Raw genomic sequence first — 121,754 nt, forward strand, 5'->3', positions numbered from 1 at the left:
TCCTTTACCCCTTGCTGGTGGTGAACACAGGATAAGCAGAAGGGCCCATGTCAGCAAATTCCCCGTCCACAATTGCATCCCTGATAAACGCGCGCCAGCGATGTGCCGGATTCTTCCCACCTCCCGATCCCTTCCCCGACTCCTCCCCCAGAATCCCTTCCTTCAAAAAGGGATCATATGAGGGTGGAGCAGACGGCCCAGAAACAACCCCAGTCTCCAAAGCTTCCAGCCTTTTCAGGATCAGTTGCAGCTGCTCCTCTGCCGGGCCGGCTATCCCCTGCTGATGGGCTGGGCAGTCGGTCGGAACGAGTCGGAGTCGGGAGGGTGTAAATCCGGCTCTGACTGCGGAGATCGGGACCCGGGTCCATGCGGACTCGGGGTCTCCCTCCTCTGGATCCGGGCCGCCAGGGGTCGCTGTTTCCACCCCTCCTGCGCTCTGTGCTCGCTGCCGCAGCGTTTCCTCCGCCGCCAGCTGTGCCGGTTTCCGGGGCGCCGTTGCAGGCGCGGTGGGAGGAGCCAACGCCATAGGTGTCTCGCCCGCGCCTGCTCCCGGCCGAGCCTGGGGGGGGCGGTGGGCACAAGTGCGGAGCGGAGCGCCGCTCGTTCGGATCTCGCCTGCTGCACAGTCTGTCATCATCTCCGCAGAGGGGAGCGCTGTTGTGTTTCTCCTGTCCCTTTACTGCTCTCATCCCACAGTGCTTGTCCTGTACGTTCCCACTCGGAGACCTCGAATGCGGCTTGCACAGTGGGGATAGAGCCACGACCGCGGGACCATTTTAACGGCCCTTGTAAAGCGGCACTGTCATATTGCAAACCTCTCCTAAACAGAATATGTTGGAGGAGCTTCTCCGCTGCCTGTGCCTCTTCGGATAGCGAGTGCCCCGTCTCCTCCCCGGGCGCTCACCTGACCAGGGTGAGATTCCCGAAGTTCGGCAGACGTCTGACTTCCAGCGCGGGGCAGCGCGGCTTTCGGCCGGCTCTCCGCCCCCCTTCTCCCGCCCGACTTCCAAACGCGGCTCTGCGAGTTACCGATCTGAGGGGCCCTTGGCGCGGGAGCCACGGACAAGGCAGAAACGATCAGTGTGGTCGAGCCATTGCCAAGGTTTATTGCGCGCACGCTGGGTTATGTACCGATCGCGTTCTTCCAGCCCGCGTTGTAGCTCTAGATACAGCAATTCCATTGGCTAACATGCAAAGGCTCACTTACATCACAGGCTTAACAATGTCGACTTGCTCAACATTGCTTGCCGGCCATAACTTTTCAACATCTTAATTCTGTGGTTTCGCATCCTGTTTCCAACTGTAAGACTATGCAGCATCAGCAGTCTTACTTCCCTAATATGCCTCCCCAGACGCCCTGGGTAAAGGAGCACGAGTTCTGTCCAAGGCCTCTTGTCTCTGCTCACAGCTATGACAAACCTGACCACAGATTTGAAGGAGAATAACCCAGGTATTGCTGCAGATAAAGCGGCTGCTTTAATTTTCTCTTACATGCTGAATTTCAAAGAATACTGCTTTTGCCTTAAGTCTGAAAAATAATACCAGTTTTGCTCATAATCAGTCAACCAAATTCTTCTTATGTGAGACAGAGAAAAAAACATGAACGATGGTAACTTGCACACCTGAAAATCTAATCAGGTATGTCCTGCTGCGTGACAAGATGAGGAGGTCTGGCACAGTCACCCATTCCCAGTAATTCTAGTTCCCAGCCTCCTAGAAATGGCATCAGAATACAGTCTCCTGCTGACAACAGAAGGATTAGAATCTTTGTCATTGTGCAGTTTGAATACATACTGGAATATAACTCAGCACAAATAAACATGAACTTTTTATTTATAACTTTTAATTGAAGTGGCATAAAATAGACATTATTGCAAAATGAATTGAGTTCAGTAAGTACTAATGCTAAAAATTCTCTTACATGTCTTTAAGATGTTTTGGTATCTTCAGATGTCTTAAAATACAAGCACCTCATGATTAATGCCATAATAGAATAATTACAATCTATAATTAAAAAACTACCACACATCCCTTACTGCAGAGACTGTCACATAATTTGAATCACCAAGTGTATTTTCATAGCTTTTTTTTACTACTATAAAAATGAGGCAGCAGCAATTTGTTCAGAGGTTTTATCTGTTTGGAGACTTTTCAGCATGGTTTCAAATCCTTAAATGCATCAATTCCAACCTCATCAGTCATTTCTCATGACAGTTAGCAAATGAGATAATTTTACATGATTAGTTAATTTGTCCCAGGACTTAAGTATTAAGTCAGCTAACCAGCTGTTAATATCCATTTCAATACTTATTAGTAAACCTCACTTTCTCCATAGAGGGGTGTCCTGGGTTCAGCAGTAGCAGTCATTTTTCTAGGAAAAATTTCTCTAGCTTGAGACTCACAAAGTCGTTGGTCAGGGTAAGCATTACTGAGCAGCAACTAAAAACATCGGTGTTATCAGCGCTGTTCCCAGGCTGGAAGTCAGAAACACAGCACTGCACCAGCTACTAAGGAGAAAAACGATTGCTACTGCTGAACCCAGGACAAGGAGCCATAGCTTTCAGCTTACTTCTGGCAGAAACATTCTCAGCAAAAGATACCTTTTCCATATTCAGAACCAGTTGTTGATTATTCTATTGTGAATGGAAGTTGTTGCAGACAGAAATCAATCAAATATGCTAAAATGTTATGATGTTAGGAGCCTTGGCACAATACTTTCAAATCATGTATTTTTCCAATGCATATTTACAATTCAGTAGAAGGCTTTACCCCCTTTTCATTGGTTTGCTGTTTGTTTTCTGCCATTTCCTTCACAAATCATCAACATTAGCAAGTGATTGAGAATTTCTCTGTAGAGCATCTGGTTCATCTGCTAGCAGTTTCTCTATTCAGAGACAGTCCTTGAGAAGGACATTACAGGCTACATGTTAACTGAATCTTCCACAGCTCAGTAACATTGCTTGAAAGTGGACAAGTACATGGGACCTGATGAAATGCATCTACAGGTCCTGAGGGAACTGGTGGATGAAGTGGCTAAGCCACTATCCATCATATTTCAGAAGTGATGGCAGTCCATTGATGTTCCAAGTGACTGGAAAAGGGGAAACATAATCCCGACTTTGAAAACAGGTTAAAAAAGGAAGATCCAGGGAATTACAGGCCAGTCAGTCTCATCTCAGTGCCTGGAAAGATCATGGAGCAGATCCTCCTCATAACTATACTAAGGCATGTGGAAAATAGGGAGGAAATTGGTGACAGCTAAAATGGCTTTACTAAGGGCAAATTGTGCCAGACAGATTTTGTGGCTTTCTGTGATGGGGGTTATAGTGTTGGTGGCTAAAGGAAGAACAACTCATGTCATTTATCTGGATTTGCGCAAAGCATTCAACACTGTCCTGCGTGCCATCCTTGTCTCTAAATTGGAGAGACGTCAATTTGATAGGTGGACCACTCGGTGTATGAGGAATTGGCTGGATGGTCCCACTTGAAGATTTACAGTCAACAGCTCGATGTCCAGCTGGAGACCAGTAATGAGTGGTGTCCCTCAGGGATCGATGTTGGGACCGGTCTTGGTCAACATCTTTGTTGCTGACATGGACAGTGGGATTGGGTGTGCCCTCAGCAAGTTTGCCGATGACACCAAGCTGTGTGGTTCAGTTGATAGGCTGGAGGGAAGGGATGCCATCCAGAGGGACCTCCACACGCTTGTGAGGTGGGCTGATGCCAGCCTTATGAAGTTCAACCATGACAAGTGCAAGGTCCTACACCTGGGTTGGAGCAATCCCAGGCACAGCTACAGGTTGGGCGGAGAAGAGATTCAGAGCGGCCCTGCAGAGAAGGACTTGGGGGTGTTGGTCGATGAGAAAATGAACGTGAGCCGGCTGCAGTGTGCGCTCGCAGCCCAGAAAGCCAACCGTATCCTGGGCTGCATCAAAAGGAGCGTGACCAGCAGGTCGAAGGAGGTGACCCTGCCCCTCTGCTCTGCTCTCATGAGACCCCACCTGCAGTCCTGCATCCAGCTCTGGGGCCACCAACACAAGAGGGACATGGACCTGCTTCAGCAAGTCCAGGAGGCCATGAAAGTGCTCAGTGATCTAGGAGCACCTCTTTGATGAAGACAGGCTGAGAGAGCTGGGCTTGTTCAGCCTGGAGAAGGCTCCAGGGAGACTTTAGAGCAGCTTCCAGTGCCTAGAGGGTGCCTACAATAAATCCGGAGAGGGATCTTTTACAAGGGCATGTAGGGACAGGAGCATGGTGAACGGTTTTAAACTGGAAGTGGGCAGACTTAGATCTTAGGCAGAAGATCTCCCCTGTGAGGGTGCTGAGGTGCTGGCACAGGTTGCCCAGAGAAGCTGTGGCTGCTCCATCCCTGGCAGTGTTCAAGGCCAGGCTGGATGGGGCTTGGATCAGCCTTGTCTGGTGGAAGGGGTCCCTGTCCATTGAGTTGGAACTGGATGAGCTTTAAGGTCCCTTCCAACTCAAACTGTTCTGTGATTTGTTAGTGCAACTTGAAAATGTTGCCGAAAATCAGCTCTACGCAAGTGAGTAACATAAACTGAGTACAGGAAGATTTTGAGAAAGATAGGGGGGTTTTATTGTTTGTTCATTTATTTTTAATTCTTTCATGATACATAGCTCTCTTGAGTTTGGCTGGAATAGTTATTTTTTATCTCTCAGTAGCTAAGAAGCCCTTGGTATAGGGCTACGTTTTGGATTTGTGCTGGAAACAGTGTGGATAATGCAGGGACATTTTCATTGTTGCTGAGCAGGTTACACAGAGCCAAGGCCTGTTCTGCTTCTGACACCACCACACCATAGAGGAGGCTGTGGTGCACACGAAGGTGGGAGGGGACGAAGCCAGGATGGCTGACCCACCGGTGACCCAAGGGGTGACCCACAACATGTGGCATCATGCTCAGCATATAAAACTGGGGCAGAAGATGCAGAAGGGGAAGACATTCAGAGTGATGGTGTTCATCTTACCAAGTAACCATCACACATATTGGGGTCCTACTTTCCTGTGGATGGCTGAACACCTGCCTGCCTATGGGAAGTGGTGAATGAATTCCTTGTTTTGCTTTGCTTGTGTGTGAGTGACTTTTGCCTTACCTATTAAACTGTCCTTATTTCAGCCCACAAGTTCTCTCCCTTTTACCCTTCTAATTCTCTTCCCCCATTCTACCAGAGGAAGGCAATGAGTGAGCAGCTGGGTGGGACTTAAGTTGCTGTCTGGGGTTAAACCTATGCCATAAAGAAAACTTACTGAAATGGTATCCTCGATCTTGACAAAATATGGCTCCAGTTACACAGACTGTGAGAAATCATATAATCACATAAAACTGGCCAAGATAAATTCAGACACTATAGCCAATAGTCAACTTCTAGCAAAATTTTATATACTTCAGCCAAGAACTCATCAGTGCTGCAGGACCACAGCTAGCATATTGCCTAAACAAGGCATTGAATTGACAAGCACCCGGTCTTTTTTTTGTTGATTTCAGTTGGCCACTTTATGTTCTCAAACAGAAATGTTCACTTTTACTTTGGCTACTTCAGTTTTTCATGTAATAAAAACTCTTTCAGGCAGGGGCAATCATAGAATCATAGAATAGTTAGGGTTGGAAAGGACCTCAAGATCATCTAGTTCCAACCCCCCTGCCATGGGCAGGGACACCTCTCACTAAACCATCTCACCCAAGGCTTCATCCAACCTGGCCTTGAACACTGCCAGGGATGGAGCATTCACAGCCTCCCTGGGCAACCGATTCCAGTGTCTCACCACCCTTACAGGAAAGAATTTCCTCCTTATGTACAATCTAAACTTCCTCTGTTTAAGTTTTAACCCGTTACCCCTTGTCCTGTCACTACAGTCCCTGATGAAGAGTCCCTCCCCAGCATCCCTATAGGCCCCCTTCAGATACTGGAAGGCTGCTATGAGGTCTCCACGCAGCCTTCTCTTCTCCAGGCTGAACAGCCCCAACTTCCTCAGCCTGTCTTCATACGGGAGGTGCTCCAGTCCCCTGATCATCCTCGTGGCCCTCCTCTGGACTTGTTCCAGCAGTTCCATGTCCTTTTTATGTTGAGGACACCAGAACTGCACACAATACTCCAGGTGAGGTCTCACAAGAGCAGAGTAGAGGGGCAGGATCACCTCCTTCAACCTGCTGGTCACACTCCTTTTGATGCAGCCCAGTATACAGTTGGCTTTCTGGGCTGCGAGCAATCTTATAGTAATGAAGCTTTTGATGGAGTGGAACCTAATTTCAAGGTAGACGGTGCAACAAAATCTTCTGGAAACATTACAAAACTGAATTTAATTCATGATTAACAGAAATAACACACCAAAAATGCACTTCCTCTCTGAAAAAATGCCTCCAGTCAGAAAAGCACAAGTTGGACCCAGTATTCGAAGGTGCTTGATTAGAAAGTAAACTGTTGGGTAACAAGCCAAAGTAGGAGACCAGAGGCTCAACTACATGGGAATGAAGCTTACCTAACCAATAATACCTGTGAAACAGGAAAGCATAAATTTGAAGCATAAAAGGCATAAAAGAAAACAAAAAGGTCTTCAAAGAGAAAGTTCACAAGGGAAAAATGAATGGGAGAGAATGCTCAACGCCAGGCAGGGAAGCAGATACAGAAAACCTTAAGTAAGGAGGGGCCCAATGCTCCAGCGTTACCAGGGCTGTAACCTGTTGTGGTTAGTCAGTTTTCTGTGTGGAGGAAGTAGGAACCCAAGTGATACTGATACGCCAGATACACATATGCAAGGAAAAAAGACTAAAAAGTTTGTGTTACTACATTGTTACTACATTGTCAGGTGCTTTCCAGCAAATCTGGATGTAAACCTGCATTTACCTCTTCTGGGAAATCCTGTGCCTAGATCTTCACTTTCTTTACCACATAACCCTTGTGCATCTCATCATAGTGCTCTCATTTTAACATTGCTCCTTGACATGGTCACCCCTCTCTGCTATTGAAACTACTTAGTTTGCAGCAGATGAAGACCACTCATCTCTTTAGGAGGGAAGCCACTGGCTGCCCTAGCTGATTTCACTGCAAGACTGGGTTATGCACAGGATACTTTGTGGAACCCAGTCTTGTAATGACCTGGAGCAGACAAACTGCTGGCCACTGAGATGCTCAGAGCCAGAGACACAAGTCAGTGTCTCTGTGTATTCGTAAAGTACTGAGGCATACAGAAACTACAGAAGAATAAAATAGTGTTATGGAGAATTTCTGAGAGCTTGAATAAGTCAATTACACACAGCTTTAAAGAGCATTAGTTTATTATCTATTCTCCGTGTGTTACCTCAGAAACATTCTAATGATGTACAAAAATTTGGAATGTTGAATAAATGCTGATCAATAAAAACATTTCGTAGCTGTTGATAAGGGAGTATTTCTAAGCAAAACCCAAATAATCATAAAGGTTTGATTCTGTGTGTTGCTTATTGCTATGTTTGTGTTCATAGAATGCTTTCAAGTATATACACACTTTTTAAGTCCAGTCCAAAACAGAAATTAAAAAATATTTACATAATAAATATGTGGGAGACTTCATCTTTTCATTGTATCAGTTGAACTGATTCTTTAATGAACTATATTAAGAATAGAAACAATGAATAGTTTGCCTCAACTCACTGCCATGCTGAGTAACTTAGGCTGCTGATGGATTTTATTCTATTCAAAATGTAGTTTAAGATTTATTCAAAGTGAAAAGTGATGATATTGTCTCTCCTCCTGCTGAATCCTTGCTGGACTAGTTCAGGAGACACCTTTCTCCCACTCTCTGCAAAATCACCTAGTTTGACGTGTTCACACACAGACAGTCAAGGAACAAACACATTTCAATCCACTGAAAACTCCAACATTTACTGAGTAAAATCATCATAATCCATGTTTTATTAGATGCTTAATTTGCTAATTTACTGAAGACAAGCTTTGGCCAAGTATTTCCACAAGAAGTACTAAACTTCCTGCTATAAATCTCTACTTCTATAGTTCTACCACAGCCAAACAATTTTTGGTAGAATTTTCCTGTGATACATAAATCTGAAAATTAAGTGACACAACAACATTTAAAACTTCTGTTACCATTAAAGCAAAATACAATACAGTATAATTCCTCAGTGATATATTTAAATGTACTGCAAAATGTATACAAAGTCAGTCCAAGATCAGTAAAGAATCAGTTCTGCTTTTTGGACTTTTCCCTTCTCAAAGATACAGGTTATGAAGAAGACCAAGGTAAGTTAGGACTTGTCTGTATGCATTCCCTTTAAAAGGTAGTGTGTGATAAAAATAACATGATTAAAAGTAATGAAGATGTGATGGGAATATTTTGCATTTTCAATAAAAAAATAGAAACTAAACAACAACAAAACACATCTTAGAAGGGGAACACTGAGGCCTGCCATTATATAGCTATGTTTCTCATTCTTTTCTTTGAAGGTTAACAGCACACAGAAAATAAGTGAATTTTATCAAAATACAGCACATTTCTGCTAATATATCAAAAAAATCATTTTTCTATGTAAATATTACTGAAAATCAACTAAAAAGAATTAAAATATACAAAGAGTTGTTAAAGGGTTTCAATTAAAATTATTAGAACTATACACAGTACAATAAGCAATAGTTAACATCTTTGAAAGAAGTGCAATAATATTGAGTTCACTTATTTAAAAAGTACTGCCTGTTTATTACCACTAGCTATGTAAAATCCCCCTCTCTTCCAGCTCATTGTAGAGGCTGGTGTTTTTGCTAGCTGTATTAAAAGCATTTACTTTTGTACACATGGGCTGAAAAAAAATCAATTTATACTTGTCTCAAACTACCAACTTATAGGTAATTAAAAATGAACTGCAATAACTGAATATTGCTCCAATGGCAGGCTAATCATTAGCCCTGATTAAAAACAGTTATTGGTCTTCTATGGCACTTTTCCCTGGTCCATAACAACCGTGTATTAATTATCACTGCACATTATGCAGTCTTTATTCAATTAAAAAGGAGAAAGAGAAAAATAAAGTTAATGTTTCTGGTAAACAAAATTAATAAAAGCATAATTGAATATTTTATACAATAATAAGGAACAAAGGCAGCCTGTGGTAAATCACTATTACATTAATATAGTTAGAAACCCTTTAATGACTCTGAAGTGTCTAGTTCACATTTAATGTTACCTGCATGAACAGCCCTTTAAGAAACATCATTACGAACTGGTTGGTCGTAAGTACACCCTCCCCCTCTGCTCTCCATCTCACCACAGCAATTCTCCATCACTGTTCAAATTTTCACAAACTTGCTTTGGTTACCTAGCTCCATGCGTATGGTTTCCTTTTTGATTAACAAGGCAATGCAAAGGCCAAACAAAACTGAGATGTGTTTTGTAACCTTTCCTGCACCATTTACTTTGTGTGTTTTTAAATATATACTACAGGCAACAACCTTAAAAACTGGCCATTTCAGTTTCATTTTTAAAATCGGTAAGTTTAAAATGGAGTACTTTTTACCAAGATAAAAATGTCACCATTTGCACAAAACTGGGATTTCCACAGCAGAGAAAAAACGCTGGGCTCATTTCCACAGTACAGTTGAAAAAATTATGTATGCAAGAAAACCCAACTAAACATGAATCACGTGGGAAATGAATATTCAATGACTACATTAAGAACAAATCCTGTAAAATATCACAAGTTTGTAGTTACAGTCTTCCTAGAAAACACCTTAAGCTTTTATTGCATTTCCTATTGGTAGACGTACACTCCAGAGATAAACACTTTGTCTTCTTTCCTGATGCCAGATTTAGATAGCAGATAGATAGTTGTTTCACCTGACCTTTATTCTGTCCAACCAGCACCACCTTCCATCTACCCATTCATCCATACAATGTGCACATAGCAAAGCCAACATTTTATATCCCCATTTCATATCTAAATAAGTGGTTTCAGCATAACACATTAATATCTAGTAAATAAAAATAAAGGCAATAAACAGCTACAGGACAGACAGCCCTGCCATCTGTCCATTGGCTACAACTGAGGCTTCGCAAAGCCTTGCACAAAGTTTAGTAATGTGTATGAATTATCCAAAAATAAACCTACCATCTGTACAAAAAAACAACACAGGTTTGTTCTTGGAGGTGTGATCCTTAGATTGCTGTAATGCTTAAAAACAAGTTTAATCACCATATGCATTTCCAAAATGATTTCCTGTATGTTCCATACAGTGGTATGCCCTCCCTTAACCACAAGTTCGTATCTCCTGTACAAATTTTGATCGTAATTATCGTAATTCTTTTTGAGCTCCTTTCATGTATAAAAATAGGCAAAATACTCAGTTTCTCGTAAGTCCTTCAATGTATCCTGCTGGCTTTTCCCCCACATCCACAGTACTTATACAGAAACTTCTCGCACAATGATGAGTTCCACTGCATTCTGAAAAGTCTTTAGCAAAGATACTGCTTGTCCATGATCAATATTGATGAAGCTGTATCCATTAGCCTAAAAAGAAATATTTAGAGTTAAAAGCGAAAGTCTCTTATGCCATGTTAGTGAAACGTCATATTTAATATTTTTATTTAAGGCTTTAAATAACCAAATTCTACAGTAACGCAGACAACTAAACACTGCATCTTTGCAGATTATGTTGTCGATGTGAGCTGAACATGTACCTGTATGGTACAAGAAATTAAACTACTGTGTTAGCTCTTGAAGAATTTTGCCTAAAAGGTATTTCAAATAACCAAAAGAGAAAACACAGGCATCTAATTCGTCAGTCTTAATACAGCCACACTAAAAAAAAGGAAAAAAAAAAAAAAAGGCAAATGCAGTACAAATTATACATCCTAGTTTCAATATCAGAATACTAGAAATGGCATTAGTGATAAATTAAAGCCTTTAACAAAAACCAGTAATTGCATTGGGAGCCATTTTAGGGTGTGAGACCTCCTGAGGTCACCCCCAGCTTGAATATTCCTATGACTCTAAACAACATTGTCATTCCTGGGACAGGTTTGGTTTGGCAAACAAAGGCACACCTAGGCCGCCTACAAAAGAGAGGGAAAACATGGCTATGGTTCAACTTCTCAGGTTGTACTACTGCAAACTCATGTTCAGTCTGTGTGGTAAAATCTTGCAGAATGACAGATTTGTACAGTTTAAACTTACTGCCTCCAGCTGTGCATCCAACCTTTCTCCCTGAGCTACTGCCCCTCACATGGTGACAGAGGGAACTGGTCACATGCTCTGTACCATAACTGTGTGATTTTGGAGCTCCAGCTCCTTATCCCATCACTGAGCACTTGCTGTTGTTCAGCTACCAGCTGAATCATTTGTTGTAAATGCAGCGGTTTTTATATCTGTCTAGGGTTGCTGACAAAGATTTTTACATACAGACTGTTCAGACAGCAAAAGTGGCAATAACTGGTGTTCAGACAACACATTATTCAGAATACTGCATGTGAATGACCACAAGCTAAATAACTGAATGATATAAAGCCTAATGAAATGCCCACATTCCATCTTGAAAAGCAACATTAAGGCCTGTTTTCTGTCTTTGAAAGGGTGAAAAATATTCAGAGTTTGAAAAAAATGATCCAACTGATTAATGTTTCGGCTTCTATCACCTATCCTAATGTTAGATGGAATAAAATTAAGAGCATCATCCCAGAATGTAAGAATGCTTCTGGAAAAGATACTGGTAATCTATCTGAAAATTGAACATTCTCCTCTTAGGAAAGATGTAAACAAAAAAATCAATTGGTATATTACATAGGCTAGGTGATTAAATGACTACAGTACCTGAATAATTTTATCTCCAGGCTGCAACAACTTAGATGCTGGTCCTTCTGGTTGTACTCTGGTTACAAATATACCCTTGAAAAATAGAGGTAGAAAACATTTTTTGACAACTTATTTCATGAATAGTAGGACAGCATGAAACAGATGTAATTAAAAATATTTTTTTTCCATTTTCCATCCTAAGAGAATAAAATACTATTCTACAGGTCTACTGGATTTTGACAGCCTTCCTTTTCTGATGTTAAATCCAGGAGAATTGCCTTTAAAGGAGTACAGAAGAGCAAATTCTGATCTGCCTTTGTTTAATTTAGCAGATGTATACATCAAGATTATCAACCACCAGATATATGGCTGTAGGCTAAATCATGTTCATGGCTTCCTAATTGTAAACTCCATCATTCAGTATGTCGAATCTGTTGACTGATACCTGGAACTGTGTAAGAACCACTCAGCTAAAATAAACCTCTGTATTGGCATGTCACCATTTTAGTCACCTACCACCTTGATTTTCCATATCATTTGTCCCCAGTTTTCTACCTTTCAGTCCTGGAGTTTAGCGGTTTGGGGAATATATACATTCTGCTCCCCCTCCCCTCTTATTGCTAAACACTAGAAATATTATTATTAATCAGAATGATTTTGAGATGCATTAGTATAAAATACTCACATCATCTTCAGGTCTGAATGGATTCCCTCTTCCACCAACTCCTCCTGATATGCTAAATCCAAGTTCTGGATCCTTGTCAATTCTCACTCGAATCTAAGTAGTTACAATCAAAGTTAGATGCTAACTGGCTGAAAATCTGCATTCAAAGCTACTGTAATGAAATTATTACTAAGGAATTCAGGAGAACAAAAGTTTTAAAAAGAAAAAAAAATTTAGAAACAAGCCTTTATCACAGTTCCAAGAAAATACTATATCTCATAATATTAATTCAGAACAAGACTCCAATACAACTGCATCATGTATCATTGTACATAAGCTTTATTCCAGTACCTCTGTTATTATAATCATAGTTCATGTAGGCTTTAAATTCAGAGATATTTTTGATATTATGTAAATAAATGTAATGCCCCCAGCAAATATACATTCTTATGAAAGAACCTGTTCCTTTTATTTCATTGCTACTTCTAGCTGAACATTAAAAATAAAGCCTTGTTCCTTCTTTTATTCTAAGTTCTATGTAGCCAATATAGTCTCTCCTTTCTTTTGCCAGAATGGTTGACTAGAAAATATTCTACACAAGTAGTGCACATTCTCATTCTAGAACAGGATGAAAACATAGTTTTCAGCATTTTCCTCAAAAACCCAAAACAATACAATGTTCTTCTGTCCAAGAACAGAAAGTAGGTTGACCACAATGAGAGAGATGCTAAATTGTGCAAAAATTTATTAATAATATAAATTAAATTAATATAAATTAATATAACTGATCATTATCAGGCATGCATCAGATGCTCACAGTTTTCTTATCCTGGCTTTTGCCTATAGAGGAACATTTCTACATAGGCAGGTTTTTGAACCTTTCTGGATAGCAATGAATAGATGCAAAGTACTCTAAATTGTACTGCTACTTTGAATTTTCTCAGTTCCTAGATAAACAATGAGTTGGTGATCAATAAATGTAGTGAGAAATTAATTTCTAGCTCAGTAAAAAGATTCAAGGTTAAGTTTCTGGTACATTGTGTTAAAATCTATTACATTTCTCTCAAAACATTTACAGAAAAACTAGAAGGAATGTATGATTTCAGTAGTAGAATTGCACTTATACAAAATGCTGTCTTCTGCTGAAGATAAATTCCTGTATGATATCTGTCACTATCTACATGGTAATAAAACCAATCTAACAATTCACTGCCACTGACATGGAGATGCTGTATCATCAAGTTAGATTTTATTCTTACCTCTTGCTTTGCCAACTCGTGGCTCTGTCTGGGAGAACATTGGGATTGAGAATAGGGAGGTTGGTGGGCAACTTTCAACATCAAATAATCAATTAACTGCTCTCTAGATGGATGTCTTGCTACTGATGATTGAGGAGGGAGATGATGGACTTGGCTGTAGTTTGCCTGAGATCTCTGAGGCTGACACATTTGTCCATTTGTCAAAGGTACCTGAATAAAACATGAATACTCAATATCAGCCATTTTTTAAGTAGAAATCTTCATATCCTCCTTTATTACTTCAATACTTCCCAAACTTGACTGCTTTTAATTTAAGGAACATGACTAAAACTACTGTTCTGGATCATGTACTATTATACTAAATTTTCTTTATAGTCATCAGCTCTGGCCTCCTGATAACAAATCTGAAAATCAAAAGCTTAGAGTTCTAATCTAACTAAAACAGACTACAGAACCTTTGCTTTTTAGCACTTGTTGCACTGAGCTTACCCAGCCATTATTTTCTAACAGTGCATCTGACAGTATTGACACTTGATTGATATCATTATAGTTTGCACTTTTACTGCATTAAACTCAGATTTTGTAACAATTCCCTGCAGGTCATACAGAAAATAAAAATCCCACGCAGAAATTATATGCTTTCCAAACTTGTTTTGGTGACCACTTCACAAGACACCCTTTTGAGCAAATTCACATACAAGTTCAAGATCTTAGTATCAAAAATGTCATGATATTTGTAATAAACATTATTCTTTTGTTAATACATCTGTCACTGATTTGATAGGTATAATGATGACAAACAGCAGTAAGACATACACTGCATTCAAAACATGTCACTAGGAATGATGCCGGAGATAAAGTTTCTTATTGAAGCCTCAGTTACTGTTCAGCTCTGTGCTGAGATGGACAGCCTCTTCCCTTCTTGCCCATATGCCTTGTGCTCTTACCCAGACTAAGCAGTCACTTGTGTCTGTATGACTCGCACATTTCAAAAATGCTACAGGCTTGAGTTACAGGTATTTTGTGACTGCCACCATTATCCCATTAATTATAAGATACAAGGATATTAAAATATTCTCCCTCCTCTCAATAAATATTATAAAAAACTGAAGTGTGCAAATGTCAACCCTTAACCATGTTATGTTAATGGACACATGTCAGAATCTTTACATGATCTTCTACTGCCTTTTCTGAAAACGTAAAGCATGACAGGAAACTATTTTGTTGCACTGTATGCAGAGATTACATAGGCAACACCTATGCAAATTCCCCGTATCCAGTATCTGCAGAAATGCAACTGAAATTACTGAAGTTATAAAAGGGGAATCAATTGCTGCATTGTAATAATTTATAAGCATTCATTTAGTTTCATGGTAATGAGTTCTGCCTCCATAGATGGTCCTCAGAGATCAATACAGAATGTCTCCTAAAAACTCTAGTTTATCATCATAATTTCATCACTACAGATTTCAGGTTTGTTCTTTAGAATGTTTAATTGGCTTCAGATTGCTATCCTGAAAGGATCTGCCGTATTCTGACTTTTACTTGCAATTATGTCTTTTGCTGCAAATTTCTTCTTTCAAAGCTCCTGCTGAAGGAAAATGAGAACTATCTCCCTTCACATAGTTAATTATTTTGTCTTCCTAAAAGAGGATGCTATTTCATTTATGCCACCTTTTACATGGGTATCGCATTTTAAAGAAGCTCCAGTTCTAACTGCTATCCCAGAATAATTCTACTACCGACAAAAAAATATATCCTTACAAATACTAATATCCCATCCATGCTGTCATGTAGATTGTTACCTGCACAGCTATTTTCTTCATGCTGTCCGGAGGAACATCTTTGAGACTAAGTGTAGCAGATGAGTAATTCTGCTGTCCTGAAATGAATACTTCATCCTGGCATTGGTCTCCTGGAGTAGAAGCCTGGGGATGCTTTAAGCAGAATGAAATAGTAAAGATGGTTGTCTTTATATAATTAAAACAAATAAACAAAAAATCTCATAAGAAGCCCAGAATAAAATATTTTACGGCCTTTATCATTATTTTTCTTAAGTAGTACACTGCTTATGTAGAAAATCTTATTAGCCAAGACACCACACACATAAAATATTGATGGATATTTACAAAAACTAGCAACTGTAGAGGTGCCTTTGATCACCAATAAACTGGTAAGAAAAATCAATGCCTATTCAGGAATTCATATCCTTAAAAGAAGTCTTCTGTTGACTTTATCCTATTCACTATGGATACTGTAACATCACTAAGGATGCTTGGTGTTAGAGTAATTCCCTCTTATTTTCTTACAAACTAAAATATTAATTTTCTTGAATGCCTACAGTATCTTACAGTTTACATCATCAGAATTTGTCTGGGGGAGGAAAAAGCATAACAGGATTTTGTTCAAGCCTTTATCAATCTAGATTAAATTCAGAATTATAATCTCTTGTTCACATATGTACAATGAAACCAGACAGTTTCACGTATGTTTATCCATCTATGAAAGCCAATTAGAAAACTCAACTTCATGACATTGAATTGAAAAGCCTTGCAATAAGTTTAACGAATATAAAGTAAAGGCAAAGGATCTGATTTAATGCCTATAAAAAAATTCCAGCACATAACTTACATTCCCTTTATTGAAAGCACTGTCCATAAGTAAAATGATAACTTTATCAATTTAAGGACACGTCTCATAGTTCATTCTTTCCCCATTTATATATTGCAATAGCCTCCTGAAGGTACTCACTCGAACAATGTGCACACCAGAACCTCTTCCGTCTGCAACACTCAAGGCAACACTACCCTGGCTGCCATGCAGATCCCTAGAGCTGCCATAGTGAAAGCTGCTAACTGCAGCATAATTGGAATTAAAGGACCTAGACAGCATGCTCTGAATAAAGAGGGGACAGATTTAACACAGTGATTAGTGCAGCATGCATAAACCACAAGACATGTTATACATAGACTAATACAAACATATTCCATTGTCATGCAAGATAAAAACCATGCAAGAACAGTACCACTGTGATGTATAAAAGATAACTCAGTGACCCCTGTTTACCTTTATTTACTGTAAGTCAGCATGCAACCATCAGTTAACATGCAGAATTACATGTAAATAAAGTCATTCAAATGTTCATGTGTCTGGAAAAACAACAGATATGCACAGCTTATCAAAATTTCTAGGTTGTTGTTAAATTTGCAACATGTTGTAGGAGAAGCTGGCAGTCAAGATAAACAACTGTGGAAAAACATTTAATTACCAGTTATTACCATGTCTCCTTTTTTCTGGTACAGTACAAATAAGAATTTACACAGAGACAGAGATTTGATTGACTGGGTTTTCTTGTTATTGCAATGCTGTCAATGTCTGCAATGCATCCAGTAACACTTCATTCAAGAATGTGAATGAGCCTCATTTAAAGAAAAAGAGGCTCAAAGGAAACCTTGGAGTCTACCCCTGTGCCACTGTAGGCAATCAAACAGGTAACAAGAACTCAAGAACAGAAGTGATAGTGGTTTCTTCATTACCTTGCAAACCTGACCTCTGCAATATTGGCAAGGGTAATAGAAAGAAAGCAGTAGACATTACCATCTTTCTACCATGGACTTTTGTAGTTGTAAGAATAAAACAAAATAAAGAGACAGCACAAAAGAAGAAAAGGAAAATCCTGCATGTGCCACCTGACAAATGAAGCAAAGAATCAAAACACACCAAATTCAAAGGGTTTTTTTTTTTCTAAGTTTCTGATTTTTCTTAGTTAAAAAAAGAAGTTCAAAATACGTATCATTTGACTAAGATACTGCAACAACTCTTATATTTTGGTGTTTGCCTGTTGACTACATACATTAATCTAATTTTGAAAATAGTCACTAGTCCTCAGGCAGACATCTGCTCTTTCATACTAGATTTACCTTGTGAAACTAAAACCAGTTTAATAATCGAAGTCATATGTCTCTGCATATTCATATTCCCCAGATGCTCTCATAGCACAGTCATTGGAAACTCCCTTGGAAAAGAACAGCATTTACTGACAATAACAACCTTTTCTTTTCCAAGGGTCTTGGATAAACCTCTCAACGGCATAGTGAGCTTTCTTCATACTCCAATCCTACATCTACCTACCCTGTTGGCTCATCAATGGATTATTTTCAAGCTTCCAGACAAGTTTCCAGAGGCTTTCCCCTTCTTGGTAAAGCTACTCAGCATTCAAGTGTCACTTGAATCATTCAGTCTAAGCTTAACTGCTCCTCTGAGTTTCAGGCCAAACACCCAAATGAAACTGCAAAAGCCTTAGCTCCTTAGCCCCTCAAAGCGTTGTCTTACAATTCTTATCAAACAGTCTCTAAAATTAGCCAGGTGGTCTTCTTCCCCCACTTGTACAGTCAACTCCCTGACACTTCGTTACAGGAAGGCTCCTCTTCTCAAAGGCTCCTATATCTCTCCATCTTCTCTAAGTGGCATAAAGAGAGATAAAAATAAAAGGAATGTATGATGAGACTAGAAAGTTATCTTCTCAAACTGTCTGTAGCAGACTATCTTACTATAAAGATCCCCAGATCCACTGTATTCATTGTTCTCTTAGAAGGACCCAAACAGATGGTCAATAAATGGCAACAACCTAAATCCAGATTGGTATTTACAATCCAAGATAGATATGCAATAGGAGGTAGAACTTTCCTAAAATTTCTAGAGGCATGAACTTGTCCATAAGGAATTAAAATTTCAGTTACCTCAGTTTAGTGAGCTTCAAGGTGATTACATAGCCTGAGAGTAGTTTTATTCAAGGCATAACGAAGGCATAATGGCATAAAAAATTATAATTCAAATATTTGAGGCTCAAGAAAAATCATTACAGTTATTCTAAACTGATCCACACGGACTGATACACATTGCCATGTTCTACTGTATTTTTGTGAAAGCTAAGTTTTCTGGAAATCAGTTTTTCAAACACGAATAACACAATAAAAGCTACAATACATCAAGAAAAAATGTCTATGTACAAAGCCACATTAGCATGGAAATCAGGATTTGTAGTCAAAATCAGCCTCTAATGGAGCCAGGTTAGATGCAGGCAGCTGGTAGCATAGTTTTGGGGCTGGCTTACATTGTTTTTGAATGCTAAGAGTCAGAACATATTTTCTGTTTTGCACCTTATCCAAGAATTAACAGTTTCAGATTTCAAAAGGGTGTTTTTTGTGAATTGAAGTGCCTTAATGCATTTATTTAGGTGCAAGAAAAAAAATTAATTGCCATCTAAAGGTGGATGTAAGTTGTCTTTTAAGACTATATTAGATCTTTATCAATTCCTTCACTTTCCATTTTCACCTTGACTTTTTTTAAGATTCTTCAGAAAAAAATTGTTCAAACTATTCTGGAACACTTGAAATGCCTAAAATTAATGCTTTAAGCCTTTTAGAATAAAAGCACCCAAGCTAAAAAGAAAAAACAAACAAAAAAAATACCCCCCCCCCAAAAAAAAAACAAACAACAAAACCCCACCAAATTTTGTTTGAAATATGATAGAATTCTAGCAAGATACCAGTTTATCCTGAAGAACTTAAATGAAACTATTCTTCAGTCACAAGAGGAGAAAAAAGGGCATGAATTTAGGTCTCTGACCCTGCAAAAAATGTATCTTCAGTAAGTAACAGCATTCCTGTTGTAGAGTTACAGATGGTAAATCACATACAATTTAAATTCTACTATCATAAAACATTTGCAGAGTTAAAACATTTATCGTTTGCATTTCAAATGCACAATAATTTTATTCTTTTTAAAGTGTGATGCATTGACTTCTGAACTCCACAAAACTTCATTATAACACATTGATGGTTCAGTAGTCATTTCAAAATGGAGCAAAAGAATAAAATGAAAATTTTAAACTAACAGCTACTGAATGAATATCAGTGTAAAAATATTCTTCAGAATATGATCTTATTAACACTTAAGCACTTAATTTTATGTGTGCACAGACTCACTGAAGTTACTTTCTTTGCCATGTAGAAGCAAGCTTAGCTTGGAGAAAATCTGAGGCCATATCAATTAAAATATCTTTTCATGTTAGGTATGTAGTGTAGAAAATGAATTAATTAAAAACTTCAAACTTTGATTAAAATGGCAACTCTATATCTAAATACTGAAACACTTGGGACATTTTTCTTTTAATAAGACACTGTACACTAACAGCTTAGAGAATAAAATCACCTACTCTGATTTCTGAATTGGAAAGGAGGAATCAAATTTTATGACTTCTCCTCTGAAAGCTGTGTCATTTCAGATAAACAGTAGATAAAGCAAATAAACAGAAGACGGAATTCCAGATGAAATTAGAATTGAAGGCAAACACGCACCTGATGAACTCCCAAGAGATCCACAACAAAAAAAAAAAGAAAATATACATATGTAAGGAAATGACAAAGTCAGACCCAGTAACTGTTTCTGCCTACTCAGCACATAGAAATAAAACAGATATTTGCAGATAACTGTTGTAGATGGTTATTTTTGCAATTTATGAATGAATTCCTGTACCACACTTAAATGTGTGTGACATTGGTGTTCCTACGTAGGCAGTATTTTAGTTTAAATTCCTAAATAAAAACTTTCAACAAAACCACAAGATTATTGCAACATGTCTGGCAGCAAATTGGCAAGTCGTACTCAAAAAGAAAAAAATACACTGAGAAATATTTATGAGGTTGGGGGTGGGGCAGAATTGGCTGCATCCTCTCCAACAGCTCACATGTATAACCACTAGAGAGCAGTTTGACATCTAAATAAGCTCTGTTCTCTATCCCACAATAAAATATGCTTTGCATCAGGTAATCAAATTGCTTCCCCTGAATATATGCAAAATTCCTATTTACAAATGGTGTAATCAACTGCCTTCACCTTCCCTCAACCAGGTGGACAATTTGAGCTGGTTGGTGTGTGCCCTGTTACAGCTTGTCAAAGAGATTACAAATGCTGGCAATCCATTGTTAATAATTTTTGCTGGATTTATAACTATCCTGTACCTCTCTTAATGTAAATTAAACTCTTGAAAGCTTTTTTTCCCCAATACTTATATCAGATAAAAATTCCAAGAACTAGCTTCTCCAACAAGCTAGCACTTTACTTAAGTAGGTTGATACCCCCCCTCCAATTATGAAATTTTATAAAAACAAAATAAACTAGTACTTCAGGAACTTAGCAAAAAGAAAACAAACAAACCCAAAAATAAACCCACAACAAAACCAAGCCCACAAAACCCACTACACCTTCTTTCCTAATAAGCACAAGATAGAAATAACAAACTTGATTAAGTTCAGCAAGAGAGTCAGAAAAGTCCCAGCAAAGGTAATAGTATTAACTCATATTGTTGTGTATGACCATAGGCAAGAAGATATGTATTAAATATTCATCAAAAGGCTTAATTTTGTGTACCTGTTTTTTGTCAGTGTTGTGTCTTGTGCTTTAAAAAAAGAAATACCATTTTAAATCCATGAAAGCTTTGTCAAAGCAATTTCCAGTAAATGTTCCTTAAATGAGGTCTGTAATTGAACTTAAATGCTTGTTCCTTAAATGAGTTCTGTAATTACTGAAATGTTTTTCAGACTTCAAAACATTTCAGAAGTCTGTTTTATAGATTAAGGCCCCCTGTACAGCTAATTTTTAATTACAAACAGAAACAGTGAAACCATTATTTTAAAAGAACAAAGAAATATCCAGTAAATTCCTAGATTTTCCACATTATCATATTTGCCAGCTGTCACATAGTATGTATACCTACATTTTTCACAGTTTGGATTTTTCTTTTTAAGTCAGTCATATCCCAGATATTACATACACATTCACTTTTAAACCCATAAATAATCTCAGATTACTAAGTAAAAGCTACTTTAAAATGCTTCAAAGACAGAACAAAAGAAACACACCCCTACAAAAGAGACTAAGATCTGTTAAATCTTAGATGCACAGCTAAGATCTCAATAGCAGCTATTCCATATCACTCTAGTAAGAAACAAAAATTAAGGTTTACATATAAAGCATGATAGAAAGTATGGATAAATATAATGGAATCAAGTCAGGCAATCAATTTCATTTCAGTAAAGGTGACTACACTTCTATAGTACCTGAATGGTCATCATTAATGTATTAAACATTGTTCCTAACATATCAAATGTAGATGATGTAAGAACAAGCTAACTGCATTAGCAGTGCACTGAAGTTTCATGTCCCTCTGCATTCAGGGATTGATGGGATTTTTGCCTCTGTGTCATTTTATGTAAAGATTGATATATGCATCCAGGAGAACGGTAGGCCAGAGAACGCACCTTTTGTGAGGGTTGGAACATGATGAACTTTGTGACACCCTTGTGGGACAAAGGGCTCATACACAACAGGACAATGCTGTGAAAGCCTTAAAATTTATGTTGTACTGACTCAAACTGTATCAGGAGCACAGGTGCAGCTCCTTTAAAAAACAAACAAAAGCCATACCTTTCTTTCACCAGAAGTTACGCAACTTAAAACAAAAGCAAACCTATCCCTCCAAATACTTGGATTTCCAAAGAAAAATTACAGTTGAAAGTTAATTTTTCCAACCATCTCCAATTAAATTTCTTTAGTTGTCATGGATATTGAAGTACTTAGCATAATAATCACAAACCAAACTATGTTATTTCAAAAGCAATTAAAAAAGAAAATCCATCTAGCTGGCATAATCAAAATGTATTTTGGTTGCTTTACTCACTTCCCCTCCAAGGAAACAGGATCAGGCTAATGACATGCTACCCATTATTTACTGATGGTATTTTAAACAACTTTAGCTGGACAGCATAGATTTCACTCTTCCAGACTCTACTCAAATTCTTTGATATATGATTGTTCAGCTTTATGTATCAGCTCAAATTCTTGATAGCATTTACAGTACATAAATAATCCTGTTCATCATCTCTAGTTATATCAAAACCTCCTGTGATATCCTGAAATGAACAAGATTTTTAAGTGTTCTCATCTCACAGCTATAAATATTCATTCAACAATCTGTCACATACCCAGCTTCAAAAGACAACTGGCTTGGAGGCAAATACATGATAATTATGGCTTTTGAATTCTTCAGCAACTGAAGCTGTAAACCTGTACTTCCAAATAAATTTTACCGATTTTTTTCCCTGTTCTTAAAGAGAAGAAACAGGGGAGGAAAGGCAGAACAGAAAGATCAAGAAGCGTAAGGGAATACTCTAGTATAATATGAATATAATGCTACAATAAGAATTACCTGACCTAGAAGACCTGGCCTTGCAATCCAGGAGGCCAATGTGACATTATTTAATGTATACTAAAGTAATTGGGCTAAGCTGGCAAGTAAAAGCAGTAAGGATTTTTTTTCCTTTGGCAGAAAAGTTCATTTACAGTCTACCACTTGTTTAGTTTCATCACAAACACCTTTATCCTTTTCAAGGCAGTAGCAGATGTACCTTTGCACTGGTAATTAAAAGCAGTTCGAAACACAAAGTATTTTACTTATTCCATATGCAGGTAACAGAAAGGTAGAAAAGTTTTAAAACTGTTCTTACCTTTTCTAGCTTTTTAGCCTCAATATGTCGCAGCACCTGTTCCCTCCAGTCATGAGGGACTTTGCTTTTTCCTGGAGGGTCTAATAAAGAGTGCTCTGAGTTAACCCTTGGGTTTGATCTCTTTGATGGGCTAGTCCGTGAATAATTGAAGTCACTAACTGACATAGTTCTTTCTGGTATTTCATTCACTGATGGCCTAGCACTCTGTGGTCGGGGTACATTTGGACCATCAATGCTGTATGTCCTAGCAGAAAGAGGTCTCTGTTGCCCCGACATTAATGGTGGAGCTCTTCCCATTGAATGCAAATCTCTGTATGTTAAATAGTCCCCTTCAGGAACCTGTGGCCGCCTTGAAGGTACAATATCCCCAACATTTATAGAAGCTGTAGAAGACACACTGCTTTGCCTTTGAAGAGTGTGTCTGGTTGCTCCTGGGAGCAGTCTATCATTTGGTGGAATAGCCCACATATCTATGTGTCTCCCAGCCATCCGTTGATGAGTATTATACACAGTGCTGGCTCGGACATTGTTATGATTTGAGAAATTCATATTGGCAGAATGCTTAACATAGCTAGGGGTTTCTGTACTGTCAGACCTAAGGAGACGTGAAGGAGGTAAGCTGCCTTGTTCTACTTGGGTGTTTTGTTTCTGGGGCCACAAGGTGTCTTTTGCTGTTGCACTGCTACTGTACTGAATATTATACTGGGGAGCACAGAACATCTGTGCGCCACTTGCTGCTGATCCTCTCACTATATTACCACCTTCAGGATTGTGATTTGAGTCAAACTTGAACACAGTTTTTGTAGAAGATACTAAATCAGATGATGACGATGACCCAGGAAAAACCTGCAAAGGCTGATCGTACAGAAGAGTAGCAGATTTACTTCGGACTATGTTTTTTCCATCTGCACTATCAGGTGCTGATTTTACCACTGAGTTTGGCTGTTGAGATCCATCCTCACTGACAATATTGTATATTTTCATACCACCAGTGTCCATACTGGTGATACTATGAGATTTCATCACAGGACCACTTCTCTGTGGGGACAAATCTTCAGTGCTCCTTGAAACTGACAGCTCAGCAGAATCGCCATCAACTGTAGTGCTTCTTGTTAGTTTGTCTTTACTGGAAGACTGTACTGCTTCCTCAGGATGTCCATTTACTTTATTTATAGGATATTTATTTTCATTTTCCAAGTGCTCACTTTCTTCTTTTGTGTTGTTATTCAAAAAGCCCTTTACTGAAACAACTTCCTGTGTTTGCAACTTTTCTACAGGAACTGGCACTGCCTCTTCACTAACCAGTTTACTGATATTCATATTTATTTGGTCTAATTTGTGAGACTCCTCCGTAGAAGTGCTCAAATCAACACCTTTTCCTATCAGACCTAATCTTTCTTCAATGCTTAATTCATATTCAGACAGATTTGTAACCTTCTCTTGCACATTTATTTTTTCTTCTACTGTAATCCTCAATTCACCTCCATTTTGCAGAAGATTATTCAAATTTTCATCTTCTCGTCTGGAAAAAAAGGATGACTTTTAAAAGAAACTCCAAAAAGAACCAACATATTTCTTTAAGAACAGTTTTTAAAAAAAAATAATCAATAGCATGCAACACAGCCTTACTGTACACACAAAAGACCACAAAGACCAATATACAACCAGATTTAAGATTTGTTATCTTACCAATACAGAAATACATTACACAGAGGGCTCACTTTGGAACTGCTTTTGACATCTAATTTCAGAAGTTTGTTTTAAAGGACCAGGAATTATTAAAGACAGTTTGAAATTGCCAAAAAGTACTAAGTAAAAATAACCTTTTCTTAAATCAAATACTTACAAGTTCCAAGACAATTTTAGAGAAATAGCTTGTTTTTATTGGAATTTTTTTTTAAAGGGCACCTTCTAAATAAAACTTCGAGTACCAACCTGTAAGTCCATTCTTTATAGTTCTGAAAAGCATTTTATAGTTATGTTAAGTAATTAAATTGGTCTTCAAATTTATGCAAAAACACAGAGCTTTTTAAAATGGTGTAAAAAAGCATGTTGCAGGGATAATAAATTATAAATATGAAATTATTATACCTTAATAGTAAACTAGATAGGAACTATGCCTTGTATACTAAACTTAGCCTCTGAGTTTTACTGCCCTTTGTCCTTTTTTCTTAAAAACAAACCAAAAACAAACCCACAAAAAATTCAAATCAAAAATAAAAACCTCCAGAAAAAACGAAACAAAAAAACCCCACACCAAAACAAAAAACACCAATTCTGAGAACTATAATTTAACCTTATTCTAAAACATTAACATTTTTATTATTTAACGAATGATAAATAAATGAATTAAAAAGATGACCAAATGCCATCCAGAGGGACCATGACACGCTTGTGACGTGGGCTGATGCCAACCTTATGAAGTTGAACCATGCCAAGTGCAAGGTCCTGCACCTGGGTCTGAGCAATCCCAGGCACAGCTACAGGTTGGGCAAAGAAGAGATTCAGAGCGGCCCTGCGGAGAAGGACTTGGGGGTGCTGGTCGATGAGAACCTTAATGTGAGTCGGCTTCAGTGTGCGCTCGCAGCCCAGAAAGCCAACCGTATCCTGGGCTGCATCAAAAGAAGTGTGACCAGCAGGTTGAAGAAGGTGATCCTGCCCCTCTACTCTGCTCTTGGGAGATCTCACTTGGAGTATTGTGTACAGTTCTGATGTCCAACATAGAAAGGACATGGAACTGTTGGAACAAGTCCAGAGGAGGGCCATGAGGATGATCAGGGGGCTGGAGCACCTCCCTAGGCTGTTCAGCCTGGAGAAGAGAAGGCTGCGTGGAGACCTCATAGCAGCCTTCCAGTACCTGAAGGGTGCCTATAAGGATGCTGGGGAGGGGCTCTTCGTCAGGGACTGTAGTGATAGGACAAGGGGTAACGAGTTAAAACTTAAACAGGGGAAGTTTAGATTGGATATAAGGAGGAAGTTCTTTACCTGGAGGGTGGTGAGGCACTGGAATGGGTTGCCCAGGGAAGTTGTGAATGCTCCATCCCTGGAGGTGTTCAAGGCCAGGTTGGACAGAGCCTTGGGTGACATGGTTTAGTGTGAGGTGTCCCTGCCCGTGGGGGGGGGGGGGGGGGGGGTGTTGGAACTAGATGATCCTTTCCAACCCTAACTATTCTATGATTCTATGAAAGAGCACGAAAGATTAAGTAACACTTTTCTGTTATATTTGCTCAATGGTAGACAATGTCTTACAAACCTGATCTTGGATGAAACAGCAGCATGTGCTTCCTTGTCTGGAGAACAGAGAGAAATATCTTGGCTACTATCAGTATTTAAGGAAACAGAATCGGACATTCGAGAAGGAGAAGAACAGTTGCTGTTATTCTGATTGCTATTGTGGGTAGCTTCATCTGATAAGGAATCAGTATCTTTTGAATCATCTGAAATAAAAATTTGCCACTTTAAGTACAGACACATATCTTTTTAATAGCCATTTAATTTGTGCATATTACAGAATCTAGAAACTGTCTCTTCATTAATTCTGTCTCTTCATTAATTCTTACCATTGGAAACTAAAATGTAAGCTAACTCCTTTGAAAACATCATTTAAACTTACAAAAGACTGTTGGCAATAGTTCCTGGTTTTTAAATATTTGGCTCAATGTAAACAGCCCTCATCTGTTAATTAAATTTAACTTGTTGCTTTATTCCAAGTTTCTTTGGCATAATCTAGTGCTACATTATGTAATATTTCCCCCAAATAATTTTAAAATCATATTTTTGTTTTTGCAATAATTCTGAATTTTGAATTACGTTAGTCTATTAGCCGCTATGAAATTGACTGCTTAATTTGCAGGATTCTGAAAATATGCAGAGTTCCTAATTTTGACAAATCATTGTTAAATAGCAGTTTATTAGACCAAGAACTCTGAGAAGACCTAGGTCATTGTATAAGCTCTGTATAACTTCATAAATTCAAAAAAACAGGAAAGAAAAACTTTGTTCTGCAGAGCTGGAATTCAATGCATCCTAACTGAGCTTTGCAGATCACTTAGGATAACATTTTCAGATTAATTTATGCCTGTGCACATTGATTCTCATGCAATGTATGCACACACAATGTATACTACAGTCATATAAAAACAATTCCTCTGTGGGACTTCAAGCCATGCATTATTTTCCTACAGGTGTACAAATACATTTAAATTTTCACTTTAAGACAGTTACAAGTGCCAAAAGCATAATTTTGTAAAACAAATGCCTATCTCCAAAGACAAGAAAGAAGTTCTGACTTCCTGCTTCAGTCAGGCATAAAAACCCAAAGACAGCATTGATAAACACCAATCTTTTCATCTGCATGTTATCCTTAGTAGACTGCTCCTGCTACCTCTGTGTGGTTCTCTTTCATCCCCACTAAATCTTACCCTTGTACACCTAATGGCCAGAAAAGTCTTTTGTCCTGGGAAGTACTGAACTAGGGTATCACATGAAGCAAAATAGTTTGTTCTCCAACTTTAAATTGTGTTTTATTTGACTCCTAGGTAATTCCTTACTCTTAAGGAAATGGTTACCCAGACTGGAATTATCTTTCAGAGAATACAGAACTTAGGTAATGAAAATAATGTTCTGAAGTTCCCTGTTAGACGAAAGAAGAAAGAGTGAAGTGACTCTGGAGTTGCCACAACAGAAGTTTCTTAAACCTTAGGAAGAGAGCACAGCTTCTCTGATAAAGTTAACCAAGCAATACTGCTGCCTAAAGCAGCAATAATCCACAGTATCTGAGGGAAGGGAAAATATGGAATATTTCCAAGGTAAATACCACTTTCTGACGTCCTTAAGCATCTAAGGACCACGCTCAAGTTAACAATCCCCAAAACACACCACCTCTTTTCCCCTTCTGTTTTTAAACTGATGACAAGAATCAAGAAAATTAGGATGTCAACACAGCTTGCTCCATGATACGTTCATGTAAAAGATATTGATTTTTTTCTGCTTTCATTACTTGAGAATTTATCATCTTTCTTTTAAAACATACAAATCAAATCTGATTTTACATAATTATTTGAAAAAAATAGCCATTTTGAGTCAAGTAATTATCAGAATCATACAACACTTTCATTCCTTTTTATGGTATCTAACCTTTTTTGTTATTGCCAAGAGCTACTACTTTTGGTTGGTTTATGGAGGTTTCTATCAGTGGTGGTCGCATTTCTGCCATTTTCATCTCTTCATCAGAGGATAGTTCTTCTGACTCCTGCTAAAGGAAAAATAGCTTTATCCTGTGCATTTTAAAGAACTGATTAAAGGTTAAGTGAATACTACCCAAACTATCACTCACTGAACCATGAAGTGGAAAAAATAAACAAGCAACATAACACAGGCATAACATAACAACTGGGTAGTTCATTTATAGTGCCAGTCAACTGAATTTAGTCATATTTGCCACTGAATTATCTTTAAGAAGTGGCACATGCAGACTTGCATTGTTGCTGATGAAATCAGTGAGAATGACGCTCAAATTGGTAAATTCAGCTGCAAAAAACCTATTTGGAGCCAGCAGACACAGCCTCTGTTCCACCACTGAAGAGAACTTCCAGTTGAGTTCAAGTCAGAAAGCTATCAAGGAACCAGCTGGGTACTGGTTTTTCGGAAAAGAGCTCAAACTGAAACAGCTATAGGGTAGCATGACCAAGACACTGTTAGGAATGGAAAGGTATGATGTTAGAAAAGACTGAATGAGCTTGTCTTGCCAAGAGTAAGTGTAGCTTGGGTTTATATTTTGAAATTTACACTGTGGTGAATTCCAAAAGAAAGAGAAGTTATTAAACTTCAAGAACAATGGCAGAGGAATAAAGCAATGCTGAATACACTTAAGGTAGAAATCACTAGTTCCTAACCATCAAATGGAGCTCAGGGCACTTATGAAAGAGATTACCTAACAAAGCTACTACAAGATCAGCCATATAATTTATGCAGTATCCTACTGCTGGTCCTGTATTCTTACCATCTTTTTAAAAAAACAATTGTTCCTAGTAATATTTTGAAGGAAAAACACCCTTCCTTCTCTAAAATGGAAATTTCTTTCTAGCAAACATGCTTCCCATTACAAATGTTTAAGGATCCATATTGCAGATTGTGAAAATAGTCTGCCAAGTTCTTAAAAGTTTCAGAACATTTAATGTGTAGAACCTACTGCAGCACCATCCTTCCCATGATATAAATATGTGTCCAGTTCTTTGAACTGCAGGAAGGAAAAACCTGACTAAGATGTAGCAAACAAGCTATGATAGTCTTCATTAAAAATTAAATGAAAAAATCCACCCATTTTTCTCTGCAACTGGAACAGACAACCTCTTCACTGCCTGTACCATATCCTTTTCGATGTGACATACAAGTGTAATCAGTGTTAAAACGAAAAACTTACACACATGCAAAGTTTAAATATCCGGATTCAAAAACAACAGAGTTACCAGGTGGTTATTACACAGACGTAAGGAATTCAGTATCCCTGATGGACTATACACACTGCTGCCTCATTTACTTACTGGCATACAGCCAGCTACAAAGAATTGTTGTCATTAACATTAGACAACTAATATGATTTTCTGAAATTATGCTTCAAAACTGAAGAAAAAAGTCAAAACCAGTATTTTCAGAATGTATATAGAATTAGAAACATGCTACAGGGGAAATACACAGCAAAAACTGCTTGTCACTAAGTCTCTTCAGCACAAGTATGACATATGTAAGTTCCACTGCTTACACAACACAGGCAAAAATAAACTGCTTGCGAAACTGAAAAAGCCTTCTACAGGTTGTGACTGGCAACTGATTAAGTAACAAGTTCCAAGATCTGTCACAACTGAGACACTCTAAATAAATGAATACATGGTGTTTATGAGAGAGATGCACAAATCTTCATTTTAAAGACTAAATAACTCTTCATCAGAGGTAAATAGGTTAGTTTATCAATATTGATACATATTGACATACATCAATATGTCATGAACTTATTCATGACAGTTGACTAATACACACAGAGGAATATATATTTTTAAACCCACCTTTCACTTTTCATTTGAAATGAATGTGCATATTCACTTGGTTTTGATTGCTCCCATTAATCAGATATTTTTTCATTTCAGTGACAATTAAAATAAATTATTTTAGGAGAACTGATAATCAAGCAAACCCTGGAAAATCCTGTAAAATCTCAGTATGAGTCTTTTCACAGTTCAATACTTGGGTAAAATTTCAATAGAGTTTGCTTTATTCTTCTTTAAATGCAGGTGTCTTTCATTATGAACTTTTTATTAGCTCTTTCAAATTCTAATTAATATACTTAATAAAATATAATCTGAAGTGAGAAAAATATTGCACTGCAATCCACCTGTATCTACAGCACTTACAGAGGGCAATTTTCTGCTATTGTCAACATAAATTTTCATCTCCCAGAGTACTCAATACAACACCAGCACAATTCTTTGACTGCTATGATGTTATCACAATGCCATACCTCAAGCGTGTCTTCATGGTTGACAACTGTTTTTGTGTTCTGCAAGGTTTTAACAAGTGCAGTCATCTGTGAATTTGCGGTGCTGTGCTCAGCTTCTGGTTCAGTAAGCTTCTGCACAGAGCTTGCTGCTGAATATTGCTTTCTCTCGTCTGCTTTGTTCTTTATTGAAGCAATTTCTGAAGTCTACAGGATTAAGAATATTAGCAGAAAAAAACATCCTGAAAGCTTTTCAATAACATGTTAGAGTTAACGGTATATATTTTTGGAAACATGGAGTGGAAAATCTGAGCTTTGAAACTATAAAGCATGAAATGCACCAGGTATGAAATGGTGAGGAATCTCTGCAGACCACTGAAGTTCAGTCCCTACCCTCTGTCAACCAGTTTGACTTTCTTCCTTTATTGGGGTCAATATGTATCATTAAACTTCTTGTCAAATAAAAAGACCAAGATTATGTACAATGATAACACCAATGACAGAACCAAACAATATCACCTATCGTGCTACATCAACCTGTTAGAAACTCCTGACTCCTGTGCCAACTTGCTATGATTGCCTTCCCAACTTAAAATGCAAAACCTCCAGTTATAAAAGCAGCAGTAAGATCCTTATAAATTATCCTGAATTACACTGTGAAGTCCAGTAGAGGACCAGAGAATAACAAAGATGTCATCCTCCAGAAAATGAAGAAGCCAGCTCCTTAACACATCCATAGTTTGATTTGCCTGAAAATCAATTCTCTTTCCTTGCTTTTAGGGTCAGGAAAATTGCTACTGCAAACCAGACATTTATCGCAGACACTGTCAGACAGTGAAGGCAAGTTCTGCCCTTTAATCTGACAATTTTTCTTGCTAAGTGTTAGTGAGGAGGGAGAGAGAATTAAAAGGAATCAATGACACTCTAGATCTTTGAAGTTCTTTGCAAAGACAGAGGAGAATATTATCCCTAACCTTTACCCCCACATCCTTTACAGAAACTGTCTGGCCTTCTCGTTTTGACTCCTTGGCAGTATCCTCAGAAGATTCTTCATCCTTTAGCCTATGCACAATTGTCTGGACTGTTTTGACCATGTTCTTCAGTTCATCAGGATATGGAGTTGGATATCTCTTCAGGTTACCTTCCTGTAGAGCAAAAATCAATAATGTTTTACATTTAATCAAATGCCATAATTAAAGCATCAGCTTTAAACAGAAAATGAATTTGGACCAAACACTGAACAATCTAGGATCTCCACTTTGCTGTTTGAGTCTACCTGCACTGATGCAGACTTAAGTTTATTAAACTTAGCAAGACTAAAAATCACTATTTTTTTTTTCCTCAAAAAAAGTGTCGATTGCAAGCAGGAATAATTATGACAACTGCAATTTATTTAAACCAGGCAGTCTCCTTGTTATGCTCTATCTTGCTTAGATCACCTGAGAGTATTCCCCTTGTGCTCCGCTTTAAATGATCTGACCAAAAAACCCCAGCAATCCAAACCAAAAAAACCTCAAACCAAACCTATGGTGTTTCACCCTGATAGATAGATACTCTTAACTGAAGACTTGATTTCTTCAGCAGAGCAAATTCCACACCCAAAGTAAAGGATGGGATTCATGGGTGGGAATAATAAGAGGGAGGGAAGCACCAAGTATTCAAAAATAAACTCAATACTAACCCGAGGTGGAGCCTCTCTCTCATCTTTGTCTTCATCACACTCAAATGCCACCTGAGCACGCTGTTTCCGCTGTTCCTCCCACAGAGATGGATTGAAACTTTCATTATCAGATATGAACATAACTAAAAGAAAAAAAGACTCTCATAAGAATAGGATACATTATGCAAAATAAAAATCATCTTTATCTTTCTTTTGAATGGGATTGGTGTGCTTTTGTATGCATTCCTAAAAGATAAGAGACTGCATCAGTAATTGAAGATTAGCTGCACAGACACTGCTTTATGAACTTGGCTGTATTTTCATGATAGTAAAATCCCTCCTGTGAAGTAAAAAACATACATAAAACTGTTCACTAGCATCAACACTCACACTTGAAAATTTTGGGCAGAACTCTCCTGCAAAGTACTTTTGTTCCTATATATGTATAAACATGAAAATATTTATTTGCATATATAAGAATGTAAATTATATAGATTTATACAGCCTGGCTTCCGCGATGTGGTCTCATTAAGCACAAAAGAATGTTCACCTGATTTCATTTGATTTAAAAATTAAGAATGACTTAGTGAAAAGTTTTGCATTATTACTGATCGTGAAAAAACCCTAAAGCATCTAAAACTTCAGTAAACACATGATTTTGCAGAAGTTATACAAATGACAGGAAACGTACAAAGCATTTCTTGTTTAATTTTACAAGAGATAAAAATTCTTTTGCACAACCCACTGTCTCTTATTCTAGCATGTCTCCATGGCTTGTGTTACACCAGCTGGTTCCATTTTAGCATGCCAAACCGTCTAGTAAATCTGCCTCCACCACCCCAGTAAATGTATAACCTTCCCTAGTAATGCCAAGACTGTTCATATTAACTTCTATTCCTGAAATAAAAAAATACGTAATTACAGGGCTCAACAAATGCACTGGAATATTTGTTACTCTGTGTTTATTGGGTAAACTTAAAATTTTAACACATCTGAAAGTACTGTATTAGACTTCACTATCACAGAAATTGTTCCTGACCAAAACCAGAACTTGAAACTGAATTTAAAAAAAATCTGAATTTAAAAAATGTTCTCTACTGAACCTTAAACCTTCTGCTTGGAATGACCACCACAGAGGCAGTATTTTGTCAAAGTAGACAAATAAGCAGGCCATCCCTTGTCTGTAGAAAGAAGTCCTGGCACTTGGATAAAAACAAGTCCAGATGGAGAGAATGCTTTCAGGAACAACTGTGAGCTTCACTGAATCTCCAAATGATTTTATAATCCTCTCATTTTATCACAGGTATTGCAGATGCATTACCTGCATTTTACTGCATAAGGCAGCAAAAGTGATGTGCCATTTACTGCTTTTACTAATATTTTGCATTATGCCTTTCTCAGTGTACTAGACACTTGTGCCATAGAACAGCAAATGTTGCCACTAGTCAGCTTTTAATTATTTCCATGGATGTGTGCCGTCCCCCATCAAGTTCTGTTGAAGCAGCACAAGCTTTTTCCTTTTGCCTGTATAGTAAAGAACGTGGACAAATAAAGAGATTTATCTTCCTCAGGAAATCTGGAGAGGGACTTTTTACAACAGTAGGTAGTGACAGGACCATGGGAATGGTTTAAAGCTGAAACTGGATAAATTTAGATTAGGTATTAGGAAAAAATTCTTCACTGTGAGGGCGCTGAGGCACTGGCACAGGTTGCCCAGAGAAGCTGTGGCTGTCCCACCCCTGGCAGTGTTCAAGGCAAGGCTGGGTGGGACTTTGTGTAACCTATTGTAGCGGAAGGTGTTCCTGCCCATGGCAGTTTACTTCAAAATTGTATTTAAGTACTATCTAGTAAAAATCGTATTAGCTAGACAGTCTTTCCATATTATTTTCAAAAGTGAGCATTCTGACAGGGTACTTGTGAAATTCTTACCATCCTCAGTCCTTGGTTGCTGGGGGAACATGTAATTAGTAAGCACGGTTTTCTGTGTGTCAGGGTCAGCTTCTTTTTGAAGAGGGATAAGTGGTTTAGACTAGGAAGAAAATGAAAGAAGAATATCTTATGAGAATATATACAGAAAAGTAAATATGATTTACATATCACAGAGCATGCCTCCCCTATTACTTTGAAGACCTTGTATTAAACCATTTCTCCTCTGAGTAATTTTCACAATATGAAGTTATTAACATGTCTGTCTTTGATGACTGGCTTTGAGAACTGAAACTACATAACAGCTTTAAGAGAAAAGCAATCACTGGATTTTCAAAATTAACCCAGTTTCTTGCTAGGACATATTACTATCCTGAAACAGGCAGATCTTGAATAGAGAGATATATTTGGCCATTTAAAGCTGCAATCATACAAACAGAAAAAAATTTTACTCTGTTTTTCATATTAACGCAAGGGCAGGGGATTCTTGAAATTATTCTATTAGTAGAAGTACCTTCCACTACGTCTAAGGGTAGTGGATTTCTGGCAGCCCTGTACACCTTAATACTGTTCCAGAAATCAACATAGAGAGAACTTCAATAGACAGCAAAAATACAAGCCACTAGTGCATGAATTACTGTTTTAACAGTTTACAACTGAGTCACAGAGTTCAAAGATGTGGCAAGAAACCTAGCTCAACAAAAGGCATGATGAGTTTCCCCAGTGACATAACTGTGGAAGAAACAGCATGCTACACATGCAAGTACTAGCTTATCAAGCACAAACTCACCTATGTAAACAAGCCTTAGAAAAACAAAACTGAAAAAACCTAGTATCTCTAAATTTTATCTTCTAATGTCACAGAACATTGCTGGAAGTATGTAAGTCTCCAAAGACAGGCAGGATGAGTGTTTTTTATTCTAGGAGAATGGACATAGCAATGTCAAGGAAGTATAGATGCAAAGAGACAATATCAGGTCTCATTATTTAACAGATGGCTCTCTACTTGTCAATTCCACTAGTAATAAAGTCAACAATCACCCATTTTTAACTTTAAAATAGTTACCTGATTGTCTGATAGCCACATAGCAGTGAGTTGCTGCAGTTTAGTAAAGGTAAATGGCAAATTCTTCAGTCTATAAATTACAACAAGAATTTACATGAATACATCTATCAATACTGTTACGACTGCTAAAAATCAATCCTGCATTAGAATGTAGAAATGTTCAAAAAGGACATTTACAGATGCAGCTAAATTAATAACTATTGACAGTTGAAAAGTAGCAGAATTTAATTTATCTTCAAAGCTATATCTTGAATTAATAATTCAATATAATTGCATGCCAATTCAGAAAGTGCTACACCCAAAAACTGATTTTTTTTTTTCCTCAGGACATATGGGTGGGAAAGTCAACTGCACTGGATAATGGGAGCTGTGCCATTAATGTATAAATCAAGCAATGGAATACATAGAAGCTGGATTGGCAGAACAGCAGGGAGAGCTCAGTTAGACTTATCTCTTCCAATATATTTCAATGCTACAAACTGGTAATTCAAAGAAAGAAATGTTTTGTCCATCTTTTAACGACCAGTTGTAATAATATATATCTGTCTCTTCACAGAATCATAGAATGGTTTGGGTTGGAAGTGACCTTAAAGATCACCCAGGTCCAATCCCCCTGTCACGGACAGAGACACCTTCTATTACACCAGGTTGCCCAAACCCCACTAAACCTGGCCTTGAACACTGCCAGGAATGGGGCAGCCACAGCTTCTCTGGGCAACCTCTGCTAGTGTCTCATCACCCTCATAGTGAAGAATTTCTTCGTAATATCTCACCTAAATCTACCCTCTTTCAACTTAAAGCAACACCCCCTTGCTCTGTCACTAGATGAGCTCTCCAGCTTTCCTGTAGCCCCCCACCTTTAAGCACTGGAAGCTGCTCTAAGGTCTCCCTGAAGCCTTCTCTTCTCCAGGCTGAACAACCAACCCCAGCTCTCTCAGCCTGTCTCTATAGGAGAAGTGTTCCAGCCCTCTGATTGCTTCAACAGGTCAAAATCTTGTGTTGTGGGCCCGAGAGCTGGATGCAGGTGGGGGTCTCATGAGAGCAGAGTAGAGGGGCATGACTGCCTCCCTTAGCCTGCTGGTCAAGCTTCTTTGATGCAGTCCAGAACACGGTTAGTTTTCTGGGCTGCAGGCGCATACTATTTGCTAATGTTGAGCTCAGCAACCAGCAAACCCAGGTCCTTCTCCTCAGGGCTGCTCTCTATCCAGTCTCTGTCCAGCCTGCAGTTACCCCAACTCAGGTGTAGAACCATACAACTTGCTTTGTTGAATTTCATGAGGTTAGCATGGGCCCACCTATTGAACCTGTCAAGATCCCTCTAGATCCAACACAACCTCCCTTCCCCCTCACGCTCAAGTGTTTTACACTATGCTCTGATATAGTTTTGCATTCTACATGTGCAATACAGGAGGCTATTACTTTTTTAGCAAGAATCAAAGGTTTCATGAAAATAACCAAACTTATTCCCCACAAAAATAATGTATATATTGAACCTGTGTCATTAAAGACAGCGTAATAAAATGTAACTGTACAATCTAGACCACAATGAAGTACATTAAATACATGCGTTTCAGTCAGCTTTTAAATTGTTCATGAGATGAGGAAAGATAACATAATACATTCACAAAAATATCTCTACATTATTGCTGCATTACACAATTTCTACCTGAATAAACGCATTCACAAACCTATTGTCACTTAGATTGATGACTTTTAATTTCTGCATATCACCCATTTCTTCAGGGAGGAATTCAAGCTTATTAGAATGCAGAAACAAAACTGTCACATGCTTCCAGTTTCCAATCTGAAAAAAACCACCCGAAGAATTAGTTAATCTTCACAACTCCAAATTTGCAAATTTTTACTGTTTTAAAACAATTAGTATTAAAGCTATCTGTACATGTAAAGTATAATTACATTCTTACATATTAAAACCTTGTCTTAGTTTCAATACACTAGCAATAAATGTCTAACTTGCTTTAAAAAATTCAGAATCTCATTATTTGAAAATCTGTGTATAAGTACACATCCTCCTCTAAAAACCTACACAATCTACTCAAGAACTAATTTATCTAAAAGTTGTACAGACTATGTAGTTAAAAAGACATCAAACAAATCTTTTACAGTTTTGTAATTAAATATGTACCTCTGACGGCAGCTGTGTTAAAAAGTTATGATCTGCAGCAAATGTCCTTATATTACAGAGTTGCCCAACAGATGAAGGCAGTGTTTCAATTTCATTGAAACTACAGTCCAGCTCTTCTACTGATATTAACCTAAAAAAAAAAAAAAAAATAAAAATAGAAATTTACTCCTCTACATATGCTGAAAAGAAATATGGTACAAATACCCTTCATTCATAGAGCACTTAATTCTGAACCAATTATTTTTGCTATAATTTGTGATTTTTAAACTGAATTGCCAAACACCACACATTTAAAAAAATCTGCTGATAAATAGGGGAAAAATCTCCCTGTAATATAAAAAAGAAAAGTGTGTTCAGATTGACTTCTTACAAGCATTTTGATAGCAGTTCAATCATTTGAAATATTTACCAGAGCCATGTTACTACCAAAAACCAGATGCAGGCAGCTGACTGCCTTTTTAAACATCTTGTTTTCTTTCACATTTAATTTTTCTTTACTATATCGGTAGCTGCATTAAGTGGGGAACATGTGTCTTTTGATAGTAAATAACACATAAAGAACATACATGCTGCAAAGTACAACTAAGATATGAAAGTACTTGCTTTCAGTTTTACTGACATTAACATGTAGAAGAAATTAAATGAAGTAGGTGTAAAAACATTCAGAAGAGGAGCCACTGTTACAGAAAAGAGTGGAGAAAGGCAATTCATACCTTTATTAAGGTGAAATACCTACCCTCCTATGGAGTCTGGCAAATACATTAACTGGTTTTCATCAATTTTAAGTGTTGTTACCTTCTTCAAGGAACCTGTAATAAAATGAACAAGTAAATCAGAAAGGACATTTGAGTACATTAAGCTTAGTTTTATTTTAACTGGGGGGGGGGGGGGGGGGTAACTACCTACCAACCAACCAAAAAAACAAAAACCTTAACAAAAAAACAAACCAGACAACAATAACAAAAAAAAAACCAAAACCAACAAACTACGGGCAAGCAATGACATCTTCTGTAGTCTTTGGCATGCCATCCTTGGCATGCTATATACCTAAAGAAATAAGCAGATGAGTTACAGAACTTGTTTGCCAGCCTACCATGTGTCAGGGAGAAGTACATTTTTTTACTCTGTTACGGTCAACGGTTTGTCATCCATTTACAAAGTGTCTATATAAAGTCAAGAATGCTCCAAAGCAGATTTTATTATTCAGCTATGCACTACAGATTTATCCAAAACTGGCACTTTTAATCAACTGAAACAGATCTAAAACACCATTTATCTAGTCTCAAGTGTTCTGTATCTAAAGTGTAAGTTTTAAAGAACATAAAATAACTGAAAATACAAACCAATAGACTCTGGCAGTTGCTGAAGTGAATTACTGGATAACAGTAGGTCTTGCAGGCTTTCACAGCCTGAAATACCTTCTTCAACTACTTCAATGTTGTTTTTAGAAACATCCAAGTAGGTCAGTTGCTTCAAAGTGCCTATGAACTAAAACCAAGAGAAAATAATGTATTCTAGAAAGTGCAAGTTCAAAACAAAAAATCTAGCAGATCTGACAACAGCAGATCTCTCAGGTGTAATGCCAGAGGAAAAGAGAAAGCCTACTTATAATGCTGAAAAAAATCAATTTCATGCAACATATCCAAGTTTTATAATGAAATATTTTATGCAGATACAAACAGTTGATGTTTTTCTACACACACACACAAACACACCAACATAATTCTGCAAGTCTCTGAAGTCATTCTACTACAAATTCAGTGGTTTGATCAGTTACTGTGACTCAAGTAACTGAAGCAGTAGAACAGACTTCAGAAATAGATAAGGCTATCAGTAGACTCCAGTAAAGTCTTTCAATGCTTATTTTCCCCTTTTGTGTAAAACTGCGTCCTACTTAACCTCAAAACCAACAACAATGAATCCCTAATTGTAATAAACTGAAGAAACTAGCTAAAATATAAGCTTGCATTAACTTCCCCTATGAACCGAGAATAAGTTTGAAGATGCAGTCACTTTCATAAACAGTTTCACTGTACAGTAAAAATATTTAATATATTGACTCAACTCTTCAAGGAAGAATTAGCTGAAGTGAGAAAAGACAGCAAAGAGGACTACTGATCAGGCAAGAAAAGCTTCCTGTCAGAAAGACTGCTAGTGATTTTAAGTCTGAAAACAGACCAGTTGCTTCCCAAAGTTAAAACACTCATTTACTAGTTCACTGCAACCTAAGCACAGGTTCACAAGTACTGCAATAACACGTCAGCCTAAACTCCATGTAACTCTGAGATGTCAAGAATGCACAGTCAAAAGAACATTTTGCCAGGAGCTGGCTGTGCTCCCTCTATACAGATGGCACCTGAATAGGCACTCCATGCTTTACAGCTGTGACCAGCAAAATTTCACAGAACATACTTATCCTGTAAATTCATTCTTGCTGTCTTATACAAAATAATCCCTTTTTGGAAGGGCCCTAAATCTGATTGAGGACTTGATCTATGATTTTATCCCTGACTTAGACCATAATTTTTACATGAGAATTATGTAACTTTCACTGGAAGAAAAGCTGTGTATGCAGCTCTCATGATCAGTGACAATTTCTAAGTGAACTAGTTAAGCATTTAAGCGGCATTTAGCCTTTTGGCTTTATGTACTATTAAAACTACATTGCAAGTTTAACATATATAATGACTGACAAAGCAAAAACCACTGTAAATTAAGATACTAAATATAAAAACTTACCCCTGGAATAAGTGTTAGTCTATTACCATCCAACCAAAATTCCTTTAACCCACTCAGTTGTTCAAGTACTTCAGGCTGTAAAGGGAAGTAAATTTTAAAAAAGTTTGTTAAAAAAAAAAAAAGTGAAAGGCAAACCCAACTTCATTGATTAATCTATTGCAACTTTAAGTAATGCCTTACTATAGCTGCTAAACACACTTTTTTCCACTGGCTCAAAAAAACCCAGATAATTCACTTATTGAAACGCAAATATACATTAGATATACAAAAATCTCTTAAGAACTTGACCACAGCACTAAATTATCTTTATAGAAAGGGAGGGTTTTTTTGTTTGGCTTTGGGTTTTTGGGTTTTTTTTTAAGGTGTTTTGTTTTTGTGATTTTTGATGTTTTTTTTTTTTCACAGACAATATTATTTTCCAATGTGAAAAGACAATAAGTAAATGTTATGTGTAGAATTCCCTCCTTTGTGGACAAGCTCTAAAACCCCTTACATTCACCAACTCAGAAGACCTGTTTTTCAAAAAACACAATTTTGTTGTTTTGAGGAAAAGGAAAATGACTTTTAATTTTCTAGCAACAAAGGGTTGCATGAAACATGCATGACACAAGCAAACCAGTCCATCCATAGAGTGAAGTTTAGATTGTGGTTCCATTACAATTTAATGTTAGAAATACCTTATGTATCAGGGGTTTTCCTTCCTGCCCTTTATGTAAGAGAGGCATCACATCCAGTCCCCTGGGACCTGCCCAGTATTCCAGGACTGCTGATAGATGCTGAGCAGTAGCTTAGCAAGTTCCTCTGCCAGCTCCTTCAGCTCTCGTGGGTGCAACCCATCCGGCCCCATAGACTTGTGTACGTCTAAGTGGAACAGGAGATCGCTAATAATTTCTTCCTGAATAATGGGAACTTCAATCAGCTCCCCATCTCTGCCATCCAGCTCAGGGAACTGAGTACCCTGAGGATGGCTGGTGTGACTATTAAAGACAGAGGCAAAGGCAGCATTAAGTACTTCAGCCTTTTCCTCATCCTCAGTCACTAGGTTTCCCACAGTATCCAGCAGAGGGTGGAGGTTCTCCATTGGCCCTCGTTTTATTGATAATATATTGGTAAAAGAACTTTTAATTATCTTCTATGGCAGTGGCCAGATTTAGTTCCATCTGTGCCTTTGCCTTTCTAGATTTCTCTCTACATAACCTAACAACATCCTTGTACTTTCCACAGAGTGACAGTCTCTTCTTCCATAGGTAATAAATTATCTTTTTTTCTTCTGAGTTCAAGCACTATCTCCCTGTTCAGCCAGGCCAGTCTTCTTCCTCACCAGTTTGATTTTAAGCACATATATTTACATGAAAATAAGTTAAAGAAATTTATAAAAGATACAAAGCTCTGTTACAAATGCAAAACTCACCACTTCTGTGAATTCATTACTTCCTAAGTCCAGTCTCTCCAGCTGAGTCAGTCTGGACATGGTTCTGCACAGGAAGGGGATTGATAAGGAATTAGATTTAAGAAAATACCAGTTACACCCAATCTTCCTGTATTCATACACACATGTCATTTTCATCAGTATTAAGTAGTGATGCTGTTCTGTAACTGGTCTGGTATCAAAATAAGGCCAAATTTTCACAGCGTTCAACCAAGCAAATACTAATGACCATTCTGACTGTTGACTGCCACACAGAGCACACTGCATCTCATCTACAGATTATTTTACAAACACTAAAGACCACTAATGTAATATTTATGATATAGAGTGACTCACTGAAGTTACTCTTTTTTTGAGTCCTTCAGCTTTTCACCTAGTCACCGTAAGTCTTCTCAGCAGCCAAAAGCTGGTTAACTACATGTTTTCCTCCCAAAGAAAGACCACTGCCTAATCATCAGCCGAAGCAGAAAAGACCCCTGTTGAATCCCAGTAACCTGCACCAACTTTCTCCCTACAGGCTGCTGAGGCTCGATATGTTCTATTTTCACTTTAATGGTTTGGTAAAGATGCACCGTGTGTGTGTATCAGACCAACAGACTCTAAGGTCCAACTTATTTTTTTCCCATTTTCCTTCCTCCTGTACACAACTGAACTCTGAGGTCAAACTTTTTACACAGCTAACACAAGATTCACAGAATCTGAAGAGTAACATTCCACTCCACCCTGCTGCCAAATTCCACTAGATACACAAATTCCCGTCCAATACAACACAAGATCTAGGTGTCCCCCTCCCTTCTCATTCTGCTAGTGCTACATCCTTAATAGTTCTAAGCCAACCCAAAGTTGCCACTCTTGCCATTGTAATCTTTGTTGTCTTACTAAAAATAAAATAAAATTAAAATATCATTACAGTTTTTTTATTAAGGCTCCTGGTCTTACCATTAGGAACCAGAGCATATATCTGCAAATCTCTCTCACGTATCTGCAAAATTAATGTTATCTAAACCTGTCAGTATAATAAAGTAACTTAATTGTTTGGGGCTGGTTTTTTGCTTGCCAAAATGTCTGTAATCTAGCAAACACATCCACTCAACTGTAAAATATACACAAATGCGTTTACAAGACCAGGACCTCAGTTATTTTCCTCCCTTTCCTCACTGCCTGCCTAATCTGTAGCACTTACAGCTATTTTATAACTAATACTTCTTTGGATTTTCTGTATTGTTTATAGAGCAACTATACCTTCAGACAAAATGCAAAAAAAGCATCAATAATGTTAAGGTAACAGCAAAATTCCATGCTAAAGGAAGAGGAATACAGGACTGGAAACAAAAATGTACTGTATCACTGAGTTACACCTATTTCCATCTTTGCCACAGTGCTGTGTAATCCCTTCCATAAACTGAAAAATCTCTTTCATAATTCAAATTATTAAACTCATTGTCAAATCACTCCAACACTAACAGATCAAGTAGTCTAAACTGCCTCTGATTCTGATGTTGTAAATTGTCAGCTTCACTAAGGGTAACACTACAGCTTTCTTCAAGCAGCATACAATTGAAAAGGTGTGTGTGATAGCAAGATTGGGCCCTGAATCATCATTATTACACTCTCAAATAACTTGATTCTTTCTAATAAAGGTTACTCTTTTTATCGACAATTATGCTATAGACATGAGCTTGAAAAAAAAGAAAAAAAGGGGGGGAGGGCAAAAACCCAAAAAAACCCAAAAAACACCTTTTATATTTCTATTGGACAATTTTCCCCCCAACTTACATATCAGAGAAATACCTCTAAAATAGCCTTTGTAGGGTTTTTTGCTTTCTTTTTAATAGAAATATTTTCGTTGAGCTAGTTTGCATTATAATACTGCCAGTTTTGCAGTCTCTGGCTGTGGATAAGCCTCAAGCAAAATGCTGCATTTGGCACAAAGCAAGGTTGATTTAGTGTGTTGGCATTAATTACCCATTCTGATTAACAGTCTTTCAAGTCCTTCACACTTTAGTGTTAAAAATTATGTGCATGTTTAATTCAGCAACAGAGCTAGCTGATTTTGTAGAAATTTATCCAAAATACATTTTTCATTATAAATATGGAAGAATTTGCTGTTAAGTATGAAGACATTAAAAAGGTGAAAGTAACAGGGAAACAAGAAAAGATAGTTGTATTCAACAGCAAAAATATTAGCATATACTGCTGTACCTTATTAGCTTCAAAATAACCCCCACCCTGTAGATTTTTCTACACTATTTGAAGCTGTATAGCATGTTCCTTTTAAAACACATACTCAGTTTGGAAAAATGTGTAAGTAAAAATTTCGTGTCAGCTTCTGTTCTAACATAATAGTTAAGACCAAGCCATTGACCAACAGTTAGTGTCAATAGCTGTTGAACAGGTCAACTGGTGCATGCTTGTATTACCTCAAAAGGCACCACTTTTGAGATGCACTCTATGGACACCACAATGAATTTTTTCTCTCCAGTGTACACCATACATAAACAATACATGTTTCCAGTGTTTCACTGTAGCAAAATGCATATTAATGTGGTTAAATCAAAAAAAAAAAAAAAAAAAAAAAAGTAGTCGCAATAGCTTTAATCTCCCTTAATTGAACCACAAGAGTATTAGAAGAGAATAATAAAGGTGGCAGCTCAGCATGTACTGTGGATCTTTATGACAGCCGACAATTAGTTTTCCAGCAAGGATGAGACTCTGAAAACACTGAAGTCAACAAAATATTCACAGCAATTTCAACAGAAGTTGTGTTTGGTTTAAATGGATTACAGCATTTGTTTAAATGTCTCTTATCACTATAAGAAACCTCTGTAAACTACACTTTTTAAAATAGCGTGTATTATTCATGCTATTAATGTTAATTACGGCAATTAAGGTCAGATCTGTATTAGCTATAAGTTTTAATTATAGCTACTGTTCCTCATTTGGGAGTAACCTAATTTACAGAGCTACTACCCCAAATTACATGTTCTCTATTTTTTTTCTACTGCAAATTAGTGATCGCCAGAAAGAGAAAAGGAAGATAGAAAGTATTTCTGTCATAGGAATGAGTAGAATGTTTCATACTTGCAAGATTTAAATTCATGCTTTCTGATGCTATACATTTCATTCCACATACGAGTTCTAACATCTTTATACAGCAGACACCAAAGTATCTAGGTACAGAAAAAGGGAATACCAATAGGACATACCCCTTTGTCATGTCTTAGGCATACAATTAGCTACAGTCACTAAGAAAACTGTTGTATTTGAAGGGCTGGCAATTCACACTTCAACCTACATGCAAGTCTCTGCTAGCATATGAGTTGGACAGAGTGAATATTCAAATGTTAGCTCCTCCTCTTCTCCATCAAAACATCTTACATTCACTGAAAGCAATACCTCATTATACCAGTTTCTGTTGCCAGAGGAGGAACCCTTTTATAGAACACCACAACATGTTCAGGGCTCTACAGCTAGTTATTCAAATCCCATCTACGGGATCTCTGTTTCTCTTTTCATCGACCTTTTATACCTCTGTCACCCACTCAGACCTCCAGGGTCCAAGTCAGAAAATTCTGAGCACTGCTCTAGCTCATAGAAACAGCAGGAGCTGCAACATCATCAGCCTCATTGATGAAATGAGTGAGAACTGCAAGGCAGGGTTTAGAAAGATGCTAGATTTTAAGAGAGAGGTGCAATTGAATTTACTTTTAAAACAAATGCTGTAAGAATTTTGAGAACTATTTTACTATTACAGAAAATATGTCTGAGGAATATGCTGCCATTATGTTAAACAAGCCTGCTGCATTGCAGAATAGGTACAGCATAACAAATTCCATGCAACACAATGAGTTGTTACTTTCTTCAGCCCTGGAGTATATTAAACTTTAAGAAGTGTGCAAGTCATGTGAATCGCATTCCCTCAGTCATTCTGAACAAGCATCTCAATCACCAGACTTAATTTAGAAATAATGATCTTAATCACCAACGCCTAAGTCTCTGAACCATACCCAGACAGACATCTGGGTAGCCAATACAATACTGTATGCCAGAAGCATCATGACATCTCAGTGACCATCCTGAGGTGCTGACTTAAAGTCTCAAAAGGTGGAAGAGATATCCATAAAGCTGGACAGAGACAGAAAAAAATCTGAATAGGCAGATCTCTGAATAGGCAGACCAATCAGTCTGAAGGGAGATACAATTTCAGGAGTACGAAGGTTAAGTTCCTTGTGAGTACTTAGTCCACTTAATTCTTAGAATCATAGAATAGTTAGGGTTGGAAAGGACCTTAAGATCATTTAGTTCCAACCCCCCTGCCATGGGCAGGGAAACCTCACACTAAACCATGTCACCCAAGGCTCTGTCCAGCCTGGCCTTGAACACCGCCAGGGATGGAGCATTCACAACTTCCTTGCAAAACCCATTCCAGTGCCTCACCACCCTTACAGTAAAGAACTTCTGCCTTATATCCAGTCTAAACTTCCCCTGTTTAAGTTTTAACCTGTTGCCCCTTGTCCTATCACTACAGTCCCTAATGAAGACTGCCTCCCCAGCATCTGGAAGGCTTAGCTACACATTTTAGCTGTGATATACTTTTCAACAGCTCTACAATATTAGTGTAACTACAGAAAAAAAAACTCTGAAGAAGTTTAAATAAATGTCACCTATACTTACTTTGGCAATATTTTTAATTGGTTTTCTCTAAGTTCCAATATCTGGAGTTTAGTTAATCTGTAACAGAAAAGCACAACAAATTATCACAATATACTGCATTTGTCAGAAAATACAATCTATGAACTTACTTACATTGCTGAGTTAAAAAGAAAATCTAGAATTTTTGAGTATTTTTTCTGTAAGAATGCAAATAAATTTTGTGCAAAAATCTACATTTATTCTTTGGGGTTTAGTTTTGGTAAGCAGCGAGCAAATTAGATCTTGCCTCTGTTTCAACACCAGTTTGAACACATTTGTTTTCCTTCACCCCAAAGATTTTAAAACACTTCATGGGATTCATTATGGCAATGTTATCATTTTTATACAGAAGTACACAGGAAGCAGAAGAAGGTAGGTAGGATCAGGCCAAGTTAAGATGCTGCATTTCTAATACTGGCAATGTACCAAACTATTTTGTGTAAGAAGCCTCATCAGAGGAATAACACAGTCTTCCACCTAATAAAAGCAACCTTTAAATTCATCTTTATCGGTTTCCTCCCATATTCTTTTTCCTGTCATCTTCTTAATCCATTTTGGTATTTCTATTAGAAGGCAGTTTGACCTTTCTTTCAGTAAATTCATGGTTGTAAGTTAAATAACCTCTAAATCCCAAACTCAACTGCTTGGCCAAGATAAGTTCAAAACAGTCTTAATGTTCAAGCAATGTACCATTCCCAGTGGAATTTTTTGCATCAGGACAGCAGTGACAAGACTATCTCTTTGTTAAATGAAATGCAGAATCTGAGTTTAGTTTAAACACAGACAGGATTATAAAGACAAGAGTTCTACATGTGACCAACTGACAGCCCTCATACAACACAAAATAGAGCATTAATTCTGAATCAAAAAGGAGCTTAGCAAACAGACCGGTCTTTCCTGAAGGTGCCTAAATAAGTACATTTTAAGGACAAAAACCTTAATTCTTATTAAGTAGTAAGAACTATACTTAAAGTAAAAATGGAAAGCTGTTGTTTTTCGTCCAGACATTTGCTCATTTTTGGATGAATCTGAAAGCAGCAATCTGCCGTGCCTAAGAATATAACAGTCACCTTGAAACAGAGCAGAGGTCAGCATAGCCCAGCACTGCAAGCAGTACTTGCCATCTGGTAGCAACTGCTGGAGGGGAACCCTCCTCCCCCAACTTCACAAAGAAAAACCAACACACTAACAGCGCTGCAAGAATACTGTAATAAAAATCCACTTCATAGTAATATCATTGCTGTCAGTCTAGGACATAACTGGAAAGGATTTCCAAACCTTCTTACCTGCATCCTAAGGTACCAGTCGCTGACAAAACAGAACTAGTTTGTTTAAGCACTCTCAGATGAACGGTCATTTTGCGCTTGGAATTCTGAACCCCAAAATAGCCAAATGCTGCATTAGGCTTCAGTTGGTATTTTGCTTTGATGACAGGTGAAATACCTGCGCAGTTTGTAGTTTTTCTTCATAAGGTGTATGCAATCAAATGGCTCAGCTTCATGCAGCAGAAATACTCCACTCATATGCTAAACTACATATATATATATATGCATAATCACACTTTGTTCACTTTAGACAGAGCTCACTGTACTACACTTCTAATAAGCCAATTCTGTGAACTTTAACACTGACTTTGCTGATAGAAAGGTTCATAGCTGTGTGACCTTGTTTCATGTTCCACCCTTTCTTCAGCAAACCCTAAGAAATTGAAGGAAGGTATAGTAATGAATTCCCTACCTGTAGAGCTACTAGGGAAACATTTTTAATCTCTCCTGGCTGTGATATATAGGCTGTGTCTAAACTAGTAATTTTCTTGCAGTAATTGACGAGAAGTATTGGACTGAAGCAGTTGTCACTTCTTTCATTATGACTGGAAGGGTTAACTCAATTTAATGTAACAATACACATCAATTACTCAGCCTAGCCAGTTTAAATTGCTGCTGTAAACATCCATGCTAAGTATCTGAACTGCTATAATGGAACTGAAAAACTGGGGCTTAATTTGAAAAGAAATACAGAGGGAGAACTAGTTCACCTACGCTAAAGAAAAGAGAGAAGTCATAGTGGCAGAATATGTATTTCCTGTGCCATTCTATCACAAAGATTTGTCATACTCATACGGAAATATTTCATTTCTCAACTTGAAAAACCCATTACCACAGAAATATTTACACATCACCTAAACACAAAGCTGTAACAGAGGATTATTCAACTACCTGTATACCTGGTGTAACAGTCACAAAATTATTACTCCAGTATGGTTATTTAATGTAGCCAACTTAGCCTGCTTTTAAAATATAGCTCAACTTTTAAATAAAGTAAAATCTCTACATAAATGTCTTGCCAGGATAGGATCAATATTCTTGCTAAAATCAGATTTTTAAATTATACAATCTGTAAAATATGTGAAAGAAATATATAGCAGGTGTACTTGGAAAGTTGCTGTTTAACAGCAGCCATGCCTTGGAAAGTAAAAAATATTTCAGAGATGTTCTTTACTTTTTACTTCATTTGCAGTTTTGATAAAGCAGAACTTTTTTAAATTTTTTTTTTATTGTAAATAAAGGCAAGAGGACTGATGCATATATCCTATAGCAGGTTGCATTTGCAAAGGTTTTAGCAAATTGCATACATCTAAATCAAATCCCCAATTTAATTATTACTGTACATTTATGTAAACAATTATCCCAGAGTAAACATATCTAAACATATCTGCTACTGCAAATACCTCTGGGAAATTATTAAGAAAGAAGATTAAAGGGAAATTCATTGCAACACCATAGTAAAAAGGCTCTGGAAGCAACACCCGATTACAGACAAACCTCTCAAGAGTTTTTAGAATGACACTGAAGATTAACTCCTTATCCTAAACATCCAACAGTAAATAATGTTTCAGTTCCAAAGCCCTGTCTCAAAATTAGCATGCAGTGAGCTTCAAGTTTAGAATACTCTGCTTACATATTTGTATAGCTAAATTTAAATATACATGATGCGTTTAGATACAACAGATTCGGTTTTCTTAGGTAAGAATAAGCAATTCTCATTCCTGTGCACTGCTGGCATAAAGGCTAACTCTGGGATCTGTGCCAATATTAATGCATTTAAATTAGAATTTGGGAGTGGAGGAAAAAAAAACCCACTTTATCAGAATTCCAAAGGAACTAGCACATTTGATCAAAAGCCTGGTGATTTTTAATAAGTTTAACAAGCTGGACTGGTACAACGTAAGTGAGGGACAGCAAGTATGCAGTGCTCATAAAGAAGGGGAAAAAAGATTGGATAATCTTGACCTCAATAGTATACAAAGCTTTAGTACAAATTTTGAAGGCAGAATAAAGCATGGAGGCAAATATAATAAAATGCTGCATGGATACTCAAAAAGCAGTTTGCATTACATAAAGCTTTTCCGAAGCACCAGCCTGAATACCCGTGACAGAGAACCATTCTGCTACTATTCTGTTCAATGTATTTTAGCAGTAGTCCTAAAGGATTGGAAAAACATTTAAGTTGGCTGACACCACACAAGACAGTCACAGACAATACAATTAATTATTAGAACAACATAGGGGAAAAAAAAAACCCAAACAGTACAACTTTAAGGACTGCAAAAAAAAAAAAAAAAAATAAAATAGAAAAGGGACAAGATGCCATAGCATCAAGTCAAGTACTCATGATTTCCTTGCAGAGACATCAGCCATTTCTAACTGAGCTGTCCAAGGCATTAGTCGATCATGTGAGAAATGATACTAGGCAGCTACAAAAAGGGCTAGCGGAACACTGTAGCATAACCACAGACATTTCCAAGAGAAACAAGAAGATACTCATGACACTGTACAAGCCATGAAGAGATCTCAGTTTGAACTCTAAATATAGCTATACATGTCATCATCCTCTGTCAAACTGAAACTCATTCCAAGATGTATTAATAAAACCAGGCACAAAGGGAAACTTAACATACTAGAGAGAAATAATTTTGTTTAGTCTAACAAACTAAAAGTGGGATACAAGAACACTGTAAAACAGCAGGTGAGAGAATGGGTGACAACACTCATGAGAGATGACAGCAATTAAACTGTGGAACAAATTAATATAAACAGTCAGAGAGAAACTGATCTGGGAAACCAGCTTCTAACCTGAACTGCTGCTAGAGACACCCTGACACATGTGGCATAAAAACCTTTCTGGCTTTAATATGACACTGGCTGAGTTTTTAAGATGCATTTTGCCAGTAAAAGCAGGCAACACTACTCAGCTGATCATGTGTTCCCATGTAATGAAAAGTAATAGCTTTAAGGCCATACGCAAAACAACTAATGCGCCGAATGGGAAGAAAAGCTGAAGGCTTGTCCTTTATGGAAATAACCAACAATCCTCTATACATCCCAAAAGCTTCTACCAGAGCTTTTTGGCTTGTTTTTTAAAAATGTATTTGCACATTTTGAAGTACAAGTTAAAAGACCATTTGCACTAGCAAGTGTTTATGCCCACTTGTAAAGTTGTGGGGTGGCAGAGTGGTCTGATCACTCAATGTCGAAGGGGTCTGAACCTTACTTTGAAATTACATTTTACCAATTAATTGTTTTCTAATTTATTTGATCTAAATAGTATCTTGCTATAGAATAGTATTTATTCTGTGTTACACCATTATTAGCAGGTGAACTTTTATGAATACTTTGAATTCATTCAAAAACAGCTGATGAGAAAAGTTTTCATTTCAGTTTCAAGCTAGGATGCTGCAAGTCACTATTTCTGTTAAAAAAAAAAAAAAAAGCCTGAATTCTTCATAGTCACTGAGAGAAGCACTACACTGCAGAACTGGCATTCAAGTTGCCTTCAGTAGCTAATTTATTCTTAAGCTGTTAGTAATTAATGACCTCACCATTTCCCTAACCAGGGACTAAGAAAAAACTCTAACGAGGCTCCTTAAAAGTATGTGAAATATTTACTACTGATAAGACCAACTGTGTCAACCTGAACTCTTCAGTTTTATCTGTAGTACCTGTTTTTTACTAAGTAAATCTTGTCATTTGGTTAGACTGAAAAACAGAACAGAAAAATGTACAGGCAATCATTAAAATGCCAACAAGTAAAAACTATGCATCTCCCAGATATTTCTTCTTCAACCTTAATGAAGGCTTTTGAAATGCAAACTTTGTGTACTAGAAACAAGCACAGCAATTAATTCTCCTGCATCATAAGCAGCTTTCCTGTTAGCTGAACATGTACCAAACCTGGTGTTTTTAATAGTTCATCAGGGAAAGTCCAGGAACTGGGCAGAAAAGAACAGGCCAGCAATTCCATCACAAGTGACTAATAAACTAATGGTCACTAATGGAGTGGACCTGTGTTCATCCTTCATTGTACATCTCCTGATCTGCCAAATTTCTGCAGCACTACACTTGGGGGCATTTCTAATTTCTTGTAAACTATGTTGACCCAACTATATGGAGAACATATGGGCCTGTTGGAGAGGGTCCAGAGGAGGCCACAAAAATTATCAGAGGAATGGAACATCTTTTCTCTGTGGAAAGGCTGAGAGAGTTGGGGTTGTTCAGCCTGGAGAAGAGAAGGCTCAAGTGAGATTTTATTGCGGCCTTTCAGTACTTAAAAGGGGCCTATAAGAAAGACAGGAAGAGACTTTTTAGCAGGGCCTGTTGCAATAGGATGACAGGTGATGGTTTTAAACTAAAAGAGGTGAGATTCAGGCTGGACATAAGAAAGAAATTTTTACAATGAGGGTGGTAAAACACTAGTACAGGTTGCCCAGAGAGGTGGTGGATGCACCATCCCTGGAGACATTCAAGGTCAGACTGGATGCAGTTCTGCGCAACCTGATCGAGTTGAAGACATCCCTGCTCACTGCAGGAGCATTGGACTACATGACTTTTGAAGGTCCCTTCCAACCCAAATTACTCCATTATTCTATGGACTATAACCATACAGATTAAGACAACTGCTTTCATGCAGCCATGACTGGTTATCTAGTAGGTGTTTTTCCCGAAGAATGAATTTAGGAAAAGAGAGTATAAAATAACAGCAAAGAGAGTGAGGGGGGGAAAGCAGAAATGGCTAAATCAGTATGATAAGAACTGGATGAATTATGCATATCTAGGAGTCTTCCTTTTAACAATATTACCCTTCCGCTTCAGCTCCCAAGATTTATTCCATTTTAAAGATGTAGGGGTTTGGTACTTGTATTTAAACTATTACACGTAATAATTTTGCTTAGTCATCACACCATAAACATGCTAAGTCTTTCAGGAAGATTTCTGACAACAAGGCACCTGAGAATTACAGATGTGTATAAAGAATCCAGACAGCTAGGAGGGGACAAATGGAATCGCAGATGTCATTATTTGCTTCACTACAATTACTAAGTGATAAACAAACCATACTTCAGAAATACTAGTCTCCCGTATGTACCAGACTTGTGCTGTAAAAGAAGGAAGTGTGTAAATGAGTTTTATTTCTTGCTTCTTCATAAGCCTTCTGACTGTCCTTTAAAAGTCCAATTAAAAAATGGTAATCAATTTTTTTTCTGTAACTAAAAAAATGGACTGGTAATGTACACTTCTTCCCCTCCTCCAGTTTACACTTTGCCTGAGAAGCAGCAGAAACTGCTCTGTATAAATTTAAAACTAAATATATATACTAAGTTTTAAATGCAACTTACCTGCCAAAATTGGCTGGCAAAAACTCAAGAAAAGCATCATTCAGGTACAGCTGTGTTAGGTTTAGCAGTTGGGAAAATCCATCCGGAAGTCTACGTAGAAATAATGTAATGGGTTTGTTCCAATTATGTTTAGCGCATTAAATCATATTTTCTCAAACAATACAGTATTAAGTCCTACATGCTGATAACATCAAAATTAAGGTAATACCAGAATTTCTACAAAATTGCACTAGACAATACTTGCTCTCTGTCAGGTTAGTTTCAAAATTCTTTACAAGTACTAAGTATCTACAGGTAATAAATTCTACAAACAACAAATGTAGCCTTCCTATTTGTGGTCTCCTGACACCTAATGTGAAGGAGGCACTCACTAGAGACAGTAACATAATTAAAACCTACACAATGCATTTTTTCCCCAAAAGAGTTACACTTCACTAATCTACCAATATAAGCTAAGGTTGAAACACAGTGGTACAGGCTTTAGAGGAAAATTATTGCTATTAAGAAAGAAAACTCTTCATATTTCTCTACATTCACAGAAAATTGATAGATTTATAAAAGCTGAGCAAGAAACATGGTATAATGCAGGATTTTCCACATAGCCTATTAACTTGGGCAAAATACTTCAATGACATAGCTATACTTTATCGCAGTGTAATGAGCTTAATGAACCTCATTGCACTGTGACTCTGTTGCTTGCATCCAAGGGTGGGTGCATGTCTGGGGCAAGTTTAAGACTCAGCAGTGTTTGCACAAAATACAAAACATAAAAAAATTACAAACTTACTTTGAAATTGGATTTACGCTGGCCTCAACAACTGTCAAAACTTTACAGTTCTTTATATTTTCTGGAAACTCCTGTATGCCTGCAAAACACAGAAAGAAGTAGGGAAACAGTCTTAAATTATTAGACATCAGAGGCATAAAAATTATGTACATAAAAACACTAACCATAAAAACTTTGTTTTAGCAAACAGTGAGCTGGTTCTTTGGTATTTCACTTCAGACACAGTTTTCATTAAAGAAGTACTCTTATGCAGTATCAATTCTTTCACTATACTATTCCTAAAGCATTTCATAGTGCAGCTTAGCAGACTACGTACCAAGCAACATTACAGAGACACTGTACACTAACAATTTCCACTGCTCGTTAACAAATATTAAAGTCTTTGTACTTTGTAATGTATCTAAGATCAGGCCCTCATTACTAATATTATTTATTGGGGAGGGAGGGAGAGAGGCGGTTGAGGGGTAAAGACTTTAATTTATATGGTAAAACAAAGTTTCCAACAGGATCTGTTTGTCAAATGCACAGCTTGTATGATATCCAGGTGAAATGGTAAGGCTTCAAAACTTGAAGTATGCTTACAGCATTCACAGTTCTGAAGAGATATCCCAAAATGTGATCTATGCTTGCTGTTACCTTCAGATTATTTGTAGAAGAAGACAAAGATGCTGCAGACACACTTATGTTCGAAAATTAAAACAATAGGTAACCACCTCTTTTTCCAAGTTTATTTCCAGAAATGCCAGAGTGACTTTGCAGTCCATATATCTACCAAAGCTGCATTTGTCAGAACTGACAAAACACACCTTGAAAACAGGAAAGGGGTATCCACCATGTCAGTAGGGTATCAGTACTGAATCACTCTACTGCCTGAGACTTTCACCTCAATCTTTATTATACTGTAAGAATACCTAAAACCACGGTTATCACACCTGAAGTTGCTTTTGTAGTGTGTCACTACATTGTTCTTACACTCTGGGACAGGTGTGTTTATTTTAAATAAACTTGTCCTAAGTACAGCAACAATTCATACAGCAGTATTTCCATTTGGATTAAGAATACACTATTTTTTTCCAAGAAAAAACTGCTATGCCAGTAAAATACAGTTTAAAAAAACTTGGGTTTGCCTTTCAAAGAGTGCATTTAACTGTGTCCACTTCTAGGGTGCTTTATCAAGTATGTGGAGAGGGCAGCCTGAACTCGGGGAATTTGACTACTAAGAAGGAACTGTACTCTGTGGATGTTTGCTTTTATGCTAGTGAGACATTTTGTGCTGCTCCAAATGATATTAACTTTCTTACAGTTCAGCTGCAGAGAGAAAGATAATAGCAGTGAGTCTTCTCATTCAGAATAGCAGGTGGGACTTGGTTTTATCTCTCCATGTATACGTTCTGAGAATACTGAAGCAGAGAAAATGTGGCAAAACATCAACTGCTAAATAGCAGTTTTACTTACATAAGAAATGACACAATTTCTAATACTAGTCTTGAGTCTGCTTCTTTCTATGTTTGTGCAGCAACAAGATTGACCTCGTACATTAGGACTTAAGAGTTGGCAATACCACCTGACGAGAAAAGTAGTCATAAAACACATACTTTCAAACTAAGTCAATTGGTGATGTCAAGCAGCAAAGTCACCATGCTAATTTTTCCATAAATTCAATGCATGTAGAGACATCATTTCTGTCAAAGCAGATTTTAAGGTCTTTCTTGACAGGAACATTCTTGCCATACTAAATGATTGAAACTATTGTTTTTTGCTCATATCAGGTATTGTACTGAGAAGTGAAAAGCAAGAAAAGCACAGTAAGCCACACAGTTAATCCAGGTGTTTAAATATCTCTAAGTATCAGGAAGCCTTTTGGGAAACAGCTGGTTGAACTTGAGAACAACAAAATATAGAAGCAGAGGGGACCAGAAGGAATTGAATCATCAACTATAATACAGGTGAAGATTTCTGACACTTCTGGTTTACTCCCACACCTGTTCATGTAAATACACATGTTAATAAATATGGTTCTCCATCCCTGGCTGTGTTCAAGGCCAGGTTTGATGAGGCTTTGTGCAACCTGGTCTAGTGGAAGGTGTCCCTGCCCATGGCAGTGGGGCTGGAAATAGATGATCTTTGAGGTGCCTTCTAACTCAAACCATTCTTTGATTCTATGATGTATACAGCTTCAGCCATGTGAGGTTTACTGGCGCTGTAAGTGGAATTGAAGCAGAAAATGACAATAGGGAATCCTGATTTAACTCACTACATCATAATACTTTGATGTAATGAAGCTTCATTTCTGGAAAGCAGCAGTGATATTTTCAAGTCCAAGGACAGATTTAAAGAAAGATTAGAAAACCACCACAGAAAGACTAGAAATGTACATTACCAATTGCTGTCATATAATCTCTGCATTTAGAGAAACATTTCCAATACATTTAAATATCAGAAGCAAAATTGTGTTTCAGACTCACCTTGTACCATTAGTTTTACTGTTTGAATTACACTGAGAGATTCTCTAAGCTTAGTTTTTCAGTTTTTAAGTGAAACTGCTAGCCCTGGCTTAGACCTTGGATGAAAGATTTCATGGTGAGACACTGGCGCAGGCTGCCTAGAGAAGCCGTGGCTGCCCCATCCCTGGAAGTGTCAAAGGCCAGGCTGGATGGGGTTTGAGGCAACCTGGTCTAGCAGAAGATGTCCCTGCCCATGGCATGGGGGTGGAACTAGATGGTTTTTAAGATCCCTTCCAACTGATTTTATGATTTTATGATTGTATGTTAAACCTCATGTTCTTATTATTAGTTTCCACTGGCTGTGTCAAGAATTCATTGAAACATAGAAGTCTAAAATCTGTCATAACTACCTAGAAAACAAAACAGAGAACATCTGATAGAGAGGAAAATGTCAAAGTAAACTTACCCTCAAAGGAACAGCCAAATAAAATATTAGCTATCCAAATACAGACATGTTATATCAATATGCTTTTGTACATAATCGCAGGACTCTACAGTAGTCTCCTGTTTGACTATGCCTTCGGCAAGAGGCAGCAACAGTTTTAACAACAAATTAACAACAGAAATTCAACTGATATGTCAAAGCTAACAGTGAAGGAGCCTCTGAATTTAATTTTGCTGCTGCTTAGTCAGGACTGTTATGGTATACACCAGCTTTACAAACCTCACTCAGTACTTCAGTATGGATAAATGTCAGCCATCATTCTAAAGAGCAGTAAATTGGGAATGACAGCACGAAATAAACCTAATGTTTGTAGCACACATTGAGACGATAGGAAAAAAAAAAACCAACAGGGGACTGCTGCTGTCACATGATAGGAAGCTGCATTTATTGCCTGACTATACAACAACCCCAGACATTCACTTTCCCCCGGTCATTTTCTTCCTGCATGCTAAAAACATGCAGTTATTGTTGGATTAGTATTCTTTCAGTTTTCCCACTAAGAAATCAAATTTTAAAAGCAAGTATGAAGGAAGAGTATGTAAGAAGGCTGGAGAAAGATCTGAGAGCACTTTATAAGAGAACCTGTTCCTTGTGTCTGTGCTTTCCACCTAACCTTAGTGTCCTGAATCTTCTTGCCCATTAAGGAAGCTCAGCGTATCTCAAGGGTCTCTGTGACCACATCTTTCTGCTCTCTTTTTCTAACACTGTGCGAATTAATCAGTTTGATAGTCACCCCCACCCTCCGTGTGCATCTGATCAAAGGAGCACTGCAAATTGAGATCCACATTACTTTCTACATCTCATTTTTCTTTCTTTATATACTGATACTCAAGGATTATAGAAGGCAGTGCAACATTACTTAGGAGTTACCTAGTCTGTTGCAGCCTTATCCACTTTACTTGAAAAGCTTCATATGGACAATTCCTCATCCTGCTGTTGTTTCTTACCCTACATGGTAACAGCCATCATCCCCAACTGACTTCAGTGCTGTAACTTATTTACAAATCACACTTACCATTTTCCAAAAAAACAAAACCAAAAAACCCAACCCCCGAACAACAAAACAACCAAACCATCCCACTTGTGGACTATGACCGTTTACAGAGCACAGGAGAAAACACATTTGCTGGCAATCTTTAATTACAACTACCAGATTCAAACTGAATCGAAAGCAAAGTTCTTTCTGTAGTACAGCTTCCCACCAAAGTGGGCCTTCCTCCCTGTTTTTGCAAATTGCAGGCATTTTTAAATTCACTGGCTGGTTCCTACCAAAAACACCACTTTGAAAAAAAAAAAAAAAAAAAAAAGAGGGGCACGGTGGGGAAGAGAGAGATGGGACTGTAATACTTAACAGTATTACAGAATTTAGCAGTAAGCTAAGGAAGAAAAGCCTAAAATTCTTGTTGGACTAAGCCAAAAGCAGAAGGCATTCATCATTCAGAACTCTACTTGGCAAAAACTCAATATCTAATGAGCCTAACCAAGAAAGTGGTGTCTAATCATGACCCCAGACCAGCTGTGGATGTGCCCAAAGGGCACAAGGAAAAGGTCATATATAAAAGGTCATATAGGGATTTCTGGTCAATGGCCACAGATCTGAAGGTAATCAGCCTCAGTTCTGGATCACATAACATGGCTGAAATATGGAATTTCTCCTGAACTTTAACTCCCTGGAGAGCAATGACTGTTTTGGCACAGTTCATCAGAGCAAACATGCACAAATGCCTCTCTGTTTAGACTGGATTAAGGCAATTTTAAGTATAATTGAGGTCCCACTCACCATCTGGAGTTACACTCATCTCCTCCCCTGCATAGCACAACGTTTTCCTATTACCTGGGTCAGCATAACTTGCAGACCAGGATGACATTTTCGCTCCTTCAGATAATATTTTTTTTAATTCAGAAATACTGGCAACTTCAGATTTACAGAAAACTGTGGAAGTTACGTCAACTTTTGGCAGAATCCTTCATTGCAATGGACCTCCAGAGCCAACACCCCTATATGCACTGTTTCAGCCCTACTGCATATGAGTGTTTGCTCTGCTGTTCATAACCAAGTTCCACCTCTTCTTACACATAATCACAAAATGTTTTAAAGAGGCTTGTAAAAGAAAAAAATCAAACAAAAAAAAAAAAAAAGAGGTTATGGTTTAATTCCTAAAAAGCACAGAGAAGGAAAATCATTAACAAATACAAGACCTATGGAAGCCATATGGGTGATACTGCCAAGTGAGAGTTTACAGCTAGATCTCTCAGTTTGTCAGGAATGTGACAAAAGGAAGAAGTTCTCACCAGACAAATCAAAAAGCCTTCTTGCTGCAAAACAAATGAAACTACAGCCCACTGTGTACCAGTCCCACTCTGCACCATTACAAATACAGAGGACACAAAGGCAAACATGTAGGCTTGGTTTGCCTGAGCCTGAAAGCACCTCAATTACATATATCCTTCCCTCAGCTAATCTGTTCATTCTGATCTCAACTTCTGGGCAAGCAGCTATTAGGACCTGCCGAAAAGCAGCTTAACCGTAAAAAGAGCAGCTTTTGTTTGTTCTTCCACTCAGGCCTCTACTACAACTGTCCTTCCAACCAATACTATTGCCAACATGGCAATCAAAATATTTTCAGAATTCAAAAATATGGGCCACAACAGTCCGAAAGATTATGTAAAATGTTTGCACAATCCAAATTTTTAAACTGAAAGCTTAAAGTATCAGTCGCAGTTTGTATTCTGATATATAATTTGCTTCAATCTGGGATTTATGCATACCTTGTGAATTAAGAGCAGCCCTTCTCATTATTCAAAGTAAGCAGTATGTTAGAACCCAATCAATATAGGTCAGCACAGTGCTGACCCATCCATCCTTCCTTTTGACTGTTCATTCCTCTTTCCAAAATTCTTAGAGGGTCCCTGCTGTAGCTGATTTCAGATCAACCAAGAGCTCAGGTTTCCACAAGGTGCCTGTCTAGGCTGTAGGGCAGCCGTAACACCTTCCTGCTCAGAGCTGGAGTTGCAAGGTTGACCTCCATGTGCACAACACAGTACTCAGTACTCTAGTTGCTGCCAAGCAGCTTAGGAGTCTCTGACTTACTTAGTGAAAGCCTAGCCTAGAAAAAAATATATAATTTCAAAAGAAAGGAGCAACTGTCGCAAATAAACTCTGTTCTGCAAATAGATATCCCAAAGCTTTTTGAAACCTGCTATATGTCAGTTGTTGCCCTTGAACTCTCAGTGTCAGAATTGTAAAATTCCTTGCAACTTGGTTTTCCTTGTATATGAGCATTACAGAAGCCTAGCTTTCTGACTATCTCTTACTAAAAGCAAAAATATATAAGCTTAGATACCTATGGAAGAAACCTACCTTTCTCAAGAAGTAAAACTGAAAAAAATAAATGTCATCGATTTAACCTATCACCATTAAACTTGTTGCCAACTTAATAAAACACTGATTTGAAAATTTATTATAACTTTTCATTCTCTACTCTCTCTTCTATGTTTATGCACAGAAGTTCTCTTCCTAGAAACACTTTTTCTTTTTTTAAAATTCTGAAAACAGTCTCCACTGGGTTTCTTGATTTTTTCTTTGAAGTGATTTTGCTTGACAAGTACCTACTTACAGGTTAGTAAGAAGATTCACCTCTCCATCTCCACTTTACAAAGTCCTTTTCTCCAATTCTACATGCTCTCGAAAGTTTTGAGCTTCCCTTTCCCATTTGTCTTTCCTTTAACGAGGGACACATGCAGGATTGTAAGCTATGATAAGTACTCGGGAGGGGGGGATGCTCCTTTCTTAAGTTTACGCAATGAAAAATGGAGGATTGCTTGGAAGGGTTTTGGAAAGCAAACCAGATAACATTTGTTGAGTCTATATAATGATTAATGCCAAAATGTCAGTCAAGCTACAAATCTGACTAGAACAAGTTAAACAGTGTTTTCATTAAAAAAGCCCCAAAGCCAGACAAAAAAACCAAACACAAAAACACTACCCCAAAAAAAGCCCAAAACAACCCAAAAAACCCTGACACAACCCCAGGAAACAATTCCATAGGGAGATTTTTAAGCTTTTCTGGAGTTTCAAAGAAAAATGTTATCTTTATTGTTGTGAAAACTGTAATAATGTAATGAGCAATAAAATACCATAATGACAATACATTTGATGCTTATTTTGTTAACAAGGTGAGTACTTAATGACATATCTCTGTACAGTAAAATATTTATTCACAATTATGACAAAAGGCTTTTTTGCGTAAATTTCCACATGTGGAAAAAGCAGCAGTACTAACATGCAAACTGCTTTTTTATAGCTTTGACCCCATTACATGTCTGCAGCAAGTTTAGTATTTCTAAATTTTCTCATTTAAGACCAATTCTGAAATTCAAAATTTTAAGTTTTTAATCTGAAAGCTAAAAAATCATTCAAATTCTGTGAGGTTCAAGCTGTAATGAATCCTGTTTTATATTGTATGTTAACCTCCTAATCTGTTTAAACGGATAACACCTCCTCATCACTTTCACCAAAAACAATAACTTGCACTGCTAAATAATCAGAGCTGATGGAGAGAAAGAAAACAAGATGACATTGGGGGGGGGGCGTGTTGGTTTATATTCCTTTTAAATACATGTACTGGCACAGCTAGGATACTTTTGGAAGCCCACAAGAGTCTTCCAAGCATTCATCCTCAAACCATTTTTAAGACCTTCCACTTTTTAGTACAAAGTATCTCTAGACCCTAGGGCTGGGTAAAACTGCAAAATGTGGAACACTAGGAAGGTTGTGGGCAGCAGTTTTGTTCATAGTGCTGTCTTGGAGAATTTCCAAGGTTCAGGTGGTTTTCAGCTATGGCTAATTCATGGCTGGAGTACGTATCTGGGCTGGAGTATGTGTAACTCTGCAGAGTAACCTGAAACTAAAGTGTAACATAATCATATAATGATGCTTTGCTTCTCTCCTCTACCCCACATCAGCTACCACACTGGTCTGCAAATTCAGAGTTGCCTGTCCAGTCACTTTTGGTTGATATATGACGACTGTCACTCAAAGCACATCCCTTTACAAAATTAAAGGTACATTCTGCCTTTACATGCAAATCCACATCTAAACCTCATGTAATTACTCCTATAATGCCTTTTCTGTGGTATAAAAATTTCCTAGAGTCCATGAAGATATTTGTAATGAACTTATTTCAGAAATGAACACTCAAATTCCACATTCGAGCCCTTAAGTGCACTGAAATTCCACTCTGTTCGTGTCCTCTCTTGTACACAGAGACCATTTCATTCCACAGAGACAGATCCTATTCAGTATTTTTAATAAGACAGACAATATATTTAAGAAAAAATATGATGAATACTTGAATAGAGAACTTCAAATAGAATAGCAGCCTATAGTTAGGATAAATTTATGACTTCTATATGACGATGCATTATAGTAAAGCTACAGATGCAGGAGTCGGTAATTTTTTTTTTTCTTCACTATCACAGATTATAAAACCCCCTGCTCCCATCTGTTCCTCCTACCCTTCCATCCCTCTCCAGTATAAGCAGAGAAATAGCACATTTACTGCAAGTTATTTTTGTATTCAGGATCTTCCTCTCTTACTTCTCCCTGCAGAAAATAAAACTTGGATCTGTCTCCCTCTATTAACTATGAATAACTCCCAATTTCTTGAAAAAACATATTCCTAAAGTGCACCAGATGGGCAACATAAGACCAGATACTCTCCTAAATTCTTGATCTCCAGTTCCCCAACTTCTGGCACACAGCATACTACAGCTACTTTGCCAAATCAGCAGATGATTTTAAAACACTGAAGAAAACATATTTGTTCTAAATTTGCATTTGTTAACAAAATTATTTAAACTACTTAAAAGTAATTTTATAGGCAGATATGCCTGGAGGTGGGGGGTGTGGAGTGGGGGGTGAAGGGAGGATTTTATTTTCTTAAGTTTAGTTTGTGTATGTTTCCATGAACATTCCCTGCAATACAGACCGACAAACTGACATGTTTAAATTCTCTGCAACGTCACAGTGAAAGAGAACCACTCCTTAATATCTAAGAGACTACTGAAGATACCCTGATTTCCAAAACACCATGTTTCTTTTGATCCTGCTAGTTATTTTCTAATCTTGCTATTTAATCCTTCAAAGGCCTGAATAATAGAGAACTTAAAAATTCAATCTCTCAGCATTTTCTAAAATACAGGATGTAATTTCTGGCATGGGAATGCAATTTATTTATTTATTTATTGTACCATATGTTCAAGTATCATTTCATCTTTGTGACTAGGACAGAATCAAGCTTCAGCTAAAAGCTTTAATGCTGACACCTGAAAAGAAGCTATGGAATACCTCTGATATTGAGGGTTATTATTATATAATAGCCTTGGGAATCAGGTTAAAGTGCCGTGAAAGGACAGCCGATATTCTCACAACCAAAAAATACCAGCAAAACAAAATAATGCCAAACCAAAAACCAGAATTTATTGCCCACTGCCAAGACTAAACGCAGAGTTAAACTAACTCCATTTCATGCTTGCTGCACATACAGCAGCAGTTCAATATTTTAGGCTACATCTATGCCACGACCCCTTCAGCAATCATGAATAATGTATTCCAAACCACATGCTTGTACAAAGACTTCTGTGTGCTCCAGAAGACACAGCCATGAGACTTGTACTCCATAACCCACCACATGCCTTGAAACGTACATCACTTCATGCAAAGACTAGATACATTGACAAAGGAGTCAAATGGAGACTACAAATTAAAACTCACACTCTGTCTGGGGCTCAAGAAAGCCAGAATAACAGGCCTTCTTGAATAAGGTGCTGGACACTGGGTGCATAAAGGGAAAAACACACATCTCCTGGCTTTCTGTACTTTACTAAATCTTCCCTAGGCTTCTGCTTTTGGTTGCTGTTCGAGATAGGACACTAAACTAGAAGAATCCTTGTTCTGTTTCAGTATCATTAAATATTCTGAAGTATCCATATTTGCACATCTACCATGTCTCTCTTACGCAATTTTATATATTGCGTATATGAAATTAAGACATTAAAATCTGAAATAAAAAAGGCAAGATCTATCATCATAAAGATTGCTTTCCTGGACTAATAACTTTTATATAACAAATCTGCTATCTTGAAGAATTTCTGCCATTTTGATCTTTCATTTAAATGTCAAATATTATACACAAGCACATAAACGTATGTAGTTCCACTGGAAAGCTGTATGCTTCTCTGTGCAAGAGGTCTCCCCCTGTGAGCCTGACTCCACAATTCACCAGGTAACTTGCACATGCTTTAAACCTGAAGCTTCATTCTTCATTTTTGTACCAGCTCTTTTAAAAATTAAATACTTCTCTTTGGTCAGTACATTTGATTATGCCTATGCCAAACAGCCTAACTATCTTACATGAAAACCTTATCACATTTCATGTACACTTGTATTTGAAAACTAAAGTCTAAACAACTACCCTTCTAGAATACAACATTCAAAACTAAATGCATATTTGATCTAAAGATATCTGCACTCCATGAAAACACAGTATATCAATACTACAAGAAACCCACAGGAACTATCACAGCGACAGGAATCTAAAACATACTCAGTTATTTCAGAATTTGGCATATCTGATCATCATGCACCAAGACTGATGATTAATCCCCAGTATTTTATTTATTTAATAAAAGAGAAAGCAATCGCTGTGTTTCCAACAAAGCTCACTGCTTCCACACTGTATTCTTTCAATATCTAACAAACACAATGGAAGAATCAGATATTTTTATCAGTGTTGCTAGGCTTGGAAAACTAGTAAACCCCCTCCTATTTGTCTCTATTATAGGCATACATCAGAACAGTCTTGGACAGTGGGAAACTGAGCAATAAATTCTTACCAAGAGAAGAGAAGAGGCTTGCAGTTGTCAAGAGAAAAATGTTCTGTGATTGCGACAGTAGATAGGGAAACAGAAAGAGAAAGGCACTTCATCTAACAAACTGAAGTCTCAAATAATACCAGATTTATTACAGAATAAATAGCAGTTTTCTTAGGTTGCCGAACAGGGATCCTGATGTGGTTTTTTTGAGTTTTACAGAGCTTTCAGCAATACTGGGAGACAAGATACCCCAAGTAAACAAGCATGTGAACTCAGGACTATTTTTGATGTGCAACACTAGGCAGAGAAGCTATCCAAACTGTGATAAGACTGAGAATAGGCAGACAAGAATAGTTCACATAAGTAAGCTTGTGTCCTGGCATTTCTCAAAAAGGTGTTAAGAACAAAACAAACCCTAGAAAACAGAGCTGCAAAATTTACTGCGATTAGTATAGCATATAATTCAGCTATTGCCTCCTTAAATTCTTTGTATGCCTCAGATGAGTAAGTTCTCTTTCAACAGCTCTCTGAAGGCTTAACTAAAGGTTATTACACTTTTTGGATGGACAAGGAACTCTCAGGCTGGTCAGTGACCAGCTGCCTATTTTGGTACATGAGCTACGGAATTTGCCAGCACTAGAACTCCAATGCCCTTTCGCTGCTTTTAAGTTTTCTGCATTGACAACTTGCGTTAGAAACAGTTAATCCTTTCAACAGTTCAGTCTAGGACAAAAGATGATTATTTTTCTGTTGTGTGTCACTATGAAAGTTTTAAGGCTAGTGTTCTTTGAGAAAGACTATTAATCCACTTGTACCAGGAACACAGCAGTAACAATCAGGTCAATTTATCACACTAAATGCTGTGTTCATTAGGCAGAAATAATAAAGTAACAGTTTAAGTAGAGACAGGGCTACAATCAAGGAGAATGCCAACACTGCAACAACTGGAATACTTTCTTAACAAAGTAGAGCTCACTTAACTTTCTGGAGTCATAATTAGCTAGCTGTCCAAATAAAGCAATGAATTTAATATAATAAAATCTTTGCTATATTTATGTAATCCTTATTTTCAAATACAATCTCAAGGGGAGGTCCTCTTACTTCACTTTGAATTAGGAAGACAAGACTATTATATCCTCATCAATTAGCATGATTGAACTTTTTCTTTTTTCTCAAATAAGCCACACAACTAAATCTGATGACAACATAAGTTATTTCAGTTTCCTCAGTTTTGATCTGCCAGCTTGCCAAAGAAGTATCATTAATAAAACCCCATGTATACAATACTTGGCTGACAATGTTTCATAAATTATAAAAGGGTGACTCACACAGAGTGATAGATTTTTAACAAGTCAGACAAGTGAACCAGTCACTGCCCATAGACACTTCTCCCCATGCAGCAGAGGTTACTATCCCCAGAGCAGGACAGCAAAGCAGCCAAGTACTTATTGGCTGCTCATTCCAGACAGCTCATTAAAATAAACTGAAAACATTTTCATGTGAAAAAAAGTATAAAAACAGAATCCAGAAAAGTTTTACAAATTCTTGTGCAAACTATCTTCAGCAGAGTGAAAAATGAGGAAAGCCATTAAATATACAAATATGAGCAAATGCATATTGAGAGAATATAAAATACTTCATCAGTTTTCAGTAATGAATCTCAAAGTACAAACCAATCAATTTGAGAGATACAATTAAAAATCACAACAAGACCGCAAAAGAGAATCTTTTCTATTAAGAAGTTATTTACAGTAGTAGTTTAAAATTTACTAGTTGTACAGCTTCTAACAATTACATTTTCAGTAGTGCCTTTGTACAGTCAGTGGAGATTTGCCTTCTAGTTACCCCAACATAAAAAGTGAAACGACTTACCATTCTTGCTGACATCCAGTTCCCTGAGATTAATGAGATTTGCAATGGATGCTGGCAATGTGGTTAGGTCATTGTCTGGCAAACTCAGCTTGTACAGAGACTGACAGTTAAAAAGTTGCTATTGAAACAAAGAAAAAAAAAAAAAGTGAATGTGACTTTCTCTTAGTTTCCTCTATATAGCTTTTGTTTTTAATCCCTTTCAACTTCTGACCTCACAGCTTGAAGGCCAGATTATTTAGAGGTTTTGACTACAAAAACTTTATTTAACTGGTTTTATTAAAAATTGATTAAGTTTACAATGCCTTGGAAAGAAAAAAATGGCAGTCACAATAAGCCAGCAGCTATGCTTCACTCTTCCTACAAATTCTTTTGAGTATCACAGAAACTATGACCCGTAGTTACATAGAGCCCTGCAAACATTGCAAAATGTTTTCCATAATAGGCATGCCATGTTATACCCCAGAGGTATTTACAGTTTGCTCAAAAAAAAAAAAAAAAAAAGGACATTTTTTAAAACATCAAATAGTTCTGGAACAGAGGATTTGATTCAAATCCTGTTCCTACTCTTCTCTAGAAGTTAAATTTCATTCTGTTTTATCTTACAAGGTCTAAAAAGATCTCCTTCCATGCTTCCCATGTCAAGTACACAAAAATCAAACAAATTAGGATGAAAACTAGTGAAAGTTTGATGTAAGAATATAGAAAACTGTATAATGCAGATACAGAGATTATAATTTGTATCAAAAATATCACTTACTATATGCAAAGTACCTTGAGATTTTTATTCAGAAGCTTTACAAATTGACAAAGTAGGGCAAGTAATATTAGTGTAATGGAAGAAAAAGCTTTTTTCCATATCCAAAATACGTAGGAAACTTATAGATAGTACACAATAAATATCTCCAAGGAAATGGTTGAAAAGATTTATCTGAACAATTTATGTTGAATATTCCTTTCCTGACAATTTTGGGTAATGCATGAGTACCTGGACTTAGTGTTCTTTTCTTTTGGAATTCTGAGAAAAGATTAAGTGTTCTATGACTGAAAAAAATTATCCCAATCAACATCATTAACAATGGGCTTACTTCAAGCAAAATTTCTTGGGTATTTCTCAATTACAAGGCCATTATGTCAACCACAGACTGTCTAACAAGCCCCATTCACGTAACATTTGCATATCCCACCTCAGAACAAAAGCAGACATAAATTAGCAATTGGACAGTTCAAGGAATGAGATTTAACTTGCCTACTAAGGTTTCCAATTCCTCAGAAATGTGCCTCTGTTAGAACTAGTTGATATCATTAAGGCTTTGAAAAGTTACAAGTTAGTTAGGGTATTATATTAGGAGACCTTTGATGAGGTCATGTGTTTTGGAGCCACTCCTGTACTTCAGTACTTAAAGCAAGAACATATGCTTAAATCTTATCCCTGAAAACAACAAGCTGGACTCCTGGAATCATTAGAAATTTCCCTAGTCAGGCAGGTGGAGCAAACACAGCACAGAGAATTGCAAGATCCCTAAAGGAAAATGGGGGAGGGGAGTTCTACATGGTATTGATTTTGTGGTTGTTCCTTTTGTTGTTGTTCTTTTTAAATGTTTATATATTCAGTGATCAAGTAGATCATCATTACTGTTAATAAGTACCAGAAGTCATATAATTAAAGACTGCTTTATTGCAGAATTCCAATTTCTTCCGAACAGCAAAGTGGAAGGGAAAACTAAAACAGTTTGATCTTTTCAGCTCAAATGCAGACTGTGGCACTTGGAACAAACAGGGTACTTTTTCACAAGTGCTTTAGCACACAAGATGAATGCATTTCAAATGTCTGGTCACTTTTGAAACTGAGACTACACACCAGTGCTTCATGTAAAGCAAATTCCTTCTTTACCACTATCTTTCTCTCCACCAGTTTGTTCAGGCTGTGCCTCTTGGTCAGTCAACTGAATTAAAGACTATACTGTAAAAACAGATTTTTTTAAGTATCCTGGAGTAGAGGCAATTAAAAATAACAAGAACAACAACAAAGACCACACAAACAAACAAACAAATAAAACAAATGAAAAAAACACAAACCAAACCCACACACTGACAGACCATTTCAGTAACCAGGTTGACAAGTCAGCCCCAAACTAGTTTTGCTGTGGCATACAAAGGGCAGCAGATTGTACAACAGGGATAAGAACGCACCACCAGGGGCAAAGAGGAAAGGTGAAGAGTGGGAATGTCTTAACCAGGCTTCAGAAAACTGGAGACAGACTAATAAGTACCACTCCCTTGTCTGAGATGACTTAATTAGAAGTCTTTTCAGAGTTAAAAGACTGAATAAAAGCTTGGGTTAGAAAAAAGGCATACCCAGCTTGAAACTCTGGCTCCAAATCAACTAGGAACATTTCAAACGTTGCAGGCCTTCCCTTACAGATCTTCAATGGATAGTTTTGAGATCACAATTTATGTCAAATGATTAAATAAAGCACTTATATTATGTATTCATTGCTCCCTAATCTCTGCTTGTTTCCTTTAGAGAATTTGAATTTATATGTGGGGTTTTTTCTTCTGAAAATCGAAAAGGTAGTAAAAAATGACAAAAATTACTTAAAAGCTGGAAACAAAATGCTAGTTTCTCAAAAATAAGCCTATAAGGATGACTTATTATAATGCAGAAACACATTAACATGAAGCAAGCTAAACTACTACAAGTCTCTGCAAAGCAGAAAAGGAACAAAACATGCTCAAGCTGACTTTTTAATCACGTGGATAATTTAAACAGATTAGACCAAGGCAAGCAGTAGACTGCCCACCTTTCAGTTCACTCATGTATCAAAATACAATTTCATATAGAAACTGACTAATGAAATCAAATGCCAATTTACAAAAAACGAAGGCAAAGCAGGCAAATGGCTTTAGTTTAAAAAGTCAATGCATCCATTTGATCACTACAATATATCTTTCTTCCTCCTAAGATTATGTAATGGCTTTTTTTTTTTTAGACAATTATAAGCTTGGAAGATATCTGCTTAGTTCTTAATGATTTAATGCAAGAGGAAGTCAGAATTTTTTTTTTTCCTAAGAAAGGTATTTTATTCTGGTTTTCTAAGCACTCAATTTTGTTCTTCTCAAATAAAGAATAAGAAACAGGAATTAAGTTCTGAAATCCTCTGAAAAATCCTCAAAGGCTGATACAAAGTCTTACAATGTAAGTTACTAAAACCTAAAATTAATAACTCTGAAGAAATATCTGCTTGGGAAAAGACTAGAATAAAACAGTGGAAGTTCTAAACTATAACAGACTGGCAAAATGCCTAGTTTTAGCTTTATTTTATTAGCTCTATTCAGAGTACAAATACAAGTTTTCTGGTGGCTTCTCAGGAGCATTTTAGGTTGGATTTTCAAAAGCACTTAGGTGGTTTAAGTCAGCTTTAATGGTATCCAGGGCTTCTGATAACTGTCAAGTTACTATTCTGATATTACTTTATTTCCTTATTAGTTTCATTTATCTTTAAAAAAAAAAATCTAAACCAGCATAACTTGAAGTAGTTATAGCAAATTTTCCAAAAATCTAACACAGCATCGTACGGTTGTCCCATCTGACAGTGAAGATTTGCACACAATTCTGACAAAACAATCTAAAATATTAAGTCTGTCATCTTATTACTAAGTTTTTAATTCCACCAAGACAGGACCTCCTAACAGAAATTAAGTCTACTGCAATGATCACTTTGTACTTCTCAAAAGTCTCACAGGCAAAGACTTTCATTCTTTTCTCTAGTACACTAGACTATGCAATTTGTCTTCAGATTTTAGAACATATGACAAATACTGATTTCTATAATAAAGCTATAACTAAAGTGGCATTCCAGCTCCCCTAGTTTTTTAACTTAAGTATTTCAGAAATTCTCTTAAGTCATGTATTGAAGAAGAAAGCAGGACTTAAGTGAACACATACTTCAGATTTTAGCTGTCTTTTGTGGGCACAGATCTGAACAAGACATTAATCTTACTACTTTACGTTTTCATGTGTTATCAGAGATTCAAAATAATGCCGCAATTTGTTGAATACAGTTAGTCAGTTCGAGCAGATGCTGTCACAGAAATAAAATAGCCAGCTGCTTCTGGTATGTACTTCTCTTCAACTAGGTCAGTTGCTTAAGCAGTGTCACCCCAATTCATGCAGCAAACTAGTCAAGCTGGAACACACAAACATTCCTTCTACTATGGCTGCCTTTTCTGCGATCAATGTTTACTTAAAAATATTTGTCAAACTGCAGCCTAAAAGCTAAAGAGGGAAGCTAGACACTATCAGCTTCTACAACGCTAATGAAATAACAGAGTCAACAAAGGTAACTAAAAGAAAAACCACCCAACCTACCTTTGGAAGCTCTTCAATCTGATTAGCATCTAAATAGAGTTCTTCCAAAGTCTTTTCAAAAGTAAAAATCTCCTTAGGCACCTGTTCCAGGCTGCAGTGGGAATAATCAAGCGTAGTAACTGTTTCCTCCTCTCCACGCAGGCATCGGCATGGCACAAGCCGCACAAACAAATTCCGCTTTGTTGTCATTTTCAGGCACTGTAAAACAGAAATTGGTCTGATTAAAAACCAAGACAACTTGAGAAATACTCACTTGGGCACCTGCTCAAACTTCTACTGGCCGCTAAATACTTAAAAAGGAAAGAAGTGTATACATATACACATATGTGTGTGCATATGTGCATACACGGGGTGTGGAGAGAGAGTATTTATTTTCTTTTAGACATAACAGATCTGTAGTAGCACTAAATAGGGTTAAAGCACATACAGACGCCAAAAGACAAAGTCAAAATTTGGCCTCTAACTTTGTCACTTGCTAACATAGCCCTACATTACAGAGAATTTTGAAACAGCAGTTCTGAAATGTCAATGTTTACAACACAGTTTACCCCTATTTTCACAAAGGTTATTGGGATGATACTTTTGCTTAATCTGATAAAATCCACCCTTTACAGAATATTTAGATGTAGCTGTAGGAAAGCTTTTTATTTTTTGTGATTAAATCCATGTACCTTAATTTCAAATCCCTCATTTAGAGACAGCGTGTAACAAAAAGAACCAGTGCAGTTTCTACCAACTGTTCAATCTACAGTTTAAAATGGAAGATTACCAAGTGCACAGATAAAGAAGTAGTTTTTTTTTTTCTTGCAATTCCATTCAGCTTGGAAAACTTCAACGCATTTTACAGGCACACTGGAACTAAAGAAACTTCACCTTGCTATGGAGGTGTATCCTTCATTTTCATTCACTGCTACAACAGCCCCCTCTACTCTCCATGGCTTTTACAATATTCCTACCTAGCAGAAAATGGCAAACTTAAATGGTGCTAACTGCCTGATTACTGACAGCATACACTAGGCATGTTCTGCCTCTTTCCTCCTCAGCAAGAACACAAGTTTAGGTCTTTCCTCTAATTAGCAACGAATTTTCACAAAATTCAGAAAAAAATGTTCTTCAAAACATCACCTCAAGTTTTGCTGAAATCAGACGACAGAAAACAATTTTTCAGGAAGGACTAACATGTGCAGACAGACAACATGATCATGTAGCTTTACTTCCTCAGGAAACTGGTCTAAAAATACATACTTTTCCAAAACAGCGCTGAATATTTATTTTCCTCAATCAAACCGCCAACACTGCAAATTCAAATGCACTTTCAGAAAAAAAAAAAATCTTTTCGGAATTGCAGAAATTATATTTCAATTTCTGGATTCGTGACAGGAAACTTTCTTCTCCAACTGCCAAAAACATCAGACACATTTAGCAGACTGCACTTAAGCTTTCAGACAGTACACTAGTAACACACGGAGAAAACAAAATACCATGGCTGCTATACTATATGAAGTCACAGACAGCAAGACCCCTCCTCTTCCTGAGACAAGAAAAAAAGTCATGCACTTGGATTATCCTCTATGAGCATCTAGCTTGCAAAGTACTTCACAGTAAATTTAATTTATATAACAACAGGTCAACATACTGCTGTACTTCAGTGTTTTCACTACAGAGAAGTGCCACTTATCACTCACACAGGCTAGGTGCAGTGAGATTCTATATCCATCCACTAAAAAGACAGAAGAAACTCTTCATTAGGATAGTGGGATGTCAAGACTTCCTTTTTAACAATGCTCAGATGTTGCTAAGATTTTGTTACAATGTTGATTATCCATTAGAACACTTAACACAACTTCCTGTAAAACTCCAGCCATGTTATTTAAATAAAAACTGATCTAAAAATAAAGATATTTAACTGTGCTGCAATGCAGACTTTAGAGAATACAAATTCTATGCTGGGGTTTCCCAAGGAATGGGAAAGTGAGCAAAAGACACAGTGTAACCTCCTTCTGCTTCTTCCACAGGAACAGGTCCCAAGCATGATATCCTCCAGCCACCCACAGCCAGATGCCAAAGATGCTACAGAAGCTGACGCGCTCTCTGGGTTAGAGCTACCCACGCCTTCTCCATGCCTCAGAGGCCACATGTGAAGACACAAGAGGAATTCCACAGTAAACATTTACAAATAAAAAAGCCTTTAACAAAAAGAAGTATTGTCTCGTTTCAAATTACCTCAGAGATCAGAGGAGGTCTTTCTGACCACTCCAGAAAGAAGCACACAGCAGTCTCTTTCTCTTCAAACAGGAGTGTAAACAGAAGAACATACAGCTTGGAAACAACCAGGATTGGAAAAGCAGAGACTGTACATGTGAGTGGAAGTGGCAGTGGAAGACACACCTGTATCTTCCTAGCTGCAGCCATCAACAAATTCACTTCACCCAGTCATTTCAGATTATGAGAATTATGTTTTGGTTTCCAGAATATAAAAAAGTTCACTACATGGTTCATATAAATGATTAAGATACTCTTTTTCATTCAAATCCCTCAAAAGCAGCACACATTACAGTATTTGTCCCCACTTTTTCAGTAGCCGTTCTCTTCGCACCAAGTCTTACTCAAGTCTCAAAAGTTTCTAAAGCAACAAAAAACTTGTAAAGCCTAACAATGCAAAACACATATCTAATTTTCTTATTATGAGTTTGGGGTGAGGGGGAGCAGGGTGGATGCATCCACAGCTCTATCAAATACAGATCAGTAATCAAATGCCTGTGCAACATCAGAGTGTTGGGCCATATCTTCAGTCAGTTATCATGTCAGTTAAAGTACCTAAACTCACAAGCCAAAGCAGTCAAATTCATATTTAAGTATCAAATAAACAACTTTCTCCCCAAACCACTGCTTTTATCAACTTGAGTGTATGTTTAATTATAACATTTCAAAGCTCAGAATTAATCCAGAGATCTGCATTTAAGTAAATGTATGAAGCTATGCAATGTGATGTAGTTCAATTTGTCTTATATATGTTCAAATTTTACTTCTACACATATATGAATAGCTGTTCAGTGCTGGTGTTCTGCAACAGAGATGGCTCCTAATACTAGGAGATAGGTGTGGCAGGATAACTGGAGGAAGTATTCCACACCACCACTCTTGTGTAATGTAGAGAGAGAGACAATCAGAAACACACAACCCTCACTCCCTGTCTCTCTGTCCACCTATCTTGTCATCAGTTGCCCAAGCAGAAAAAATATAATGGAAGAAACGATGTACTACAGAGAGAGGCCACTGCGACAGCTGCCAAAGACAGGAACTTGAGATGTCACACAGAACATGTACTTTTCTTCTATTGCTCAAAATAAGAACTTCTCCATGGATAGTTTGGGTAAATACAAAGAAGGTAGAAAGAAACACAAAGTATAGTATTGTTTTCCTTCCCCAAAATCAGGGGAGTCTGGCATGCAGACTTCATGCTTCATAGTAACATGAAAACATAAAATAGTCTGGGTTCAAAAAGACCTGAAGATCATCTAGTTCCGACCCCCGCGCCACTCCCCTGCTCAACACCCTGTCCAGCCTGGCCTTGAACACTGGAGGGATGGGGCAGCCACAACTTCTCTGGGCAACCTGTTCCAGTGCCTCACCAGTAAAGAATTTCTTCCTAATATCTAATCTAAATCTCTCCTCTTTCAGTATAAAACCATTACCCCTTGTCCTGCACTATGTGCTGCAGGGGACTCTGCTCTAGTGCCTGAAGCATGTCCTCCCCTCCTTCTTCACTGGCCTTGATGTCTGTAGAGTTGATGCTCTCACATATTCTCACTCTTCTCCCCTGCATGCTGCTCTGCAGCAGGTTTTTACACTTTCTTAAATATTTTACCACAGAGGCACCACCAATATCACTGATTGACTCAGATTTGGCCAGAGCACGCCTGTCTTGGAGTTAGCTGGAACTGGCTCCAGGTGCAGCTTCCAGCATCTTTTCACAGAAGCCACTCCTGAAGCCCCCCCACTACCAAAACCTTACCACCTGAACCCAATACAATCTATAAAAAGTGAAACATTTTTACTGAATACAATCAAGCTACTGGAAGCAGAAAATCAAAGTATCAGTTTGAAAGACCATACTAGTGAAAGAAAGCAAGATCAATAGCAAGGTTGGATACACACTAAATATTTAATCCCCAAAATACATCATCATCCAGTGAAATCGCTCTTTCACAGAACTCTGATTATTACCTGCACACCCCTGTCATTGAAGATCTGCCAGAAACACATGTGACATTTTTATCCACCCATGTGTCTACCTACATCTTGCTAAGCACTTAATACAAACCAACTAACCCAAACCTACAAGAAACTCCACATCACCAGAAAACAAAGCACAGAGCCCCCAAATATCACGTCTTTGAAAATTCTGAACTCAGGCTTGTTACAGTACAATTTAGGTTCACACTAATTTCGTTCCTATTATTTGTTAATTTGGTCTAAAAGCAAGGGTTTCACTGTACCATTAGTCCTTTAGATTTTCTGTCTGATGCTAATAGGATGTGATTGCTCGTGTTCAAAGCTGGTGAAAGCACTTCCCCCACCCCCCAAGCCTTTCAAATGGGTGTTTCCCAGTTACATCAGCAGCAGAGCTGAAAATGAAACCACCTATCAGATGTTTATAGAGGAAGGCATGAACAACTAGGCACAAAAATATCTGGTCAAGTTCACTTTAGACCACTCCACTATCTACAAGTAAGTTCAGAATTAGGGAGCTGAGGATTTGTACAAGCAGGAAAGATTGTGTTGCACCGCATGTGATATAACATGCAACCTGACAAATACAAGGCTAATTTGGCCATCTGACAGAAGACCTGAAGTATTCCTGCTGAAAAAAAACCCCACCCTTATTTATTAAGAATCATTTTCAATCTACTAAAAAAAAAAAAGTCACCAAAGGAATTTATTACTTTCTGTACATTGAAAACTCAGTAGGAAATGAATCTTCTTATACTGGACATAAAAACATGAACCAGCCTATACAGAGATATTAAAGATCACAGAAGATATCATGAAACAGGCTATTTAGCTTGTTGATGAAAGATGCTATATTGTGAAAATACAGATGTTGAGATGTTGAAGACTCCTTTGGTCACAGTGATAAGTTAAGGTATTTTCACCTTCTCGCCTTCTGTCATCCAAGCTATTTCTTGCTGTCTCTTCTAGCAAATAAAGTATTTTGCAAAACTGGATTGGTTATGCTATTCATTTCACTGAATCAGAAAAGCAAACACTCAGGTCAGTACAAACTAATGAACCACAGTGCTGCACTCTGGGAGAGAGAACAAGTGGTAAGAAATAAGAGGGATTTTGGAACCATTTCACCATTTTAATGTCAAGCTATAGTCTCAGACTTCCAGCTTCTGATACAAAAACAGTGCTCAAGTGCATCCATTGCTGCATGCCTTCTACACAGACAAGAACACCAAAAAACACACTGTACTTGCTCACATACAGCATTCAGAGCAAAAGAAATAAAAGGCACTACTCATGAAACAACAATGGTGAATGGTAACAGGAGGAACACCATGTTAGTAAATACAGTAAATAATAACCAATTGTTAAGTGCAAACATATGAAGGACACTTGCTACAGTTTCTGAGAAAATAAAGGGATCACAGATGGCAGAAATCAGTTTTGCTTTTAGTGATTCAAAAGGTGCTAGGATATAAGCAAAACCAGTAATATTCTACTTCTAGACTGTTGAAATACAGAACTCAAAGCTTCTCTTGGGGTAACTCCAAAAAGACATGTGCCAGGTGTAAATTCTAAAGACAGTTGCTTAAATTATCTGTTTCTTATATTTATGAATTAAATCCTAACCAGATATCAATTTACTACTTCCATTTTGTTTTGCTTTAAAATATTCAGGCACCCTTTATACAATTAACATCTGAAGTTCTTTATCAAACTATTTTATAAAACATCTTCACTTAGTTGTAATGGAATCAGTAACATTTTCTTGGCTCAATAGCAGTGTTCTCACATGTTACAGAAATGCCCTCAACAACAACAACAACAAAAGGATGAGAAAATTATAGATTAAGTTTACTGTTTAAAAAAAAATGTTTGTATACCCATACATTTGTAATTTTGGCATTTTTATGTATATCTATATTAACTTTTCGTACTGACACTGTATAATAGCTACCCAGTAACACACACATACTCTGTCACTACACAACTGTAGCCAAGTTAGTTATAACTCAGTTCCCACACATTTCCATTTGCTCTTTTTCAGAGGCAGCCCTTGAAACTAACTTCCATCTGGACAGCCAATCAATCCAAATAAGTGCTACTATAATATTTCATCTGAAGAATAGTCTCTAATTGCATATCATTAACAATGCTGCTGAGATTAGCATTAGATCTGAGCTTCATTTCTGATTTTCAAATTGATTGCACATTCTTTGGGTACGTATTTGTAGTGTTAACTAAGAAAACATTATGAGGAATAAATTTTTAAAGCTACTGTGCTTGAATCTCACTCATTTCCCCTCCCCTCCCATTCTAGAAAACCCCAAAAAACACTTAATAAAAAAATCATGGATAAGTCCTATGACAAACTGTTTTTTTTGTTTAGAGGAAACTGCAGGAGTCCCTCAAACCTTCATAGAATATTCAAAAAACTAAGGTTTTTTTAAAAAGCCATGACATTGATATTTCAGTATTTTAACAATATTTTCAAATGGCTAAAAGATACTTCTACATCATGGAACATGTTTGGGTTTTCGTGTTTGAATTTTTTACGCTACTCCATAGCCAGAAACATGAAATATTTACCCGAATAGAATACTAAAGTGAAAACCATCCTGCAGCCAGCTGTACCAAGCTATTTCAGAACTGCTTTGCTTTCAGAATCCACTAATTTCTACTTTAAATAACTCGATTTTCTTTCATAGTTGCTGTAAAAAAGATCCATGGAAACAAACAGGACAAGTTCCTGGCTTCATATACAAAGAAAACAATGACAATACACAGAGCAAGCAGACTAAGAGATGGTAAGCTTCTGAAAGAGGTATAAAACCATATTAAACCGCTTATGTTTCAACTTCAGTCCTTTGCAGATTTACGTCTGGATCTACTGTTTGAGTAAATGCTGTGCATCATATACTGTCAACATCTATTCAAGCAGAAAGGAAGAGCTACTGTCTTAATTCCTTCAGTTATAACAATATAGTCAAAAGAGATGAACCAGCATAGAGGATGTGAAAGGAAGAGGCATTGCTAGTCATTTGCCATAGGAAGCAACAAACCTTACAGAGCAGTAAGCACAGCTGAGGCAGTAAAATGACAGCACAGTTTCTTAGCTCAGCAGAGAGTGCCAAAGCACACAAAGGCAGGAAAAAGCAAGCATGTGCAAATGCTTCTATAATCTTCAGTACGAGCTGTTTGTAGCAATGCCAGATAAAATAGGCAGAAGATTTTGTATCTTTTAAACTGGTATTTTTTTAGTGTCTCAAAATTGCAGTCACTGGAATGTCAATATTTATTAGCATTTCCCCAATCTGAGCAGCACTATCAATAAAATCAAAGCAGATGGAAAATGCCGTCATAAGTTGTTGGGTTGAGGATTTTTTTGAGAGTTGTGGAGGGTAATAATGGCTCCTCCACAGAAATTCATAGAGAAGTTCTGAAGACAAAATATTCTATTGGGCATTCTTTTTATTCATGAGAAATATTTGCCTCTAGAAATCCTTACAGTATGAGGGAAAAGCCATCTGCACTGGCATCATTTAATAAAGAAAAAAGCTGATTCTGAACATGAGTTGCTTTTCCATAGACCTTTAATCAGAAAACTGAACTTTATTTGGCTTTTTAATACTTTTCATGTTATATATGCTCTTTAGCTAAAGATAAGATAACCATAAGAGAGAAATTATGACACAATGTTCACCTACACTTTAGATCAACAAACGAGTAAGGACAGTGAGAGGCAAAAGAAGCATTCAAAACATTTTTATTCAAGTTTTTCAAAAATACACTTATCTTTATATGTATATGGACATTGAGCTTTAAAACAGAACCGTTTTTCTGCAACACAATTTCCCATATATTTCCGTTTCTACATAGGCACACAACTACATTCACTTGTAGTTGGCACTTGTATGCACACAAGTATCATTTACTTAGCTCTTCAGCATGTATTTTTAGTTAAAAAACCTAATAACATGAAAGATGATGCAGAATAAAATTCAAGTGCCTTGGAGGTAATTATTACAACGTATAAATGAAGACGAGGATTTTTATTTTCATACATCGTGCAGTTGGCCCAGAGGAAAGAAAAATAATGTACTTACCACTGTGTTACTTTTCTCTCCCTGCTGCTTCTTCCCTGAGCTTTCAAAGCCAACATTCTGTTTGAGACAAAGGTACAAAAATTTTAGTCAACCCTATGCCTACAAGATAAGAACAAATTGATGTTTTATTGTACTGGATATTTATCTTGCTTTCAGATATTTACTTTTTATAGTTTGGGTGGTTTTAAAATTAAAAAAAAAAGAAAAAGAAAAGCTGTAAATGTGTGAGAACTTGAAAGACACTTTCAAGACAGCAGAAACTGCAAATATACTTTTGGAGGAGATTATTTTATGTGCGTAATGTAGTACAAAACATCGCCTTTTATCCTACTTTAGTTTTTATTTTATAGCATTCTGTCTACAAAATTGTTTCATTTCTACTCCATTTTTAATTGCTGTATTAAATTATTAAATCTCTTATATTAGGCAACATATAATTCTGAAGAACAAATCAGAAATTAACAGAATGTGCAAACAGCAGACTTCTGTATCAACTTAGTGAATATTTTGGAAAGTTGCAATACATTTAATAAGGCACATCAGATCACTGACACTATGTTCACTGAAGTAAAGCAATTATAAACAAGCAAAAACATTCAACACATTTGACTGAATACTTTCAAAATTAGTGGCTGGACCTATAGAAAGGATAAATTCTGCCTTAAACAAAGACAGAAGTAGAACATATCTTCAGAGAGATTAAATGCCACTATGGTCAGACCATCTAACATGAACATGAAGTCATGTAGAACAGGCAAGAAGCTGAATCAGGCAGGGTATAATCTGTCAGATTTGTAGTAACTAGAAAAAAAAAAGAAATTAAACTGAAGGAAACACAGGTAGTAGCTTCATTCAATGGATTTACCTATAAATGGAGCTGTATTTAATTTTTTTCCCTATTAAAAGCAGAATCAGACCATCATATAGCCATAAATGCACCCCCAAAAAATCCTATAGCAGATATAAAATCAGAATTGTTTAAGGATGACTGAAAGTTCCTTGGTCTGGGGTAAGAAACAAGCAGTAGTACAATCACAGAACAATGAACTCCATCCAAAGTCAGGACTGCCACAGCAGGACTGTGCCATAACAAACTTTCACATTACACATCATATTCCTGATTCAGGAGTCACTGCTGCCAGCTTCTGCCTTTATTCCAAATAGATTCCAATGCACTATACTACATAAATCTGTTTGTTTATTGTCAACAGGAGGACAATCAGAACGTGTAAATAACAAGGAGAAAAAATTATAATAAAAGTAATAAAGCTCCAAGTCTTGCAAATTTCCCCCATAAAAAAAAAAAAAAAAAAAAAAAGCAACCCTCTGTAAATCTAGATAGCCTCAGAAATACAGAACAGCAGCACTCAAGACATTTAAAAAGATCAAGAAAGATAGCAAGGATCAAACCAGGTTCTGAAACCTGGGGTCTCAGGAGAGTCTGTCAAACTGGCTGCATACTGCTTCTTTCCTCTCCCACAGTGCTTTGCTCCTAATAAAAAAATATTTAATCTTTACAAAAGGTATTCAGAGGCACTGTTCACAAACAGAAGAAATGGAGGCTTGCAATAGCTCAGCTAGCATAAGCAGAATTAACCCAGAAAGTACAATAGTGCAGGGCTGGATCTGACAGTGGGACAGGCAGGTGATTGTGCCTCTGAAAGAAAAGGCATAAGGTCAAGACTTTGAAGGCAGAGCATTCAGACTAGAAAAATGATCTAAGAAATAGTTAGCCCCATAATAATAAAACCAATAAGCAAAAAGGGATTAGTCTTGCATCATTTCCTGACACCTGTTAGGCTGCCTCTGTTGAAATGCCCAGAAGTGTAAAATACATTGGTAGCAAGACATTACCAAATCACGAACTCTCTGAAGATTTCCAAACCTAGCACAAGGAACTCATCTGGTCCCAACCATCCAGAAGAGATAATACATAGGATTAAAATAACCACAGTAACTTGGATGTTTGCGCACAAAGGGAGGAATACACACCACCACCTGGGTATTTCAGGTCATTCTGCTTTGGAAATTAAGCAGATGTGTACACTGAACAAAAGACAACAGTTACAGAATCAGACAAGAATAATGAACACTCTGCAACCAATGTTACCTTAATGCCACTTCAAACTGTGATATTGAGTCAGATAATCTTAAAACTGTATCAGAAGAGAACACCTAAGCGTGTCTAACTACATGTATTAGTACTGCTCTCGTGAGACTTCACTTGGAGTACTGTGTGCAGTTCTGGTGTCCTCAACATAAAAAGGACATGGAACTGTTGGAACAAGTCCAGTTGGAAAGCACCTTAAGATCATGAAGTTACAACCCCCCTGCCCTGGGCAGGGAGACCTCACACTAAACCATCTCACCCAAGGCTTGTACACAATACTCCAAGAACTGTACACAATACTCCAAGTGAGGTCTCACAAGAGCAGAGTAGAGGGGCAGGATCACCTCCTTCGACCTGCTGGTCACGCTTCTTTTGATGCAGCCCAGGATACGGTTGGCTTTCTGGGCTGCAAGTGCACATTGCAGCCGGCTCATGTTCAGTTTCTCATCAAGCAACACTCCCAGGTCCCTCTCCACATGGCTGCTCTGAATCTCTTCTCTGCCCAATCTGTAGCTGGGCCTGGGATTGCTCCGACCCAGGTGTAGGACCTTGCACTTGTCATGGTTCAACTTCATAAGGTTGGCATCAGCCCACCTCACAAGCGTGTCGAGGTCCCTCTGGATGGCATCCCTTCCCTCCAGCGTATCAACCAAACCACACAGCTTGGTGTCACTGGCAGACTTGCTGAGGGCACACTCAATCCCACTGTCCATGTCACCAACGAAGATGTTGAACAAGACTGGTCCCAACACCGACCCCTGAGGGACACTACTCGCTATTGGTCTTCAGCCGGACATTGAGCCATTGACCACAACTTTTCGCGTACAGCCATCCAGCCAGTTCTTTATCCGCTGAGTGGTCCACCTATCAAATTGATGTCTCTGCAGTTCAGAGACAAGGATGTCATGCAGGACAGTGTCGAATGCTTTGCACAAGTCCAGGTAGATGACATCAATTGCTCTACCCCTGTCCATCAGTTCTGTAGCCCTATCATGGAAGGCCACCAGATTTGTCAGGCAGGATTTCCCCTTAGTGAAGCCCTGCTGGCTGTCACCAAGCACCTTGTTGTTTTTCATATGCCTTAGCATGCCTTCCTGGAGAATGTGCTCCAAGATTTTGCCAGGCACAGAGGTGAGACTGACTGGTCTATTTTGCATGAAATCCTTGCCTCAGAACTGGAGAGGCATGGATTTGACGGATGGACCAGTCAGTGGATAAGGAACTGGCTGGATGGCCACATACAGAGAGGTACGGTCAATGGCTTGACCAAGGGGAGACAGCAAGTGTTGTTCCTCAGTATTGGGATTGGTGCTGTTTTAACATCTTTGTCAGTGACATGGACAGTGGGACTGATGCATCCGCAGCATATCTGCCAATGACACCAAGCTGTGTGGTTCAGTTGACACACTCGAGGGAAGGGATGGCATCCAGAGGGACCTTGTCAGGTCTGAAGCCTCTCACAGGCTCCAGACGTGGGCCTGTGAGAATAAGCACAGCTACAGGCTGGGCACAGAACAGCTTGAGAGCAGCCCTGAGGAGAAAGACTTGGGGGTATTTGATTGATGAGAAGCTCAATATGAGCTGGCAGCGTGCACTCACAGCCCAGGAAGCCAACCGTGTGCTGAACTGCATAAAAAAGGAGCATGTCCTGCAGGTCAAAGGAGGTAATTCTCCCCTCTACTTCACTCTCATGAGACCCCACCTGTAGTACCACGTCCAGCCCTGGTGCCTCCAACACAAGGAGGATATAGAGCTGTAGAAAGTACAGAGGAGGCTACGAAGATGCTCAGAGGGTTGGAGCATCTCTCCTGTGAAGACCTGCTAAGAGAGGTGGTGTTGTTCAGCCTGGACAAGGCTTTGGGGAGACATTAGAGCAGCCTTCCAGTACCTAAAGGGGCCTACAAGAACTCTGGAGAGGGACTTCATACAAGGACATGTAGGGATAGGACCAACAGGAATGGCTTTAAGCTGACTGAGAGGAGATTTAGATTAGATATTAGGGGAAAATTCTTCCCTATGAGGGTGGTGAGACATTGGAACCTGTTGCCCAGAGAAGCTGTGGCTGCCCCATCCCTGGCAGTGTTCACGGCCAGGTTGGATGGGGCTTTGACCAACTTTGTCTAGTGGAAGGTGTCCCTGCCAATGGCAGGGGGCTGGAACTAGATGATTTTTAAGGTCCCTTCCAACCCAAACCACACTATGATGAACCTATAATTTTAGATGAGGCCTACAGCTGACTCAATAAACTTCTTTCTTACTATAATTTTCACACAAAGATCTTTTACCTTATATCCTTGTCATTATTTCAATTGCTTATTGGAAGACTTTCAACAGATACTGAAATACTAGTAGCAAACTTTCACATGAGAGATCAGGAAATAGGGTTATACTTCAGTACACTGAATGACAGTGAATAACCCACAAGATATTTTTGCTTTCTTCAGGGTGTTTTACAAAATTAAAAAAAAAAAAAGGCAGTGAAATCACAACACTTAAGCTCTTAATCTTCATTTAAGGAAGAGTTGGAAATAAATATCTTAAAAATTGCTTACTTCAGAGATATTTCAGGCAGCCTTTGGCCTGTGGCAGCCATCCTCCATTTTATATACTGAAAACAGTGTAAACAGTGAGTTACTTCTTTAAATAATTCCAGAAGAGTATTGCAGGAGCCAGATTACCTATGCTAGCCTTTAAACATACATTCACATTGAGTCAGAAAGCATGTTTAGCTAAAAAGACTTTAGACTGATTAAGATTATCCATAACAGAGACACATATAATGCAGAAACAGATCCCATCCTGCAGTACTAAAATCTATCCTGTAAACCAGGAACAATTTAGGGGCAATAAGATTACTTGTATTTTTCCCTTTTGGAACAAGGACGAGGAAGATGAGGGATTCTGAAGCAGACCAAGGAAGTACAACTGCATGGACAACCAGTATCACTGTCCTGAGTGAAGCAGGGTTTGCCTGAATGAGGATATGCAGAGTATTTTTATTAAGCATTGGGGAGCATATAGAGATGCACATAATTATTTAAAACAACAAGAATAAAGACATTTTACTGTCAGTGGTGACTGGCAAGATTCTTACTCAAACACAGTCTACTACATAGGTGAGAAATTAATGCCTTACAGTGTGCTAGATTTGAAAAGAGTAACATATGATCTTGACTGAGGAAATAGAAGATCCACAAAGATAAACACAGCTAGCAAAATATTTATCTCTAGGTAGCATACCTTTTGAAATCAAATAAGCATTTCACACAGAGTAGGAAGGTCTGCAGATCACAAGCAGTTTAGTTAATCTTGGACAGTCTCCCACAATAGGGAACATGGAGGGACAACAGCGAAGAACCAGGGAGACACAAACGATTCAGAGACCATTCTCAAGAAAGAGAGCATCCTGTTTTCCCTGGAAGCAGATGCTGTCACCATGCCTCCCTGTTTCTCGTTACTTTGGTGTCTGAACAAAAGCCAGAGGTTTAGAGCAAAGAAATAATCTGCTGCATGGATTGTCTCACTGACAGAAACCTGACGAGCTTTGGGAGCCGCACTGGTCTTGGGGTGGACAAGTCTAAGATGTTAACTATGATGCACTACCTTAAGAGCATAAGACTGACCTACTTGAGGATTTGTTACCTCTTACTACCAATGCTGTCGCAGCTGCTGGCAACCAGAATTCTTCAGAGCAGGAAGAGGACAGTTTATGACACATTTTCAGTGAACACACAAGATTCACATTTGCTTTCAGCACGCCCCAAAATAACCTGTATTTGATGTACTGCAGGGGACATGCAGTTTTGCAAGCGTTCTGCCAAGGGATATGGGTACACTTAAAAACAATGAAATGGAAAAGGCACTTTTATAAACCCCTGACTGGCTAACTTGCTGTATGAATCATATTTTAATATTGAGATTTTCATTGTTTTGCCAGAGTATCTGCAGTTCTATTAAAGATATTTCTAATTATCTTGAAACTGAAATAAATGCCCAGAGGCTAGCAAAATTAAATTTTGTTCATTACTTACAGTACCATAATAGAACTTTTGGACAAGACTGTTACAGAAACACATCCATATCTGTACAGATGGAGATAAATCAGATCTGCTGAATTTTGATGTTGACTACTGTCCCTTGGGGAAGCTGGTCAAAGAAGGGTCTCTCCAAGGCACAACTGAAGATTGCAAATTTGGCTTAATTTTTTTTAAATAAACTATTTCAAAATTATTTCTCTCACTTGTGTGGGTACAGCTGCAAAACCTCTCACCCTATATGTGTTCTGAGAGCAAAGTACAGTTTTGCAACAAAACAAACATAGCTAAATCTAGAAAAAGTGCCTGGGATTCAAAAATTCCCCTTTACAGTAGTGTAGTTAGTGCAGAAAAGACCAGTGGGGCCAAGTTTGACCTCACCAGTCAAAAACTGCCATAATGCACATGTGTCAGATGGGGGTGTTTCTCAATTCTTGTAACTGCAAGGAGTCACAAGACGTCAAGATACCTGTTTCTCAAAACACAAGCCTTAGCATGTAAGCATTGAAAAATTTTTCTACAACAGGAATTAAACATATTATTGTCATTAAGCAGAAACAATTACAACACCATCAGAAGGCCTAGCTCTTCCAGATTAGTAATCATATTGCAATTTTTAATTACCTTTACACCCAATATTCCTCCTAAAAGTAGCAACACATAGCACCACTGTCCAGTGTTTGTCCCAAGTAATTAGTATTGCAGACTGATGGACGTTGGAAAGGACCTCACCAGGTCATGTGGTCCAATGTACCAACAGCACTACCACACTAGGGCCAACTTCAACATTAGATCAAAGTCAAAAGCTACAAGTTGAGATTTAGTGCTTTTCATGAACCATGGAGATACATGTGTCCAAGCCTTCACTCTAGAAAAATTTTCTACTCAATGTAATTGCTCTCTGAGATACTGTTTTTCCAAATTTTACTAAAGCAGCTGAATAATCACACATTGATTCAATCATTCATGAATTCATGGTACACAATGCTTCATCTTACTGTAATTCCAGTATCCTTTCCTGCCATGAAAATAAAAGTACCAAGAAGATCCCTTTTTAGAATCAAGATGGCTTATATCAATGGATGGAAATGAAATTAGAGAAATCACTATTTAATTGGAAATTATTTCTATTTTACAGGAGGTAACAAATATGTTCACCCAAATAGATCCAATGTTCACAGACTTGCAAAGTATTGATTTCCATAAAACAAGGTTGCTTTGTTTTAAAGGTTAGGAGGATTAAATTGTTACTACACTGTTGCTAGTAATTCTACTAGCAAAACCATGCACAGCAGAAAACTACCTATGGGCTTCAATCAAGCAGACACAGCTTCCTGGACCCCTTACCTTAACCTCACAAACCACACTTAGGGACCAACCAGCGCATCTGAGAACAGCAACAGTCTGTATCCCATGCACTGTCACAATTCTTTACCAAGCTACTTTTCTCTAAGTGACGTTTGTGCTAACGTGGGAGTAGCTGTGCCAAGCTACACAAGGAGGTCTAGTTAACCCTGAGGAAGCTGTTGTTAGTGGTAACAAAAGGAATACAACTTGACTCAATCTAGGAATTAAAAACAAAAATTAAAAAAAAAAAAAAACAAACCAACACCAAAAAAACCCCACACCACAAAACCCCAAGCTTCAGCCATTTCAAAGATTTCTAGTGCTACTACAGAATTGACAACTTTAGAGAAGACTGAACATACCTACATCACAATTAACACCACAAACAATGTGACATGAGTGCTCAGGATAAAAGGAGAGGCTGCAAATCCATTAGAAAACTATTTAGATCTGGTGCCCTCACCCTTTGCAACACCCTTCCTTTCCACCCTCTTTCCCCCCCTCTCTGTTCTTAAAAGAGTTCCCAATCAGCCTACAGATCCTAGACAATGACAGCTCCAAATGGTCAGAGCTTTTTCAGGCTTATTATTGTTAGCCACAACAAATGTGCTCAGACCTCAGCGTGCTTTCTTCCACAGCAGCACAAAAGAGACTGTTGATGGGAAAGAGGAATGTGGAAAAATTGGGAAACAAATTACTAAGATAATAGGATTACTGAAGTGACGGAATACACCAGTTTAATCAGTAGTCAGATTTGTAATTAAAAACATGAAACCCAGTCACAAACACACCGAACTACACCAGAGTGTATACCACTATTTCTAGAAAGGCCACATTTGAACTAATTTAAATATGTCATTAACTAGTACGATGACCCTTACCCTTTTTTCCGTACTGCCTACATGTAAACCCTTTTCCCTTCTCTACTTCATCACACCCACATTCTTTATTTGATATTTAAATACTTTAGGGAGGGACATATCTCATTTTATTTGCACTGTACTTAAGAAATACGCCACTATCTCACAGGGACCATGGGTGTGTATAAAATGCTGGTGTCACCCAACACCCACACTTCTATGAGCAAGAAGTGATTGGCTAAATATTGCATTAAGTAGATGCTGACTCACACAGATAACCTGTTAACTGTTTAGTATGAGGAAGACAGTAGTGATATAGATACTGAAGTGAGTATGGCTACCAAGTATGAGAGAAAGCAAAGATGTTTGGCACAATTTCTAATTGTACACCGACTTGTGAAAATCAAACAAGTCCCAGGATGAGTCACCCACCTGAATGGCTCCAAGATTGTCAGTGTGCACTCCTGTCCTAATATATAAATTACCTGAGATTCAAGTCCTCTTGGACAATATTTAAGTCTAGCTTTTCAACATCGCAGATGAACAAGCTATTACTTATATCCCATTAATAAGAACAATAAAGGTGGTATATTTCTCTCCATTTAAAGCTTAGGTAGACAGAGACGCCCTCAATATACCTCCTGTATCAGGCACTTTTTTGTCAGTTATGTCACAGTTTATGCATAAAATCAGATCATAGAGCTGCTTCAGATTATTAAAGTACAGAAGGCTGTAGATACATGCTGCAGCAGAAACGTAGGCGCAGACAGAATTCAGACTGAAAATTTAACAGTCTGAATGTTTGTGGCACTCTAAACGCATGAATTTGTCTTGTGCCTGTACCTTCTTATTGCTACTGGCTACTCCAGGGCATTCTAGAACACAGTTTGAGCTGCTAACCAGCTGAGAGTTTATCAAAGTATCACAGAACGGTTAGGGTTGGAAGGGACCTTAAAGAACATCTTGTTTCAACCCCGCTGCTATGGGCAGGAACCATAGACCAGGTGCTCAAAGCCCCATCCAACCTGGCCTTAAAACTGCCAGGGATGGGGCAGCCACAACTTCTCTGGGTAACCTGTTCCACTGTCTCCTCATCCTCATACTAAAGAATTTCTTCCTAATATCTAATCTAAATCTACCCTCTTCCAACTTAGAACCATTCCCCCTTGCCCTATTCCTATATGCCCTTATAAAAAGTCCCCTTCCAGATTTCTTGTCAGACCACTTTAGGTATTGGAACACTGCTATAAGGTCTCCCCAGAGCCTATTTGAATTTATGAAATTATGCATAAAATGCTAATTGTTAGAACAAATAATCACTTAGTAGTTGTCTGAAATAGGTTAGAGAACAGCTAGTAGGAGGTAGATGAATCTTTTACATTTTCCATTTTTCAGAAACACAACTGTATAGCATAATGGAGACTTCAAATTAATTCTTTTTTCCCCAAAATAGTAGAAACTAACAGCAAATAGTTGCCATAATTGTATACAGATCTTACTCTACCAGCCAAGTCATTGTTAGGGTATGCAAATTCCTGAGTTCTCTTTCCTTCCAGGGCAGAGTTGAGCAGAGCAAGTTGAGCAACACTTAAATCTATTATCAGATGCCATTTTTCCCCAGACACGTGTACAGGCATAAGTTTCCAGCTAACAATTGCTATTATGAACCTTTTACTTCCTTCTGCATTTATTTTGTTCCTCACTGCTTTTCAAAGTTGAATTAGGAAGTATCACTGACCAGTTTAATTTAAGATACAATCAGCAATCTGAGAACTTGCTTGCAAAACTGCTAAACATTCATAGCTACGAATGAAATTAACCTCAGCTGTGCTCTCATATACAAAGTGATATGAAAATACTAGGGTGTTGTTGCTTGTTTTGAGTGGGTTTAGAGTAAAAGCTGTCAGATACTTTTTATAGCTTCAACTGCCAATTACTGTGTACATCAATTCACTGTCATAACAGTGTATCATTAACTCACCCCATATGCACATTGTTAAGATCAATTCTTCAATGTCAATGTTTTCTTTAAACAACAACAAAGGAGAATACCAGGATGAATAATACACTTCTACATTCAAAACAGGAATTAAATAGGGGAATTAGCACTGATCTGAAGTAGGGATACACTCTCAAGGCAAGCATCCAGTATTCAAACTTCTTAGTTTAGCTTTGTACAATTGAACAGGTGTCTTACTGGAAGTTTCCTGCTTGAATCAACATTAAATTCATAACCAACCACGACAGCTACTATAACTAAACATATACAACATCAAACCAAAACGTATTTTTACTCTATTACACTTCACACAGGCATGCACCATCTGCCACTGAGGTGTGATCTACTTCTCCATGACATTATCACATTACACTTGAAAAAAACTAATGATGCTGCTTAATCTCATGGTTCGAACCGATTTCTAAACATTAAACCTTGGCTTGCTGTCAGACCTCCTCACTACCAGCCTGAGAATCAAATAGGAGGGAGCCACCAGATTGTCACTTTTCACTATATAATTTAAAGCTACCCAAACCCCTGTTGCAAGCCAATTCACATTCTGCAAATACTCGTCTAGATGTGATTTGTTTTACGGATGGAATGGAACTATAAAATCCCCCTGGACATTCACTACATAACAGGATAACAATCCTCTTCTAACACACATAAACAAACCAGGACCGAAACACTACAAGCCACCTGAACTGAAAAAAAAGGCAAACAGTCCATTAAGGTAATAAAGGTTTCTATCATTTGAAGTCACAGAGCTGCACAGTAATTAATCCCCAGCTCACAAGAAAATTTAAGGATATTAATACACTGAATGCATCTGATCTGAAAATAGTCCTATCTTTTCCTTCCTAACAAAAAGTCCTCTGCAGACTTCATTTGAAATAACCAACGCAGAGATAACTTCTGAGTCTGGAAAAACAAGAACACAATTGTTATTTACAACCCTGGGTAGAAGGCAGCAGTGTCTTGCCTCATTTCTGAATGGCTTTTATTATACTTAATCTAAATTAACACAGTGTAAGTGAAACAACTGCTTGTGTGTAGTCTGCAAATCACCTGTAGGTTTCTCTGCATTCACAATTTCTCCTTCATTGAAGGGCTGTCTTGGAGAAATATACTGCCTGGAGGAATGTGCCCTTCACATATTAATACAAGTACTACTAAACTGCATGCTCCAAGTGTGTTTCAAAAATTATATTTATGCATCTCCCAAAATCCTTTTACCGCAGTTTTCCAGCCCAGTCCAGTTCACAGGATCTTCCAGCAATATGTGAAATGCATTATTAGCTCTGATAGCCAAACAATGCAAGTTTGGGGTTTTTTTGGTTTTTAGATACAGCTCCTTATAAGTTTGGGTGTGAGCCCTAACAAACTGACATCTGTTTCATCTGATAAATTCTTGTCTCCAACAAATCAGTACAAGATCTGGACAAAACAAGCCTGTATCTAAATTTTTCATAGCAATAAATCAAATTACCTGTTTGCCTGAAGATCATGGAATTCTAAATTCTTAGAAGAAAAATTCATTAAACATCATTAGATGAGATCTCTATGCAATATTCTGTCTAGACATAAGAAACCAGAAAAAAAAAATAATCTTATTTTTAACATTTCAGCCATTTTTGTTAACAGCTGAAAAAGCATTAGATTTTTTTTCTCTAATATGGAAAAATCTCAGTAATGAAGATCAGTAGTGAGATTAATAGACTAATTCCATTCTAGATAGCAGCTTTCATTTTAATTCCATTAAGGGATCAGAACTGAAACAGGCTGCTAATGTCACGTATAAAATCATTCAACAGTTTTAATGCATGCACTCTGTGGCAACACACATAGTCCAGTCTTCCCATAAAACTATATGAATCTAGAAAAAATGCATTTTAAGTTAACAATTATGCGATGTTCACATCAGTAAGAGGATGGGCTGAGAATTAATGCGAACGGCACGATCTATAAACAGAGACCAGAATGAGTGCTAGCAGTAAGATAACAGTAGTGCTATTAGCACTCCTGTTAAAAAGAAATACTCCCAACAGTTTAAATGAGACCTGGCAGGCCAGTATCTAAACCCAAAAGAGCAGACACTGAGACACAGCTTAACCAATTTATCTAACACCCACTAGTTTAAGACTAATGAGTCTTAAATCTTGCCAGATGTAAAAATGGCTGGGTAATAGCTCTTTACAGTAAGACTTCTCTCTCTAATCTGTTACTGTTTGCTTTAAATGCACATCTAAAGAAAACTACAACTGACATGCCTCAAAAGGAGGTAAATTTAAAACAGAAGCCTTTACCCCCAGTCAAAATTTTCTCTCTTAAAGAGGTAGGGGAATAAAAAGAAAAATAAGAAAAAACATAAAAAAGGATAAACAAAAAAATTGATTTGTTTGCTAAAGTCTCCTATCAGCCCAAGGTTTCCTAGAAACCTGGTACAGCTCTACAGGTGATCCTTCCAATTACAAAATCCTCAATAAAGATGAGAGCCCCTAAAGGCTGATCTTTTTCATTTTCTCATCCATTCCATCGATTTCTTGTCCTGCTGGTCAGTCCACTCCTCACCATTCTTCTGCTTCTTTCTCTTTTCCAATATTCCAATTCTTCTTGCCAGCCCCAAATTGCTGCCTCCGCCCTTCTAACACTACAGTGTTAGTGACCCTCTTCCATCTCATAGGAAAGCTCCTGATGACGAGCACTTCTCAGGATTGCATACGTGAATTCAGTGTGTATGAAACCAGAACTTAATTTCAAATACCAGCAATAACTGTTCTTATCACCTGCTTTGATGACTTACGTGGAAATCACTAGCATCATAGAATAGTTAGGGTTGGAAAGGACCATATGATCATCTAGTTCCAACCCACCTGTCATGGTCAGGGAGACTTCACACTAAACTATGTGTGTCCAGCCTGGCCTTGAACAGTGCCAGGGATGGAGCATTTACCACTGCTTTGGGCAACCTGTTCCAGTGCCTCAACACCCTCACAGTAAAGAACTTTTTCTTTATAATGGTGTCATCAGCAAACTTGCTGAGGGTGCACTCAATCCCACTGTCCATGTTACCAACAAAGACATTGAACAAGATCAATCCCTACACCAACCCCTGAGGGACACCACTCGTCACCAGTCTCCAGCTGGACACTGAGAAAACATGAATCCTTTAACCGAAAACCAGATTGAAACAAATTAATTACACAATTGTAATCCATAATTTCCTGAGTGACCAAGAAGCAGAGTGAGCCACTTCTGTCAAATTCTCTTGCCACTACTCTACTCTGCTCTCATAAGACCCCACCTGCAGTACTGCATTCAGCTCAGGGCACCCCCCACAAGAAGGATGTGGAGCAGCTGTTGGAGCGAGTCCAGAGAAGGGCCACAAAGACCATCAGAGGGCTGGAGCCCCTCTCCTAGGAACACAAGCTGAGAGAGTTGGGCTTGTCCAGCCTCCTCCAGGCTTTGGGGAGACCTTAGAGCAGCCTTCCAGTTTATGGACACTGCTCACTACTGTGACATTACCCTGTTTTAGATTTGTTGTTTCCTAAGCATCTAGAAAGACATCCTTTAACTGATTTCCCTTTAAAACTGAAGTAGAAAAGGAATTTTTATACAGATGATTTGGCTGAATAGTTTCCAAGTGCTCTTTTTAAAAAGGAACAAATAAATGCTGCTGATTAAACTTTTATATTTATTACATACAATCAAAATCAATTCATACTCATTTATACTTTATCAAACACAAAGAGGTTTTAAATACGCAATTGGTTATTTGGCACCTTTCACTGTCAGGTGCAACTCCAAATCCTTCTACACTGACTTCTAAGAATATTGCATCCATCATCTTTTTTAATGACTATTTTAGTATTAGCAGTACAAGACCACCTGCACAAAAAAACTAGGTTTCCTGTGCTTATGGAGTTAGTCATCCTGCACATGACTGCAAGCTGATGGTCCAGAGCAAGCTATTTATGCTGCAGCTTACCAGAAAGAATATCAATTGACAAGTTTGGGGATTTTTTCAGTTTTCAAAAATAGCTTTAAATATTTACCTAACTTCATCAAAACAGCATTATTCTTTTCCCTCACTTTGCCTTTCCTAAATTACAGGCAGCTATTTCAACCACTGTACTCATCATTCTTCCTACCAAGGACCAGTGATACTAAGCAGACCACCCATAAGCCTTTTTTTTTTTCCTCCAAACTGAATAGCTAACAATTCCTTCTTTACAAAGATCCTTAGAATTATTTCTCAGTCTTTGATAAGCAGTATTTCCAATAACTTGGTTTTATATCAGAATAAGGTTTGTTTTTTTTTTCTTTCTGCATGTGTTTTATTAGCTGTTCCATTTACCTCTCCTCTCTGAAACTGATGTTCACTTTGAGTTACTCTCTTCAAAGAAAAATCTGTCATCTCTTTTTGCTCTAAAATCAAGCTACTGATGATCTTTAAGGTGCCTTCCAACCCAAACCATTCTATGATTCAGTAACTCTATGAAATACACAGCACTCTTCCTATAGTACCCCTTCCCTACATACTTAAAGCAACTCATTCTTTCTGCTTTTGTGTACAAGGCTTCTTTGGCCTGAATTTATTGCAGACTGGGTAGCTGCAAATTAGCCCGCTCCATTTTCTGCTCTTAGTGACAGCCAGTGTTTCTCATACTGATGTAGAGTTCTGTAATACATCAGGCTGTGAAGCTCTCAGCACCATTGCTCTACTATCTTCCAGACATAGTAACAGTACTGGAAATTTGTACATCATATAAACTTGCACAATTAAACTTGTGATTTCTTTACAATTGAAATTCATATAAAAGAAAAGTATTTAGGCAGAAGAGTACTACGGCACATGCATTACAGCTCCCCACAGCTGCTTAAGACATCATTGGAAATAAACCATTTTACTAGGCATTTCTTTCTTGTCATCATTTATTCCTATTAACCCAAAAATATACTTTCCTATTATAGCAGATACAGTGACACCATTAAGAAAAAATTGAGGTGAGGGGAAGAGAGGAAAACAACAAAAAAAGAAAAGGAGGAAACAGTCAATGAGGTCTGTGAGTGACAAAGAACCCATGTCTGAAGGGTTCTGAAGTGAAGGAATAAGCACAGACATTCTTGAACCAGCAAACTGCACTGGCCAAGACCTTCCAAACAACTGTCAAAGCAAGTTTGCTTGCATATTCTAGTTAGTACTGTATCTCCACTGAAGAATGTAGCTGGAAAAGAGACGAAAGCAGAAGAGGAAGCCAGAATGCATATGCTATTTAAATAAGATAGAAATATTCTGTGCATACTTCTCTTCTGAAATCACCATTCATGTTTATGGCACCGTATAAAAAAAAATTTATTTGCTAGCTGCTGAGCTGACAAATGTGATTCAAGAACTGCTTATGCAATGCAAGAGGGAGTTTCCAAACACCTAGCCTTTGCATAGAAGTAAACAAATTTGCCTAGATGCAGTCAGGATGAACAGTGTTTTCCTCAGAATATCCAGTTTTGGCCATATGACAACCAGGAAGCTTTTCATGCAAGCTCACCATCTGATAACCTAATCTTGTTTTAGACACAGTGCACATGTATTAAGTTATAAACTAACTACCATCCTTCATAAGTCTTTAAACTAAAACACCATTCAACAACGCGGTCTAACAAATTTCAATACTGAAATGCCCATAGGCATGAGAGTCATTTTCACCTATCGAAATCGCTTGTCCATACCTCTTCTGCACTATAGTGAACATCAGCCTGACAGAATGATGAGTTCCCAAAGTGTATTGCCAAGATAAAACATATCTTGTGCTGACCAGATTAACCTATGAAGGTTAATCCACCTCAGATACATTTGAGCAGGCACTGCATGTCAGAACTTGTTAACAGAACTAGTAAGGGGGAGATTTGGGCCAGCATTTATTGCTACAAGGAGAAATGAATCAGCCAAGAGGGCTCACAGAGTAAATATGCAAACCAAAGCTTATATAAGAAGTTTGGAATATGTCCAAAACCCATTGAAATAAAGGAAGCACGAGAACACTGAAGGGAGGAGATATAGGGAGTCCTCTTTAGCAGATACTGTTTTCTTTATTCAGGTGGAAGTCTTGATGGCAAGACAATGAAATAGGACTTTCCTTAACTGACTCTAATTACAGGCAGCTTCAAAGCAGCGTCCTTTAAGCATGGTCAGATGATCAAACATGCTCCACTGCAAAGAGCTACAAACACCCTGTACAAGTGAAGATTTCGGGGACTTGTCAAATTCACATATTAGAGTATGGATTACAAAACAAACAAACAACAAAAAAAAACACCAAAAAAACCACCTGGCAAATTATTAATTTTAGTATTTTATATTTGGCCTTTAAATTTCTGTCATATATTTCAGCTATACAGTAAGAATTATCAGTAAGAATTCATTTGCCTGAAGAAGAGAAGGCTGCGTGGAGATCTCATAGCAGCCTTCCAGTATTTGAAGGTGGCCTATAAGGATGCTGGGGAGGGACTCTTCGTCAGGGACTGTAGTGATAGGAGAAGGGGTAATGGGTTAAAACTTAAACAGGGGAAGTTTAGATTGGATATAAGGAGGAAATTCTTTCCTGTTAGGGTGGTGAGGCACTGGAATAGGTTGCCCAGGGAGGTTGTGAATGCACCGTTCCTGGCAGTGTTCAAGGCCAGGCTGGACGAAGCCTTGGGTGAGATGGTTTAGTGTGAGGTGTCCCTGACCATGGCAGGGGGGTTGAAGCTGGATGATCTTAGAATCATCGAATAGTTAGGGTTGGAAAGGACCCTATTTATGGTCTGTATCTTCACCATGTATTTCAGTAACTGTAAATACACATCAATACACTACCTTCATGGTTGATCTATGCATTCAGCAGTGTGCTCATTGCCAATTTAGCAGCTTGACAAATTACAGCACCTTTTCCAGAAACTTTGTGAAGGTGAAAACACACTCAACTGGCATTAAGAAGCCTCTATCCAAGAGGATCACAAAACATGAAGAACACTTACCAGGTCTCTTGTGATACCTACAGCAAATACTTCATCATAACATGATTTACAACTCAACTATTCAAGTTGCAGGCACAAACCTATCACAAAGCCAGCATTTGCTTCCTCATCCTGTTCTTTTTAGCTACTAGAGATTTTCTTCACCCAATACTCATTATTCAGGTTTGATAAGGAACCAACAGTTAGGACTGAAGAAAGGACTAGACATAAGAGCAAACTACTGCAAAGTGACAAAAACCTGTTTCGATTAACCATTCCATTTCAGTTCTCTTAGTAAGACTTAATATGCATTTCAATGTGAAAACAAGCAGATCAAAAATGAAACTACAATTATAAAACAAGATGCTAATCCAACATAAAATTATTCTCAACATTCAAACATGTTTATCAGCCTATTCCCTTCTACATAATAGGGAATGTTATTGAACAATATGAATAGCATAACAAAGAAAAGAACCTTTTCAAAACTCAAGCTGTGCACTGTTGCCTGAACTCCCTACTTTGTTATTGTTAGTTTGGCAGTAAATAAGGCAGTAATAGCTTATTAAAAGTCTCAGCCTATCCACATGATAAAATTGTGACAATTTCTTCACAGTATCACTCACTAGTCAGAGAACTGTGCAAGAAATCTCAAAAGTTTGAAAGAAAATGGTTCAATTCTCTCTAGCCAAGGATCTACAGAAACTATCATTCTGAATCCCTCATACAGAATATCAAATAATTTTAATAATTAGGATTTTCCCCCATCTCATGTCAGTGTAGCAAATATCCCCACTGCTTCTTGAGAGAAAGCAACCACAACTCACAGTTTTTACACATCTTCTCTACAAGCTACCGTAATATAAATGCAGCAGTTAAAATAGAAGTCTGTCATTCTTACATGTGAGGGTGAGAGAAGATATTATTAAAACACTGTAAGGTAACTGAAACAGTAAGTGCACCTAAACATTTCTTTTCCCTGATCTTCAATACATCTGGTCACCTACCCGAACTGTTCCACCACTGCAAATTCACACCATAGGAGTCTGGATCAGTTTCTCCACTTGGACCACAGATTCACCAGCACGCAGAACAGAGTTTATTAAACCATCCAGATGGATCTGTGAAAAAGAATTCAGAAGTGTTTTCAAGATGACAGGTATAAGGGGCCTTGCACAAAACCTAAAACAGTTTCAAATCCACATATTAACTTTGTTTTACACTAGAATTAAACACAGAAGACACAGAAATGGTAATATGGAACTTACCACCATTCCACAATTCTACAACCACCATTCTATAATTACTCATTTTTGCCCTCTGCCAAATCTCAAAGTAAGGCAAACAGAGAAAGCAGTGTGCCAAAACACAAAAAAGGTAGAACCAATTATCATCTCCTCCTTCTACAGCAGTCAAACCAAAACATATGCATTGCTAGCAAGCTTGAGTTCAAAACAGCTCCCTTTCTGTTACTTGCATGAATGAGTTTTAATGCAATTATCAGGTTAACAAAATGTAACCAAACCAACAAGAAATTGTGTGTGGGACCTCAACTGGATGACTTCCTCTTAAAGCACTGCTGTCCTAGTGAGCCTCAAGACCATTCTCTGAAAGAGAATCTATACCACCCACACTGTCACCAATACTCCCACAGCCCTCATGGGGAAATACAACTCCTTGCAACAGATGAGGCTTTAAAGAAGCTGAAATTATTTTAATTGGACCTGACAGTTGCCTTTGATTTAGCTTAACATGAGGTTTTATTGAAAGTCTGCAGCCACAGCTATTGGCAAGAGTGGAGAGGGCTGCTTACAACTAGTTGGATCTATTTCTGAGAAGTTTACTCTGCCTGGTGTGCTTTTGTGGAGTACCACCATATACTCTACATGTTGAGGAAAGAAGGTTTTATTACATGGTCATGGCTAGCAGGTGACAATAATGCAGAAAGTCTAAGATGTGCACAGAAGACACCCATCTTGTGCCTCATCTTGACAGCATTTGTTGAAGCCAGTTCAAATAACATGCCCAAATCACGGGAGAGGAATGTAAATTGCAGACGAATAGTTTTATCATCCGCTTTTAAAACAACAAATACACCCCACTAAAAAAAAAATAAATAAATAAAATAAATCTAATACATTAAGGTTTCTAACTGGTAACTACAATCTTTCCTGAAATAAAGATTCTCAGGAGATCAGATCCTGATTAGCATACTCTTTTCATAAGGCATTCAATAATACAGTTGTAAAACTGATTTTTATGATTCCTAACATTTCTAAGACAAAGAGCAGCAACAGAATTGTCATTAAAATAACTGTTTCCGCGACTTCCAGAACACTCTGTAAGAGTCAACAAACTCTAAAGCCTCCAATTGTTTAACACATCTCAGCTACCTTTTCCAAAACACTGCTGGTATCAGGCCAATGGTGCCACCACCAGCACAGTGAAACCTCTGAAGGATGCCAGGGTTGATGATTGCACTGCTACTTTCCTGGCTTGCTTGGGAATAAAAAATTTGGATTGCTGTCCCTTACAGTGGGGGCTCTGGAACTTTCCTCTTGAAATTTTCCTACTGCTTTCCCAACTACAGCCAAAATTTCTGCATAACTGATAATACTAATATAATTATCATACTAAATCAGGTTAATATCTGGCCAGCAACTCTCTTCAAACACACCCCATTTAGGAACTGCTGCTCAATGATATGAAGACTGAAATAGCTTTCTTAGCTCTGAGAAGAGCTGATTGACTTCCCTCACCATTCTCTTGCAATTTTCCACAGGTTAACTTTCAGTTCAGTTTAAAATAGCATCCTTATAGGTAGACAGTGGATGTTGAATATGCTGACTCCTCCAGATGATGTGTTCAAGTTTGTGACTACTTCTGTCAAGCCTTGAATTCCACATTAGCCTCCATTATCACTTCAGTCACCAACACTTCCCCTGTACCCCAGGTAGCAAGAAAAATAAAAATAATGCAGTAACTGTAGGGCTATCTAAACAGTGGACAATTGCACAGATCATTACACAAAAGGTTATTATCTAAGGACTGGACTGAAACACTTCTTCACCCAGTGCTCTTTCTCCCTGATGACAAATAAGATGTTGTTACAGAAGTTCAAAAGATAGGCATCAATTTAACTCCTCGCAACTGCAATATATTTCCCATGACCATTAACCACCTTCTTGTTCCTAAGTCAAGAACTCAAAGTTTCTTCTTTTTCTTTAATTAAAAAAATTACTGCCCTGGCATACATGCTACAAGTGCTCAGTGTTAAGTTAGACCCTGAAAGTTACATGTTTGAGAGAAACTGGAAAATAACCACTTTAAACGTGTTTATAAAAGCTTTCACTCTGGCACTTCTTCCCCTAATGCACGTTTTCCCCACCACATAATAACTTAGAAATTAAGAAGAACTAAGGCTACAGTCTACTTCTAGCTTTCTCATTATCACATACTCCTAATTTTTAATGAAAACATATGCTGCCTAATTAACACCAAGAATCCATTCCAACTCAAACCCCTGATGGGCAGATCACTATATATAATAGTGAAAATTAGTGCATCTCTTCTAGTGGAATCACAGTGCAAAACTCTACTTTGATATCTGAAGGCGGCCTATAGGGATGCTGGGGAGGGACTCTTCATCAGGGACTGCAGTGACAGGACAAGGGGTAACGGGTTAAAACTTAAACAGGGGGAGTTTAGATTGGATATAAGGAGGAAATTCTTCCCTGTTAGGGTGGTGAGGCACTGGAATGGGTTGCCCAGGGAGGTTGTGAGTGCTCCATCCCTGGCAGTGTTCAAGGCCAGGTTGGATGAAGCCTTGGGTGGGGTAGTTTAGTGTGAGGTGTCCCTGCCCACAGCAGGGGGGTTGGAACTAGATGACCTTTCCAACCCTAATTATTCTATGATTCTATGATTATACCTTTTCCATTTTCTTCATCTACCATAGCAAAGTAAAAAAGGCTATTTAGATTCCTTTCATGCACAGTTTAGCTGAAACCATAATTCCAAACAAGGCAAGAAGATGAATTTATGAATTCATGAACACAATTACTATGAGTGCACATACAAGATTGATAATTTAGCAGCTAAAATAATGCAATTAGATATAACAATAAAGAAATGTTCTCCAAAATTACTTCCTAAAAGCAACTACTTTGTGTACCTGATTTTTTTCCATTAAGTGGGACAAATAGGATACATATAACTACAAATAACACACAGACATTAGTTTGCCTACATTGCAAGAAGTTGTTTTGACATGTATTTATTACACTTCTAAAAAGCCAGGAAGAAGTGCTTAAACATACTCGACTACTATCCTCCAAAGTGTTCACAGAGAATTTGGTTATATAGAAAGTCAGACTGCTGGAAGCTAGGTGATTGACAGCAGAGGGCATCAATTTGCAGGTACTTTGTGAGATTAAGCATTTGCTGTTGAGTAGCTGGACTTGTTTTTTCCACAACATAAATACCTAAATTTTACACTGGATTCTAAATTCTTCTTCAGATTAACAACTTGATGTGAGGGGAGGAAAGGAGCCCTCTTCATTATTGTATGTTAATCTCACTAACCTTAGCTTCACTACTTGCTATAGTTTCAACATGCAAGACTCATGGTTCATATCCAAGTAACAATAACGATACCAAAAAATTTATGACATTAGCCGAGAGAGTAATTCTTATTTTGATCTTAAAATGAAAGGATTTTCAAACACCCATTTCCCCCTCTTATTTCAGGATGTTGATATATACATACATATAATGTAAACACATATACCTAAAAAGCAGTGTGTAGCTTGTATTCTAGTCACACACCAGAATAAATATAAAAATACCTACAATTATCATGACCCTTTGTTGCCCAGCATTTGAAGACATGACAGATGCACTAAAAGTAGACTCCAGTCCCTCAAAAGTCTCTCTTACTTACTTACACTAAAAGAGACAATACTACGGCATTAAAAAAAAAGGGGGAGAAAAAAATGAAACCAAACAAAACACAAAAAAACAAAAACAAAAAACAACCAAACTCACAATAAAGTAGTAAAAAAAACCCAGAAGAAACGTAACTTTTAAAACAGAAAATGTGAATGCAAATCATAGTTTTTCAATCGCATACTCCCTCAGAGAGGGAGGGATGAATTCAAATATGAAGTTATGCCAAAAAGGGATATATATGCCCTTAGGTTCAGAGTAGATTGCAATTTACCATACTCTAGATTTTTACTACAGATAGACTCTCACAAATGAAGTACACATGAAGGAAACATGAAAAAATGTGCTGCTGTTTCATGCCTATTTGCATGGCCAACAGACACTTCATTTTTTAATTCCTAACTAGACTGAATGTATTTTTAAAGAAAAAATCATAGTATATTTTTAATCTGGGGAATAAGAGAAGGAAAAGAAACAAAAAACACCACCACAACTCTGGACCACATTTAATCTTATGAAACCAAACCTTGGTTTCTTAAGATGAAATTTCAGTCCCAGAGAATTCACTATCGTTACACTAGTTCCTGCCAAATATGAAGATCATCACCGTTCAGAAACTACTTTAAGAATCTGGTATCTCCAAATCCTGCTTAGCTTAATCTTTGTACTTCATAGTTTGGAAGAAAAACTTAACACATAAATTATCTTCTCAAAAATAACATTCAAAATAATTTGGGACTTAATATATTCTGCTGAGCTTTATTTCCGTCCTTGCATCCTTGGAAAAAAATTATCTTCCAGCAATCACTATTACCTCTGATGTGCTACATGAAGTACTTATTGATCAACCAGAAGATTCGCAGTTATTCTGTGGATTAAAGAGCAGGGCATACAAATAGACAACTACTGGAATAAGAAATAGCTTATCCACTTGAGGATGTTTTCAAATCTATTTGAGACATTGCTATTCCAGTAAGCAGGCAATGTCCAACAAAGCTCTCCTGCAGAAGTAATTGTTGCTAATTATTTCTAATGCTAATTCTTAAGAATGTCTGAAGAAGAAAAAAAATCCATACAACTCAAATGTTTTTCATGTAACAGCTTTAAGAAATTCACTGCAAGGAACAATAATTTAAACTCTTATATCAGAATATTACCTCTATTTGGGACAATAGGAACTGGGATACTTCTCCCACCTTCTATTAGATAGGGGACAAAAACTTACTAGTGCTTTTCCACATTGTTCCAGCCTAGGCTCTTCAGAGAAGCAGAGAATCAGAGTCTTAAAAAGCTAGTGCCAACACAGAAAAAATGCATTTCTGTTTACCTCAATTATCCAATCAATCCACCTCCTCCTCATTGTATGGGCTGGGCCCTTCTGGGAGAGGGGAAAGATGAGAAGCTCTGTTTCCTGCACTTCACGAGTGCAGGACAGCCAAGTGAGACTACTATATGTAGCCGACACTACAGGGGACAGCAACTTCACACCCAGGTGGCAAATTTCCAAGATTTTAGAAAAATGAAACTAAATGCCTCCTGTTCTTTTATCTGCTTCCCCTTATATTATGTTGCACTTTTAATCCCTCCATAAATTAAGGTGGTTCTACATTGCCCATCTGAAATGAAAAAGTAAAATTCAGTAATGGCTTCTTCGCACAGTATCAGTGACAGACATTTCTGAGTCCATCATTCTACCAATGATAATACATAACATACAAACTTGTTTACAAATCATACTGACTGCCCATCACCTGTCAGTTCTCCATTCACACTAGCCTTGGGATCTAATTTGAAAGCAGAGCCTCCCACATTCAAATACTTTTGATCTACACATTTCAATCAAGAGATCCCTCCAGACTATGAAAAACAAAGCTACCAGAAATCCCTAGGAGCTAAACAAGTTAGGTATAGAAGTCTCAAGAGCAAGAGCTCTGCAAGGTAGCCTTCAGGAAAAAAGGACTTCATTACTTCTTCTCCTTTTCCAATTTCAGTTCTTAGCACACTTCATTATTTCTCTCCCCTGCAGCAATTAAAAACCATTTTGACAGACAGGCATAAAATTCCCAGCCTACTGTTCAAAGTCTAGAAGTCAACTTGCATATGGCAAAAAAACAGGAAAGGTAGGAGGTTGTACCCTTTAAATTTGCCAGGAGAGAGACATAACTGGGTTAGTATCCCGGTTTTTAACTGCCTTTCTGACTATTTAAGTAAGAATAATTCATGATCTAATCAATCATGATGAAGAGCAACATTTACATTTACTGTGACCAAGAGAAAGACTATTCAAAACCAGCAACTGTGACTTAAAAGGCAAGCCAGTTCTCACTGTGCTTAATTCAAACTAGAGACTACAAAAGAAAGAGGAAGCCCTGCTTTTCCCTCAAACCTGCTTTTTATTAAATCTAGGGTTCACACGACCACACCATTAGTGTCCAATAGTAACTGACCTGCAAGATATCAGGAAGAATATTTCTCTAATTAGATCAGCTTGCTCATCAACTCACTGACCTTCAGTTTCAAGTCTTCACACATGATGAAAAGGATCCAGACACAGCAAGGAAAAGGAAACATATTGCCTATGTCAGAGGAGATGCAGCAGAATGTAAAACTACACATTCAGCCACTGGTTTTCTTTACTCCTTTAAAGTAAATGTGATAACTTCATTATTACTGACATATTTTAATGCTCACAACAGCACATGCTGGTAGCAAAATTCATTCCTGTAGGTCACATTTAATAATTTACATTGCCTTGGATTCATAGTTTTGGTGGTTTTTTTTCTGAAGAGTCAACCAGTGAAGACAAGATGTTCAGGGAGTAGGGATGGGGGAATAATTCAAAAAGGAAAAATTAACCACACTAAATATCTCCAGGCAACCAAGAAGCAGTTAAGACAGTCAGGTCACTAAATAGTTATGGTCCAGACAGTGACTATGTCAGCAGTTCATGTTCAACATTCAAGTTAAGAAGTGAAACAACTATTTACAAGATGTGGTCTTCATAACTGCAAGGCACAGCAAATGCTGTGCCTGTTTTTGCAACAAAAAAAGTCAATTATTTTCCCACAAAGCAATATTTTACATTTATAAAAGGCTTGAGGGAACGAGACTAAAGTATACAAAACAGACCATCTCCCCAACACGATAAGTTAAAATTTATTTACACTTACTTTCTTTTAACCAAAAAAACCCCTCTTAAATTCCAAAGTGACCAATACAAGAAGCTACTTTGTCAAGAAGTGCTCATGACAAACCAAGTAAGACCTGATAGGAAGAAAAAGAAATAGCTTTTTTTTTTTAATTAAAAAAAAAAAAAAATAAATTATTCCATGATGCTGTCTTCTGGTCGGCTCCCAGCTCAATATTATCGATGTCTTGGTAGCCTAAGGAGAATGAATACGTTCAGGAAGAAACCACATGAGACAATTAAATAAAGCATAACAGCCAATATGCTTTTAAAAGTCACAACAATTTTATGTCATGGTTAATTAAATCACACAAAGTCGAATTAAGTTGCAAAGTACCTAAAAAATACAAATAAAAATCAAGACAACTCTAACAAAAGAGATACTGGGTGAATCCATGCATTTGCTTCTACAATGCTATGAACAGCACAGAAGTATGTTAGCAGGAAATTTGGAGCAAACTCCAAAGAAGCAAAAAATAAAAATAAAAATTAAAAAAAAAAAAATCAGTAGACTCCATAAACTTGCTTGTCTATTAAAGCCAGAATGGCAAGAGCTTTGATGAGAGTTTAAGTTGGTCAAACAGTTAAAAAGGACAATATACTGTAACTGCAATTTGCCACCACTTCTAGGTTCTGAAAAGTGAAAAACAGCCTTGTGAAGATTAGGTTTTTAGGAACTGCAGTAAGATTATGATAGTCCAACCACATCATCAAGTCCAACCACAACAAAGATGTGTCCAAGTCCATTTGAAAATTAATTCGACTTATCAGTGATGGTGAGGACTGAACTGGGAATAAGTTTTTAACTCAGTATTTCACACTAAGAATGCCAGCAAATCAGATTCTAGAGAAATAACAAATACCTCTAAGCGGCAAGGCAGAGGGGAACACCCACAGATACTTGCTATGGTGCACTGGAAGTACATTTCAGAAACACAGAAGGAAAACATAGACCTGATAGAACATTTCTCTGCACTACTATTTCTGGTACTTCCTACAGTTCAATAGCTACAGAACAGTGCTATAGCCACTGATACCTGGGAAGGGAGTAGAAACACTGGAATGAACTGTGGTTGAGCAGTTCAGGTCTCCCATCAGCTAGCAGGACCATTGCCCTCCATGGAACAGAATCTGGTGACTAGAATGAAGACAAATATCACACTTCAGAGAAGAACAAAGGCTGAAAAGAAAGAAAGCTCTTGTATACCTGAACATGTTTTCCATAGATTTTCTCTTAATTATCCCAGAGAAGGCTAAGACAAAATAAGACACATCACAACCAGGGAAGACAGATGGACTGCCAGAACAAACGGGAAAGCACACAAGGACCCAGCTGATGTGAAGCTAGACATAAACAACTCCAGAACTTGCTTTGGACAGTATGCCTCACCTCTCAGCACATGAGCACATTAGTTGGTGGTATCATTATCTTTGGAGAGCTAAAAATTTCAGGGAGCAGGAAGGGTAGAATTTAGAACAGGAAAAGAAATACTAGCATCTCCTCTTTCAATCCAGGAGGCAGGAATGTAATCAAGCTTCACAACTAAGCACTTAATATCACCAAAAAAAAAAAAAAGGCATAGAAATTATGGTAATTATGCTCTCTGCTACAAAAAGAAAACACTTGCCTTCACTCTCTTTTTTCAGGGACCCATCACTTCTTGCACAAGACAGAACAAGAAGAAGGAGCTTACGTAAGATAATTCACTGAAGTTAATTTTTAGCTGTAGGTCTAATCATAGAGATGGAAGAGAAAAAACAAACAAGAGGAAAAATAACATTCAGAAAGGACAAGCAAAATTGCTTTAAATATACTTCACTCTTTGGGTCTTTAGAGCTATAAAATCAAGGCTTTCAGATTATTTTAGGTAAGAAAAATTATGCAAAATATTAGTTAAAAACTGATCAAATGGAATTACATCTTCTAGAGAGTCATGTATTTTTCTGTTAATTAAATTTTTAACATCTTTTCCTTCCAGGTAGGAGGAATCAAAGTGACTAGCACCTCCCTTGCAAACAAGGAATAATATGCAACAAAATGCTCTCTGCCCTGGGCTTCTTTCTTAATAAAATAACAAAATCCTGCAATATTTGGAGCTACTAGTTGTAAAGGTTCCCCCTTCCTGCCTTGAGAACTTGCCGGAATTAGAGCTTGGGCAGAAGGAAGATCCTTCACTGCCGATTTTTATTTTCATCAACCCTGGTTTGCTATCAAGCAATTACATACAACTCTTGCAAGAACGTGAACAAACACATAAGCCACCAGCCTTTATTAAAAAAAATAAATAAATAAAAAGGAGAAGAACATTAAAAAAAACACCTCACACCAAAAACAAGCAACCAACCTCCAAAACCACACTGAATACCTGCGTCCTGTGCACAGGCCTAGATATCCAAGAAGGAAAACACAATACTCTTTTTCCTATACAGCACACCTATTGATAACCACCTTGTTCCACGTTCCATCTATGGCATATGTTAATCAGGATGAAAATAGGGTATGGAGAACCAGTAGTGAAAAAGCTGAATGTGTAAGTCAGCAATTCATATTTAATAATATCCTCAATATAAGAGGTTCTTTTTAACCCCTTACTTCAGGAAAGAAACCAGATTTGGGAAAAAAAAAAAAAAAACCAAAACACAAAAACCAAACCAAAAACATAACAATCACATTCTGTTTCGCATGATATTTTTATTCATTTGACATATGTTGCTTCCTGAACGGATTCAATGTATTTTGGCATTCCCAAACAAAACTGCTCTAATCATGTTTGGCACTTAATGTACAATGCAGCCAGGAAGCCACTCCTTAGACTATGCAGCCATCTGCAGCAGATACCAAAGGTTTTTAAACACGCAAGCTGCACTGCTGTAAATATGCAGTATTTCAATATACAAGAAAAGTTCTCATCTGTTAACTAGACTATCCATCTAATTGCCTGCAGATAAATTCAGGCAATCTGCAACACATAGGAGATCAGCACAAATGAAAACAGATGCGGCAGGAGGGAAGAAACTATTTCTTATCAGAAGATTCCTGGTTGATTATTTTGCTTTCTAAATCATATGGTGCATATATTAAAACAGCCCCTGATTACCAGCTTTACATACACTTCCCCCAAAAAAGTAACTGCCAGAATTCCTAGCTAAAACTAGGATGGAACAAACAACAGAAGTCAGAAGAACATAGCAGGCCCAAAACAATATAAGACTTTCGCGATACAAAGCAAGCAGAGGCTAGATGCATGCGAGGAATAACCACACTTAAAACCCTCTAGCTAATAAAATGGATAAACTGCCCAGAAAGACTGCTGCATCAAATCTAGACAGGTTTCACAATTCAGTCTGTGGTAACAGAAGCACAAATGGAAATACATTCACAGATCAAAGTTCAATAAACACAAGTGCATGTGGATACCTGCATTCCTTTCCATTTGGGGATTGTTAGATTTGGAAAGAAAAACAAAACAAAACAAAACAACAAACAAAAAAACAACCCACAACCTGTATTCTGTATTTTCCAGATTCTAAGCATCTTCTCCCTCTAATTTATACAACAATTATGACACGTTCAGCTCATCGTTATTCTCAGCAGTTTTAAGAGTTACCATCCTGGGCAAATAAAGGAATCCCTGACCTGTACTTCTGTCCACTATTTACTTCCACATTCATTTTACAACTGATACATAGATCCTGATTTATTCCAATCAGTTGCTCACATCTGTGATTTGCTCTTCTCTGCATTATCTGTGGCTTTAACTACAAGACTTTTCACACCTCCCATGTGGCTAGCACTGTTATTCTTGCCTTCTGTTTACTCAGCTTTACTCTCACAATGCACATTTGATTTCTGCCAGCTTACAATCTCTTTCCACTCCCACCACAGTAATGAAACTTTGAAGCTGGTATTTTTTGAACAAAATTATTTTTGTCTTTACTTAGTCTTGTGCTCCTCAAAGCCAACAGATGATGAAAAAGAAGAGCTCTTATGTTATTTTTATTTTACTACATCAGACATTTTGAAGATCAGACAAGCAACTGTTAAAACAAAATTAACAGAAGGCTACTCTTGAATGGCTTCCAAAGTATATTTGCCTCTTTAGATAGGGAAGAATGATGCCTTATTGTTTACAATACAAATTTCATGAGTTATTTGGAATCTAGGCAATTACATTGAAAGTGCTGTTATCTTTATTGTGTAAGATAAAAATTCACTATGTAAAGCCAAAAACAATTTTTCACCTGACAGGAGGTTTAAGTAGAACTAAGAATCTTCCTTCCCTTCACAGTGCAAATTATAGCCTCAAAACTGAATTCAAAGTTGATTTAATAATAACTCAGCTTAAAGCATTACTTAACTTCTGACATCCTGTGCTTTCTAGCATGAGAAAAAAAGAGTTATAATGTTACTTTGACACTACTGAAGTAAAAAGTGGAAGAGTACCGTGCTGATTTGCTATTAACTTGTCATCCTCCTTTTCTCAGAATAGGAAAACCAAGCAAAACAGCACAAAGTAAGAATTTCAGAAAATTTCATAACTTTGATTTCAAATAATTTGAACTGTCCAGTGCATACTTCCCTTCAGGCTCCTCCAAGATTAAAAACAAGTTAATAAAATTTTGGGAAAAATGGATAACATTCTGATTTTAAGTAAAGGTTATTACCCTGTAGAGTACTTCATACTCTGAAGCTGAAACTTAAAGCTTCGTCAAGATTTAACACAAATGGGTGTTCTGTGGATCTAAAATGAGCAAATATATGTATTTTAATTCAGTGGAAATAGGCAGAGACTTGCACCATCTGGGACAGACAAAGCACAGCGAGCACCAGAATGAAAAAATTATTGGTTCTTGATCAGCTCGTTTATGTATAGAGAGAAGTAAGAAACAGAACAAGAAACACATCTTGATTAAAGACGTGTTTCTCTCCCATTCCATAACTTTTTTTTTTAACCTGATCCATTGAGAGGGCCATAATCCTTCCCTTGAGACACCACAGGCTGCTGCTGCAAAACCAGCTCAGTAACACTAATGTCATGAAAAACTACAGGACATTGGAAATCTTGACCTCTCCCATAGATTTCCCGCAACGAAATCCCATAGAAATGTTTCTGCTCCACTGCCTTTCTCTAGTAAGAGCAACGTTGCAAAAAGCAGAGGAATGCCATGATTCGCAACACTTCTGCTTTGCTTTAGTAAAGCAAGACAAAGTAAAGAGCTCCTTTAAAATCAGGAGAGCTCATTCAGATAAATACAAGCAGAAAAGTAAATTATTCTCATCTAAGTCTATTAAAATCTATTTTAAGTCTATCCTGCTTTTCTAGTACTTATACTGCTTATATTTTCATTTATTTAGATGAAATCTCTGGTACTGGACCCAAAGCATTAACATCTAGATTAAGAATACTGCACTGGAAGAACAGGAATTTCTAATAGCCACAGAAAGCTCCCTCCCTCACAAAACACTGTTCAGAGGAAAAAAAAAAAAAAAAAAAAGTTTCCTAAAAGACAGGAGTAAGATGCCCTGTAGTTACACAATAGTATAGTAAAATAGTAAAGTTCTGCTAGTTTATCCCTCCCCCATATCATTTCTGATCATATGAATCAGAATCAGAGCCAGACGGCTTGCCAAATTCAGAGTTCCAGTTGATTTTACCTTCCTTCACACTCCCAAATAGGTGGAAACACAGGTTTAACCATCTTTTTCTTTTCTTCCTACTTAGAGTTCAGTTCTTCACTTGTTATCTTGTTTTTAACAGTTTCCCAACACCTACACGTGAACCAACAAAGGTGACCTTCAAGTAAAATTCTAGGTTTGTTCCAAATACTATTTTCTAGAATTCTACACTTATTTCTCTCTGCCTGTAATTCCTCCCAGATGATCTACTAAAGAATTCAATAATTACTCACCTTTTATAAATTTAGTAAAACACAAACTAAAGTAAATGGTATAAAGACTGGATAGCTATGAATCAGAAAAATGTGAGCTTCTTAACTTTCTCTCTCTGTGATGAACTTTATTGCCAACCCCCCAAAATATGGAGTATCTCAGAAATTAGATGACTCGCAGCTCCTAGGTTAACATCACAGATGATTATGTGACCAGAAGTAACCAAAATGAGTATGTTCTAAAAGCAGCTAACTACCAAGCTAACAATACAAGTCACTACAGACTGATTTGCCACAGCAAGCAAACATACCAACCGCAGGGTATCAATGCATATGAACAGCTGTCTGCACATTCAGCTCCTCCCTCAGATACACCTACCTTGTAGCCAAAGTCGAAACTAAGTTCAACACCTGCATGTTATACTCTGTAGCATGAGCATGGAAAGAGTATATACAGAGTGCTTTAAGTCAGGAAAGATTTAGACTGCTATGCTGCCACACTTAAAGATTACTTTTACTGAAAACACAGGCCTCAACCTTGTAAATACTTTTGCAGCCAAGTTTTTTTATTTGGGGGGTTGTTTTGTTTGTTTGTTTTCTGTTTTTGTTTTAACCACAAGCATGCATGAGCATGTAAAATTTATTAAACATAACATTTCTACAGAGGAAAAAAACCTATAAGTTGCATTAGTATCATTATTCATTACAAGTTCTCCAATATCCAGTTTCAAACATAAACCTCCATCTTATCCTCAGGGTTACCTGTAAGTAAGTATAGAAGACATGCAGTAATTTAATCAAACTAGTGAAAATGTGCTGATCTTCTAAACTGTCATTTCTCCCCTCAGGTAGAATAATGCCAGGACAACTACAGACATGGGGGGGGAAGGCATTACTCAAAGAGTTTATTAGCAGCCAAGAGTTTTTTTAGAAGTCTTCCAGACAAGCCTGGAAACACTTTCCACCATCCAAACACTTTAAATGGCATCCACAGTCATTTTGGATGACTGAACCTGTAACTGACATTCACAGGCATCTGGCATTGCATTTCAGACATTTGTTCAGATGTACTGATGTAGCTCACAGCATCTATGCTTTGCTTTAGGAGACTGGGAAGTTTTGGAAGACATGTACTGAAAAACTCCAAGGACAAAGAAGTCAAGGAAGAAGAAGAAATAATGTCTGCAACTAGACTAAACTTAGGCTCCATATTATGGGACAGAGGACTAAGATAAAATATGTCACTTTTCTTCCAGAACTGCCCCCAGTGCAGCTGCCACAGGAACTTCTTTGGCCAACTACAGTTGAAAATTGATGAGCAGGCTGCAAACTCAAGGCACAGTACTTCAGACACTAAGACCATCCTTCTTCAGCTACTTTTTAACATACTAACAGAATTCCATAGATCACAGAAGAGTTAGGGTTGGAAAGGACCTCAAGATCATCTACTTCCAATCCCCCTGCCATGGGCAGGGACACCTCACACTAAACCATCTCACCCAAGGCTTCATCCAACCTGGCCTTGAACACTACCAGGGATGGAGCATTCACAGCCTCCCTGGGCAACCTATTCCAGTGCCTCACCACCCTAACAGTAAATAACTTCCTCCTTATATCCAGTCTAAACTTCCCCTGTTTAAGTTTTAACCCATTACCCCTTGTCCTATCACTACAGTCCCTCCTCAGCATCCCTATAGGCCCCCTTCAGATACTTGAAGGCTGCTAGGAGGTCTCCACGCAGCCTTTTTCTCCAGGCTGAACAGCCCCAACTTTCTCAGCCTGTCTTCATACAGGAGGTGCTCCAGTCCCCTGATCATCCTTGTGGCCCTCCTCTGGACTTGTTCCAACAGCTCCATGTCCTTTTTATGTTGAGGACACCAGAACTGCACACAATACTCCAGGTGAGGTCTCACAAGAGCAGTGTAGAGGGGCAGGATCACCTCCTTTGACTTGAAATATTTTTAATTTAGTTATTAAGACTGGAGCTTTCCCCACCAAGGAGAATAAGGCCCTGGCCACTTCACAGGGAGATGTAATTTAACTCTTAATCTGGAATGGGCTGTGTTTCTTTTCAAGTATTTGTAACTTTTAGTAACACTTCAAACCACTTCAGAGCTTCTTCTATTCCTAAAGCTATCCTCAGACAACTGACACAAAAAGTGAACACAGGAAGACAACTATACCCCTACCATCCACTCCAGAAGTACAATTTTAAATTTAAGAGAAACAAAATTCAAGACTCCTAAAACAAGTATTTCCTTCCTACCTGCTTATTCCTAGAAAGGAAATTCTACTCTAACAGCTGCAGTCTCTCCCACCGGAAGCATGTGATAGCCCAGACAGTTAGAACATTCACTACTTGGACTATGTCTATGTATCTCTGTTCATTCCATCTCAGCCAACTTCATGACAGGGCCTACAAGACATGAAGCACAGCACTGTACATGCTGAACTATACAAACTTGGAAAATTCAGAGTGCTTAGAAGACCTTTCTTTCTTGGAAAAGAAGCTCGTGCTCTCAGTGAAGTCAAAACTGATCACCCTGAAGATAACTGATCTACAGTTTCTTCCAGTTATTATTCTCACAATGAACATCTAAACAAGGGAAACTTATAGAATGTTTGCTTTCAGCAGTTCGTTTTACTTTGCATATATAATACAGCTTTATGCTTGCAGAATTAAATTATACAAAAGAGTGAAACAAAAGTTGGAGAAACCATAGATCTACTTACAAAAGATGTGAGAGTGTATAATACTGGGTATTAACAATTGGGGAACTATGAAAAAAATCATGTATTTTGGAATCACTTTCCTTCTTTGTCATGGCTTTGATCTTAAAGTACAACAGTTGTCCTTGCTATTGTAAGTAATCCTTAGTTTTCAGCCTGTGCCTAATGATTGGATGGAACAGTGGAAGGCACAAAGCATTCCCATCCCCCCATTCCCCCTCCCCCCCTTCCCTAATCAAAGTTGTGTACACCACTTGTTACCTAATGTTTTCTTGGGAATGCCAGAAAACAGGGTAAAAAAGTATGGCCATCCCAGTCATTGTCTAATTAAGCAGATAAAGAGGGAGGAGAGTACCTACTATCTTATCTAACTAGATAGAGCCTTCAAACACAAGAAGCTCCAAAGGCTCAGTTACCTTCTGACATTATTACAACTTCCATAATAGCCAAAGCAGCCAAAACAGCTCACATTGTCCTCAGACGCTGATTAATCATCACTTTTTGCTCCTAAGTGAAATGATCACTTAGTATGAAGTACCTACAAATCGATTCCAGATATAGAAAGAACTAATCTACTTTTCAACATAAACTACCCTAGGGGAGTCACAACACTGAAGTTCTCCAATATAAGTACAAGACAGTTTGGTTTCATTTAGATCAAATGAAGAGGTTTGTTCAGTTTTATTTCTCAATTATGAAAAGTCACAATGTCTTTTTAAAGATGGAAGGTGCAAGTTGGTGTTGAAACATCATGCTTCTGTATTACCTTCAGAGGAAGTATGGGTGAAATTAAAAAGAGTAATAAGCCAAACACCCATATGGAAATTTAAACACCAGAAAAAGAAGTATCTTAAAGAAACTCACTAAGTAATGAAGGGAAGCAGTAGAAAAAGCAGAATTACCCCAAGATGTCTATATAATAAAAATACCACCAATTCCAGCATAGCAATATTCATGTTTAATTTTTGTTAGCAGAAGATGAGATTTATAAATCTCTCCTAAAACAGCATCCTTGCTTTCAATTTGTAACATTTAAAACATTTTACTCACAATACATGAACAGTCTATTCTTATTAGAAGTAAAAGCTGTATTTCAGTGAATACAGGCAAAAAAAACATAACACTTATCTTGCCACAAGAGCAGTCAAGTTCCTCATCATCTGTCCCTATATGAAGTCAATAGTATTGCTTAACAATTATTACCAAAGTACACTAGGCAGTGTTATCTACGCCTACCAATTTTTACTGATACTTACTCAGTGGCAAACAAGTGTGCCACTTGTGCTGATGCAGTGGGCTCTGCTTGCCACCTTCACATTTGGAAACTGCAGTGGCCCCCCAAGAGGCAAAGAAAACTAGGAGGACTGCAGGAAATCTACATTTGAAGCTTTCATCAAAAAAAAGTACTTGTCCAGAACTTGATCAGAGTCTATTATGCCATGCTCACAACTTACCCACAACACTAATAAAAAGATACACCTTATGCATTCAAAACATTAAGCAAAACTCTCAATCAGTTAAACTTTCAAAGTCTTAGAAGACATGATCTATACCTCACAAGCATGTACTGGACTTCACAGATGCTCCGAAGACACTAAGCTAGTATGTAACAGGTTGCCACAAACAGTGCACGTTCTAAATTGGGGTTGGGGTGAGGGTAGTATTGTATCTACAGCCTATTTACCATACAAACTGATTAATTTTTACCTTCAGTGTTTCCACTCTGACATGAGAGGTGTTGTCTGACATACTGTTATACTGACTCCAAAGCTGACAAGGTAAAACAGTGGTGTTTCTGAATCTTCATATTCCAAATAAACCACTTTTAAACTCCTGTATCAACTGCCACCACCAACATTTGCATGCTCACATAGGAATACAGTCTACTATTCTCAGATAGGTATGAAAATATCCGTAAGAGCAGCTTTTCCATCAACTCGACTAGTTACCCATTCAGAAATCTGTAATTCCTCTATGTGGAGTAAATGGCAGATCCTCCCCCAGCAGATCAGGTTATTTCATAGGGAGAATTTGCTGAAAATATGACATATCAACCATTTGATCTTTACGTAATATTTTCCCTAGAAGATTTTCCTTTTTGCTTGGGAGCAGGAAGGACAAAAACAAAACAAGAAAACAAAGCAGACAGCCAGTGATTCATTACACCCCAACAGGAAAGCTGCGTTGAGGAATTTGCTCCCATCACCTTCTATTTCTAGAACCTACTGCTAACATGCAGTTAGAAATACTTAGCTTTAATGTTCAAAGCATGGCTCTTTATGCCTGGTATTACAGGCTCTGAACAAATTCTGAGGACAAAACATAACACTGCTTTCTTACACCACCAGATTACTAATACACTATGCAACTTTCAATCAATAACACTTTCTCCATGGAGCCCCTTCATCAATTCTGTGTGAATATGATGTGCCACTGAATACCCTATAGAGCACTGCATTTATACCAACAATTATCTGGTAGGCATCTTATTCATAAGACAAATCTATTCATATTTTTACTAATATGATAATCATCCTAATGATAATCATATTCCATGACATGCCATATGCTGTAACTTCCAGCTATTTGATTGCAAGCATAGCTACTTAAAATTACTGATGTTTACTTGAGCTTAATTTAATTCATGAGCAAGGAACAGCCAGGTCAAAAGAATGTTTCCTCAAGCCATCAACACATACCTATGAAAGTGCTGTTTCAAGCAACACGATCTATCATATGTATAGTTAAATCATTTCATTTGTGATGAATATTATTTTATCATCATTTTATTCAATATGAACATCAATGTCAGACTGATTTTCAGTTGAGATGGTTGATCTCGAGAAAGAATACACTCCTTCATAACTCCTAAACTATGTTAATGACATGAATGGCATTCTATGATATAACCATTAGCTGTAAGCAGTACTGAATTACACTTTCATCATTAAAAGGGGCTTTATCCATAGCTACCATGGTGACAAAACACTAGCGTAAAAAGTTGTGGCTCCGCTACAAGGACCTATTCTTCCATATGGCATTGAAAAATATCACGACCATCATGAGAAACACAAAAGGTCTGAAAAGAAACAAAATTGCATCCAACACGAACACAGTCGTTTACAACTAAATTTGTCATGCATTGCTACAATTCCCCATCCCCCACCCCACCCTCCCAAGAATCTGGAGTCATTACTGGGACTAAAACACTGCTTTGGAAAGTGATCGTTCTTTGTAAAAAGGATTACTCTGTTTAGCCTTCATTGCTTTTCTGCCAAGTACAAGCCATATAAGGAAACTGAAGTTCACTGCCATTTATTTTGTTCAGCCCTTTCTGATGCCTAAGAATAACTCTTACTGCTGCCTGGAAAGGTAAGTCTATAAATTGCAAGCCAATCATTTACTTGTTATCAGCCACAGAAGCCACTTTGGGTCAGCTAAATGTTAACATTTTTCCTCACAGTAGATCAAACAGATGGAGTTCAGTTAGTAACTTTTTCCTCAAGTACTACATTACTTGATGGTGTTACAGAACCACACATGTAGGAGTGCTAGAAATTTTGCATAGAAATTACTTTGCCCAGGCCTCACAAATACCAACATATCTCAAACACTTGAGAGACTGAAGCACACAAATCTTATCTGACCAACACACTGCTTTTGAGTCTGACAAACAGGAACAAAAAAAAACCAAATATCAGCACAGACCTATGGCTACCAGATCATTCTGAACATTCACAATACGATAAATACTTTGCCTTCACAGAAGAACTAACCAGTAATTGCCTCTTTGAAGCACACAGAATGAGCCTGTGGTGAACAACATTTCTTCCACTACATGCAACTAGTTAGCATAACTTAACCAGCACCAGCAGTACAAAACCTTACACCCAAACTTCACACTTGGTTTTCCACCTCAAACAGGACGCCTTTCAAAAGTTATAAAGGGCAAAGTGGTCATCAAAAGCAAACAAGGCTATGTTAATTCGGAGGTTCACCTGAACGTAATTCTAAGAAATCAGACCACTAGCTAGCACGTACTTTTTTTCTCTAATGGAGGTTCTTAAGACACACTTTGCAAGGATCAAAATGCAATACAGACCTCTCCTGTACAAAGTGAAAAATATGCAGTGCAACCCATCATCCTGAAGACAGAGAGGGGGCGGAGGGGAGGAAGAGAGGTGGCGGCAGCAGGCAAGAGGGAAAACTGCGACAGCATTTACAGAAGACTACAAGAGCACATTTTTATAAATAAATTTAACATGTATCTTGAAGATCGGCTAGACGCTAACCGATGTTCCAGAAAACAAGGCAAACACAGGTAGGGCCAACCCTCAAGATTTTTCCATTAAGTAAAAGATAATACCTTCTTTAGGACTTCCTTATTTCCCGATAATTATACTTGCGGGGTTAGCAATCTTTTTGGAAGGGAAGGAGGTGAAGCAGCAGAGTCAGGGAGTGGAGCAGTTTCAGTTCAATACCTTCCCCGACCGAACAAAGAAACTTCTGTGTCTGAGGAGCTTAAAAACTTTCAGTCTCCCCGGACTCTTTCCTCAGCCTCCATGAAACCAGCGACTACATTCATACAAACAGCACTTAGGCGAGAGGGAGGAAAACACAAAGCACAGCTAACTACGCGAGGCGGAAAACAGAGGAAAAAAAAAAAAAAGGCCAAAAACAGGATATCAAAATGAAGCGTGAACTCCTTCCTTCTTCCCCACCCCCTTCAGCAGAGGAAGGATTTTTCTGTTGTTACTGCTGCTACTGCTCCCCACGCCTTCTCCATTTAATTTACCTTGTCTGTCGAGCGTCTAAACCAGATCCAGCAGGCAGGAGTTTCTTCCGACCCCCAGGAAATGTGTTAAATCCAATCAAGTTTTCTTCTCGCTAGGAGGAAAAGGGCAGCGAACAGTGAAGGGGAGACAGCGGGGAAGGAGAAAAAAAAGAGATGAAACAGTTTACGTTGAGGACGGGGCGTTCGCCGACCCGAGCGGTCGACCCGCGTATGTCGTGGGGAGAGTAGCAGCGTACCCCGGCTCCTCCCGGACCCCGCCGGCCACGGGGTCTGGCCCGCGGGCGGCTCGATCGGCGTGGGCCCCGCCCGGCTCCGCGACCGCCCGGCAAAAAAACGGCGCCCGGCAGTGGGACCGCAGCGCCCCACACACACAGGCGGCCCCGACAGCACGGCCTGGCCCGCCGCCCCTCGCCCGCCCGCCGCTGGCCTGCCAGCCTGCCCGCCCGCCTTCTAGCTGCCCGGGCGCGCCGGGCGCTGCCGCCCCACCTCCAGCTCCTCACCCAGGTTCGCGCTGCCCGAGCGCGGCCGAAGCCCCACACCTCCCACAGCCCTCAGACCTCGCCGCCGCTAAGGGCAGGAGGCGAGCGGGAAGGCCGCCTGCCTCACCTGCCCACCCGCTGCCACCGCCCTCTCTCCCCGCCTCCTTTCGCACACTTCCCCTTCGGTTCAGCCTCCCGCCCCCCTCCCCGGCCTCGGCAGCGGGGGTCCCGGGGAGGCGGCGGAGTTGTGGGGAAGCGGAATGCCCGGGCGCAGGAGCACGGCGGGGAGCAGGGTGGTGTAACCGAGGAAGGAGCGGGGGGCCGCCGCGCCCCTGCGGCTGCCGGCGCCGAGCACTGCCGCCCAGGCCGGCGGAGGCACTGCAGCGGCGGGAGCTGGAAGGCGCGGCGGGAGCGCCCCCACCGGCCGTGACGGGAGGAGGGAGAGGCAGGCGGGCGGGCGGGCGGGCACGCCACCGCCGCGTCCCACGAGCCTCCCCTCCCCTCCCCTCCCCTCCCCCCGCACACCGGTGTGGGGCTGAGTGCGGGAGGCCTCGGCGAGGCCAATCCCGGGCCAGGGGCGTCGTGAGGGACGGGCGGCCGCAGCCAATGGGGCTCTGCGGGGGGCGGGAGCGGGCTGTGGAGGAATGGGGCGCGGTGAGGGCCGGCGGCCTTGGCGCCTCGCCGGGCCCGGCCGGGGCTGGGGCGGAAGGCGGGGTGTAGCGGGGAAGACGTGTCCCGGGGCAGCGGAACGAGCCCTCCGCTGCCTCTGCCCGGTGTGCGGCCCGCGCCGGGGTCGGGTGTGGGGCCTGATCACTGGGGTCCGAGTGCTTGATTGGGCCCTTCCGGGCCCGGCAGTAGCTCGGGGCTGAGGCCCCCGCGGTGGGATGCGGATAACGCTGGCTTTCCCCCGCCGCACTGGGCGCGTCAGTTGGCCGTGCAGATGCAATCCCCAGTGATAAATGTGTCCCCGGGCATGAGCATCTCGGGTTCCTCGTTTAGTAATCGCACATGCTGTACGCAAACCACTGATCTGTCCCATGTGGGGAGCCCGCCATCTTGGGTTGGTGGCCATCCTGCAGCTGCCTGTGCGTTGCGCCTTATACTCCCTCAGTTATCAGGAGCTGAAGGAGCAAACACATCTGGTGGAAAACTAACAGCCTCCACTCAGACATGATGTTTGGATATGTTACATTAAAATAATGCCACATATATAGAATCATAGAATGATTTGGGTTGGAAGGGACCTTAAAGCTCACCCAGTTCCAGCCCACCTACCATGGGCAGGGACACCTTCCACTACACCAGCTTGCTCAAAGCCCCGTCCAGCCTGGCCTTGAACACTGCCAGGGATGGGGCAGCCACAGCTTCTCTGGGCAGTCTGTGCCAGGGCCTCACCACCCTCACAGTGAAGAATTGCTTCCGAATGTCTGATCTAAACCTATCTTCTTTCAGTGTAAAGCCATTCACCCTTGCCCTGTCCCTACATGCTCTTGTAAAAAGTCCCTCCTAGGCCCCCTTTAGGCACTGGAAGCTGCTTTAGGGTCTCCCCTGAGCCTTCTCTTCTCCAGGCTGAACAACCCCACCTCTCTCAGACTGTCTTCACAGGAGAGGTGCTCCAGCCCTCTGTGCGTCTTTGTGGCCTCCTCTGGACTCACTCCAACAGGTCCATGTCCTTATGTTGGGAGCCCCAGTGCTGTGTTTCACATAAACCTCCAAATACAGTTGTATTTTCAAGTATTGCAACACTCTGAGTACAATGTGATAGTACTGAAAATGCTGTTAACTGTAACAAGTCATGCACAAATATATTTCAAAAGCTGCCAGTGGGTTAACTGTAGGTCACACCACTTCAGTATCGGTGTTCATTGGATCACAACGGTACATGGATGGAAATGTTTTTCTGTTTAATTTCCTTGATTGCTTGAAATGGGTGTTCAACAATACCTGTTGTGTACACAATATGCCATTTTAACCATCCTGGAGCACAGAGTTCTGCTCAGCCACAAAACAGCACATACAGCTGACAGCAGGGTGGATTTGTACATGCTGTTCACCTTATGCTCCTTAACTGTGTTCTGCAGAGACCACATCTAAGGTGGCAGTTTTGTTCTCAGGCCCATTTAATCCCTGGCTGCTCTGCTGAGACTGCCACCAACTAAGCCAGAATAGTGTTTTATTATAATAATCTGTTTACTGAGAAATGGAGAAAATTCTTAAACATGTCATTTTACATGAGGCATTGAACAACAAAGTAAAATGGTGTGTCAGGTTAGTATTGACCTGCCCCTGATTTTACCATGCAACTAGATGTGAAAAACCTTTAAATCCTCACCACTCTCTGAAATTAACTCCAATTGATATTTTCTGTTCAGGACCATTAGTTGCTTCATCCAGTTTCTTGCAGTACTTTGGATGAAGATAGTTTGATCTTTAGCAACAATACATCCAGTTAATCACATTTATGAAAGTCCACTGTTTTTTTGAGACTGTAAGGTGTTTAAAACTTCTTGCCTGTGTATGGGAATTGTATGCTGGAGTATCCAGTTTGTATCCAGATAACAGAAAATTATCATCCATTTTTACTAGGGTAATAATATTCACTTACTATGTTTCTTTATTTTTCTACAAATAGTCTCTCGGTCTTTACAGAGCATACGCCCTCTTTGGGGTCTACTTATATGCCTAAAATAAATAATTAAACTAAATTAAAGACAACCATCAGAGTCTGTAAAAAATAAAATTATATACTTTCATATATTGCCCAAAACATTAAATCACTTCAATTTCTTCTTGTTCAGATAAGCCATTTTCTTCAAATGAGTCAGCTTTGGTCTATGGCCAAGTATGAGAACTTCACCCCCACTGAAAACAGATTTCGAATTTCTCTCTCTAGTCCACTACACTAGTGTTATAATAAAATTCCTTTTTTTTTTTTTTCTCTCATGCAAACTATTGATTATTGTTGCCTAATACCCAAAAATATATCTCTATCATAATTAACGTTAGGGGCTTTCTGTAAATTATGTTCTCCATCATGAACTTTTCAAGACACTTCTTTTATGTGTAAAGTAACATAACTCTTTTAATGAGAAAATGTT

The 121,754-nt window shown here is 38.2% G+C and overlaps 1 protein-coding gene across 9 annotated transcripts; it reads right to left on the reverse strand.

Annotated features, from left to right (window-relative positions):
- Positions 1-7,271: 7,271 nt before the first annotated feature.
- Positions 7,272-119,010, reverse strand: ERBIN (erbb2 interacting protein). 9 transcript variants are annotated; one of them, XM_065661267.1, is made up of 29 exons: positions 118,784-119,010; positions 118,178-118,269; positions 97,640-97,753; positions 79,287-79,343; positions 70,951-71,148; positions 66,582-66,699; positions 53,886-53,964; positions 53,099-53,188; positions 46,408-46,464; positions 41,716-41,779; positions 40,305-40,379; positions 38,909-39,053; positions 38,302-38,374; positions 37,566-37,695; positions 37,108-37,223; positions 35,420-35,489; positions 34,357-34,456; positions 32,449-32,570; positions 31,742-31,912; positions 30,792-30,974; positions 28,415-28,532; positions 26,532-26,715; positions 23,279-24,800; positions 16,464-16,607; positions 15,518-15,649; positions 13,713-13,922; positions 12,475-12,567; positions 11,808-11,882; positions 7,272-10,508 (listed from the first exon to the last, which is right to left on the reverse strand). In XM_065661267.1, exons 5-29 carry the CDS (start codon positions 71,137-71,139, stop codon positions 10,401-10,403), a joined length of 4,368 nt encoding a protein of 1,455 aa, XP_065517339.1. In that variant the 5' UTR covers positions 71,140-71,148; positions 79,287-79,343; positions 97,640-97,753; positions 118,178-118,269; positions 118,784-119,010; the 3' UTR covers positions 7,272-10,400. The 9 variants fall into 9 exon arrangements, with proteins under 9 accessions (XP_065517339.1, XP_065517343.1, XP_065517342.1 ...); XM_065661271.1 differs by lacking the exon at positions 118,784-119,010 and adding an exon at positions 118,678-118,768 and having other exon boundaries at positions 31,748-31,912; XM_065661270.1 differs by lacking the exon at positions 118,784-119,010 and adding an exon at positions 118,678-118,768 and having other exon boundaries at positions 28,415-28,529.
- Positions 119,011-121,754: the final 2,744 nt, after the last annotated feature.

The sequence above is a fragment of the Lathamus discolor genome, chromosome Z, assembly GCF_037157495.1.
Source record: "Lathamus discolor isolate bLatDis1 chromosome Z, bLatDis1.hap1, whole genome shotgun sequence".
In the NCBI taxonomy this organism is placed as follows: Eukaryota; Metazoa; Chordata; class Aves; order Psittaciformes; family Psittacidae; genus Lathamus; species Lathamus discolor.

Excerpts from the sequence above, each read along its gene's own strand:
- ERBIN (XM_065661267.1), bottom strand. The coding sequence starts at position 71,139 with ATGACAACAAAGCGGAATTTGTTTGTGCGGCTTGTGCCATGCCGATGC. Across the intron at positions 38,375-38,908 it reads GCAACTGCCAGAGTCTATTG|GTTCCTTGAAGAAGGTAACA; the intron begins GTTTGTATTTTC and ends ATTTTATTACAG. Across the intron at positions 35,490-37,107 it reads ATCAATCTAAGTGACAATAG|ACTGAAGAATTTGCCATTTA; the intron begins GTTTGTGAATGC and ends TGTAATTTATAG.